The sequence below is a fragment of the Oncorhynchus mykiss genome, chromosome 23 (genome assembly GCF_013265735.2).
Source record: "Oncorhynchus mykiss isolate Arlee chromosome 23, USDA_OmykA_1.1, whole genome shotgun sequence".
In the NCBI taxonomy this organism is placed as follows: Eukaryota; Metazoa; Chordata; class Actinopteri; order Salmoniformes; family Salmonidae; genus Oncorhynchus; species Oncorhynchus mykiss.
Window position 1 is genome coordinate 39,609,290 of NC_048587.1, and position 135,955 is coordinate 39,745,244.

Here is a 135,955-nt window from a genome sequence, read left to right on the forward strand (position 1 = left end):
GAGATCTGCAGCTGAGGTGGGAGACTCTGTCCATAGGACAACAATCAGTATATTGCACAAATCTGGCCTTTATGGAAGAGTGGCAAGAAGAAAGCCATTTCTTAAAGATATCCATAAAAAGTGTTGTTTAAAGTTTGCCACAAGCCACCTGGGAGACACACCAAACATGTGGAAGAAGGTGCTCTGGTCAGATGAAACCAAAATTGAACTTTTTGGCAACAATGCAAAATGTTATGTTTGGCGTAAAAGCAACACAGCTGAACACACCATCCCCACTGTCAAACATGGTGGTGGCAGCATCATGGTTTGGGCCTGCTTTTCTTCAGCAGGGACAGGGAAGATGGTTAAAATTGATGGGAAAATGGATGGAGCCAAATACAGGACCATTCTGGAAGAAAACCTGATGGAGTCTGCAAAAGACCTGAGACTGGGACGGAGATTTGTCTTCCAACAAGACAATGATCCAAAACATAAAGCAAAATCTACAATGGAATGGTTCAAAAATAAACATATCCAGGTGTTAGAATGGCCAAGTCAAAGTCCAGACCTGAATCCAATCGAGAATCTGTGGAAAGAACTGAAAACTGCTGTTCACAAATGCTCTCCATCCAACCTCACTGAGCTCGAGCTGTTTTGCAAGGAGGAATGGGAAAAAATTTCAGTCTCTCGATGTGCAAAACTGATAGAGACATACCCCAAGCGACTTACAGCTGTAATCGCAGCAAAAGGTGGCGCTACAAAGTATTAACTTAAGGGGGCTGAATACTTTGCACGCCCAATTTGTCAGTTTTTGATTTGTTAAAAAAGTTTGAAATATCCAATAAATGTCGTTCCACTTCATGATTGTGTCCCACTTGTTGTTGATTCTTCACAAAAAAATACAGTTTTATATCTTTATGTTTGAAGCCTGAAATGTGGCAAAAGGTCGCAAAGTTCAAGGGGGCCGAATACTTTCGCAAGGCACTGTATTTCTGTATTCTAACCAGTTGGAGTGGTCCGTGGACATTAAGGAGCAGTCATGTCAAGTTTGTTTCATTTGGGGACAGGAGACACACATTACTGTTTATTTGTTTGTATACACTTCTCAATTATGGGGTTTGCACCTGAATGTTGTATAAAATGAACGATTAAGTTTGACTACTTTTGAAAAGATGAAATGTGATGTTTGCCTTCTAAATGAGAGTATGGTTTTTCATATAAAGTTCTAACTAGTCAGTGGCCACGCCCCCGTGAGCACAGACATTATACCCAAATGTCATGGAACCGCCCTCCAAGGCGAGTGCTTATATAGGACTCCCGACAAAATTTACATTAGATCAGAAAACATGGAGCTGTCGCTACATGTTTAAATGGTTGGCGATTTAAATATAGTCAAGCTAACCCCCGGGACAGGGTCCTCATGTTGAAATGGCTATACCTCTAGACCAAAACATGCCGGATGAGGCTGGTGTGTGAAGTTGTTCAAACTACACTAGAGACCAGAAAACATGAAAGCTATCGCTACATGTTGAAATGGTTGACAACTCTACCAAAGGACAAGACCAGAGAACGTGGCGATCATTCCCACGTTGAAATGGCTAAGAAATCGAAAAACTAAAGAACAATTTTTCAGGCTGCAGCTGTATAAGTACTTTAGTCTGGTAAACGCAACCGGTCGACCGACCGAATGGTACTCTGACATATCCATTATAACAACCTACAACTACGGAAGACTTTGATCTCTGGTGGACAAACCAGAGACTTTCTGTCGACAATCTATCCAGCAGATGGACCGGCGATCACAGAGAGGGACAACAAAGGCATACACTCGTAAATATGTACATTGCATTTCTAAAATCCCAATGAGCAGTTGTTAGGGTGCTAAATATCCATATTTACAATGAACGTTATGAACTGTATTACAGTGGGTCCACTGAGTTTCCCGCTCTTTCCCGCTCTTTGTGTACCAAGCTGTCATATCGGTATTGTCCACTAGGGACTTCTTATTTGTATCATGTCAGTAACCAATGTATGACCTATTGTGTGTGTGTTTATGTAATGACGGGACGGGCTCGTGAGTGGGGCACGGCAATCTGGGAGGCAAGGGCTGAGTGTACTAACCAGTATCAGGACTTTAAGGAGGAGATGATACGGGATTTTGATCGATTTGTTTTTGGGGAGGAGGCTTCCAGGGTCCTGTCTTCCCTATGTCAAGGTAATCGATCCATAACAGACTACTCTATTGAGTTTCGCACTCTTGCTGCCTCCAGTGGCTGGAACGAGCCGGCTTTGCTCGCTCGTTTTCTGGAGGGTCTCCGCGCAGAGGTAAAGGATGAGATTCTCTCCCGGGAGGTTCCTTCCAGCGTGGATTCCTTGATTGAACTCGCTATTCGCATTGAGCGACGGGTTGATCTTCGTCACCGAGCTCGTGGAAAGGAGCTCGCGTTCTCCGTTGCCCCCCTCTCCGCATCACTACCATCTTCCTCTGCCGGCTCGGGTGCTGAGCCTATGCAGCTGGGAGGTATCCGCATCTCGACTAAGGAGAGGGAACGGAGAATCACCAACCGCCTCTGTCTCTATTGCGGTTCTGCTGGTCATTTTGTCACTTCATGTCCAGTAAAAGCCAGAGCTCATCAGTAAGCGGAGGGCTACTGGTGAGCGCTACTACTCCTGTCTCTCCTTCAAGATCCTGCACTACCTTGTCGGTCCATCTACGCTGGACCGGTTCGTCAGCTTCCTGCAGTGCCTTAATAGACTCTGGGGCGGAGGGCTGTTTTATGGACGAGACCTGGGCTCGGGAACATGACATTCCTCTCAGACAGTTAAGGGAGTCCACGGCCTTGTTCGCCCTGGATGGTAGTCCTCTCCCCAGGATTCAGCGTGAGACGCTACCTTTAACCCTCACTGTTTCTGGTAATCATAGCGAAACCATTTCTTTTTTAATTTTTCGTTCACCTTTTACACCTGTTGTTTTGGGCCATCCCTGGCTAGTTTGTCATAATCCTTCCATTAATTGGTCTAGTAATTCTATCCTCTCCTGGAACGTCTCTTGTCATGTGAAATGTTTAATGTCTGCTATCCCTCCTGTTTCCTCTGTCTCTTCTTCACAGGAGGAGCCTGGTGATTTGACAGGGGTGCCGGAGGAATATCACGATCTGCGCACGGTGTTCAGTCGGTCCAGGGCCACCTCTCTTCCTCCACACCGGTCGTATGATTGTAGTATTGATCTCCTTCCGGGAACCACTCCCCCCCGGGGTAGACTATACTCTCTGTCGGCTCCCGAACGTAAGGCTCTCGAAGATTATTTGTCTGTAGCTCTTGCCGCCGGTACCATAGTCCCCTCCTCCTCTCCCGCCGGAGCGGGGTTTTTTTTTGTTAAGAAGAAGGACGGGTCCCTGCGCCCCTGCATAGATTATCGAGGGCTGAATGACATAACAGTGAAGAATCGTTATCCGCTTCCTCTTATGTCTTCAGCCTTCGAGATCCTGCAGGGAGCCAGGTTTTTCACTAAGTTGGACCTTCGTAACGCTTACCATCTCGTGCGCATCAGGGAGGGGGACGAGTGGAAGACGGCGTTTAACACTCCGTTAGGGCACTTTGAATACCGGGTTCTTCCTTTCGGCCTCGCTAACGCTCCAGCTGTCTTTCAGGCATTAGTCAATGATGTCCTGAGAGACATGCTGAACATCTTTGTTTTCGTTTACCTTGACGATATCCTGATTTTTTCACCGTCACTCCAGATTCATGTTCAGCACGTTCGACGTGTCCTCCAGCGCCTTTTAGAGAATTGTCTTTTTGTGAAGGCTGAGAAGTGCTCCTTTCACGCCTCCTCCGTCACATTTCTCGGTTCTGTTATTTCCGCTGAAGGCATTAAGATGGATCCCGCTAAGGTCCAAGCTGTCATTGATTGGCCCGTCCCTAAGTCACGCGTCGAGCTGCAGCGCTTTCTCGGCTTCGCGAACTTCTATCGTCGTTTCATCCGTAATTTCGGTCAGGTGGCAGCTCCTCTCACAGCCCTTACTTCTGTCAAGACGTGCTTTAAGTGGTCCGTTTCCGCCCAGGGAGCTTTTGATCTCCTCAAGAATCGTTTTACATCCGCACCTATCCTTGTTACACCTGACGTCACTAGACAGTTCGTTGTCGAGGTTGACGCGTCAGAGGTGGGCGTGGGAGCCATTCTTTCTCAGCGCTCCCTCTCTGACGACAAGGTCCACCCTTGCGCGTATTTTTCTCATTGCCTGTCGCCGTCGGAACGTAACTATGATGTGGGAAACCGCGAACTGCTCGCCATCCGCTTAGCCCTAGGCGAATGGCGACAGTGGTTGGAGGGGGCGAACGTTCCTTTTGTCGTTTGGACTGACCATAGGAACCTTGAGTACATCCGTTCTGCCAAACGACTTAATGCGCGTCAGGCGCGCTGGGCGCTGTTTTTCGCTCGTTTCGAGTTCGTGATTTCTTATCGTCCGGGCTCTAAGAACACCAAGCCTGATGCTTTATCTCGTCTCTTCAGTTCTTCAGTAGCCTCCACTGACCCCGAGGGGATTCTCCCTGAGGGGCGTGTTGTCGGGTTGACTGTCTGGGGAATTGAGAGGCAGGTAAAGCAAGCACTCACTCAAACTCCGTCGCCGCGCGCTTGTCCTAGGAACCTTCTTTTCGTTCCCGTCCCTACTCGTCTGGCCGTTCTTCAGTGGGCTCACTCTGCCAAGTTAGCCGGCCACCCTGGCGTTCGGGGTACGCTTGCTTCCATTCGCCAGCGTTTTTGGTGGCCCACCCGGGAGCATGACACGCGTCGCTTCGTGGCTGCTTGTTCGGTCTGCGCGCAGACTAAGTCCGGTAACTCCCCTCCTGCCGGCCGTCTCAGGCCGCTTCCCATTCCCTCTCGACCGTGGTCTCACATCGCCTTAGATTTTGTCACCGGACTGCCTTCGTCAGCGGGGAAGACTGTTATTCTTACGGTTGTCGACAGGTTCTCTAAGGCGGCTCATTTTATTCCCCTTGCTAAGCTTCCTTCTGCTAAAGAGACGGCACAAATCATCATCGAGAATGTTTTCAGAATTCATGGCCTTCCGTCAGACGTCGTTTCGGACAGAGGTCCGCAATTCACGTCTCAATTTTGGAGGGAGTTTTGCCGTTTGATTGGGGCTTCCGTCAGTCTCTCTTCCGGCTTTCACCCCCAGTCTAACGGTCAAGCAGAACGGGCCAATCAGACTATTGGTCGCATCTTACGCAGTCTTTCTTTTCGCAACCCTGCGTCTTGGTCAGAACAGCTCCCCTGGGCAGAATACGCCCACAACTCGCTTCCTTCGTCTGCGACCGGGCTATCTCCTTTTCAGAGTAGCCTCGGGTACCAGCCTCCGCTGTTCTCATCTCAGTTCGCCGAGTCCAGCGTCCCCTCCGCTCAGGCTTTTGTCCAACGTTGCGAGCACACCTGGAAGAGGGTCAGGTCTGCACTTTGCCGTTATAGGGCGCAGACTGTGAGAGCTGCTAATAAGCGTAGAACTAAGAGTCCTAGATATTGTCGCGGTCAGAGAGTTTGGCTCTCCACTCAGAACCTTCCCCTCAAGACCGCTTCTCGCAAGTTGACCCCGCGGTTCATTGGTCCTTTCCGTATCTCTCAGATCATTAATCCTGTCGCAGTGCGACTTCTTCTTCCGCGATATCTTCGTCGCGTCCACCCGGTCTTCCATGTCTCCTGTGTCAAGCCCGTTCTTCGCGCCCCCGCTCGTCTTCCCCCCCCCCCCCCCATCCTTGTCGAGGGCGCACCCATCTACAGGGTCCGTAGGATTTTGGACATGCGTCCTCGGGGCCGTGGTCATCAGTACCTAGTAGATTGGGAGGGGTACGGTCCTGAGGAGAGGAGTTGGGTTCCCTCTCGGGACGTGCTAGACCGTGCGCTGATCGATGATTTCCTCCGTTGCCGCCAGGTTTCCTCCTCGAGTGCGCCAGGAGGCGCTCGGTGAGTGGGGGGGTACTGTCATGTATTGTCATGTTGTGTCTTGTTTCTGTCCTTTCCCTTCACCCTGTCTCCCTCTGCTGGTCGTTTTAGGTTACCTTTTCTCCCCCTCTTTCCCCCAGCTGTTCCTTGTCTCCTCCTAACTACCTCGTCACCCCTTTTCCCACCTGTTCCCTTTTTCCCTCTGATTAGTCCTCTATATCTCTCTCTGTTTTTGTTCCTGTCTTTGTCGGATTCTTGTTTGTGTTATTCATGCCTGAACCAGACTATCGTCATGTTTGCTGCAACCTTGTCCTGTCCTGGCGGAATCTGCCGGTCCATCTGAGCCTACCTATGTTTTGTAATTAAAGAAGCTCTGTTTACGTTAATTCGCTTTTGGGTCCTCATTCACGCACCGTAACATTAGGACACTAAAGAGGCCTTTCTACTGACTCTGAAAAACACCAAAAATAAGATGACCAGGGTCCTTGCTCATCTGTGTGAACGTGCCTTAAGCATGCTGCAAGGAGGCATGAGGACTGCAGATGTGACCAAGGCAATAAATTGCAATGTGCGTACTGTGAGACACCTAAGACAGTGCTACAGGTAGACAGGATGTACAGCTGATCGTCCTCGCAGTGGCAGACCACGTCTAACAACACCTGCACAGGATCGCTGCATCCGAAAATCACACCTGCGGGACAGGTACAGGACAACAACTGCCCGACTTACACCAGGAACGCACAATCCCTCCATCAGTGCTCAGACTGTCCGCAAATAGGCTGAGAGAGGCTGGACTGAGGGCTTGTAGGCCTGTTGTAAGGCAAGTCCTCACCAGACATCACCGGCAACAAAGTCGCCTATGGGCACAAACCCACCGTCGCTGGACCAGACAGGGCTGGCAAAAAGTGCTCTTCACTGACAAGTCGCGGTTTTGTCTCACCAGGGGTGATGATCGGATTCGCGTTTATCGTCGAAGGAATTAGCGTTACACCGTGGCCTGTACTCTGGAGAGGGATTGATTTGGAGGTGGAGAGTCCGTCATGGTCTGGGGTGGTGTGTCACAGCATCATCAGACTGAGCTTGTTGTCATTGCAGGCAATCTCACCGCTGTGTGTTACAGGGTGGGCAATCTCACCGCTGTGCATTACATCCTCCTCCCTCATGTGGTACCCTTCTTGCAGGCTCATCCTGACATGACCCCCCAGCATGACAATGTCACCAGCCGTACTGTTCGTTCTGTGCGTAATTTCCTGCAAGAAGAGGGCTAGGGCCATTCCCCCCAGAAATGTCTGGGAGCTTGCAGGTGCCTTGGTGGAAGAGTGGAGTAACATCTCACAGCAAGAACTGGAAAATATGGTGCAGTCCATGAGGAGGAGATGCACTGCAGTACTTAATGCAGCTGGTGGCCACACTGACTGTTAGTTTTTATTTTGACCCCCTCTTTGTTCAGGAACACATGATTCCATTTCTGTTAGTCACATGTCTGTGGAACTTGTTTAGTTTATGTCTCAGTTATTGAATCTTGTTATGTTCATACAAATATTTACACATGTTAAGTTTGCTGAAAATAAATGCAGTTGACAGTGAGAGGACAGTTATTTTTTGCTGAGTTTATGATGAAGCAGCATCACAGGCAGCCCAGATCTGATTTCATATTTTGTGGGTTTAGATGGTATGTTCTGCCTGAAGGGGCAGCGGCCCCTAAATCACATAAGCTGCTCATCAACAGTAACTTTGGGCCCAGGATTGTAAAACAGGGGACTTGTCCCACACTGACCTGATTGCAGCCAGCTTGTCTCTCTGCCGCCGAACTGGTCTGGTGTCTCGGTTGTCGAAGTGGGTAATCCTGGAAATAACGTGGAAGTTTTCCAGAGACATTGTTTCACTGAAAAGCTCTCTGCCAGTTTCTGCATCCCACAGTGATACTGTGGATTCCCCATTGGATCTTAAAACACCATCAAGGCTAAGAACCCCAAAGTATGCATGTAAATGAGTTTGGTCCATCTCATTCCAAAAACACACCTTCCCTCCAAATTAGTGCAGTCCAGAATGATTTTCTGGATGGTGTCTGGGATTAACAGTTCAAAAGAAGACAATGTCCTGCACATGAGTAACCACCATCCGCGTTGGCCCTGGTTGCATCCTTATCACATTGGCAGCCATGCGTAGTGGCTCATTCCTTGGGCAAGAAGACCATTACATTTCAAACATTTTTGACATCCCTATTTCTCCTCAGGCAGGCTGTTGATGAGCTGGTTGCTGACGGTTCCTGGGGCTAGCTGCTGACGGGCTGGTCCTGGGGCTGGCTGAGGGTCAATCTCATTCACTTCTTCCAACTCACTGTCAGACTCTGAATTAACAGAGACACAATCCTCATATTTGGAAAATTCTTTATCTTCCAAAGTGGAAGACAGTAGTTTTCTGTCTGCAAAAATGACTTCTAAGGCCCTCTGAGCAGAGATTACTTTTGCCATACTGATTGATTGTGGTAAGGAGATATTTATTTATTGTGCCCCTCCCCCAACACACACACACACTTTTCCACAGTTACCCTCGGGTCCAGTGGACCCGAACACCACATATGTTATATAAACGTGTAGAGGGGTGCACAATGTGAACTCAAAGAAAATGTGTTCTTTTACATGTTCTTGACAGAAAATGAGCCAAGGCCAATGAGGTTCAGGGTGAAAAAATAATTCATTGTATCATTTTTCTTTTAGTAATCATTGAAAATGGGTCCCACAGAAACGAACACCACACAAGAGTTCAAGCTAACTTCCTTTAAATTCTTCACATTTTGCCATGATTTATGCCATTATTATATCTGAATGAGAGTAACAAAAACATCTGTGAGGGCCCCCTGGAGGTCAGGGTATGTCACCTGGTATGTCACCTTCATGCCCGGTTGGTAAATCAGCCATGATTACTACAAGTTTAGATAGCTGGCTAGAATAACTTACCAGTCTAAAACATGTGAGCTGACATGGGCTAATTGAGTGACTGTTAGTGACTGACATAACAAAAGGAAAATCGCTGATGAAAAAACAAATTTAGAAATTGCGCCTTGTGTGTTCTACTATTCTAAGGCCTAGATTCAATCAAATCAAATGTTGACCAGCGATAGCCAACTCCCGCATAATTGATGTTTTGGTGGTGTCGCAGGTGTAACTGCGTTGGTGCTGACAAAATTGGTTAGCAGCTGCTCTTGATCATTGTCACGAAGCCACACCTGTCCCACTCACGTTAGAAGTTCGGAACAAGAAAGTGTAGGCTATATAGAAATAATGACGTTCAAATTGAAAATCATTAAACTAAATAAGGAGGATTTCTATCAGACTAATCGAGGTGTAGATTATATCTCACATTCCAGTGTTCAAACTTGTAACAAGGCTGCATGGGATTTCTCTTAACGCTACTCCATGCAGCCGATGGGAATGTCCGCTTTAGGTTTTATGCCAGGAGCAGTTGTGGATTTTACAGCTCTAACGCAGTTCCACCTAAGACACTGCCAAAACAACCGCTATGCGATTTTTTAGGGGTCATAGGCCATCTAGCGGCCAGGGGTCCTAAGTAACCGCTTATGTCACTTATGCCCAGGGCTGAAGATGTTTTGTTGATGTTTTGTGATATATGGTTAATATACCGCGGCTAAGGGCTGTTCTTTTGCCTGGACACAGCCCTTAGCCATGGAATATTGGCCATATATCACAAACCCCTGAGGTGCCTTATTGCTATTATAAACTGGTTACGAATGTAATCAGAACCGTAAAATAAATGTTTTGTCATACCCATGGTGTACGGTCTGATATACCATGGCTTTCAGCCAATCAGCATTCAGGGCTCGAACCACCCAGTTTATAATCAAAACTATTCCACAGCATAGGGCATACAGAACAGGGCATACAGAACAGGGCATACACCCAAACACATATTATTGTAATCTTCTCCCCACCAATGCCAAAACTGTTCAATTTATATCTGGCAATAAAATTATATTTGAATGATCAACTCATAAAATGTGTTTCATGCAGTGCACATGATCAAAATCATATTATATTGCTCAGTGTGAATTCCTACTTATCCCAGCTCTTTGGGGGAACATTTCCTCTGTTATCTACTGTGTAAACATCCTATACTCTATGTTGTCCCCATGGTGATTGTAACCAAATCTGTCACTGACAGGAAATTGCTTTATGTTTGTAAAGTCTGTGTTTATTGGTTGTGTCTGTGCATGCATATCCAATGTATAAGAATCACTCCCTCTCAGACTCTATTGTATACTATACGTGGGTAATACAGAGTTTTGACATTTTGAATTATTAACCTGTTTTATTAGTATTGATGGAATATCATACACTGTAAAGGGGTTGTGGTGAATTTGGCAGTAACTTACAGGCAGCTAAATTCCAACTAAACTTTGGTTTAAAAGTACATTACTGTAAATAAACATGTTATCAATTTGTAGTGGTCATATAGTCCGTTTCTGTGACTTTGCAACACAACTGGACCTCTAAGCACTATTCTAGTGACAGTGGGTAGATTGAGGATTAAATGTTTGTGGCACCAAATAATTTAAAAATAATGAGACACATCTACAAATAATGTAGTCCACTCGACTGGCAAATTCCAATTGAGGGCAAAGTCATAGTATGTTTCAAATAGTCAAGAATGAAGACAAACAAAAATATCCTCTGGATTGTATCCCTGGGGGTAATACCTGTTCTCCTAATGCTCCCCATTGATTCTCACAGAATGCCTGTCCAAATCCCCTCATCTTTGGTGTCACTAACAGCACTAAACCTTTACAACGCTGTGATAAATTTCCTTCAAGCAGCTTGTAAAACTGACCATTGTAGGCAGTAGTGAGTTAACAGACCGCGGCAACATAGTCGAGATTAAAGGAATTCAACATAAGTATTAGTCAGTAAAATGAGCTCCCTGACAAGCTGCAGTGACCCCCTTAGAAAAAGCCCTTCAGAGGTGAAAGGACACTTGAGTGACCCAGGCCCAACCAAAAAGCAAGGACAATAATTAGTAATTGTAATCTAACCCCTCTCTTTGCCTACTCTTTAACCCCTATGAGCCATCACCACAGCAATGCGATGAATGTGTAACCCCTCTCACTGCCAACTCTTTAACCCCTATGATCCATCACCACAGCAATGCGATGAACGTGTAACCCCTCTCTCTGCCTACTCTTTAACCCCTATGAGCCATCACAAATAAAATAAAATAAAATTTGATTGGTCACATACACATATTTAGCAGATGTTATTGTGAGTGTAGCAAAATGCAGCGTGATGAATGTGTAACCCCTCTCTCTGCCTACAGTTTAACCCAGATGATCCATCACCACAGTAATGTGATGAACATGCCTGTTTGTTTCCTATTTTGCACAGTAAAAAAAGGATCAAGACCAGTTCTCTATCCCTTCCTTCTCTGCCTCCTCTACTTCCTCATTTCCTCCACCACCCCAGTGAAGGAGAGTGTGTGTAACAGGCAGCCAGTCATCCTGTCAACTGGGTTCTGCGCAGGAGGCCCTGGCTTCAGCAGCTTAGCCAATCAGAGGACCGGCAGTAGGCAGGGCTTAAACCAGTCCCCATCCCAGCTCTCCTGCTGCCTGTATCTGCATTCAAGCTAAAATTACTCCATGTAGTCTGACTTCCTGGGAACCAGGGGGAGAGTGTTGCGAGCCCCATACATGACCCATTTCTCTAGCTTTGTTTGGACTGAAACTGGGATCTTTTTTAAACCTCCTCACCAGGGAGAGGGGACTACAGGGATTTCCCTTTTTTTTTAGCTCTCCGTTTATTCTTTCACCACATCGGTGGACAGGATGATCGCAGCACAGCTTCTGGCCTACTACTTCACAGAGTTGAAGGATGACAAAGTCAAAAAGGTGAGTGCCCTGTAGGAATGTGGCTACAGTGAGCAGAGCTGTTGTTAACTACCTTCCAAAAATAGGACAGCTTTGAGGCACAGAGCTCAGGGCCATGTGACAACAAGTGACACAATCTGAAGCCCTGTGCTTATTGACTGTCTTGAAGCTGGTAGATTCACTCTCAGGCTTACATTTCCCTGTCTTGTGATAGCATGCAGCAGCATCTACAGGTCAGGCATCTTGTTTGTAACACTGCAATGCCCTTGAAACCAGGATGTAGCCTGCCCTGAGCAGTGGGCCCTGGGTTTTTCCATGTCTGTTGCGACTGAATGTGTAGGGTGTGTTTAGCTCTAACCTTGTGAGGGGGCAGTTCAGGAGCATCTACCACTACCCGCCTCCTGAGTTAGGTTTCAGCCTTCAAATGATATTGCTCCAACCCGCTTCCTGGAGGCCCTTGCTGTAATAATTTCTCTCTATCATTGTTGAGAGAGAAAGGAATGCAAACTTTGAGAATGCACATGTTGAAAATGCTCAATACCTCCTTTCCCGGCTGTTGCAGGACTACTAGCTAGGGTGTGTTAGTGGCAAATGTGCCTAAATAACAGTTAGCAAGAACATACTGTAGCTGGTAATCCTATATCCTTGTGATAAATGTAATCAAATCAAAATCAAATCAAATTTGATTAGTCACATGTGCCAAATACAACCTTATAGTGAAATGCTTACCACTGAGTAAAGGGTCTGAATATTTTATTTGTATAATTTAGCAAACATATCTAAAAACCTCTTTGCTTCGTCATTATGGGGTATTGTGTGTAGATTGATGAGGGGGAAACTATATACTATGTTTTAGAATAAGGCTGTAACGTGTGAAAATGTGGAAAAAGTCAAGGGGTCTGAATACTTTCAGAATGCACTGTGCTTATATATATATACATTGTTGTGTCTTTACTGTCATTAAATGTGAAGACTTGTTTTATCAAATCAATTCTCTATGTAATTGTTATTACGTGATTAAACTAATAATGTCAACTTAATTAACTAGGAAGTTGGGGCACCATGGAAAATGTGATTTACAGAGCTATAATTTTCAGAATATAACTCTTCAGATATTTTAATATCTGATCGATTAGTCATTCTCATCAATGTATTATTATTACCCTGTTAGTCTCATTCCAAATGTCGTAAAATTCTTGGTTATCTGCACAAACTCCAGCATAAATTATGAATCAGTTATATACAAATTGGTTTAATTATTTATTTATTATCTAACTGACTAATCACAGAAATACATAACAGAAAAAACTGTAGATATGGGTTTCTAACAATGATAAAAAAAAGTCCCTAGTGGACTAAGCCGATATGACAGCTTGGTAGACAAAAGGAAAGGAGTGGGACTGAGAAAGAACGGAAAAGACAATATGGATTCATTATACACAGTCTATAATTATATTCATTGAAATGGTAATCCTTTGCACATGAACGGCTGCTCATTTGAGAATAATTGCAATGTATATATATTTACGCCCGTATGTCATTGTTGGAATCCTTGAATGTCCTGTAGGTGTCACGCCCTGACCATAGTAAGCTGTTTATTCTCTGTGTTGGTTGGGGCGTGATAGTGACTTGGGTGGGTCATCTAGATGAAATGTATGTCTATATGTATGCCTGATATGGTTCCCAATCAGAGGCAGCTGTTTATCGTTGTCTCTGATTGGGGGATCATATTTTATTTAGGTAGCCGTTTCCCCATTGGTATTCGTGGGATCTTGTCTACATGTAGTTGCCTGAGTGCACACCAGTAGCTTCACGTTTCGTTTTGTGCTTTATTGTTTTGTTTTGGTGAGTTTCAGTTTATTAAAATATGTGGAAGTCTATTCACGCTGCGCCTTGGTCTACTCCTTTCAACGAACGTGACAGTAGGATTCATCAGTCTCTGGTTAACTTTCTTTGAAGTCACAAAGTCTTTTGTGGTTGTAGAATGGATACTTCAGAGTACCATTCAGAAATGTTGTCGGTATTCTCGTTCTAGGTTTACGTAATTTCTAGCTGCAGACTAGTAATTTGTGTCGTCTAGCCAATGCTCCATGTGGGATGGTTTTCTAGTCTTATGGTTTGTGTGGTCTTAACCAATCGAGATGTCCGGCTTACCGTGGGTCTCTTTGACTTGAAATGTACATTTCGTCAAGGGTGGTTTTATACATTTCAGAGAAAAGGGCGGTTCTATGATACCTGATGTAATGGCTGACCTGACTGGGGCGTGGCCACTGACTAGTTAAACTTTACATTGAAGACAATTCTCTCATTTTAAAGGTTAACATCCCATTACATAATTTCACAAATAGTTTAATCTTAACTCGTTAATTTTATACAATAATTAGATGCAAACCCCATAATTGAGAAATGTACGCATTCAGAGGTACAGTTATGTGTGTTTCCTGTCCTTCATCATCAAATGAAACACACTCAACATGACTGTGCCTTAAGTATCCACGGACCATTCCCACAGTAGAAATATTGTTTAATTAACCTCTTGGAACTCCTTCTCCCGGATCCGGGAGAATTGTCATCAACTGACACTAATTAGCATAATGCAAAATAAAAAAAATATTACTAGAAAATATTCATATTCATGAAATCACAAGTGAAATATATTGAAACACAGCTTAGCCTTTTGTTAATCACCCTGTCATCTCAGATTTCAAAATGATGCTTTACAGCCAAAGCAAGACAAGCATTTGTGTAAGTTTATCGATAGCCTAGCATAGCATTGTGCCTAGCTAGCAGCAGGCAGCTTGGTCACAAAAATCAAAAAAGCAATCAAATTAAATCGTTTACCTTTGATGAGCTTTGGATGTTTTCACTCACGAGACTCCCAGTTAGACAGCAAATGTTAATTTTGTCCCATAAATATGATTTTTATAGCCGAAATACGTCCGTTTGTACTTAACGTTTGGTTGAGAAATCCACTGGAAACTGCGGTCACGACAACGCCGAAAAATATTCCAAATTAGATCCATAATATCGACAGAAACATGGCAAAAAATTTTTACATCAATCCTCAAGGTGTTTTTCAAATATCTATTTGATAATATATCAACCGGGACAGGTGGCTTCTTAGTAGGAAAGAGAGAAACAATGGTCACATTTGTCTATTACGCACAAATCACTCTGAGAGCCTCCAGCTGACCACTGACGCAATGTTGTCGTTCAGGCTCATTTTTCTAAATAAAAGCCTGAAACTATGTATTGTGACACTAGATACATTAGGGAAGCCATAGAAAAAGGAATCTGGTTGATATCCCATTCACTGCTCAATAGGGACACATAGGAACGCAGAGCTTTCTAAGTAAGAGTCCCTTCCTGATTGTAAGGGGGCACTATTTTTATTTTTGTAAAAATAACCTTCCCAAAGTAAACGGCCTATTTCACAGGACCAGATGCTAGAATATGCATATAATTGACATCTTAGGATGGAAAACACTCTAAAGTTTCCAAAACTGTCAAAATATTGTCTGTGAGTATAACAGAACAGATATTGCAGGCGAAACCCTGAGGAAAATCCAATCAGGAAGTGCCTCTTATTTTGAAACCGTTGTGTTCCTATGCATCCCTATTGGCCATTGAAAGGGATATCAACCAGATTCCTTTTTCTACGTATTCCCTAAGGTGTCTACAGCTTTTAGACGTAGTTTCACGCCTTTATGTTGAAGAATGAGCGTAAATGACTACATTGCGTAAGTGGCCAGCTGAGGGCTCTCAGAGTGATTCTTGCGTAAAAGACAGAGGTAGTCATTTTTCCTCTCGCTCCTACTGAAAAGCCAATTGTCCCGGTTGATATATTATCGAATAGATATTTGAAAAACACCTTGGGGATTGATTATAAAAAAATGTTTGCCATGTCTCTGTCAATATTATGGATATAATTTGGAACATTTTTCAGGGTGTTGTCATGAGCGCTATTCCGGTGGATTTCTCGACATAACGTGACCAACAAACGGAGGTATTTTGGGTATAAAAATAATCTTTATGGAACAAAAGGAACATTTGCTTTCTAACTGGGAGTCTCGTGAGTGAAAACATCCGAAGATCATCAAAGGTAAACGATTAATTTGATTTGCTTTTCTGATTTTCGTGACCAAGCTTCCTGCTGCTAGCTGGACATAATGCTATGCTAGGCTATCGATAAACTTACACAAACGCTTGTCTTGCTTTGGCTGTAAAGCATAATTTCAAAATCTGAGATGACAGGGTGATTAACAAAAGGCTAAGATGTGTTTCTCTATATTTCACATGTGATTTCATGAATATTAATATTTTCTAGTAATATTTTTTGACCGTTGCGCTATGCTAATTAATGTAGTTGATGACAATTCTCCCGGATCCGGGATGGGTAGTTCCAAGATTAACCACGTTTAGATGGCTTTAAAGCCCTTTTGAAATCATCGAACAATGGTTGAGAGATGAGCGTTATCGTCACGCCCAAATCAATTAGTGCATGACAAGGTAGGCAGTCCTCCAGGACTGTTTCCAGGTATGGCCATTTAGATTCACGTTTAGTGGACATATTCCCCACAAAGTGGAGTGGTCGTTCGCAACGACGTGATGTGTCATTTCGGTCCGAGGTGAAGGCAGATTTATTTTTTCGGATTTTGAGTGGGCTTGGCTTTAACGAAGCTCTTTGACCATTTTCTCAAATTCTTCTCGCTTTAGTTCTTCACGTAGTGGAACTTCCAGAGAACATTGGTCTACGTTTTGATTATCCTTTAACCCTTTGTTACCCTTGTGCTCTGACACTTTTGTGTGGGTAGGGTGCAGGAATGAAGCGAACAGGTCAATTGTATCGGTAGTAGTTTCAATGGCGATTTAATTTACAATTATTTAGACCGCAGAGGTTATTGGATTTGTGGTTTTGTAGTAGAAACCGTTGTTGTGCATCATCTATCAGTGCTCCAATACCAGATAATGCACCCTCTAACTGGAATGAGTGCTCCTGGTCTGAAACCGTGTGGTCAGGGCTCTTAGCGTTGCGAGCTTTTGATGCCTCAAAAGCTGTGCTTGCAAGTTCTCTGAGTTGTAAGATAGGCAAGCCAACATTGGCTGTAGGGCCCAAGTAGGTAATGAAGGTGCGATACATGTTTGACAGAAACATGTCTTTGAATGGTAACAGCTCTTCCATTCCTGTTTCAGTGAGTAGTCCAAAGTAAGCTGAACAAAGCCTATGATAGTAAGCTTGTGGGTGTTCATTCCGAGTTTGTTTGACAGTGTTTTCCTGTGAGCTATTGTGTTTGCGAGTCGCAAACACACTGAATTCTCATTTCAAAGCTGTGGAAAGTTTAGTATAGTCGTTAAGCATGTGTTGCTGTTACACAAATGAACCTCGTCGACGTTTGCTTCAACAGGTAAACTCGGTCAGAACCTGTAGCGTTCAGGTAGCCCTCCAATGTGTCCTCTGTCAGCTAGGAATGTCTCAGTATCGTTTGGCTGACCTGGAACGGGGTCAAAGGTGTGGAAATTCTTGACAAGTTTGTCAAGGTGTTCCACGTCAAGTGGACGGAGAAGGTTGGCTTCATCCTGTGTGAAATTGGAGCCGAAAGGCCAAGAGAAGAAGCCAAGCTTTAGTTTTATTGGCCAAGAGGCGCCATATTACTCAGTGCTGAATGGCCAAGAGGAGAAGACTGAGGGACAGATGAGGGAGGCAAAGTCTGAAACCTTCTATCGTCTTCACTCCTTTGAGTGCCGGGCTCCGGTTGCTTGGTTGGGTAGTCATGCTGTAGCGCGTGATCGTTCTGGAATTCCACCAGATTAAGGGTGGTATTCTGCTGCATTGCGGATTCCACTTGAGCGCTTAGAGTACTGAATTTAGGCACGTGAGTGTATCACTGGCTCCTTTCGGTCTCAAATCTATCAGTCATGTTTTGCAGATAGAGGTCTTGAGTAAGGAGCGAGAGATTCAGTGATGAGATTTCCTGCGCTTGCTTAGAAATCAATATTTCCATCTTCATCACCTGAGTTCTCTCATCATTAATTTGCTCAGCAACTTCAGTGAATTCTGCTGATTTGTCCTCCAACTTAGTCATTGTGTTCATTAACTGATCATCTTTGGTCTGCAGCATTTGGAGTAGAACAGTGTTACTTTGAGTAATGTTTAACAAAACTGCATGCATGTTATCAAGTTGAGCGCTCCTGTTTGTAGATAACTCGTCAGATTGATCTAGTTTTGTGTGGACTTCGTCGTATTTAGGTTTGGCTAAATGGAGTTGTTCCTGTAGAAGACGATTTTGTTCCTGTAGGAAACAATTTTTTTGAAGAGTTTGTGCTCTATCGTTGTCATAAGTTTTTGCAATTACATTTAATTGTTCAGTTTTCAAACGTAGTTCCATAGCTAGCAGAATTTTTCCCTTTTCTGCATTTGTCATCAATTTTCCAGTTCTCCAGTTCTCTCCACCTCTCCATAAAGTCTACTGTGTCCTGCCCGTGCTTCAGCTGTGCACTGCGGTATTGGACCGAAGCCAATTATGGATGGCAAGACATCAGGGACAGGAGATAACCTTCACAAGGCCTGTGCCCGATGGTTGATTTTGGAGAGTATTTGTCGTGATTTCTACTGTTTTTCTGCTAATGACAAAGTTAGGGTTGGTATCACTACTGAGGTCAGAGATCAATCTTTTTATGGGTGAGGTTTCACTAATTAGCGGCGGAGTGGGAACCAACTTGCACATTTTTAGAACATTTGAGAGGAGAGAATTTGGGGTTTTGGAATACTTTGGAAGTTGCAAAGATAATTTGAATCTATTTATAGATGTTAATGAACCATCAGTACTGTATCATAATGTGGGAGTTGCATGTGAATGAATTTGCAAAAGCTAATTTACTTGATTAATCAATGATAATGATTAATCATACCTGTATAGGCAACTGGGAATTAAAATGGAATTATCCTGAGAAGTTAGTTCATCTAGGTTAATATGGGAAAGTTTAAAATGTCTAATTTAATTGGAAGAACCTGAAAAGGTATTTTCGACAATTTAACTTATTAAACTGAATGAGACGATGATATCCAATCAATTGAGATTGTCTGGATTATCATACGTGTAAACAGTCGTTTGAAATGTTAGGGTACATTCATCACCAGGTTCACATGTCCCTAAGGCCAAAGCCACATGGGATTCCCACTGGAAGCGGGACTTCATTCAGTACTGGGTAGTCCTGAATGAGCTTTGCAAATGCACATTTTAATGATTTAATCAATGTTAATGATTTGGGCTATTTGGGTATTAAACTTTAATTAACCTGAGAGCGTTGCTGTATCAAGGTTAATGTGGAAAAGTTTAAAATGTCTCATTTGTAGAAACCCATCCATTTGGATGTTATTTTAAGTGTCCATTGGAAAAAGGTAAATCTGGCAATTTTACCTTTTAGTTAAATTGAATGAGACATCGATATCCAATCAGTTGAGACAGGCTGGATATCATAAGTAACTACTTGTTAAACGTAAATAATTATTTTTTTAAAGAAACGTACTGGCGATTCTTCAGCCCCAGGGGGTCACGGATCGCGGAAAGCTGAAATCAAATGGAAGTACAAAGGGACAGACTTCCGTCGGGCAAGGCGGGGGAATTACATCGTGACACAGGAAAAACAAAACGGCTGCTTTCCCTTTGTTAGCTTAGCATCTCGTGCAAGCTAATCCTACTTTGTGCAATTTCAAGCATAACATAGGATCCCTTTCAGCAAGGAAACGGTTTTACTTATAACGTATTACGTTCAAACAATTTCTCTGCGTGATTTTCGTGATGTTTACCGTAACGCACGGTAAACAAAGAAATGCACCGTTGGTCTACTCGCGTAGAAATGCGAGAGACAGAGAGATAATTATCGTGAGTTAAGCTAATATCTACTCAATTTCAATCGGCTAGCCCTGTATCCCCGCTCAAGAAATGAATAATGACTGAGCCTACCCGCTTCTGAAATGCGGGAGGCAGAAATAGCACTACGTTTGGCCAATCGCTCTATTTCTCAAATTTCTATAAGTAGGATCGTGTCCTAGCTCTTAGAAATGTAATCACTAACTTTACAACTCATTAGTCACCCTGACGTCATCAGATACGCAAACAACGGGACTTCTATGGCAACACACACACAACCAATATTTCCTGTCTACAACTCCCCTGCTGTATAATATAATCTGAGTGTAAAATGCATTCTGCTTTTCAATTTTATATAGGCTGAATGAAAATAAATGCCTCATTCTATTTTAGATGATTCACACGGGGCACCAATATGTCGTGTCTTTACTGTCATTAAATGTGAAGACTGTTATTTTATAATTATTATTATGTGATTAAACTAATCATGTAAACTTAATTAACTAGGAAATCGGGGTACCTCGGAAAATGTTGATTTAGAAAGCAAAAAGGTTCATAATATAACTTCCGATATTTTAATATCTGATCGATTAGTCATTCTCATTCAATTTACTACCTGGTGATGTCACCAAAACAGGCTGAAATTTCAGGCGGTCTTTTCAAACAGCTCTCACAGTATTATTCCAACCTCATAGTGTGGAAATATATATAAAATACAGGAAAATCATGGTTTTGACTGCACTGGGCCATTAACAGGCTCTTATTTAGCTCTTTATAAATAGTACACTGTTCTGAGATATTTACCTATTAGAAACAATTTGAATATCAAATATCATAACGTGCTAATTGTGATGGTAATTGTGATAGTAGCCATTTTGAAGTATCAGAAATAAAAAAATATCAAGGTGACACCCCCACACATGTGATATCATTGAAAAGCCCAGAATGTCCTCTCAAAGGTACAAAGGGACCAAACACAATGCTATGTATGGACTTATAGACCAAAAACGAATGTCCATTAGAGAGGACAAAAATAATTGCTTGTCCTCAGCAACTCTGCCTTCATTCCCCTGAACAGATGTGGAAAGACTTTAGAGAGAACAGCTCACTCTCCCAAGATTAAGGCTTAGAGGTGTGGCCTTCTACGTGATACTGGATCCAGTATGTCAAAGGACAGCTAGTAGATGTTTTGCAACTGTTAGTGTCTTTTGAGAGCCCATTGTGTTCCCTCTTAAGGAGAAAGTAGATCATATCATCTTAATGTTATGAATTATGAATGAATTACTCCCTGGATTAATTTGAAGAAACTGGTTGTAAATGATCAATAATGATGATGTGTTGGTGTCTTTCAGATCGATAAGTACCTGTATGCCATGCGTTTCTCCGACGAGACGCTGATGGACATCATGAAACGATTCAGCAGGGAACTGGGGAATGGACTGGGTCGGGACACGAACCCCACAGCAACTGTCAAGATGCTGCCCACCTTCGTCAGGTCCATTCCTGATGGATCAGGTGAGCATGGACACTCCAACCAGATACTCAGAGGAAGAAGAGTTGTGGGAAATCTATGCCTGGTTCTTTCATTTTTAAGGACAAGATGTAATAACATGTTAAAGATTTGTACAGTTACAAATCCAGGTGTGAGGCATTAACCAGTTGGTCAAGTGGCATGGTTTCTGTTTTTTCACCCATTGGCTAGAGTCACAATAGAAATAACAGGGTCTGGGCCCATATCCACAAAGAATCTCAGAAAAGGTCCTAGGAATCCTGTTAAAACCTGTTTTAAGAATTAAAAAACTCCCAGCTCAGAATAGGTTTTAGGATGATGTTAAGACACTGCCCAGACAAACTCACCTCATAAAAGTTTATCAGCTGATAATCACAACAGTTTGAGTTACCGCAAAGGAAAGATAGTTATGATTTTTGTCGTGTCTTTGGCATCATTAAAGTGAAGACTTATTTTATCAAATCAATTCTCTGCAATTATTATTACGTGATTAAACTAATTGTCACGACTTCCACCGAAGTCGTTTCCTCTCCTTGTTCGGGCAGTGTTCGGTGGTCGGCGTCACCGGTCTTCTAGCCATCGTCAATCCATTTTTTATTTTCCATTTGTTTTGTCTTGTTTTCCTACACACCTGGTTTCAATTTCCCTAATTTATTGTTGTGTATTAAACCCTCTGTTCCCCCCATGTCTTTGTGTGGAATTGTTTATTGTTTATTGTGCACATGTTACTGGTGCGCATTGGGTTTTGTACCCATGTTTGTTTATTTCGTTATGCCGTTGGTTTTACAATTAAACTGCTCCGGCTATTACCTAGTTCTGCTCTCCTGCATCTGACTTCCCTGCCACCAGTTACGCACCCCTTACAGAATTCCACACCACCCATATGGAGTCAGGAGGAGCAGGTGCCCATGGTATAGGGGTCGAGGAGCGCGTCCTGGAGCAAGAGGCGATGATCCACCATCTTGGCGCCACCCTGGACCACATTGTCCAAACCATGGACCACGTGGAGAGACAGGGAGTTCCTCCAGCGCCTCCCCCAGCACAACAGGGGCCTCCACTACTCACTCCCCCTAGACCCGGTTCCAGTGGGATTCGCCTTACCCTCCCCGGGGAGTACGATGGGACGGCTGCCCACTGCCAGGGTTTCCTGCTGCAGTTGGATTTATACCTGGCAACCGTCCACCCGGCTCCTTCGGGCCGTGAGAGGGTGTCCGCCCTCGTCTCATGCCTCTCGGGGAAAGCCCTGGAGTTGGCCAACGCCGTGTGGGTGGAAGGAGATGCGGTGCTGGACCACTTTGAGGAGTTCACCCGTTGTTTCCGGGCGGTCTTTGACCACCCGCCCGAGGGCAGAGCGGCGAGTGAATGTCTTTTCCACCTGCTGCAGGGTACGAGGAGCGCACAGGAGTTCGCTTTGGTCTTTCAGACCCTGGCCTCTGGAGCGGGATGGAACGACAGGGCCCTGATCAACAACTATTGCTGCAGTTTACACGAGGATGTCCGTCGAGAGTTGGCCTGCAGGGACACCACCATTACCTTCGACCAGCTGGTGGACCTGTCCATTCGGCTGGATAACCTGCTGGCTACCCGCGGAAGTCCAGATCGGGGTCTGTTGGTTCCATCCCCCAGCACCACCGCTCCGATGCCCATGGAGTTGGGAGGTGCTGCGCTCAGGGAGACCGGAGGAGGTTCCGTCTCGGGCACCATCTGTGGCCGCAGAGGTCACACTGCTGGCTGGTGCCGGGTTGGTTCCTCTGGGGGTTGAGGCAGCAGGCAGGGCACTCTGGCGTCACCACAGGTGAGAAGGCACCATTCTCACCCAGAGCCCTCTGTTGCACACTTGTTTTTGTTTGTTACTTTTCCTGAGTTTTCTCCGCATTCCCAGCATAAGGAGCTCGTCGATTCAGGCGCAGCTGGGAATTTTATTGACAGATCATTTGCCCATAGTTTAGGGATCCCCATTGTTCCTGTGGCTACGCCTTCCCAGTTCACACCTTAGATAGTCAACCATTAGGGTCAGAGTTGATAAGGGAGGCCACCGCTCCTTTGGGCATGGTGACGCAGGGGGGTCACACGGAGAGAATCAGTCTCTTTCTCATTGACTCTCCTGTGTTTCCCGTGGTCCTAGGCCTACCCTGGTTAGCTTGTCATGACCCCACTGTTCGTGGCTACGAAGGGTGGTCGCGAGAGTGCTCGGGGAAGTGTTTAGGCGTTTCTGTAGGTGCTACTACAGTGGAAAGTCCAGACCAGGTCTCCACTGTGCGCATTCCCCCTTGAATATGCCGATTTGGCTCTCGCCTTCAATTGCGACTCAATTACCACCCCATCGACGGGGGGATTGTGCGATAAATCTCCTGGTAGACGCTGCATTTCCCAGGAGTCACGTGTATCCTCTGTCACAGGCGGAATCCCTGCGTCAGGGGTACAGGGGTACATTCGGTCCTCCACTTCCCCCACCTCCTTTATTTTTTGTGAAGAAGGAGGAGGGAGGTCTGCGCCCGTGTATTGACTATCGAGGTCTTAATCAGATAACTGTGAGGTACAGTTACCCGCTACCTCTTTTCGCCACGGCGATTGAGTCAATGCACGGGGCACATTTCTTCACCAAACTTGATCTCAGGAGTGCTTACAACCTGGTGCGTATCCTGGAAGGAGACGAGTGGAAGACGCCGTTCGGTACGACCTCAGGGCATTATGAGTACCTAGTCATGCCGTACAGGTTGTTGAATGCTCCATCAGTCTTCCAAGCGTTTGTAGACGAGATTTTCAGGGACCTGCACGGGCAGGGTGTAGTGGTGTATATTGATGACATTCTGATATACTCTGCTTCATGCGCCGAGCATGCGTCCCTGGTGTGCAAAGTGCTTGGTCGACTGTTGGAGAATGACCTGTACGCCAAGGCTGAGATTTGTCTGTTCTTCCAACAGTCCGTCTCCTTCCTAGCGTACCGCATTTCCACCTCGGGTGGAAATGGAGAGTGACCGCATCTCAGCCGTTTCACACCTGGTTTCAATTTCCCTCATTTATTGTTGTGTATTTAACCCTCTGTTCCCCCCATGGCTTTGTGTGGAATTGTTTTTTGTTTATTGTGCACATGTTACTGGTGCGCGTTGGGTTTTGTACCCATGTTTGTTTATTTCGTTATGCCGTTGGTTTTACAATTAAACTGCTCCGGCTATTACCTAGTTCTGCTCTCCTGCATCTGACTTCCCTACACACCTCTTACACTAATCATGTAAATGTAATTAACTAGGAAGTCGGGCCACCAAGAAAAATCTTCAGATTACAAAGTTATAATTTTAATTTTAATATATTTTAATATCTGATCAATTAGTTTTCTAATTAATTAATTATTCTTTACATCACGGTAGTCTCATTCCAAATGTTGTAAATTGTTGGTTTTCTGCACGAACCCAGCCTTTACTATGAATCATCCATACTGTAACGGATGTCGTCTGGAGATAGAGAGGAGGACCAAGGTGTAGCGTGGTAAGTGTTCATGTCTTTTTAATAAACAAACTGAACACTGGAACAAAACAATAAACAATGTGAACAAAACAAAACAGTACCGTGTGGCCCAAACACTCACACGGAAACAAACACCCACAAACCAAAAGTGAAACCCAGGCTACCTAAGTATGATTCTCAATCAGGGACAACAATTGACAGCTGCCTCTGATTGAGAACCATACTAGGCCGAACTCAAAAACCAACATAGAAAAACAAACAGACTGCCCACCCCAACTCACGCCCTGACCATACTAAAACAAAGACAAAAACAAAGGAACTAAGGTCAGAATGTGACACATACACCAATTGTCTTAATTATTTATTTACTAAGTAACCAAATAATCACAGAAATTAATAAACAAACAACACAGTAGATATGGTTACAAGGAAATGATAGGGGAGGTTCCCTAGTGGGCTAAGCCAATATGATGGCTTGGTGGACAAAGGGAAGTGGGTGTGGACTGAGAATAGCGGGAAAGACAAAAAAATGAATCACTACACAGTTGATAATTATATTAATTGAAATGCTAATCCTTTGCACATGAACGCCAACTTATTTGGGAATAACTGCAATCAATATATATTTACACTCAGTGTGTCGTCGTGATCTCTGTTGAAATCTTCCGTCTCTCTGTTGGAGAGTTCATCCAAGCGTCTCTCTCACTGCTTCCCTGAAGATCAAAGTATTTCATGGTTAGAATGGGTACTTCAGAGTACCATTCAGAAATGTTCTCATACAATAGATGTTTCGGCGGTTGTCGGTCTTCGTATCCCAGGTTGACATCACTTCTAGCTGCAGACTAGTAATTACTATCTAAGATTTCCTCTTATTCTGTAGAGATCGATAGTCTCAGAGTTGAACCATTTCCAGCTGTGTAGCCAATGCTCTATGTGGTACGGTTAGGAATTCAATAACTATTCGCAATCACAGCTCACGCTGTGGGTTTTCTTAGTCTAAACTCAAACCTGTGCCTCCTCAGCTGACCGAGGTACGCGTGTTCTGAAGAGGATTTCCTCAGGAGGGGTTTTTATTCGTAACAATAGAAGTCATGTCTGTGCTCATGGGGGCGGGCTAATGACTTAGATAAACTTTAAAGGGAATACAATTCTCTTTCATTAAAGGTTTAACATCACCTTACATCATTTCACAAATAGTTTCATCTTTACTCATTCACTTTATACAGGAATTAGATGCAAACCCCGTAACTGAGAAATGTACATATTCAGAGATATAGTTATGTGTGTTTTCCTGTCCTCTCTGAGGTCACCAAAGGAAACACACTTGTCATACCCGTCGCGTAAGTGTCCACGGACCATCCCCACCTTCACAAAAGTGAACCTTTTGTATCAAATTCCCATTTTTGGGATTTTGGTGTTCGCCATGGGAAATCCTTTGTTCTCTTTATATGTCTCTCTTTCTGCATGGCCAGGTGGAGAGATTCTCCTCCAGGAATTTATGACCTGAGATAACATAACCTGGGTGTAGGAGAGAGAGAGAGAGGGAGAGAGTGAGAGACGGGGGGGGGGGGGGGGGGGGTTCACATCATGATACTTTCATTGATATAGTTGCAAATTATTGGTAATAGCCATAGTGATGAGTCATCGCCAGCTGTAAACTCTATAGAACGTTTCAGACAACCACTTTTATTGTGACGGTACATCAAACACGGGCGATTTTAGCATGTCAATCTTGGTGGTGCAAACTAAACCCATTTTTTGTGATAAGTGATATAACAGTGGCAAATGGTTCCCACAAACTATAAGGGCCTACATAAAGCTGTCCCGACAGCAGAGCTTTCCTTTCAGCACCATAGAGTGAATCCTTACCACCGCTACTCCTGGCTTTTAGTGGAGTCTGATCTGACAGCGAAATAGTTCATTCAGACTCATTTACTGCCTTTTTAAAAAGATGGTTGATATAGCTATCTTGCTTAAATAAATATGGTTTGTGTAACTGGATGAGAACCGCATCCTCCTTCAATAATAATGAATGCCGAAACGAGTTTTGACTTTTGAATCATACACAAACATTATTACATTTCTGTTCGGTAAATTCATAATCTTTGTTCTTATATGATTAACACTTAAAGTATAAGCAATTAAATGCAAACGAGCTGTGACGAGGAAGGCCTATTCGTTCAGCACTTTCGAAATAGACAGCGACAGAAATTCTCATGTTAGTTCAGATAAATTCAACAAGATGTTGAGGCGTTAACTTTACTATTCTTTAAGTCCCCATACAGAAAGAGAGAGAGAAAGAGAGACGCGGACTCAGCGGTTTACCTACCATTTGAAGTATTTTATTATGTGGTCTAAAAAGGAAGGAAAATATAATCACGAGGATCCACTTTTATAGACAATATACCGACTCACAGACAGAGCACTGCGCAAACAAAACAGCACTCTCAATATCAACTGGAATTACATGGGTCTATTACTGAACTTTTGGTTTAACACAAATATTTGAATGGGAAGAGACTGTCACTGGCAGACATGGTACATGGTTATAGACCCAACAACATTTTATAGTATCCCCTCCTCGTGTAGAAAAGCACATGAGCTTATAATACACAAAGTAAGCAAAACAATGAAATGCATAATTCTATCATTGCCTAAAATGGTGAATAAGATACTAATGAGACAGACCTATTGAGACAGACCTATATAAGCAAAATAACAAATGAGATGTACAAACTATGGAATAAGGGAACAATGAGTGGATAAGAGGCAAGCCTTCACGTCGATTAAGATATGAATGAGCTGAGTCGGATGTAGCCTACATGCTTATTCGCATGTAGGCTGCCTAAAATGGACAGCGACAGTTTTCAGAACATGGGCTGTTCTTACAGTATTCTCCCTGTACACCAAGTCAGAACAGCAGGTTAAATAAATGAGGCACATGACCGGACAATGAAAGCTCTTAAACTATTCGATGATGACATTTCAATAAAACAGGCTATAGGCTACAGGCTACATGGGCACCACTAAGTCAGAACAGTAGGCTAAGTACACAGAGGGAGAGGGACCACATTCTTAGGATGAGACACAGGTTACCAACAGCTTACTATACAACGGGCTACTAACACCTTACTACACAACATGCACTTAGTGTTAGTTTCTTGGCAACAGTATAGATGTCTCCCTGGCGTATTGCATCACTTATGCAGCAGCATACTTGACATATTAAGGGACCCACCGTAGTTGTGCTGGAAAATGGCGCGGCGGTACTTCTTGTGGGCAAACTTCTGAATTAGTACTTTGTCATCAAAATCTGGCATTCTCTGGATGAACATGAAGATTTCATTTCACACTTGCATCACTGTCCTTTGTGACAAAAATTTCCAGATATTTAACTGTACTTTATAGGGATATTATGTAATGAAATTAATGGAAGGTCAGACAGCTCACAATTATTCATATTTAGCCTTAAACCTGATGGATCTGAGAAGAGATTAACTAAATTGATAACTAGGGGGATCTGTTCTTTGTCCTTAAGAAAAAGAGTGGTCTAATCTGCTAGTTGACTAATGATGGATTTTCCCATGACATGTTCCAAAGTGGGCATGAGAGCATTATTCTCAATACATTCAATGAAGGTGTGAAAAAGTAGATCTCTTAGATCATCCCAAAATAAAATCGCAGCCAGGCGATCGCAGCCAGGCGATCGCAGCCAGGCGATCACAGCCAGGCGATCACAGCCAGGCGATCACAGCCAGGCGATCACAGCCAGGCGATATATTTAAGGCAGGTTTCTTTACAGTTATATCCAATTCCTCTATTTGAAGCTCTGCTTCACAAAACTCTTTAAAGTGTAACTAAGTCTATTGTAGGAATATGGCTTTTATTTTTCAAAAAAATATTGTTACAGTTATTGGGGATTAGGATGAGGAATATAAATCATTGTAGAAACAAAAAATGTCTGTAACAATCAATTTTGTTTCTGTTCTTTCATTCCTACTAACATACAAATAATTAATAGCATTTCTTTCCTGACACCTTTTTTCAAGTCTGCTAAAGTAAGAGGTGCTTTTTTCTCCTTCTTCTATTCACTTTGTCCTTGATCTAATATAAGCACCATTCGCCGTTCTTTATGTGAACATCATCCAATTTGTATTGTAAGATTAGTATCTTATTTTTGCCAGCCACAGACAAATCTGACTTGTTACTAAGTACATTAATTTCATTAACCAAATCAATTTCTAACTGTGTTTTATACACCCAGGGGGGCTTGAACTGCTGTAGATTCTGCAGTGATGTAGTGTCCCCATGAGTGACAGAACCCTGATCCAATCACGGCTCAACCAGAGAAGATTTACAATGCCTACACTCTGTGCTTTCGCTGGCTGCCCATCCACCACAGAAAGCACTGAGCTACTGTAGGCTGAAACATGCATTTTTGAGCCGCCTTACTCAAAGAAAGAGACCAAGTTTGAATGTTGCTTTATTAACTCAATAATTATTTTTTACAATGTTTGCTAAACTGATATGTGAAACAATTAATGCCAGAATGACATGCAAAATAGGCAAATAATAGGTGGGGCTCTGACATCAAATCTTTCAATGGTAAAACGTTTTATATAATTTTCGCCTGACATGATCACTCTACCTACTCTTAATTCTTGTCTAATATGTTGCCTTTTCTTGCCTTTTTTAATAAATTCTGATATTTTGAATAATGTGATAGGTATATTTCACTGAATCATATGCTTGTTAAGAGCGACATTTTGATAATATTACCGTTATATCAACACAATCACTCCCGTTCAACAACTCTAAATCTCTTTTGGCACAGTAGGCTTCAAGTCACTTGCTGATAACGTTGCAGAAAAAGTTTGAAAGGTTTAGGCATTCCTTAATCACTGAACACGTAAATGCTGTCAATTACCCAATTTATAGGCATGCCCAATTTAGGGGAATTTTTTTACAACGTGATATTGCGCTCCAAAGGGATAGCATGATGTAGGTTGATAAAATAATCCAAAGAAAAATATGTGATTATTTATTAGCCTAGTGATTATAGGAATGTAGGCATATCATCCGAATATGGCCTCATGTAAAATCATTGTCAAAAGCGCAAGAGATACCAACTGTTGCATGTAAATGTAGATTATTTATGCATTGATCATAGGCTATATAAATATCAAATAATTCTTTCAACTCCAAAGCAATTGCCTGTCCATGGCATAGGAACCACTGACTCGCTGCCTTTTACTATTATTAAGGCAACTGCTGGTAACACTTATTAACTTGTTAGGACAGCTCACAAGGCCTTCTAATTATCTGTTGACTAAGTGGGACTCTTATTACTAAAGAGGCTTTATGCATAGCTTTTATTTTTACCAATAATAGTAGGAGTAAAATGTCTCTATTCTTAGCACTAACAATTTTCTACGCTGAGACGCTTTCTGGATACAGGCCCTGATATCCTGAGTCCAACCTATGTTTCATTATACGAATATTAAAGGACAACATCTCATAAATCTCACTTCATAAGTTCTCCTATGATCTTTCAGGCAGTTCAATATAAGTTGGCAGCACTCGCTTCAAATTGCCAACATTCAAGTCAAACCCTTTTAATAAATAAAGATACATGTCCCTGATACAGTAATATGAAATCATGTAGGATTCATTAAAAAAAATCATTTTATTGTGTTTATTAGTTATGAACTTTGCTAGAATGTGGTGACAACTGTTGTCAATCCACAGTAGCAGCAGAAGATTGATCTTTTTGATTGACTCACTTGAAAATTAAGCATAAAGTGGGTTCATCAAGGCATTCATTGAATGAACTGTTGTTGTCTTTATAGCTGTAGGCATATTGCAGTGCCAAGCTTGCCATATAATCGTGGTGGGATCTGCCTAGGGTCGGCTATAGCCTTTTGGTGTCCCTAAGCAAGATTTGGTTGGGGGGCCCCTCCACCTTGCGGCAAAACATTTTGACGGCGGAGAGAAATTTTGTAGTTTTAAAGTTTATTTATTATAATTCTATACATTTTTTCATGGGGCGTAGAGAAAATTTTGCAGTTTTGAAGCAAGTTTTCTACAGTTCTACACATATTTCCATGTAGCTGAGAGAAAACCTTGCAATTTTATAAAACATTTCATGAAATTCTACTTATTTTTCCCTGGGGCAGAGAGAAAAAATGTAATCTAATTTCCTGCTATTCTTTGCCATATTAATTTAGGGGCTCCCGAGTGGTGCAGAGGTCTAAGTCACTGCATCTCAGTGCTTGAGGTGTCACTACAGGCACCCTGGTTAGAATCCAGGCTGTATCACAAACGGCTGTGATTGGGAGTCCCATAGGGCGGCACACAATTGGCCCAGCGTCGTCCAGGTTTGGCCGGTGCAGGCCGTCATTGTAAATAAGAATTTGTCCTTAAGTGACTTGCCTAGTTAAATAAAGGTTAACATTTTTTTATCAAAAATAAATTAAAAAGTCAATATATCAGATTGAGATTGACTAACAAAATCAATGGGGGCCCCCTGGAGGTCAGGACCCCTGGGCATGTGCCCTGTGTGCCCGTTCGTTATTCGGCCATGATCACTACAAGTTTAGATATCTTGCTAATGATGGAACATTTTGTGACTGTCAGTGGCTGACATACTGTAACAAGAGAAAAACTGCTGGTACAACCAAATTTCAAAATTGCACCTGGTGTATTATAATATTCTTACTCTCAATAGTATGTTGACACCCCGACTGAGTTCCTGAATGTAAAAAAATATATATATGTTGTGGGGTCGGGGGCCCCCTAGCAGCCAGGGGCCCAAAGCAACCGCTTATGTTGCTTAACCCTGGAACAGGCCCTGAATCTGCCTTTGCTGCAGAATGTGAGCGTTCTTTATTCATGCACCCTATCAAAAACCTGTGGTTACATCACAGATTACACATTACCCCACATCCAGATTTTCACAGACATTCAGTGCCTGATTCTATCATCTTTACTCAGTAGAACAGCTATGTATTGCCGACGGGGTTGTAACCTGGGTCTCCTGTGCCACAGGACTGTGTTAACCCGTTGACCTAAAGCCCTATAGGCATTATCTTGGAGAGCTATGCGTGAGAGAGGTTTACTGAAGCAACATAGTTACATGTCATCTGAATTTGCTTAATAACGGTTTGTACAAAAATCACTGTCAACTGGGCACTACAGACATAGGATCTCAATTTGAGCCAGTTTGCTACAGCAGGAAAATAATCCTGCAGTAACAGGAAATGTGTATTATAATTAATGGGCATTTTTGTATGTGTTGATATGTTTTTTATTAGGGCAAATCAAGTCTGAAAATTCAAAGTGGAACTTATGGGCGTAAAACTCAAATACACTACAAGTTTGCATTTCCTGAATTACAGGAAAATTCACATAAACAAAAGAGTGACCAAATTAAAATCCTGTATGACTGTCAGCCATGTTTCCCAAGGTCAGTGACATGATACTATATCCTGATTATCTTTTAGCTCCCCAAGCATCGCTATGAATGTCTTGATTCCTGTTTAACAGCATAGTAATAACTTCACGAAATCAACCTGTACCAGGACTTAAATTATAGTTACCTACATTTTACACTGTGAAGATGGTTGTGAGCCTGCAATGGCCTTGCATTCTTGAGTAGGAATCCTCCCCCTGGCATCCCTGATTTATTCCATAAGGAAATCTTGAAGGGGGAAACAGATTTAAACAGATTATTTTTACTAGGCTATCTATACTTTCATGTGATTTTCAACCTCTAAATTTTAAGAAATACGATACTAATAAAGATATACATTGTAAATAAACGGACAAGAACACATACAGTGCACAGAGTATGGTTTATTTAGTGGCTTCGTTAAGACTGTTACTGTGAAAAGTATCATCCAGGCTGCTGATTTCTGCTCTCATTCACACATCTATATTCAACCACCAGGGCCACAGTGAGAGAATGCAATAAGGCTAAGTAATGACCCTGACGTCCCTGCTCTGCCCTCACACAATGTCAAGGCTCCACTATCCACTAAGGTGACATAATGCAGGGGTCAAACTCATTCCGTGGAGGGCTGAGTGTCTGCTGTTTTTTCCTTTATCCTTTTAATTAAGACCTAGACAGCCAGGTGAGGGGAGTTCCTTACTAATTGGTTATTTTAATTCATCAATCAAGTCCAAGGGAGGAGCGAAAACCCGCAGACACTCAGGATTTCATGGAATGAGTTTGACAAGTGACATAAAAACTCTGAAACTGGAAACACTTATCTCCCTCACTAGCTTTAAGCACCAGCTGTCAGAGCAGCTCAAAGATTACTGCACCTGTACATAGCCCATCTATAATTTAGCACAAACAACTACCTCTTCCCCTACTGTATTTATTTATTTATTTACCTCCTTTGCACCCCATTATTTCTACTTCGCACATTCTTCCACTGCAAATCTACCATTCCAGTGTTTTACTTGCTATATTGTATTTACTTCGCCACCATGGCCTTTACATTTTTTTTACCTCCCTTATCTCACCTCATTTGCTCACATCGTATATAGACTTATTTTTCTACTGTATTATTTACTGTATGTTTGTTTTACTCCATGTGTAACTCTGTGTTGTTGTATGTGTCAAACTGCTTTGCTTTATCTTAGTTTGGTCGCAATTGTAAATGAGAACTTGTTCTCAACTTGCCTACCTGGTTAAATAAAGGTTAAATAAAATTAAAATAAATAATGTGTGGTTCTTACAGTACTCCTAACAGAGTGGTTCTAACACAAAACCTTATTAGGTCATGTTTTCATCTTACGGTCATTCTGCCATAGGATGATCTTTTTGTTGATTGGTTCAACAATTTGGATTTGTTTGTCATGTGTTCCTGATATGTTCAAATTATAATTGCCCTTGAGAATTGACTGTGCACCCTACACCCTCCATTCCTATTGTAAAACTGCTGCATTATCCAAATGCATGCTGCTTTGTATGTGTTCTTCAATTCTAAGTTTGATTTGAAGGAGCAATGTGAACTAGAGCAATCAAAGTGTCCACCAAGGTGCTGGTTAAAAATGTGTGCATTTACTAACAAGCAAGCAGGGGAGAAAGTCTTGTGGGTTTGACTACCTCTCGACATACTATTGCCACGCTACACTGAAGTTTCTGACTTTCTCCCATCAGAAGACCAATTTGGCAGAGAGTTATTATTCACTAGCAGTCAACTAGCAATGATACAGTGTTGTTGTCAGGCAATAGCAGTAGGGCAAAATGATGTTGTTAATCCGTCTGCACTCAGTGTTTTAGTATCAGGATTAGATGTAAAAAAAATATATATATATATATATTTTTTATATATATATATATATATATATATATATATATATATATTTTTAATCATCAGCCCATCACTTTGAAGTGCAGTACCAGTCAAAAGTTTGGACATACCTACTCATTCAGGGGTTTTTCTTTATTTGTACTGTTTTCTACATTGTAGAATAATAGTGAAGATGTCACAACTATGAAATAACACATATGGAATCATGGCTGCATGGCTGCTTTTCCTTCACTCTGCGGTCCAACTCATCCCAAACCATCTCAATTGAGTTGAGGTCGGATGATTGTGGGGGCTAGGTAATCTGATGCAGCACTTATCACTCTCCTTCTTGGTTAAATAGCCCTTACACAGCCTGGAGGTGTGTTGGGTCATTGTCCTGTTGAAAAACAAATGATAGTCCCACTCTTGGAATGCTGTAGTAGCCATGCTGGTTAAGTGTGCCTCGAATTCTAAATAAATCCATGACAGTGTCGCCAACAAAGCACCATCACACCTCCTCCTCCTGGCTTCACGGTGGGAAACATACATGCAGAGATCATTCGTTCACCATCTCTGTGTCTCACAAAGACACGGCGATTGGAACCAAACATCTCAAATTTGGACTCATCAGACCAAAGGACAGATTTCCACCAGTCTAATGTCCATTGCTCGTGTTTCTTGGCCCAAGCAAGTCTCTTCTTTTTATTGGTGTCTTTTGGTAGTGGTTTCTTTGCAGCAATTTGACCATGAAGGCCTGATTCGTGCAGTCTCCTCAGAACAGTTGATGTTCAGATGTTCTGTTACTTGAACTCTGTGAAGCATTTATTTGGGCTGCAATCTGAGGTGCAGTTAATTATAATGAACGTATCCTCTGCAGCAGAGGTCACTCTGGGTCTTCCTTTCCTGTTGTGGTCCTCATGAGAGCCAGTTTCATCATAGCGCTTGATTGTTTTTGCGATTGCACTTTAAGAAACTTTCAAAGTTTACTGTCATTTCTCTTTACTTATTTAAGCTGTTCTTGCCATAATATGGACTTGGTCTTTTTCCAAATAGTGCTATCTTCTGTTTACCACCCCTACATTGTCACAACACAATTGATTTGCTCAAATGCATTAAGAAAATAAATTCCACAAATTAACTTTTAACAAGGCACACCTGTTAATTGAAATGCATTCCAGGTGACTACTTCATGAAGCTGGTTGAGAGGATTCCCAGAGTGTGCAAAGCTGTCATCAAGGCAAAGGGTGGCAACTTTGAAGAATCTCAAATATAAAATATATTTAACATGGAGAAAATAGTAAAAATAAAGAAAAACCTTGGAATTAGTAGGTGTGTCTAAACTTTTTACTGGTACTGTAAATCAGATCAAAAGTGAAATAAATCCCATTGTGAATGTGTTAGCTAGTGAATGACGTAAGAGATTATATGGAGTAGGCCTTTAGGATTCATCGTTTGCCTTCCCTCTTGTTTGTTTTTTTACTTTTCAGTTCCTTTGGTTTACAAAAAATAAGTTGTCACTCCCATCAAACTACTACTGCTTAAATTGCAACATGTTCTCAAGACAGTGTGAAACTGTCTTTAATTCCTGGGAAGAATGGATTTTTGGCAGGAGACAGGAGCTTTTGATATACTATTGCATGGCAATGCCAACAGTAGTCAGCCCAGACATGACAATCATTGGACAACACAAAGATTTGAGTCACTGAGTACGTTTGCATGCACACAATATTGCGATTATTGTGGATAGTCAGATTAATATAATAGTTTGATTAAAACGTTTACATACTTTACAAGAAGAACGATTTCCCTAATAATCCTGTTTACATGGACACATCTGAAATCAGGCTACCTAGTTTTCAAGTTTTAATGTCACATGCACAAGTACAGTGAAATGCCTTTCTAGCAAACTCAAAACCCAACAATGCAATAACCAATAACAATGTAATACTAGAAAAAAACATGAGAAATAAGAAGAAATATGAAGAACACAATAAGTAAGTAAGCATACTGTATACAGGGTCAGTTCCAATACCATATTTACAATGTGCAGGGATACTGGAGGGATGGAGGTAGATGCAGTATGTATAGGGATAAGGTTACTAGGCAACAGGAAATAAGATAAACAGAGTAGTAGCAGCTTGTATGTGAGTGGGTGTTGTGATAGGAAAATTACATATTTACCTGATTTGTTTAATATTAATAGATATATAAATATTTATTTGACAGTTTCTGATTATTGTTGCTTGGTTTTATAGTTAGGTAACACCAGTGAATTTGAGCAGGAAGTTAATGTATTCTAAAATTGTAATCTGTTTTGATTACGTGGCAGTGTCCAGTAATTAAAGTAGATTGAAATAAGTATTGACTATTAAGCTGATAGAAGAGGACCAACTTTTTGAAGGTTCTACATTTGTTCAACAACAGGTTTATATTTTTACTAAATTAAGGCAACAGGTTGCAATGTTTACATTGCCGGAATTGGGTTATGGGTTTGTTGATTTTAGACAGTGTCGATTCCACATAATGAAACACTGTATTAGGGCTCCCGAGTTGCGTAGCGGCTTAAAGCACTGCATCTCAGTGCAAGAGGGATCACTGTTGTCCCTGGTTCGAATCCAGGCTGTATCACATCCGGCCGTGATTGAGAGTCCCATAGGGCGGCTCACAATGGCCAGGCGTCGACGAGGTTTGGCCCGGTAGGCCGTCATTATAAATAAGAATTTGTTCTTAACTGACCTGCCTAGTTAAATAAAGGTTAACAGGAACAATCTAAGGTAACAATATCATGATAATTTGACATGGTTATTGAAAAGAGAGACCAGTCATATAATACGATATGGGAGTGAATTGTTAGACTCAGTGGAGAGATACATGTTGTCATGTCTAAGGGTAGCACACGCTAAATTAAGCGCACATAAACGTTGGGGTACATTCAAATGAATGATTATCATGATCATGTTTTGTTTGCAGTTAAAACCTTTGGGTTGCTGATTATGATATTATTATACTGAATGCTAAAGAAATTGACATTCAGGAGAATGGGTGTAGTAATTTTCTCTCTCTATGAAATGTTTCCTGAGGCTATGGTCTTGGGAGAGGGGTTAGTGAAATTTAGCAGTTTTATAGGTATAACGATATCTGGATTCAGTGGTAAAGAGGAGTTACCAAAATAAATAAGGCCTGGCCTTTTTTGTTTGATTTTGCCATATGGCTTACCACACACACACACACACACCAGTACGTACACACAACTTACTGGTTATGAATATGGGTTAGTGCCAAGGTTATTTAAACGGTCACACACACACATTGAATTTTCAGAAAAAAACTTCTGAGTTTTAATTGACCACCTGAATTATTTTGATAAAAAATGTACTGGGATACAAAATGTATGAAATATTTTACAGTTTTTAATTAATTGGTCTAATAGAAACTCAGCAAAAAAAAAGGAATGTCAATTTTTCAGGACCCTGTCTTTCAAAGATAAATCGTAAAAATCCAAATAACTTCACAGATCTTAATTGTAAAGAGTTTAAACACTGTTTCCCATGCTTTTTCAATGAACCATAAACAATTAACAAACATGCACCTGTGGAACGGTGGTTAAGAGACAAACAGCTTACAGACGGTAGGCAATTAAGGTCACAGTTATGAAAACTTAGGACACTAAAGAGGTCTTTCTACACCAAAAGAAAGATGCCCATGGTTCCTGCTGATCTGCGTGAACGTGCCTTAGGCATGCTGCAAGGAGACATGAGGACTGCAAATGTGGCCAGGGCAATAAATTGCAATATCTATACTGTGGGATGCCTAAGACAGCGCTACAGGGAGACAGGATGGACAGCTGATCGTCCTCGCAGTGGCAGACCACCTGTAACAACACCTGCACAGGATCGGTGCACCTGAACATCACACCTGCGGGACAGGTACAGGACAACAACTGCCCGAGTTACACCAGGAACTCACAATCCCTCCATCGGTGCTGAGAGAGGCTGGAATGAAGGCTGTAGGCCTGTTGTAAGGCAGGTCCTCACCAGACATCACCGGCAACAACGTCGCTTATGGACACAAACCCACCGTCACTGGACCAGACAGGACTGGCAAAAAGTGCTTTTCACTGACTAGTCGCGGTTTTGTCTCACCAGGGGTGATGGTCGGATTTGCGTTTATCGTCAAAGGAATGAGCATTACACCGTGGCCTGTACTCTGGAGCGAGATCGATTTGGAGGTTGAGGGTTCGTCATGGTCTGGGGCGGTGTGTCACAGCATCATCGGACTGAGCTTGTTGTCATTGCAGGCAATCTCAACTCTGTGCGTTACAGGGAAGACATCCTCCTCCCTCATGTGGTACCCTTCCCGCAGGCTCATCCTGACATGACCCTCCAGCATGACAATGCCACCAGCCATACTGATTGTTCTGTGCATGATTTCCTGCAAGACAGGAATGTCAGTGTTCTGTCATGGCCAGCGAAGAACCCGGATCTCAAATCCATTGAGCACATCTGGGACCTGTTGGAATCGAGGGTGAGGGCTAGGGCCATTCCCCCCAGAAATGTCCGGGAACTTGCAGGTGCCTTGGTGGAAGAGTGGGGTAACACCTCACAGCAAGAACTGGCAAATCTGGTGCAGTCCATGAGGAGGAGATGCACTGCAGTACTTAATGCAGCTGCTGGACACACCAGTTTCTGACTGTTATTTTTGATTTTGACCCCTCTTTGTTCAGGGACACACTATTCCATTAGTCACATGTTTGTGGAACTTGTTCAGTTTATGTCTCAGTTGTTGAATCTTGTTATGCTAAGTTTGCTAAAAAATAAATGCACTTGACAGTGAGATGACGTTTCTTTCTTTTTTGCTGAGTTTAGTAAGAAACACTAATTTGAAGGGTTTGAATGACATCTGACCTCTGTCCTGACTTTCTAGAGTGATTTGATCATCCTCGCTGGAAAGCTGAGAGACATTGGATGATGATTTGAAGGTCATTTGTAATGCTGATAATTACGGAGAAGTTTTATAACTAATAGAAAGTGTTGTTGTTTTTACACATTAGTCAATATGGTGAATTAAGTGTCAAAATCGGGGGAATTACCTTCTTTTTTGGGGGGGGGATTGAAGTTTACACACCTTGAGTGATATGTAGGTATATATTGAGTGATGTATGAAGGAGTGTATTTTTCCCTTGTTTGTTTTGTTTTGTTTTGATAAATCCCACCAGATTGGGTCTGCTGGATGTTTGGGATAATTTCCTGATCCTATGTCTGCGATGAGGTTGACAGTGTGATAAGGTGAGTAAGCTAATTTGGGAAAAGATGTTTCAACAGAATGTGTTGTTATTTCCTCCAACATTTGTTTTAGAAATTTGCATTAAGAATATTTGTAGAAGTAATCATTTGTCATATAGTCAATGCTTGTCTGGATTTCCTGGATCAGAAATGAACTGAACTGAATTGTTGTTCTGATTTGTCCTTTCGAGGTTAAGGTGGAAATGGTATCTAAATGCACGAAAGGGATAATTTGACCAAACAGGGTGCAACCTCAAACCCCCTCTGAAGAAATGGCATTCACTACGGCCCTGTCCTGCACCACTTCTATCGAGAGACCTGAGTCCGAGCCAGCAACCGGTGGACAGCATCTAGTTCTCTCATATTGCTGGTATACTGGTTGGCAAATGAACAAGGCATAATAGGAGTTGTGGTGGGGTTCAGGTGAGACATTTTATCATGGTCCATACACTTTGAACTGTGAAGCTACCTGAAGAAGGAAAATGAAGAAATTCCAGAAGACTGAGTGCCGGAGAAAGGAGGGGGTTGGTCAACTGTGCCCGTAATTGATTTAGACTTATCTGAAATTGTTATTTGGGGTATCAGGTTGATGGGGGAGGTCTACAGTGCTAAATGTATCATTATTTAGGGTAAGAATTCATTGAGATACTGATCTGTAATCATAACCCCGACGAGAGAGTTAATTGGGTTAATTATTAGGTGAATATATTGTATGTTAATATGGATGTACATTCTGCCAGTGTTGATGTATGTTAAATTGAGGGTTTTCATTTTGAGTGATAGAACCAATGTGAATCACTGAGCAATGTCATTCAACATTTTGGTTGGATAATTAACTGGGTTTTGAATTATGATTTGGAAACTAAATTATTTTTAAAACTGACTGATTGATTTAGTATTAGTATGTTAACTATATGAGTGGAGCAATTAATGTATTATGGATTGATTGTTTTGATTGTTGTCATGCTAATGATGACATGGGTAAATAAGTTGTGTACTATTTTGAGACTATTCTCAGCATGCTTTGGTAAAAGGAGGGGTAAACTCTGATCCTGAGAGTGAAACTGAGCTTAATCTATTTGATTTATATCCATTACCAAATTGAAATGTTTAAGGATAACACTCAGGAACTCTAGCAGGTTTATGCTAATGGAACATAGAGTCCATAGGTGATGCCTTATACATAGTGGGATCATGATGCTTGTCCTGGGTTATGTTCATTAGGCACTAAATGGAATAAATGTATTTTTAAACCTTGTAATTTTACTTTTAAGTTGAGAGAATTCTCAAAATAGGGGAATGTGATAGAAAAATTACATATTTAACTGATTTGTTTAATATTCATAGTTAGCTATTAATACTTAACAAATATGAGGATATTTCTGTCCTGTTAGTGTCTTTGTTTTCATGGGCTCCACTCTAGTTCCCTGCAGCTAATCAGGGCGTATGGTCACTGGAGATGGCTTGAGCTGACAAATGGGTTAAAGACTGCAATACAGAGACAAGAATGTGTTTTACTAGAGATAGCTTAGGAGTAGAACAATCCGTCATTGTCTCAAAATCATCCTTGCATCTAGGAAACTAAGCCAGGGTGGGGTTAAGACAACAACCCAAGTGCAGATAATGACAGGATGAACCCAGAGTGGCTTATGATGCCCCAATCTGCATGAGGGGGGTTGAACCAACCATAACTGAGTGTTGTTAGCTGAGTGTTGTTAGTATCAGCTATATATAGTATTCTGCATTTGTGTAAAGGTTAGGTTACTCGGTCCAACACAAGGGTGAGGGGTCGACAAGCCTCATTAGTGCAAAAATGAATCAATATTAAATGAAGATGATTGTTTGAAGAAATGACAAAATCTCTCTCAGTACTGAATTTCCACAACAGTGTGTAGAGTCAGTATAAATGTATGTGCATAGTTTCCTGTAGTCCACGATCAGCTCCTTGGTCTTACTGACGTTGAGGCACCACACTTCCACCACACTACCACACTGACCTTCTCCCTGTAGGCTGACTCATCATCACTGGTGATTAGGCCTACCACTGTGTAGTCGTCAGCAAACTTGATGATGGTGTTGGAGTCATGCGTGGCCACACAGTCGTGGGTGAACAGGGAGTACAGGAGGGGACTAAGCACACACCCCTGCGGGGACCCTGTGTTGAGGGTCAGCATGGTGAAGGTGATGGTGCCTACCCTCACCACCAGGATCCAATTGCAGAGGGAGATGTTCAGACCCAGAGTCCTAAGCTTGGTGATGAGCTTGGAGGGGACAATGGTGTTGAAAGCTGAGCTGTAGTCAATGAACAGCATTTTCACATACCTGATGGCAAATCGGCAATCAAAATAAACGTTTTACCACAGTAACCATGTTATTTTTGGGAAGCACATTTCATTCTGAGTTCGGACATACAGTGCCTTCAGACGATATTCAGACCCCTTTACTTTTTTCACATTTTGTTACATTACAGCTTTATTCTAAAATGTATTAAATTGTTATTTCCCCTCATAATTCTACATACAATATCCCATAATGACAAAGCAAAACCAGGAAAAATGTGTTGCCTATTTATGAAAGGAAAAAAAATGATATCACATTTACATAAGTATTCAGACCCTTTACTCAGTACTTTGTTGAAGCACCTTTGGCAGCGATGTTTACATGACTATTGCATAATCTGTTTAATATTGAATTATTACTGTGCATGTGAACATACTCACTGCCGCCTGTAGTACTGTAACCCACGTACCTCGATCAGTAGGTTCCCCTTCTGTTTCAGTGGACATGATGCCTCTGTTCACAGTTCACATATTTGCTTGCTGTGAGCACATGCATATTTTTTATGCTTGTTACAGAGAAGGGGGACTTCATTGCTCTGGATCTGGGAGGCTCGGCCTTCCGCATCCTGCGAGTGAAGGTGTCCCATGAGAAGAAGCAGACGGTTCAGATGGAGAGCCAGATCTATGACACTCCAGAGGACATCATCCATGGCAGTGGCACTCGGGTATGGGGTACCTTTCAAATTCTTACCGTATATAAATGTCTAAAAGTCTAGTGGCCAGGAAAATAAATCCAAAGTGTGCATTACAGTCTCTCCTTGTGCACAGATTGCTTTCGAGATAACCATCCCTAACTTAATTATTTTCCTTTCCCTTGCAGCTGTTTGACCATGTTGCAGAGTGCCTGGGTGACTTCATGGAGAAGCAGAATATCAAGGATAAGAAGCTTTCTGTCGGCTTCACCTTCTCCTTCCCCTGTGCACAAACAAAACTGAATGAGGTGAGAGAATGAACAAGCCAATAGTACTGTACAGCTGAGCTTCAGTTATTAGCTTTGTTTTTTTATTTTACCCTCATTTTTCTCCCCAATTTCGATCTTGTCTCATCGCTGCAACTCCCAACGGGCTCGGGAGAGGCGAAGGGTGAGCCATGCGTCCTCCTGAACATGACCCGCCCAAGCTCGCACCTTAACACCCACCAGCTTAACCCGGAAGCCAGCCGCACCAATGTGTAGGGGGAAACACCATTCAATTGGCGACCTGTATCAGCCTGCAAGCACCCGGCCCTCCACAAGAAGTCGCTAGGGCACGATGAGCCAAGTAAAGCCCCCCCGGCCAAACCCTTCCCTAACCCGGATGACGCTGGGCCAATTGTGTGCCGTCCTATGGGACTCCTGTCACGGACGGTTGTATTGGCTTCAGTTTTGAAGACAGATCATATCATACTATCAGTGATCTGCCTGTTTGTCTTTTGTAGAGTTATTTGCTCACTTGGACAAAACGCTTTAAAGCCAGTGGAGTTGAGGGAATGGACGTTGTGACTCTTCTGAACAAGGCCATCAAAAAACGTGGGGTAGGTTTGATGTTTTTAAGCACGCTTGCCTAATGCAATTGGCAATGAACCCACTGGGCAAAAACGACTTGAATCAACATTGTTTCCACATCATTTTAACCAGAAAATTCAATATGATGACGTTGAATGAACGTGGATAACTGATTGGATTTGTAAAAAGTAATCAATGTAAGGTCATTTTTATTTCACCCAACTTTTAACCTAAATTCAATGACATGGTGAAATTGTTGGTTGATTTCACGTTAGTTCACAACTCAACCAAATGTAAATCAAAACTAGATGTTGAACTGATGTCTGTGCCCAATGGGAAGTTTCGTCATAAGCAAATCTGTTGCACCATGGTTATTTAATTGTAACCCTGTGCTTTTCAGGACTATAACGCAGACATCATTGCAGTGGTCAATGACACAGTTGGAACCATGATGACCTGTGGCTTTGATGACCAGCGTTGTGAAGTTGGTATCATCATAGGTATAAAATCCATTTACCTCCCACCAGACCATTAAAGGATCCCCCCTCCCCCAGAAAAAGTTGGTGTCACTATTTCAATGTAATTTTCTGTCTTAGAGAGAAAATGCATGTTTAGGTTCCACCTCTGAAGAATGACAGAGGCTACTTATAAATATTTATGAATTGGGTGTAGGAATTTTCACGTGGAGTTAAACATCAACAAATAGGGCACCTAGCATGCTAACCTTATCTAGCTAGCTAGCTAGCTAGCTTGCTAACCATATCTAGCAGGCTCGATAGGCTAGATCTGTTGTTGCTATTTTTTTTATAACTACACTGTATTCAAAATATTAACCAGCTCGATCAATGGCTTGTTCTGGAGCTGTATTTGCCATGAGCATTGATTTAGCGAAAACTTCGCCACAGATGGAAACCACTGGTCTATCTTTGACTCTGCCATCTATTATTATCTCCAAAGTTTTGACATCTTCCATAAATTGCGGCCGCGAATCCACCATAGAAATAGTTTGAAAAATAAGATGAAGCTCAGATAATATCCATAAATATAGGAAAAAAGCTGATATGCGTTTTTCTACATTGTAAGGGACATGGTGCAACTTTTTGTAGGTAGGCTGCTGACAGGCTTTGGCTGCGGTACAGCAAAGCCAAGTCAGCCCTTGCTCATGGTTCTCACATGGGAAGTGAAATGATAGGCTATAATGACTTTGCTCAAGATCATGCATGCTGCAAATTACATGTAACTAACAAATTTCATGTAACTAACAAATTTCATGTAACTAACAAATTACATGCACCCTTACATTTTTTCTCCATGGCTCAGGTGACCAAGTGGACACAAGACTGTTTGGCTCATGTGAGTCACGAAGAGGAATAACTTTGGATTTGTTTCAGATTAATAAACATTGCCATGGTGGTGGGTGGTAATATTCAAATAAAAATCAACCCTGAAACTAAACGTAGGCGGAAAATAATTTTTATTATATTATCATAGGAAATGACACCACATTCACACGGATTCACACAAAGTGGGCAGTTCGGACTTCAAGCCAAAATATATCATAATTTGACTAAAACTATGACTTACTGACTTAAATCGTTATGCACCATCATGGGTAAGCTCTGGACATTGTTTTTCAGCTTGAAAAAGTGGATTTCTACCGGTGTGGGTGTTTAATTATATTTATTCCAAAATGTTCAATCATTTTGTCAGAACAGATAGTGCTGTGTTTGGTTTCAATGTGCCCCTGCTGATCACCCTTTTACCCTATTTTTGTTCAAGCCGAGCTGAAGCTCATTGGGTACACTTTTACTTTTGCATTACTCATGTGTTGTTTGTTGGTGTCTCCTCAGGCACAGGTACTAATGCTTGTTACATGGAGGAGCTAAGGCACATTGACCTGGTGGAGGGAGACGAGGGCAGGATGTGTATTAACACAGAGTGGGGAGCCTTTGGGGACGATGGAATGCTGGAGGACATTCGCACAGAGTTCGACAGAGAAATTGACAGGGGCTCTCTAAACCCAGGGAAACAGCTGTATGTCCCACATATTAATACACTATAAATCAGACCTTCCCAAATTTCTTTAAGACATACAATATCAGTTAAGTGCATTGATAGTAGTAGTCATGTCACATTTTCCCTCAGTGTTTAGCAACATATTGTATCTTTTTCTCTCCAGGTTTGAGAAGATGGTCAGTGGGATGTACATGGGCGAACTTGTGCGACTCATCCTGGTCAAGATGGCCAAAGAGGGATTTTTGTTCGAGGGTCGGATAACGCCTGAACTTCTTACTAAAGGGAAATTTGAAACCAAACATGTTTCTTCCATTGAAAAGTAGGTGTCAATCAGTTTTCTTTTCTTTAGGGTCTAGATGACTTGTGTCATGTAGCCATTTGCAAACTGAGCACTGCTTTGAGACTGCACACCATTATTGTACACCTTTGTAATGTAATTTGTCACCACTGAGCTCATCTCTTCTCCGAACCTGTCACTGTCCAGGAGTAAAGAAGGCCTCACTAAAGCCAAGGATATCCTAGGTCGCCTGGGTGTGGAACCATCCGCAGATGACTGCGTTGCTGTGCAGCACGTATGCACCATAGTCTCCCACAGATCAGCCAACCTCCTCGCTGCCACTCTGGGCGGCATCCTCTCCAGGCTAAAGGACAACAAAGGGAACCCTCGCCTACGCACCACTGTGGGCATCGACGGCTCTCTCTACAAGATGCACCCGCAGTGAGTAGCCTATACCAGTAGAGGGCCCCCTGGGTACAAGGTAGACTGTACCCAGTTCTTATTGTGCATCTTAATTGTGTATCTTGCGTTGAAGCTATGCAATTCTGTCAAATGGCTTAGGGAATACTACAATAGACTTTGAAAAAGAGACATTGATACAAAATACAGATGTCAAAGATATATTTTAGGTACTAGGGCCAAGAGCCTGAGTTGTGATGAGATACATAAAAGGTTGAGTTACACGTGAGAATCCAAGAATCCAAGGTCAGGTCATTTTTGTCTGACTGAGAATCACCCTCCCCATCTCCTCAGATATGCCCGGCGTCTCCACAAAACAGTCCGCCGCCTAGTTCCTGAGTCAGATGTCCGCTTCCTGCTCTCAGAGAGTGGGAGCTCCAAGGGCGCTGCCATGGTGACCGCTGTGGCCTACCGGCTGGCTGACCAGCGTCGTCAGATCACAGAGACCCTGGCTGAGTTCAGACTGACCAGTGACCAGCTGCTGGAGGTGAAGAAGAGGATGAGGACAGAGATCCAGAACGGCCTGGGGGAAAAGACCCATGACAGCGCCACCATCAAGATGTGGCCCACATATGTACTCAGCACACCAGACGGATCAGGTGAGAGAAGTTCAACTTGGATTTAAATTAGTTTCCCAGACTGTGATTCTACCAGTTGACCAGAGTGGTTTAGCTCTGTGACAAAACATTTTGAGATTCATTCCATTAATTCCATTTGACATAAATGGGAATTTAACCCTCTTCTGCTTCCCCAGCTGTATATAACCACATCAACAACTTAAAAGCTCCTTGTCACTCGTTAATGCTTTAACACGCTACTGTATAATCCAGGCTTCTATGTAAACATATGATATTGTGTATTTTTTTTGGCTTAGCACTTCTTGCAGTGCCCTGATTAAGGTCAAAGTATTTCTAAGTCTAACACAATTACTTCACAGCACTCCCACACCTCCATGCAAGTCAAAACATCCAATGTCAATGAGAGATTCAACTCGACACACTGTTTGTCACTCATTTCAAATGGCTATGACAGTGGCAACAAGTACAATGCGTTGCAAGACTTTTCATAAGCATTTAGGAACCCTTTATAATGTGTTATTATGTCTCATAAAAAATATCTGGAAAATCAAACCGTTATTATCTCTTTTTACTAAAGACAGTATTGTTAATTTTGTTGTGTTTTCCAGAAAATGGTGATTTCTTGGCTTTGGATTTAGGAGGGACAAACTTTAGAGTGCTGTTGGTGAAGATTCGCAGTGGCAAGCGGCGGACAGTAGAGATGCATAACAAAATTTATGCCATTCCTATGGAGGTGATGCAGGGGACTGGAGAGGAGGTGAGTAAGTTTGGGAGTTTCCTGTGAGTATGGACATATATCTCATTCTGTACCAAAACAATGTCAGTTGTCCCACACATTTGAAAAGGAAGTTACTGTAAATGCAATAGCTCCTATTATAGATATAACAGGACATACGTTAAGCATATTCTTACAGCCAACCTTTGCGACCTGTGTAACTTAAGCAAATTTGCTTGTGCTTGTTGAAAAATACCCTCCATTTCCCACAGCTGTTTGACCACATTGTCCAGTGCATATCTGACTTCCTGGACTACATGGGTATGAAGAACACTCGCCTGCCTCTGGGTTTCACCTTCTCCTTCCCCTGCAGACAGACCAGCTTGGATGTGGTGAGCTGACTCCTTCTTTTACAGTAATCAGCCATCTATCAACTTTTTCATCTCAGACATATTGCTCATTAAAGCTATATTATATAGTCTATATTAAAATACAGCCACAAAACTGAGCCGGGATCTCCATCTTCAATTCTACGTTTCCTTTTAGGCTCACAAGAAGCTTGTCGTCCTGTTAGATTTTTTTTATGTGTGTGTTTTGGAGAGTTATTATTCCTGATATACCATAGTGTCACAATGCATAATTACGATGTATGCAGTTGTAGGCCAATTTAGAAACTGTTGGATGACTACATTACCCATAATTCTGTCGGCATCCATTCCATTATATGTGTGTGTGTACGTAAGTGTGTGCGTGTGTGCATGTGCGTGTGTGTACGTCACTAATAGAACATCTTTCTGTCTTTGTTCAGGGCATTCTGGTAACCTGGACCAAAGGCTTCAAAGCCACTGACTGTGAAGGGGAGGATGTTGTCGGGCTTCTCAGAGAGGGGATTAAAAGAAGAGAGGTAAGTGGAGAGTTGGCATGAAACTATAACCAGGGCCCAAAGTTTTTCCTTACCATGGGTCCAGAGCAGGAAAAACTTGGTATTAGTGCCTGTTCTACAGGATTACACAAAATATAAAAGCTGATATCTAATGGGCATCTATTGACAACCAAAAGTAACTTTAGGCTGCTCTTTTTGTTAGTTTTTGCCATGATATAGAAGGTTGTGATACAACATTTTAAAGGGGTATTGCTATAAAAAATTAAGTTCTCATTTCCGCAAGCATTGCTTCCCAGAGACATCCTGTACATGTGTTTCTATTGGTCGTTTCTCCAGGAGTTTGACTTGGACGTGGTGGCAGTAGTTAATGACACAGTGGGGACCATGATGACATGTGCATATGAAGAGCCTACCTGTGAGGTCGGCCTGATCGCAGGTTGGTCATCTGTGTAGCTTTTGATGTGGTGTATTCATGGATCTTAATAAACTACACCTAATTCATTATTACCTCCAACTTGGCCCAATTTACATTTCCAATTGCACACCCTGACATACCAAACGAGAATGGGCCCTCCATCTCAACCAATACTCAAAATATAGGTTAAATATCCCAAGCAGGGTTACAGCAACTCCAGAGATGATCAGGCTCCCTGGGCTTTGCGGTGGCCACTCTGGTTTGGGTGTTCTCCGCAACACCAAGTGGTCAATCACGTTGTTCTGGGTTCCACTTCACAAGAGGAGGTCAGTAAAATGTTATGAACATCATGACAAATGGTGAATTAGAATGTTTTTTTTTACGTTCTGATTGGCCAAAGTGGTCAAGCCTCCGATGGGCCTCCGCAGGGAACTCTTGTAGCCTATAGTTCTTCATCATTTTTTGGAGTAACAGGGTTGACTTATTATGCTAGACCCACTCAGGTTTTTTCCACAAAACCATAAAATCTTTCCCAATTTTTTTTTAAAGGAATAGTTTCACCATATTTAAACGAGAGTTCAGTTCACGTAATAGGGTTGACCTTAAAATGAGGGATAGAAGTAAATTAATTACTAATCACATGAAATAAATAATCTTCAGAAATGACTTTGTCAGAGCAACAAAATAACTAGGGCTTTACAATGACGGTAAAACAACAATCTGTTGTTCATGTAGTATTCATGTAAAAATATGAATGTAAAAAAAAAATATATATTTTATTTTTGAGATTTTGAGATTTGGCCTGCAGTACCTTCGTGGACCCCACTTTGAAAAGAACTGATCTAGACAACTACATAATATTATCATTATTATTGTTTGATACCTGTCAAAGGTATGATTGTTGAATATGGTATGGTTTCTGGTTTCAGGAACTGGCAGCAACGCCTGTTACATGGAGGAGATGAGGAACATTGAGGTGGTGGAGGGGGATGTGGGGAGGATGTGTGTCAACATGGAGTGGGGCGCCTTCGGGGATAATGGGTGCCTGGATGATATCAGGACAGAATATGACAGAGCTGTGGATGACTTTTCACTCAACCTTGGAAAACAGAGGTGATTGGGCTGCTCTCTCGCCCAATCGAAATTACTTCACTTCGGCTAACTTTTATTGATATTTGATATGGAATAGTGTCGTTATTAGTTATTACATATACCTAAATGATCGTGGTTCTTTTTCATCTCAGGTATGAGAAGATGTGCAGCGGTATGTATCTCGGAGAGATTGTGCGAAACATCCTGATCGACTTGACGAAGCGTGGCTTTCTCTTCAGAGGGCAGATATCAGAGACTCTGAAGACCAGAGGCATTTTCGAAACTAAGTTCCTCTCCCAGATTGAAAGGTTGGTAGACATTTTGAATCTGCGATTGAAATGGTAACTGACTGAGTCATCATAACTTCCTTTTGTTGTGCAATGGCCTCAACAAAATGTCCTCTTACCCTCAGTGACCGGTTGGCGCTACTGCAGGTGAGGTCCATCCTGCAGCAGCTAGGTCTGGACAGCACATGTGATGACAGTATCATCGTCAAGGAGGTGTGTGGTACAGTGTCCCGCCGGGCGGCTCAGCTCTGTGGAGCCGGAATGGCTGCCGTTGTCGACAAAATCCGAGAGAACCGTGGGCTGAACCAAATGGACATCACCGTTGGGGTGGACGGAACACTCTACAAGCTACATCCACAGTGAGTAGTAATGATGTGATTGCAATTGGTTGAAATGACATATATCACAGTCATTAACTGTGTGTTTCAAGTTGACAATGACGTTATGATGAATGTTGAGTATGGGCCAGGAATGGTTGTGTAGTTTATTGCAGTTATAAAATAAAATATCTATTCTCTTTGATCAAGTCCTACATCTGAATGGCTTCATTGATTTACATTTTCAGTGTAACAATAGCATGAACAAAGTCAAGTGTGTAAGTGAAACTATCCATGTCTTTTTCTATCCCTTCACAGCTTCTCAGGGATCATGCATCAGACAGTGAAAGAGTTGGCCCCTAAGTGCAACGTCAACTTCCTTCTCTCTGAGGACGGGAGTGGCAAGGGTGCAGCCCTCATCACTGCTGTGGGCTGTCGCATGCGTGAGCAGAAGGAGCAGAAGAGCTGAGTGTGTTTGGCTTAACCCCCTCTCCACTCCTCTTCCTCCTCCTCTTCTTTCTCTCCTTATAGTAGCATACCACTCTAGCAAGAACACTTACAGTATTTTCCACTTAACCACTCTGCTTCAGAAACCAACCATTGTTCGTCTGTGGTGGGCAGATCTCAAGGGCACCAATGACAGAACATTTACATGCTTTAAACAATTTCACTTCTTCACCTGCTATTACCAGCCGTTTGGTCTTTGTGTTGATCTGCTATTCCGTATGCAAGGAACTGGGCTCTTTGTTTGATTTCATCTTATTTGTGTTATAACACTGCTTTGGGCATTTGGGTATATGTATAATAGGAAATCTTTCGGCTTTGAATGTTGTACCTGTATACCTTGCTCAGGTATATAAATGTAAATGTTATTTATTTGATTTTTGTATTGGGTGGATGTTTTGACATAATGAGTTGTAAGGGAGAATCATTGCAAGGTTAGAAGGTATCTTGTGAAATCTGGTTTTTATTTTTAACTTGGCATTCTTCTTTAAGTGTTTCAAAGATATCAAATGTCACCCTTTTTTGTATTTGCTTGATAGAATTTCTAGGGTTGTTATGAATGAACCATTCTTCCTTGACCTTTGAGTATCTTTTCATTGCTCAAGGGCAGGCTGCTCACAAGCTCATTCAAAAGTAAATGCAGCCACGCTGTAGGATGCTTTCTCAATGCATTGCTTTGGCAGTCTTTGTGAAACCTCAGGCTGAGTCATGTTAAGGGCCAGATTCAATCAGAGCCTGCTGAAAATCAGATATCTAAAGCAACTGTATCAATATAACTGGCTTTTGTGAATAAGATAATGACTTGAATTCCAGCAGTGCACAATGTACAAAAGAAGACATTTATAACAGAATGAATGGAGCAAGATGTGTGTGAGCATATGTTTGTATACTGCAGTTGAATGTTCAACCTTACTGTAAGAAAAAAAATTGCTATAAGATTATAGAATAAATGCTTATCTTATTTAGTGTCAGAAACCTAGAATACAATTATTTTGTACAATCAGAGATACACAAAACTGGTAAAAAGGATGCATTGGGATTCAATTACATTTATTTTGATGTGCAACCAAATATAAAGTTGTTAGTCATCAGATAAAGACCTATTGTAAATAGCTTTTCAATAAAGGTCCACTTCCATTCTGAGGTTTTGTTCATGAAATGTTCCAGTGATAGTACAGTACATTAATAATATAGTATAAATTAAACAGTTAAGCCCCTGGACAAAGACGCTATGTTAGCAGCAAGATTGTATGTTATTTTGTGAAATCATTTCACCTACAATACTGTATGTCTGCACAGTCATGCAAAGCTACATATGTTTTTCATTTCAGTTATGGTAATGTTAAAATAACATTCTGCACATGAACACAATGTTTTATGAAGAAATAACTTTAACAGGAACTTGCCCTCATAAAGTAATTTATGAAATACACTGGCATTATGCAATTATCTTGAGATGGAAAGTCATCCGACCTGAGTTGTCTACACTGTTATCAACATAGCCGTAATGAATTTCCAAAGTAGCCAGCACCAGCATATTACAATAATGCACAGCGTAACATTTTACAATACTTTAAATGTATCAATTCCTCAGTGGAGTGACTTTTCTATGCTACACTATATCAATATCAACTTTACAAAATACAACAATATTACAATAAGCATGACCTACATCATGTGACACCATAGGTAGCAAAAAAATGTAGTGAGATATAACTTTGACAATTTCATTTTTTGAGCACATCACAAGTCACAACATGAAAAAGAGTAGTCTAGGGCACAAAACAAAAATGAAATATGCACTGTGATATTTAACAAAGGCAACAGTTACCGCACATTACATTATCCTTTTTAAATTCACATGATTTGTTTTTGACTGTTTTCGTGTTCTAAACAATGTGTTGATAGTCTTTTTTCTGATTTCAGAGAACCATTGAATAATGTATACGGCTATTGTACTCCAATACTATTTTAATTGGACCATCTTGCACTGGCAAACACTTGTTAAAGATTATTTTCCACATTTTACACCATAGCTGCCAACATGTGCACTATGGGACACTACAGCTATCCCATATACAGTACTAGTCAAAGGTTTGGACACACCTACTCATTCTAGCATTGAGAGAATGCCAAGTGTTCAAAGCTGTCATCAAGGCAAAGGGTGACTACTTTGAAGAATCTCAAATATAAAATATATATTGTACCACTTTTTTGGTTACTACATGATTCCATGTGTGTTATTTCATAGTTGTGATGTCTTAACTATTATTCTACAATGTAGAAAATAGTAAAAATAAAGGAAACCCCTTGAATGAGTAGGTGTATCAACTTTTGAATGGTACTTTAACTCTTTCAACTCTTTTTAACTCTTTTAATCCCCTTGCCACAAAACTATTAAAAGGTTGCCTATTACAAGTCAAGTTCCGTTGTGTATGGATTTTGGTAACAGTTCTATTACTGTAGAAAAGATTGCAATATATTCTACTAGAGAACTAGGACTACAGTGGTAACATATTTCAGAGGTGAGCTGAAAAATAATCTGTGTAGTTTAAATATCACATAGAATTTGTGTACTATTAATAAAGTGTGTTAATTTATCAGTCTCTTATCAGTTACTTTATATTTCAGCAAATATTTACAAGTGGGTTCACTTGCATGTTTCACAATCTGGTCTACAAAGCCAGGTAACACACAACATATACCAATATTATGCTAAAACAACACAAATAATATCACTACCTAAACACAGCAACATATAAGGCCTGGTGCTAATGCCATGGGAGTTCTCCTTCCCATTCTCCTGGAACCCATTCTCCTCCTGGATTAACAGTCATCTGTGAGGTATTTGGCGTGACTGAGTGACTGTACACAATCATAACATGATTTGTTTCACTTGACCTCTCCTAGCAACTGTCATCATGAGCTTGAGCATGTCCTCGTGTCCTTAGCATTTCATGAGCTTGACTGTGGTGTGGTCATCATGTTGGGTGGAGTTATGGCGGACCACAGTGCCCTTGGTGTTCTCAGTGCGATAGCTGCGTGTCATCCTGAAGGTCTGTGTGTGCTGCAATTCCATCTTGTCTTCCTCTGACACCTTTATGAAGGGTAACCAGCTGAAAGCGTGACGGAACCCCGAGCGGAATCTAGAAAAAGAGATGCCAAAGGGAATATCAGCAAGGTCACCAAGTTAGCCAGCTTACATTGATAAACATTCCGAAATTAACTATTGCTTTATTGCTTCATTAATAAAGTTCAACCTAAAAAGGTGGGTTGTAGGTTGTTGAATCAATAATATCATGCAACTGCCACAATATGAGTTTAGTGATGTCCCTCTGGGTTTACCTTTGGTTGAGGCAGCAGTAGATGATGGGGTTGTATATGGTGGAGCTCATGGCCAGCCAGAAGATGGCCAGGTATACCTGCTGGATATACGTTTGCATGTAGATTTCCTTGTTGAAGCTGCCCAGGATGAAGTAGATGTGGTAGGGCAGCCAGCACAGGGCGAAGGTCATCACCACCACTATCATCATTTTCACCACCTACATGGAGCACAAAACATCACAACTCACTGAGACAGCCGAGCATCTCTGATGCCATGGCAACTATATGCACCAGACCTGGGTCTAAGCACTTGCTTTAGTGCAGCTCAAGCATATGAAGCGTTTGTTTTTGGTATGTATTTGTAATGGCCATACTGGTGGAACACTGGACACAATGCTTTCAGTAAATAGAGATACACATTAAAAAAGCAGGTTCTTATAAACTGTTCAGTCAAGGCTTTGCATTAATATGACATAGCTGACCTTGCGTTTGGCCTGGATCTGATTCTGGTAGTGATCTGAGGCTTCCCCTGGTATCTCACTGCCCCACAGTGTCTGACCAATAAGGCTGTAGGTGATCAACATCACCAGCAGGGGGAGCAGGTAGATCAGTATGATCATAGCTATCTGGTATCTGTGAGACAGTAGGACATTGTTCAGACTCAAGTATTCCAGACAGAATGATGTGATAATGTGTGCTTGGGCTTCGAACATGACATAACATTCATTTCTAACCATGAAAAAAAGAAGACACTTTGATCTATGTTGTCATTATAGCAACTACATCTAGACAGACACACTACTGGAAAAGGTATTGTGGGTGTCTCACGTGAGATGGTGTTTCCCACCATAGTCATCAGGCCAGTTGACCATGCAGATGGTCCGTGGTGGATAATGCTGGGTGACAGAGTAGTAGCACTGGGGGAAAGCCAGGGAGAATGCCACCGCCCAGATGAGGCCAATCACAATCTTGGTGGATGTGGAGGACAACCTTGGTTTCAAAGGGTAAATTATGGCCATGTATCTGTGGAAGAGAAACAAGCAAAAATCAGATACAGACAGAGATGTATAACAGTACATGTCATTGGCTGCTTAGAGTGCTGAAGACTGAAATGTTCTGAAAACCATGGTGATGCTCACTCATCACAATCTCACGGTCATGATAAGTAAATAGTAGTGCACTTTGCCGATAATCATTCTGTAATATACGAGTAACTTTTGTTCATCAGAGCTTTGAAAACAGCAATGTCTACAATACAGCGGATATATCGAATTTAATACAAAAAGGATGTGGTGCAGCAGGCAGAGTTATCCAGTTGTTAAAATGGAATATCTCATTGAATAGCATGCATATCATCGAAACACACACGCTGAGAGAGAGATGTAGAAAGGTTCATAGATTAAATGGGAATGTAACTAGGGCTCTATTAAATCCGCATCGCAGAAGTTCAGCTTTACAGCGTGATTGAAATTGAAAAGGCAATGTTCCCGCTTTAGCGGAGACTGCATTCACCGTAAACGCTGCATATGTTGGCTCGATCGTAAATTACCTTTACATTACTATCGCGGAACCCGTAACGCTTCACAGATAAACAGTAGGCTAAGGGCTCTATTCTATAGCTCCATAGGGATATACAGAATAATATACGAAATGTCCTTATATCAACAGAATAGGTGGATTTAGGAACGCTAGCGCGCTCTTTTACCCGCACAGAAACTGACAGACTTCACAGTGCATGTCTGTCACACACCCAGACAAAAACCTTTTGAAGGGATACATTAAAAAATACGTTGTAAGCGAATTCAATAATATAAGAATTACAATCTATTGCACCATTAGGATGTACAGTGCCTAGTAAGCTATATTTAAAGAAATTCCCCATGGTTTGAGTGAACATTTTTACTTTTGATGTCCCTGAACAATTGTGTGTTCTCTACAGACTAGAGTATGCAGGCTATATCACATAATAGGAAGAAGGCTAGTTGTATGTTCTTACCTGTCAACCGCAATAGCTGCCATAGAGTAAATGCTTGAAAACATGGCTGTGATGGGATAGAAGTTCTGAAACCTACAATATCCCAACCCGAAGTACCAGTCGTTGTGTATAGCATAAACAAAATTGAAGACAGTGTTAAAAGTAGCCATCGAAACGTCTGAGAATGCAAGATTTACTATAAAATAGTTAGTCACTGTCCTCATTCTTTTGTGCGCCAAAATTATCCAAATTACAGTGACATTTCCTGTGACAGACACAATCACTATCAGTGAATAAGCAATTGCCCACAGTGCCACTTGCCAATCCGGCTGTTCAAAACGATTGATGATCGTCTCGTTTCCATAATCCTGAAAATATATGGTTGTTGAGAGGTTGAGCGGTTTCGAAGTTGTATCCATCTCTACCTCAAATTGCACAAAATAATTTTGGAAACAGCATTGGACAATTAATAATTAGTTCAGATGTCATCCTCGAGCACATTGTCCTCTCCTTGAACAAAAACTACCCATTTCAGAAGCATTAAGATTTTGTTAAATCAGAGGACCCTCTCCAGCTATCTTCTGAGTAACGGTAGCCCCGGCTGAAGTGGGCTCCATCCAACCTCTGGAGCCTTGCCAGTGGCGCGTGCGTAAAACTGAGCTGCTAGCAGTGGTTGGAGTGCTACGGTTTTGAAATGTGCGCAAGAGCCTACTAAAGTGTAGGGTTTGAGATTTCAGTATGATATAACATCTGCGAAAGTACAGGTGCACACTTTCAACAATAACATCTGATTTTAGAAGTGGTGTCAATAACAAATAGCAAATATGGCCGCATGCAGCGGACTTCCAGAAACCTGCAGAACACAATGAAGCAAAGCAGGCACACACATAAGAGCAGGTTTGTGGAGTAACTGATTACATGTTATCAGTTACATGTAATATGATTACAAAAAACAGCAACTAATCTACTACATTGCCAGGAAAAAAAATCATTGTAAACAGATTACTAATAGTTTAGAAAAACTAGATGATTCATTCTTGGATTACTTGTAAATTTAGAAATTATGTTTGCTGAAAAAAATACATTAATGACACCTTTCTATTTTCTCAATGATATTCAATTCACCATTAAAAAAAGGCACAAGTTTAAGTTTGTTCCACCAGAGTGAGTCTGACCACACTCCTTTGTGTCTTCTTCTGGGCTCCCGAGTGTGTCAGCGGTCTAAAGCACTGCATCTCACTGCTAGAGATGTCACTACAGACCGCGGTTCAATTCCAGGATGTATCACAACCGGACGTGATTGAGAGTCCCATGGCGCAATTGGCCCAGCGTCGTTTGGCCAGGGTAGGCCTTCATTGTAAATAAGAATTTGTTCATATCTGACTTGCCTAGTTAAAAAAGGTTAAAAAAAAAAATAATAATGCCTCTTAAGGGGTTAGTCATCCAAAAGTAAGTGAAATTAATCAGGTTACCTTACTGAGTTTGGGTAATCCAAAGTTTCCTTACTTATTACAATTTTGGATGGGCAACTAGTAACTCTAACAGATGAAATGTACAAATCAAAATGTATTGGTCTCTACATAGATTTGCATATGTTATCACAGGTGCAGTGAAATGCTTGTGTTGCTATCTCCAACAGTGCTGCAATACCTAGCAATACTTTTTTTTTTTTAAATACACCATTTGTTTAAAAAAAAAATATGTATTATATAGGATGAGCCATGACTAGAATACAGTATATACATATAAAGTGGGTGAAACAGTATGTAAACATTATTAAATTGACCAGGGCAGGGTACTGATGATTGTTTAACAGTCTGATGGGCTGGAGATGGAAGTTGTTTCTCATTCTTATGGTCCCATCTTTGATGCACCTTCTAGGTGGGTGAACAGGCCGTGGCTCAGGTGGCTGACATCCTTGATGATCTTATCCTTCCTGTGACAACCCTGGATATGAGTTAGTGAGTTAGTTAATCACTAAGGCCCGAGGGGGTGTGGTATATGTCCAACATACGACGGCCAAGGGAGTTGCATCATGCATAAGAACTGCCCTTAGCCATGGTAAATTGGCAATATACCACAAACCACCAGCGGTGCCTTGTTGCTATCATAAAGTGGCTACCAATGTAATTGGAGAAGTAAAAATACATGTTTTGTCATACCTGTGGTGTATGGTCTGATACAGTATACCACAGCTGTCAGCCAATCAGTATTCAGGGCTCGAATGACCCAGTTTATAATTTATATTGGTCATATACCACACTCCCTTGGGCCTTATTGCTTAAGTGTTTTATATAGAGGATGGAGAAATTGCATCAGTCTACAATGGGCTCTTTCAGGAAAATGGCTCCATATAGCTGATAGGGGTCAAGAGGTTTAACCACAATGATGCCATGCGACCAAATATCAACACGCCCATGGGCTAATATTGCACTATTGATGTACCAACTTGTCCATTGCAAATTGGACACTTAGTGATTTATTGCATTAGTGTAGCATTGATTGATATTAGAATATAAAAGTGTGAGAATTAGTACTATGGCCCAGTTGTTTTCAAAAGCTGAACATGATATCTGCATGCAGAGCAATGTCTACAATACAGCTGTATTTTCTTTACTCATTAAGATATCGAATTGAATACAAAAAGGATGTGGTGCAGCTTTAGGGTGATGATGATTCTATATATATATATCTATAGATAGATAGATAGATAGATAGATAGAGAGAGAGAGAGAAAGAGAGAGAGGGAGAGAGGGAGAGGGAGAGGGAGAGGGGGATATGAGAGAGAGAGAGAGAGAGAGAGAGAGATATGTAGAAAGGTTCAGAGTCCATCACACAGGCAACCACTCCCCAATGATTCAGGCTCAACATACCAGATATGTGCCATTCTATTTCAAGTGGCCTACCACAAGAAAACAACATCATACAGTATGTGGCAAGAAAAGGTTGAATGAATGCTTCTTTCAACTTACTGTCTAAAATCAACAATATTAAATCCACTGTCTGGGTACCATCCAGGTACTCTCCCCACCTGAGACAAATACCAGCAAGCCAAATTAATCAAAATAGATTTGTAATGAATCTGCAGACAGGCAAAACATAAGGTTAGAATTGTTGAAATGTTCCATTGGTTCAGTAAAGACATCTTTCAGAGTACCTGGGCTAAAATCAATCAAAATTCCGTAGATATTGTTTAGCCACATTGTGAAAAAAAATGTTTGTCTTTGAAACGTAACTCTGCTGACATAATATTGAAAAAAAGGCAGTACCTTTGTGCATGAAGTTTTATGTTTTGATTTCAAAATTCATAATAGAATCTAATGTTGCTACATTTTACATGGCCTACCCTACCACATTTGAGAGTACCCTATAGACAATCTTACAAATAACCACATCAATGATTGTCTATTCCTCAAAATATAGGGTAAACAAGAAAACAAGGGAAGCAAGAATAACATTGGTATAGGCCTATATCAAAACCAGGTGTTGTATACAGTGTACCCTACATGTCCATATACATTAATTATAAAATATTACCAGTAAATATGTTTGGTCTGTAATGTCAGATTTGTTCATGGTGTAGCCTACGATTGCTTTTTGAATGTACCTTGTTTTAATGTGGATGCTTTCATTTCTAAATGGTAAAACATGTATGAAAATACACTCAAATAAAAAAAAGGTGACATTCTGTACTGTTGCCTCATATAAAACAATTTCTCAAATCCAAAATGCTGGAATATGGAGACAAATGTACAGTTTTAGCTTCACTGTCCAAATAAATACGTAGGCTATAACTCATTATGCCTGTATATGTGCATTTGATTTATGCATTGAATTTCTTCCAACAGTGAAACCAAAATAAAACTGAATTGATTGCCTTACTGAAATAGAGGAACAATCAGGAAACGCTAAAAATGTAACTTATGAAGTAAGCAAGCCTACCAAAACCAGAAGCCACAGTGGCATAAATGCGCCATTCATTCCTCGCAGTGTCCTAATTGGGGCGTCTATCTATTCAGTCAAATAACTGATCAGACAGCACGAGGCGACGCGGTACAGAGTTCAAAGTGTGGGGGACGAGAAACAGGAAGTCCATCGTTCAGGATCAAACATGTCCAATGATGTTAGATATTGCGAGAGGTTCTCCTACGTTTTTCTGAAGTTTACCGTCATTGTATATGCCACTATCTTCTGGGTGAGTAGCCTATGCTTTAATATCCCCGTATCGCCAAATAGATAACCAAGGCAGACTCGATGCAAATAACACACGGCGGATGAACAGACTCGCGCATTCCGGTAATTATCCCTTTCTGGTGTTTGTGACAAAAGGGTAATGCGTAAATAGTGTAGCCTATTAGGATTTTTGATACGTTCTATAGAATCGACAGTTGCCAGATCGTGTAGCCTATAGATGGTGTATTTGGGGCTGGTGGTGGTTTGATAGGCATGGGTACGTATTTGCTACATTGTTTACGTTTTTGCTGGTGGCTCACTCCTGAGTCCGATGGAATTCACATTTTACAGTGTGTGGCTTGGAAGGGCATCTGACAGTATAAGTGCTAATAAATGTCATGTCTGGATAATTAAACGACGTGTGAGAGGACCCAACAAATACGACCCCATTGTGGGCAGGGGTGTGGATATAACTTTATAGTTATTTTTGTGCAACTGTTACTGTTTAACTGTTCTATTGTGATGTCAACTTATTTTGTACACCCAATGATAGTCTGTAAACCTACTTTAGATAAGTGTATGTGACGAAGTTTCTCAGGTAAAACATACACACTGTACAAAACCATTTGGAAAGAACAGGTGTTCCTTAAACTGACAAGGGCTTCGTATCAAACTCATAAGACACACCCTCATTCACTTACCCTCTCCTTATGCCCTTGTGGGAATCCCTGCGGCCATATTTGTCGTTAGTCCAAATGATTAGCCAAGCAAGGGAAGTTTGCGATGTAAGCCCCTCAGCCCTCGTTTTTAATGGAGTTTGGAGTGTACAATTATTTTCACTTCAGGGCCTGAAATGCCCCATAATTCAATTTGTGATGTCTGCTTGCTATCATACAGTAGGTGTATATTAATAATGTATATAGTTAATAAGTAGACATGCAGTCATTGACTGTAGCAGATGTAAAGCACCCACAAGCTACCTACCGGTGGCTGAAAACATAATTGTCTAGTGACTAATGTCCAGATAAGGCCAGTTCATTTTTAAATGAATTCCTCCTCCCTTGCCCTGCAAGTGTAAACTCATCAGATGTCATCAGAAGTGTCCACTTAACCTGAGGGGAGAGGGTTTGTCTGTTAAGTGTTTGGAATGCAGCCCAGATGAAAGATATGAGCCCTTAATGATGTCACCTGTTAAATCCACTTCAATCAGTGTAAAAAAAGGGGAGGAGATAGGTCACAGAATGATTTTCAATCCTTGAGACATGGATTGTGTATGTGTGCCATTCAGAGAAAAAAATGTAAGTGCCTTTTGAACGGGCTACGGTAATAGGTGCCAGGCGCACCGGTTTGAGTGTGTCAAGAACTTCAACGCTGCTGGGTTTTTCACACTCAACAGTTTCCCATGTGTATCAACAATGGACCACTACCCAAAGGACTTTCAGTCAACTTGATGCAACTGTGGGCAGCATTGGAGTCAACATGGGCAGCATCCCTGTGGAACGCTTTTGACACCTTGTTGAGTCCATGCCCTGAAGAGTTGAGGCTGTTCTGAAGGTGAAAGGGGGTGCAACTCCGTATTAGGAATGTTTTTCTATTGTACGTATAATAGTAATAGTGATGGGAAGTTCAGCACTTTTTACTGACTCGTTCAGTCAAAATAACAACTTTCAGCTTATTTTGTTCATTTGAATCAGTAATGCCCAGAGCACGTAGGCACTACAGGCAAACGACGAACTGAAAACTCAAAATAGCCTTGATTCTACAAAACTCTCATTCATTTGTCGTTCACCATAACAGGCTTGTTGGAGCTGTCAGCTGGACTGAGGCTTGTAAAAATGTATGACCATTTGTTGATTTATGGGTATACAAATAAGATGAATTCTTGGTAGCCTAAATTTGAAACAACCTCTAGGTGTGGCCGCAACCGGATTAGATTGTGAACGACTCTTGGCGGAATGCATCAATTGACTGCCATGAGGGTGAAGCACAATATCGTTTGCGAACTGCAGCACGCCAAATTATTTGTTCTGGAATTCGAGTTTGTTGATTAGAGGCTGTGTATGTTTTGGTTCTGCAAAGCTGTGTCCATAACATTCAATAATTAATGTATTGCATTCATTCTTGCTCCATGTGATCAATTATCAGTTCTAAACATGTTTTTTTCTCTCTTCTCTATGCTGCCTACAGCATGATCCAATTTGCCTGAGCGCATATACAGTGTATGACTGACAGTGGTTGGTTGGAGCACGTCACCGGAGGGGCGCATATTAATTCTGCTGTAGTATTCATTGCTGCCAGCAGGTCAAACAAAATAATAAAATTAATGAGTCACTCAGAAAAAACTAACCACATGACTCTCAAGTCAGTAAAAGCAGTTGTTCAAAACAAACAAATTGTTCACGAACTGCAGATCACTAGATGGCAACAACTTTGTCTTTGATACAATTGTAACAGGCAGCCGATCCAAAGGGGTAGGCTTATTTCAGGCGACGTGAGAGCTGCCCTTGGGGCCACCAATGTAGAGCTGCTGAGCAAGAGTGCATCGGCCCAATGTGGGCAGCCAACATGAGGCCAATGTTTTAACCCGCATTGGGCCCACATCGTGCCAATGTGAGTAGGTTTGCTGGGAAAAGATGGGCTTATTTCAGGCAAAGTGAGGGCTTCCCTCACCAGATATGGGCTGTCAACATTTGGCCAATACCTTTGGGGCCAATGTGGAGCCGATGGGCCAATGCGCCTTTGCTCTGTGGGCAGCCTATTTGGAGCCAATGTTTTAGCCCGCATTTACCCCACATTGTGCCAATGTGGACATGTTTGCTGGAGAGTTATAGCGTAGAAGTTCTGTTTCAATTATTTGTTTCGACATCTCAGTGCGATTCACAGAATCTTGGAGATGCTCGAAGAACCAATCACACACGTCTGTCAGAGGCAGACCGGTCGAGTGGCTAATGAGGTGAGCCTCTCGCCTCATACTAAAGAGCCACTCGCCTGTCATTCTCAGCTCTCCTCAGCATGACTTGATTTGTTTTCTGGTTCAACTGTTCACAGGTGTTCCACAAGGTTATGCCACCGAGCGCAGGTTTCTCAGCTTACGTCTTGTTGGGTGACTTTACCGAAAGGAACGTTTTTGCTTTGGCTAATTAGCGGTTTCTTCCCTTTTGTCTCCTGTGGTAGCTAGCTTCACACAGCTATCTACTAAGCCTTTTTTAGCTTAGCTACAAGGTTAAGTTAACCTGGCTAGCTATCCTACCAACTATCTTTTCTACCTGGAAAGGTAGAATTACTAGCTCACTCTCTTGTTTAGGTCAACTTACCAGCAACTTGCCACGTTGACTAGACCGACCGTCCTAGCTTCACTACTTATCAGTCGGGAGCCACACTTTTGTTCGTCCCAAGACCAACATAGCCAAAGAAAGTTAGCCCTAACATTGTGCTAACTAGCTAGGCTACTAACCCACGAAGCAAACTCTAGCTATGTTCACATTGTTGAATGATTAGCTTCTCCGTCTAGCACTGTGCTAACATTCTACCGTCTAGACGTCACTGTGCATTCTTTGGTACATACTGTACTCTGTTGAGGCCTCTGAGGGTTGATGCGTTGAGACTACCTGGCTTCAGAGAGCATGTGTGATACAGGAATTGGCCAATTCCCGCTGTGAGATATCAAAACAAATAATTGAAAGAAATAAAGGTTACTTGCGTAACCCCGTTTCTCTGATATTATGAGTGAGATACCTCACCACATTCCCCTACTCGCCACATTGTGCGGAAGTTCAGCATCCTCGAGAATGACCAGGGGGCGGGCTCATCTCACTCGCCACTCGACCGGTCTCTGACAGACATGTGATTTGGTTCTTAGAGATTTTGTGAATCCCACTGTGATATTCATAATATCAGAGATCCGGGGTTACGCTAGTAACATTATGACAGGGTTCCCCAACTGGCGGGCTGGGTGCCTGCAAGCTGACTTCGGTCAACATCTGGACGGTGTTTCCTCTGACACATTGGTACAGCTGGTTTCCTGGTTAAGTGAGTAGTGTGTCAAGAACCAGTGTGGCTTGGCAGGGCTCTCGACTTTCACCTCACCTGAGTCCATAGGGGAGTTGCAGCGACATGACAAGACTGTAACTACCAATGGGAAGGCGTAACATTATATATATGTATGTATGTATGTATGTATGTATGTATGTATGTGTGTATATGTGTATGTATATATATTACGTCTTTGGAAAGTATTCAGACCCATTTTCCCAAATTGTTACGTTACAGCATTATTCTAAAATTGATTAAATTGAAAAGAAATTCTCAGCAATCAACACAATAGCCATAATGAAAAAAGCAAAGAGGTTTTTAGATTTTTTTTGCACATTTTGTAAACACAAACGGATACCTTATTTACATAAGTATGCATACCCTTTGCTATGAGACTTGAAATTAAGCTCAGGTGCATCCTGTTTCCACTGATCATCCTTGAGCTCTTTCTACTACTTGATTGTAGTCTACCTGTGGTAAATTCAATTGATTGGACATGATTTGGTAAGGCACACAACTGTCTATAAGGTCCCGCAATGCATGCCAGAGTAAAAAGCCATGAGGTCAATGGAATTGTCCGTTGAGCTCTGAGACAGGATTGTGTCGGCACAGATCTGGAGAAGGGTACCAAAAATGTCTGCAGCGTTAAAGGTCCCTAAGAGCACTGTGGCCTCCATCATTCTTGAATGTAAGAAGTTTGGAACCACCAAGACTCTTCCTAGAGCTGGCCACCTGGCCAAACTGAGCAATCGGAGGAGAAGGGCCTTTTTGTTAGGGAGGTGACGAGAAACCGATGGTCACTCTGACAGAGCTCCAGAGTTCCTTGGAGATGGTTGTCCTCCTGGAAGGATCTCTCATCTCTGCAGCACTCCACTAATCAGGCATTTATGGTAGAGTGACCAGACGGAAGCCACTCCTCAGTAAAGGGCACATGACAGCCGCTTGGAGTTTGCCAAAAAGCACCTAAAGACTCAGACCATGAGAAACCAAATTCTGATGAAACCAAGTTTGATGTCTTTGACCTGAATGCCAAGCGTCACATCTGGAGGAAACCTGGCACCATCCCTACAGGGAAGCATGGTGGTGGCAGCATCAAGCTGTGGGGATGTTTTTCAGCGGCGGGGACTGGGAGACTAGTCCGGATCGAGGGGAAAGATGAACAGAGAGATCCTTGATGAAAACCTGCTCAGGACCTCAGACCGGGGTGAAGGTTCACCTTCCAACAGGATGACGACCCTAGGCACACATCCAGGACAACGCAGGAGTTGCTTTGGGACAAGTCTCTGAATGTCCTTGAGTGTCCCAGCCAGAGCCTGAACTTGAACCCGATTGAAAATCTGAAAATAGCTGTGCAACAACACTCCCCAGCTATCCTGACAGGGCTTGAGAGGATCTGCAGAGAATAATGGGAGACTCTCCAAAAACAGGTGTGCCAAGCTTGTAGCGTCATACCCAAGAAGACTCAAGGTTGTAATCACTGCCATTTATTGTAATAATAAATTAGCATAGAATTCTTAGAAACCTGATTTTGCTTTGTCATTTATGGGGTATTATGATGAGAGGGGGAAATAAATCTATACATTTTAAAATAAAGCTGTAACCTAACAAAATGTGGAAAAAGTCAAGGGGTTTGAATACTTTCTGAAGGCACAGTCCAAACTTTTCACTGGTAATTAATTTTAGATTTGAGATACTTCATAGTCGTCACCCTTTGCCTTGATGACAGCTTTGCATACCTAAAGATGTTTTGAGGTGCTTCAGGGTCAACCCTGAAGAAGGCACTGCGTGCCGAAACGTTGGTTGGGAGCATATTTAGTTTGCGACTTTCTTTTTATACTGTTGCTCAGAGGGAAACATGAGGGACCACAGGGGTTTGGGAAATATTTTGGTAAAGGATTAGCTACATAACACATTCATAATGAGATGTTAACAGAAGTCAACAACCACAAGTGGATATTTGCCTGTTTTGCCGCTGTTAACATAAGCATGTACTGCTTATGAATGTGTGGGTCAAACGTGTTATGTAGTAGGTAGCCTACCCTTCAAGTGTAGCGTCACCAGTATTTTGATAGACTCGGAACTAGCTAATTTCTGTTTAGTACATGCTCTGCCCCTGTTAAAAACCTTTTTGAAATGTACCTGGGTATAGTAGGCCTACAGGATGGTTAGCTTACCTGTCAATCATCATAATTAGGGCGACCATCAAATCTTTGTTGTGGAGGATGGAGATTTAACCGGGATTAATGTTTCCGACAACAGGAAATTGTGGGAGCCAATGATTTACCACAGGTGCTGACTGAAACAACATTGAGGAATAGGACTCAGGGTTATAAGTGCCCACATTTTATTAGAATAATATACTTATTTTAAATGTCCTATCTTTTTCTCCCTCCACTATTTACTGTCAATTAAATGTAGCACCATCAGGGTGTAAACGAAGGTATGGTAGGCCCACTGTTTTCAACCTGTTTTTTTGTTTTTATTCACTGTCTCTGCGGAACTGAAACTTGCTGAGACTGCAAGCCAGGCGGGTATTCCTATATTTGTCGACTGCAACAGCTTTTGACATGTTAGCCTATTATCTGAGTGCATTTTGTTCTCTGGGAACCATTGTCACTTTGCCTCAAGTGTATGTTTTGCTATTTTCAACCTCTGCTTTCTTTCAATCAAGAAATACACTTTATGTTCTACTGATTAGACTGTCATGAAATATTGGTTCTCTTATCAATCTTGGTTCAGGAAGTCTTTACTCTGTCTTCAAGCAACTATCAAAGACTTTGCTGCTCAAACTTGGCAGGTTGTTCCAAGCCAACATCTCTTGTTACCAATCTCGGTTGATTGAAGACCGAGCAAACACTATCACAGGCTTTGCTATCACTGATACTTTTTTAGAGATTTTGGCTTGGAACAACCTGCCAAGTTTGAGCAGCAAAGTCTGTGATAGTTGCTAGAAGACAGAGTAAAGACTTTCTGAACCAAGATTGATAAGAGAACCAATATTTCATGACAGTCTAATCAGTAGAACATTAAAGTGTATTTCTTGATTGAAAGAAAGTGGAGTTTGTTGCCAAAGTTAAGCAAGTTGGTTGGAAATATTTGTGCTTTGTTTAACGGAATTACTCTGAGGGACTGTATTCAGTGATGGATTCACCCATTGTTTTGCTTTTGAGTATTTGGAAAATAGTTTTAAAGCATATTTCACGCATGAAGTTTTAACATCTCACTGTTTATGCATTTGCATTCCTATAGAGCTACCAACAAACTTATAAGTGTACTGGTCTCAGACTTACAGTTGAAGTTGGAAGTTTACATACACTTAGGTTGAAGTCATTAAAACATGTTTTTCAACCACTCCACAAATTTCTTGTTAAACTATAATTTTGGCAAGTTTCTACTTTGTGCATGACACAGGTAATTTTTCCAACAATTGTTTACAGACAGATTATTTCACTTAATTCACTGTGTCACAATTCCAGTGGGTCAGAAGTTTACACACACTAAGTTGACTGTGCCTTTAAACAGCTTGGAAAATTCCAGAAAATGATGTTATGGCTTTAGAAGCTTCTGATAGGCTAATTTACATTTTTAGTCAATTGGAGGTGTACCGGTGGATGTATTTCAAGGCCTACCTTCGAACTCAGTGCCTCTTTGCATACTCTTTGTCATACCGCTCAGGAAGGAGACACATTTAAGTCTCCTAGAGATGAACATACTCTGGTGCGAAAAGTGCAAATCAATCCCAGAACAACAGCAAAGGACCTTGTGAAGATGCTGGAGGAAACGGGTACAAAAGCCTGACTCAGTTACACCAGCTCTGTCAGGAGAACTGGGCCAAAATTCACCCAATTTATTGTGGGAAGCTTGTGGAAGGCTACCTGAAACATTTGACCCAAGTTAATCAATTTAAAGGCATTGCTACCAAATACTAATTGATTGTATGTAAACTTCTGACCCACTGGGAATGTGATGAAAGAAATAAAAGCTTTAAATCATTCTCTCTACTTTTATTCTGACATTTCACATTCTTAAAATAAAGTGGTGATCCTAACTGACCTAAAACAGGTATTTTTTACTAGGATTAAATGTCAGGAATTGTGAAACTGAGTTTAAATGTATTTGGCTAAAGTGTATGTAAACTTCTGACTTCAACTGTAAGTGAAGTGTCTCTCTACAAGCTCATAATGTTCTTGTACAGCAGGGCATTGTGTGCTTGTTAAGACCAGGAACAGCGGTGTTATGCTTCTCGCTGCTCCTTGACAAAAGAACATCCACCAGGGAACAGGCAGTCACATGTTAGAAGCCATCATTGTGAACATAAACAAAAGGCTGCATGTACCTCCCACATTGGTGAGAAAATAATCTGTTGGATTTCTGTCAGGTATGACTGTCCGCTGGCTAAGGTATTGGTTTATTCACAAGGCACCGGAGTGTGTGCACGAATAGTGGCAGGTAGGGTTGTACTGCATTTGTATAGACTTTATATTTTATTTTATTTTTATAGAAACATGCTGCAATCCAGCTTTATAAATTAAAAAAAGTTATATTCACTGTCATGGTATCTGCATCAACTTATTGGAAGCAGAAAACAAAGTCATTTGCCATAGGGAAGAATTGTGAAATAGAGTCAGACCACAAAATCAGTCTGAATGTGCACTACTTCAGGTTGTTGAGAATCTACAGAGTCATGTCAATGTGCTGGCCAGATCCTTGCAATGTCTGGATCCAATCAGCAATACCAGATAGGTGTTTGTTTATGGACTACGTGGTATTGTTTTAATAAAACAGACAGTATCTGCTGAACTACTGTACTTGAATATAGTCTTTTTTTAAATTAATTTGAAAATAGTCATCTGTATTTTACATGTGACCCCGAATACTGTATTAAATAAGCGAAAAGGTGAATTCCTTTTTATGCAGGTTTTTAATTTAAGGATTTGACATGCTTGTCTGATCCACATGTAATTTAACGGTACAGTACCGGCCACTGGTTGCAGTATACAACAATAAGTTACTGTATTTTTACTGCTGAATTTCCTGTAATTTTAAGATGCACTACCAAAACCTGATTGCAGTGAAAATACAGTAAATATACAACAAGTTACTGTATTTTAAGTTTATGGTGTTTATTGCTGTAAAATGACAGTATGCTGCTGAATTTTGATTACTTGGGACTCAACTTCACATGGAATTTAAACTCCCAGCATCTTGTTTTTCAGCAACCTGACTTTTCAAAGAACTCTATTTTAATATCATCCAACAAATTTAAACAGCTGCAGTTTGCTAAATGGTATTGGCACTTGGATGAGAACCCGGTGCTATGATCAGATGACCTGAAAAGAGCTCTTTGGCAACGCACACCAGTGGTGGGTTTGGTATCAAAATAAGGATGCCTACGCAGAAAATAACCCCATACATACTGTAAAGGTATCTTTGATATGGCGCTATTTTGCTTCCGCTGGTCCTGGGGGACCTTGTCAAGATCAACGCATCATAAACTTGACAGAGTACCAGGATGTTTTAGCCAAAAACCTGGTTGCCTCTACCAGGAAGCTGAAACTTGGCCACAAGTGGATCTTCCAGCAAGACAACAATCCCAACCACACATCAAAATATGAATTAACCATAAAATCTAAATTTTTGCAATGGTCATCTTGAATTAAACCCCATTGAAACTCTGTGGAAAAGATTCTGTATGGAAAAATGGTCCAAGATCCCTCCCAATCTCTTCTCCAATCTCATAAAACATTTTAGAAAAAGGCTCAGTGCCATTATCCTCGGAAGGTGAGGTATTAAAAACAGAGGAGACAATGATTTTAACCCATCTTTTAGAAAAATGTTTTAAATAACTTGTTATACTAATACAATTTCTCAGAGAAAGATATGTTTAACAGAACATCATTTAAAAAAATTGAGCATATAGCTCAGTATTTTAGTCTTTTTTTTTTTTTTTTTTTTTTTTGCTCATCTTTATCAAGGGTGCCAATATTTTTGGACTTGACTGTTTTTTGTAGATGAGTTTGCCTAGCAACCATCGCTCCCTCCATTTGGACTGGTATCAAGTGATCAAAAAGCCTTGTAATTTCCTGTGTAGGCCTACCGTATCAGTCACAGTTCAGAACACAGTGCCGCCTCATAGCTGCTTGGTGTCTCTTTTTTTTAATTACATATCCACCTGTGACATCAGAACAGTCTGTCACGATCTCAGAGCCAATTCTTTTTGCAATAAAAACCTCTGTCAGAGCTGTGCACAATAGGTTTCCTTGAACTACTCCCAAAGCCAGAAATCTCTGCATTGGTGTTTGAAGAGAAAATCAAATTGGCCCTGAAGCGGGGAAAGCTGTCCAATCAGCTGCCTGTGGCACACCTGGGGAGACAGGCATTCATAGACCTAGAGACACTGATTTAGTTGTCACTGGTATAGGATGTAATGAACAGCAGAGAATGTGTACTTTTGTAATAAATCAGCATTACTTACTGGTTCATTAGTGCTGGAGGGGTTACTACTCCCATTATCGTTACCTCACATTCACTTTTCAACCAAGGTCTGTGAAGTAAGCTGAAGTGAGCAGTTTGGGTTTCTGCGTTTGCATTCATGTTATAAGTGATTTTAATTGTCTTTACTTTTAAAGAGCGAGCCCTGCTCAATGCTGTAATTACTTTGATACTTAGAGTAAACGATGGATTGCTAATGCTTAGCAAACTAATCAGCTAATTGAAATGGCAATGTACTGCCAATTAACTTAATAGTAGGGCTGTGACAATACCAGAATCGCAAAAATGGAAACACAAAGCAGGCCATAAATCTTTTGCTCCTTTAAAAACCTGCTGTGTGTAGAATATTGTGTGCTATAGCTTGGGAAATTAAATAAATGTGACTCTGGATGACAACATGATGTTTGTTTGAAACATTCGTGCTGTTTTCCTAAGGAAGATAAATCTGCTTCGTGTTTTGTTTCCTTGCCACGATACTAACAAGTACTGCGGTACTGGTATCATCCCGGCCCTACTTAAATTAGAATGAATCTTTGCATTGTACTGTGTATTCTAAGAACTCTGAATAAATGGGCAATGATCAAGTTTGCCTGACGACACAACCATTGTAGGCATGATTACCAACAACGACGACACTGGAGGTGAGGGCCCTGGCTGAGTGGTGCCAGGAAAATAACCTCTCCTTCAACATCACAAAACAATGGAGCTGTTCATGGATTTCAGGAGACAGCAGAGAGAGCATGCCCCCATTCACATCTACGGGGCCGCAGTAGAGTTTGTGAAAAGCTTCAAGTTCCTCAGGGTGCACATCACTGACAACCTGAATGGTCCATCCGTATAGACAGTGGGTTGAAGAAGGCACGGCAAAACCTCTTCAACCTCAATCTGAAGACCCCTGCTTGACCCCTAACACCCTCACAAAAGTCTACAGATGCACCATTTGAGAGTATCCTATATATTTATATTCCGGACTCTGACATTGCTCATTCTGATTTCTTACAGTGGATTCGGGAAGTATTCAGACCCCTTGAGTTTTTCCACATTTTGTTACTTTACAGCCTTATTCTAAAATGTATTAAATTTGTTTTCCCCTCAATGTACCCCCCCCCCCCCCCCCCCCCCCCCGTATAGTCTCGCTATTGTTATTTTACTGCTGCTCTTTAATTACTTGTTAATTTTTTTTTACAGATAAGAAGTAAAAGTAACTGCATTGACTAATAACATTTGATTTGGTAATGACAAAGCGTAAACAAGTTTAGAAATTTTTGCAACAAAAAAAGGAAACAATTTGTATAAGTATTCAGACCCTTTACTCAGTACTTTTTTTTCTCAAGGACATTCAGAGACTTGTCCCCAAGCCACTCCTGCGTTGTCTTGGCTGTTGTCCTGTTAGAAGGTTAACCTTCGCCACTGTCTGAGGTTCTGAGCAGGTTTTCATCAAGGATCTCTATTTTGCTCCGTAAATTATTATTTTTCTCTCGATCCTGACTAGTCTCCCAGTCCCTGCCGCTGAAAAACATACCCACAGCATGATGCTGCCACCACCATGCTTCACCGTAGGGAAAGTGTCCGGTTTCCATCAGACGTGACACTTGGCATTCAGGCCAAAGAGTTAAATCTTGGTTTCATCAGACCAGAGCATCTTGTTTTCTCATGGTCAGAGTCCTTTTAGGTGACTTTTGGCAAACTCCAAGCAGGCTGTCATTTGCCTTTTCATTAAGGAGTGGCTTCCGTCTGTCCACTCTATCATAAAGGCCTAATTATTGGAGTGCTGCAGAGATGGTTGTCCTTCTGGAAGGTTCTCCCATCTCTGGAGCTCTGTCTGTGACCATTGGGTTCTTGGTCACCTCCCTGTTCTTGGGAACCTTCAATACTGCAGAAATGTTTTGGTACCCTTCCCCAGATCTGTGCCTCGACACAATTCTGTCTCGGAGCTCTACAGACAATTCCGTTGACCTCATGGCTTGGTTTTTGCTCTGACATGCACTGTCAACTGTGGACCTTTTATATAGACAGGTGTGTGCCTTTCCAAATCATGTCCAATGAATTGCATTTACCAAAGGTGAAACATCTCAAGGATGATCAATGGAAACAGGATGTGCCTGAGCTCAATTTTGAGTCTCATAGCAAAGGGTCTGAATACTTATGGAAATAAGGTATTTCTGTTTTATATATTTGCAAATATGTTTTAAAAAAACGTTTTGCTTTGTCATTATGGGAAAGGGTGTTTGTAGATTGAGGATTTTTTTTATTTAATACATTTTAGAATAAGGCTTTAACGTAACAAAATACTGTCATTCTTTTGTTGTGGTGTTTTGTATTGTTCGGTATACTGCACTGTTGGAGCTAGAAAAATGAGCATTTCAACGCAACTGCGATTAACATCTGCAAATGTGTACGCGACCAATAACATTTGATTTTAATCTAGCAGTGTATCTAGCACAGATGTTGTTTACATTTCAATGATGAAATACCCTCAACAGGGTGCCATCCCACAAGGTACAAGCCTGTTGAATCAATCTTGTTTACATGTCATTTGAAACGACAAAAAAATAAATGTGATGCTGAATGAATGTGAAAAACTGATTTTATATTTGTAAAAAGTAATCAACAGCCCAGCCCCCCCCCCCCCCCCCCCAACTTTAAACCTAAATCCAATGTTTCAAATGGTTGTTGATTTCACATTTGAAATCATGTTAGTTGACAACTCAATCTATGTAAATCAAAACTAGACATTGAACTGATGTCTTTGCCCAGTGGGATTAAAGTTTGTGATCATAATTAATTAGATTTCTATGTGGTCCACTATTTACAGAAAATTGATTAATTAATCTATGAGCATTAAATTAACATGAAACCATTTACATAGATAAAGCTCTAAGTTTTCTGATTTGATATTGCATTTTACAGGTAACCCCTCTTAGCCTGTATACTTAATTCTCATCTCCATGTCTGTCTCTATTTCTGGTAGCTGATTGGGGGGTTCATCCTAGCCATCGGTATCTATGCGGAGGTCGAGCGGCAGCGCTACAAAACCCTGGAGGGGGTGTTCCTGGCCCCCGCGATCATCCTGATCGTCCTGGGGGTGGTGATGTTCATTGTCTCCTTCATCGGCGTGTTGGCCTCCCTCAGGGACAACCTGATGCTCCTCAAAGTGGTGAGTACTAGGCCGGGGCGGCAGGGTAGCCTAGTGGTTAGAGCGTTGGACTAGTAACCGGAAGGTTGCAAGTTCAAACCCCCAAGCTGACAATGTACAAATCTGTCGTTCTGCCCCTGAACAGGCAGTTAACCCACTGTTCCTAGGCCGTCATTGAAAATAAGAATTTGTTCTTAACTGACTTGCCTTGTTAAATAAAGGTAAAACATTTTTTTTAAATACAACACTGTGATATAGGCTTGAGGTTCACCACTCACCAGACCAGGGTCAAATACATATCTCAAATATTTTAATGTATTTAATGTGCACTTGATTTACCTTGGGCTTTACCGTTTTGGGACTAAATCATTGGTACCATTGTACCACTAAATTCTAGGACATGGACTGTGTATAGTCCTTGAAACATATTTCTCGATTATAATTTCAGGTCTTCAGTGCTAAGGCCATGAGACAATGTAGCTCATGTCAGTATGCAAAGTATGAGTGCTAAACCATAAATGTTACCTGAAATATATATTTTTATTATATTTCACCTTTATTTAACCAGGTAGGCAAGTTGAGAACAAGTTCTCATTTACAATTGCGACCTGGCCAAGATAAAGCAAAGCAGTTCGACACATACAACAACAGAGTTACACATGGAGTAAAACAAACATACAGTCAATAATACAGTAGAAAAATAAGTCTATATACAATGTGAGCAAATAAGGTGAGATAAGGGAGGTAAAGGCAAAAAAAAGGCCATGGTGGAAAGTAAATACAATATAGCAAGTAAAACACTGGAATGGTAGATTTGCAGTGGAAGAATGTGCAAAGTAGAGAGAAATAATGGAGTGCAAAGGAGCAAAATAAATAAATACAGTAGGGGAGAGGTAGTTGTTTGGGCTAAATTACAGATGGGCTATGTACAGGTGCAGTAATCTGTGAGCTGCTCTGACAGCTGGTGCTTAAAGCTAGTGAGGGAGATAAGTGTTTCCAGTTTCAGAGATTTTGTAGTTCGTTCCAGTCATTAGCAGCAGACAACTGGAAGGAGAGGCGGCCAAAGGAATAATTGGTTTTGGGGGTGACCAGAGAGATAGACCTGCTGGAGCGCGTGCTACAGGTGGGTGCTGCTATGGTGACCAGCGAGCTGAGATAAGGGGGGACTTAGCAGGGTCTTATAGATGACCTGGAGCCAGTGGGTTTGGCGACGAGTGTGAAGCGAGGGCTAGCCAACGAGAGCATACAGGTCGCAGAGGTGGGTAGTATATGGGGCTTTGGTGACAAAACGGATGGCACTGGGATAGACTGCATCCAATTTATTGAGTAGGGTATTGGAGGCTATTTTGTAAATGACATCGCCGAAGTCGAGGATCGGTAGGATGGTCAGTTTTACAAGGGTATGTTCGGCAGCATGAGTGAAGGATGCTTTGTTGTGAAATAGGAAGCCAATTCTAGATTTAACTTTGGATTGGAGATGTTTGATGTGAGTCTGGAAGGAGAGTTTAGTCTAACCAGACACCTAGGTATTTGTAGTTGTCCACATATTCTAAGTCAGAACCGTCCAGAGTAGTGATGTTGTACGGCGGGCAGGTGCAGGCAGCGATCGGTTGAAGAGCATGCATTTAGTTTTACTTGTATTTAAGAGCAATTGGAGGCCCTGGAAGGAGAGTTGTATGGCATTGAAGCTCGTCTGGAGGGTTGTTAACAGTGTCCAAAGAAGGGCCAGAAGTATACAGAATGGTGTCGTCTGCGTAGAGGTGGATCAGAGACTCACCAGCAGCAAGAGTGACATCATTGATGTATATAGAGAAGAGAGACGGTCCAAGAATTGAACCCTGAGGCACCCCCATAGAGACTGCCAGAGGTCTGGACAACAGGCCCTCCGATTTGACACACTGAACTCTATCAGAGAAGTAGTTGGTGAACCAGGCGAGACAATCATTTGAGAAACGAAGGCTATCGAGTCTGCCGATGAGGATGTGGTGATTGACAGAGTCGAAACCCTTGACCAGATCAATGAATACGGTTGCACAGTATTGTTTCTTATCGATGGCGGTAAAGATATCGCTTAGGACCTTGAGCGTGGCTGAGGTGCACCCATGACCAGCTCTGAAACCAGATTGCATAGCGGAGAAGTTTTGGTGGGATTCGAAATGGTCGGTAATCTGTTTGTTGACAAGGCTTTCGAAGACCTTAGAAAGGCAGGGTAGGATAGATATAGGTCTGTAGCAGTTTGGGCCATGAGTGTCCCCCCCCCCCTTTGAAGAGGGGGATGACTGCAGCTGCTTTCCAATCTTTGGGAATCTCAGATGACACGAAAGAGAGGTTAAACAGGCTAGTAATAGGGGTTGCAACAATTTCGGCAGATCATTTTAGAAAGAAAGGGTCCAGATTGTCTAGCCCGGCTGATTTTTAGGGGTCCAGATTTAGCAGCTCTTTCAGAACATCAGGAGAAGGAGAAATGGGGAAGGCTTGGGCGAGTGTGGGGGGGACTGTGGGGGGGGTGCAGTGCTGTTGACCCGGTTAGGGGTAGCCAGGTGGAAAGCATGGCCAGCCGTAGAAAAATGCTTATTAAAATTCTCAATTATAGTGGATTTATCGGTGGTGACAGTGTTTCCTATCCTCAGTGCAGTGGGCAGCTGGGAGGAGGTGTTCTTTATTCTACATGGACTTTACAGTGTCCCAGAACTTTTTAGAATTTGTGTTGCAGGAAGCAAATTTCTGCTTGAAAAAGCTAGCCTTTGGCTTTTCTAACTGCCTGTGTATATTGGTTTCTAGCTTCCCTGGACAGTTGCATATCACGGGGGCTGTTTGACGATAATGCAGAACGCCATAGGATGTTTTTGTGTTGGTTAAGGGCAGTCAGGTCTGGAGAGAACCATATCTGTTCCTGGTTCTAAATTTCTTGAATGGGGCATGCTTATTTAAGATGGTGAGGAAGGCATTTAAAAATAAAAAAAACAGGCATGCTCTACTGATGGGATGAGGTCAATATCCTTTTTAGCATAGCATCAGTTGGTTGGGTTTCAGCTTGATTTGTCTGCAACGTCCAACAGGGTAATTTAAGACTCATTAGTAATTGTAAGTCCACTAGCTACATAAGTTTCATTGATGTATTAATTTGGCACAGTTTAGCCACCCGCATTGACAGCATTTGAAATATGTAATCAGACTTTAGCAGGCCCTCGTCCATTTTAGATATGACACATTGCTCTGATTAATTAATGACTGGAATAATATTAATCACATTTTGAGATGTTTGCGTCTACTTTTACGTAGATGTATTGGCTTTAGTTTGATTCCTTCTGAACGAATTAGAGATTTTTGTCTTCTAAAAGCAATAACTTTTTTTTGCCTAAACAAATTCTGCTATTTTATTTCACTTAGGAATAAGTTTTTTATTTTTTTTTATTTTACCCCCTTTTTCTCCCCAATTTCGTCAGATCCAATTATTAGTAGTTACTATCTTGTCTCATTACTACAACTCCCATACGGGCTCGGGAGAGACGAAGGTCGGAAGTCATGCGACCTTCGAAACACAACCCACAACCCAGCTTCTTAACACAGCGCGCATCCAACCCGGAAGCCAGCCGCATCAATGTGTCGGAGGAAACACTGTGCACCTGGCAACCTTGGTTAGCGTGCACTGCGCCCGGCCTGACCACAGGAGTCGCTGGTGCGCGATGAGATGAGGATATCACTACCGGCCAAACCCTCCCTAACCCGGGCGACGCTAGGCCAATTGTGCATCGCCCCATGGACCTCCCAGTCGTGGCCGGCTGCGACAGAGCCTGGGCACGAACCCAGAGTCTCTGGTGGCACAGCCAGACCACTGGGGAATGTTTTTTTTTAATGGTACTGTGTGCAGAAACCACAATACAGGCAGTTTTTTAAATGGCGCCTGATATTCAAAGACATTAGGCATACAATTGGCAACATCTTAGAACAGTGCCCCTTCAATTTCATCATGCAATGATCAATATGTTTGTTTTTTGTGTATAAGGGCACCACAAGTGTCCCCTATTCATTATCAACATTTTTTTTGTTGCCTTAGCTGAGCTGCTATCAAAATGGCAAAGAGCAGCAGCATTTAAGATGCTACAGCAAACCGGTGGTTTTGTGGTTCACAAGCTATGATCAAAGGAAAGCTAACCAGACAGATCCATTAAATGTTTTTATAAATAAAACGATTCTGTGTAATAACCTTGTAAATGTGATTTTGTTTTTCAGTTTCTCTACACCCTGACAGTCTGTCTCATTCTGGAGCTCCTCGGTGGCATCCTGGCTCTGGTCTTCAGGCATCAGGTACCGTAAACCTATTACTTAGCCATTATTAAACTCATAATCATTGAGAGAAAGCCAATCTTTATATACACAAAAGGGACTCATGCTTATTGGATACATTTACCTTGGCTTGTGCAAGTAGAAAGCTAACAAGTTTATGAAACAGTGTACGTTACAATAAGTCAACATAGTGGGACAAAATCAATTGTGTTATCAGGCAAGGATATTAACTGCTCTTTTCACCATTCTCTGGGTATTTCAGATTGACCCTTGTGGTTTCCATATAGGAATTTTCCAATGTCTTGTGTCTGATATTCCATGCCCGTTATGTTTTGAAATTTGTGAAAAGATTTTTGGCCGGATAAAATTGACAAACTTGCAAAGAGGGAAAGATGTAGGAGGACTATTCATACCAAACTTTAAATTGTATTTCCAGTGTTAGCAGTTGTTATGCTTTAACACAGACCCCAAAGCAAATCAGGGGGAGGAAAATAGGTTTATTCGAAGAGGATAAATCATAGATATTATGCTGAGGGGTAGATGGTTGTTCCTTCCCTGTCCTCAGTGATCCTCTCCTCCAGAGAACAAAGGGACAGGATGTAGTTTATAACACAGCCCTAGCTTGTGGTTGGCCAATTAGAAGTCCTTGCAATAAAACTGGTCAAATGGCCAAATAACAAGTATCTTATTTCAGGCTCACTGTATAGACAAATTCCTCCCATGTCTCTGACCCATTGCTCATCAGTCCCCTATTACAGAAAAAACACTTTCCATTGATCGTTAGTATTTTATTGACTTCTCGTCCTCTGTCTCTCATACTCTGTCTCTGCGTTGTGTATTTATCTTCAAAATATTCTTATACTCCCCCCTAGACCATTTAAAAAAATATATATATATATATATATATATATATATACTTAATGTATTTTTAGAAAAAGGGAAAAAATAGACTGTATAAAAAACATTAACAGGAAGCATAAAACCATTCACATTAAACACCATGCATTTCATAAAACACAAAGAGCATATTGTACTTGCTGTTACAATAATAAATAGATTTCAAACAAAGTTATAGAAAATAAATCTTAACAGGCGTAATGATGATGTCCCTTATGATTCCTACCACATCCTGTATTAGGAGGAAACTCACAAAAAAATATAATTGTCTACAAGACAATATTCATTCATCCTATTGGCAAGGTAATCATTCACCAAGTAATTTAAGTGACCAGCTCTTCCACACTGGTATCAGTCCCGCATAGATAATTTTGTCAGAACATCATTTATAATAGTTATGTTCTGACAGTCTGCAGGTAATGAGGAATTCTTCTTCCGTTGCACTTCACTAGTGAGCTTGTATTGTTTCAGGTACAGTCCATGGTTCAAGGGATATTGCTGCAGCTTCAGACAATAGGTTATCATAACCTGTAAATGAAGGAAACAAAAAAGTGAAAGTAACATGTCCTGGTAACATTTCCCTAAGTAAGCATGTCCCAATATAAAAATAGTATATAATTTTTTTGTTTTTTTAATTTCAGGAAAATGTTGGACATTTCACCTAGATATCCCTAATATGACAACTGTGGTGTACAACACAGAAGCTTATCAGGTTCTGATCATCTTACTATGCTTCTTTACCTGAGATTGGCCCCCGATGGCTAATCAATCAGTTCTTCATTCTCCAGGATCCTCTGTCATCAAAATGGACAACCTTGCAAATGAGTGACATGTATCCATCCTGATTTTCTCCTTGGACTTTTACTGCTGTTATGAGCAAAACTTGACAAGGACCTTTCCATTTTGGCCCTAATGTCTGTTACATCTTTTTTTACCATCACTCACTGTCCTGGTACTACGTCATGTCCCCCCTCTGGACTTATTCCCCACGCCTCTTTTACTTGTCTTTCTGCTTTCCCTACTGCATTAGAGAGTTGTATGCAATAGTTAAGCATTGTGTCACTCATGAAGTGAACGTCTGCTTTTCTCAACTCTAACGTGCCTGGTAGTGACATGAGTCGACCTGTGACGACCTCAAACAGACTCAACCCTGTGGTTTTATTATGTGTTGCTCGTATACTACATAATACCGTAAGCAATGCATCTGGCCATGCTATCCCTTCTTGATGCTTTGAAATTCTCTTTGCAAACTCGATTTGTGTGTTCTACCTGCCTACTCGATTGAGAATGAGACTGGCAACTACACTGCCCTTATATGTTCAGAAGACGAGCTACCTCCTGACACACTTTTCCTGTGAAATGAGTGCCTTGGTCGGAATCTAATTGTTCCGGAAATCCCCATCTGTGAATGATTTCTCAAATCAGAATTTTAACTGTGTGTTGTGCGTTTCCTTTCTTAGTAGGGTAGGCTTCAACCCATCTTGAGAAACGACCAGCATATCTTCATGTCCTTTACATTTTGGCATTGTGATGTAATCAAGCTGTAGATGTCTGGAGGGTCCTGCTGGGGCAGGTGCTTGTTGTGTCTGTACTTTCACTCGTCCCTTGGTGTTGTGTCCCGTACAAATATTGCAATTCGCCATAACAGCCTTAGCCTCTTTCTGCACACCATGATTCCACCATTTGCTCACAAAACCATGAACTATCTTGTCCACACCAATGTGTCTCCAAAGAGTGGATCTGTCACCAAGTAGGGTAAGAGTGCATTTGGCGCTACACATCTCAGGTTGTATTTCCACACACCTTCTTGATTGAGTTTGCATCCTGCAGCCATCCTTTCCCACACTTAATCTTTTGGTGCACTGCCTTGCATATCTCTAATGTGTTGCAGTGTATCCAAGGTGTATCTCCTGATCATTTTAGGAGACAGAGGTGTTCTCTTGGCAGCCGCTTTAGCAGCTCTGTCAGCAAAATCATTACCTTTACTCTCATCTGTAAAGATTTTTCCATGTGCTTTAATATTCAAATTTGCAACTTGTCCAGGTAACTGGAGAGCATTCAGTAGAGCCATCACCTCTAGTCCATTCTTTACAGGAACTCCCAGTGATGTCATGAATCCTCTGTTTTTCCATTTATTTTTTCAAAATCATGGGTAACTCAAAGCATACCTTGTGTGTGTTAGTTGTTTTTCTTCAGCCTGTTTACACACTTCTGTCAAAGCCACCAATTCCACCAGCTGTGCTAATATTCCTGCAGGTAACGTGCCTGTCACTTTCACATTGTCCATTGTAGTAACTGCCCAGCCTGCATTCCTCACACCCCCCTCCACAATGCTTGAACTGTCTGTGTATAAGAAAAACTCTGGGTTTTCCAACAGATGACTCTTAATAAACCCATCAAAGAGCTGATCCAAAACTAACTCACAACAGTTGTTCAAGTAATGTGGTATCTGGAGGAAGCATCAGAGTAGCTGGATTACATATTGTGCCACGTTGTATGATGCTGTTAGCAGCCTCCACTACTTTAGTAGCGGCCATGGCTTCTTTGCTTGCACCAGCATTGTCTTTGGGGACCCTGCTTCTCCTGGCCATTCCTCATTCCTTACAGCCTGTGTTCTGGTTGGACTAAGACATCGTTCGTCATTGCTGTCAGTATCTGTTGACTCATAGCTAGGCAGTGCTGACTAGATGCTTGAAACCTGATCTGCCTTGTGCAATTCAGAGTGGGGGTAGATTGAGGGAACAAAGGGGTCCACTTGTTAGAGCCATGTCTGTTTTTACGACCCTTGCCTGTAATTGTTGAATTTCTTCTTCCAAGGTTTTGCTCTGTTCACCAAGAGCTTTCAAACTGTCTTTATCGCCAATGTCCTGTCATGATTCTCCAGAAAGAATGTCTCATCCCGTTTCCTTACTTCGACTAATACAGTTAAAGACCATCGTGTCTTTGTCAAGGAATTATGCATTCTCTGTATTTTCCCCCAAGCTTTTTGTATATCTGACATATTCCATCTTTCTCATCATTGACAGAATATTTTTCTCTTGCCTACACCTCTACTTTGAAATGGTTCTTCATATCACTAGACGGTGAATTTAAAATCTCTTTCATGCTCACATCAGGAGGAGCTGTGCTCTTTTTCAGAGTGGTTTTCTCACTTAACAATGGCATTACATTAACTTCAAAAGTTGTTTTAATATATATCTCTATGTTTATATATTTACTTGACTGAAAAATATGACCCCTTTCTTTTAAGGACTCAAACATCTTCTAGAACACATTGTTTCATGTAGAGACAAACGATTGCATATTTTTTTGTTATAAAGTTAATTTACGAAAATTGCCATTTAGCAAGTTAACTGACTAGCTAACATTAGCCAGCTATCTAGCTCGTGTTATGACATAAGTATGAAATTGTAATTTGTGGTGTTTAATGTTTTAGGGACTCCTGAGAAAACCAGGCTGTCGTCTTGTGAAACAGTGGATGTAAAGAATCTAGCTAGCTAAAGCACTTACTGCAGATTGAACAATTGTGTAAGCTTGCCTTGCTTATGTTTGTCATGCAATGCAGCTGAAGTAACATAGCTAGCTAACTATTTATTTTCTTATTGTGTAGTGGAGGATAAATATAACTGTATGCCTATGGATGTTTAGCTTGCTACAGTATGTAGCCGATCTGTGTATGAACACTAACACTTTTGGTATGAATATTAGTTCAGAACCTATGAACCGCAGCTATCATAGTTGTTGTATTGACTTCAAGTCTGAATGGCATTAATGAAGCCTATGGATTGAGTAGAATATAATAACTTTATTGTGCAAGTCCTATATACATGTACAGTAGTTATTAACACGCATGAGATCCCCACATTGGGGGGAGGACACAGGATAGGTGTAGTATTTCAATGAGATACTTAATTAATCTAAACCAGTGGAGAATGTGAAACACTTTATTGAAAGTTCATTATCCAGGTGTTATAAATGCATAATACATGCATTATAAATAGTATAATTGTAATACAAATACAAGTTCAATCTGTACTTCAATGCACATATGATGTGCATATTTTTTTAAATAAGGGGATGAAAGAGGAGGTGGGGAGAGAGGTGTAGAAGAGCAGGGAAGACAGCATATGATTAATGAATTACAATGCTACCCTAATATTCTCTCAGTTCATCACAATTACATAGTGCCTCTAGCGGTGTCTCCTAACCCGCCTTGGGCTCCCAGTCAGCCCAAAGGTTATCTTAAGAGCGGGTTAGGAGGCAATGACGGGACTGGCTTCCTCTCTCACATCAAAACGTACCTGCAGACGAGAGGCCGATGCATAGAGAGAGCATGATTAAGCTTTGCTTTTTTTATTCGCACACGGTCCGTCATCATAATCATCAGGAGGTGAAATGCAAAATTTACCTTGGATCATCAACTCTGGGACTACTACATCTCTCTCTGTATTTCAATGTAAAGCATCTCTTTAATAATACTTCCTGTTGACCTGACCAAGTGACCCCTCCTCTATGATGCTGTGCCCTCTGTGTCAGCCAGTTCAGATACGGGAGGGATTCAAGAACACAGCTGATATAACTTAGAGGATTTAGGGAGAAGGGGGAGAGGGATGAAGTGAAGGAGAGAGACTGTTATTGAGAAAAGAGTTATTAAAAAGAGACGGGGGGGGAGGGGGTCCACACTAAGTGGCTACAGAGTACTTTAGGCTGAAAAACTGTGACATGAGGACAAACAATTAGACTTTTACATTACCAGATCAGAAATGAATATATAAATGCCACTTGAAGCTTGATGATGACTTGATCATTTGAATCAGTTGTGTAGTGCTAAGGCTACAGCTGGTGAGGTGTCAGGTTCACCTCTGTACTTAAAGGGTGATTATTCCAACTCTCTGTGAAACGCTGCAGATCTGCCTGCAGACAAGATAGGAACACATATCACACAGAATAGATGGATAGAATTCGACAGGTCAAGGTAGCCTTCTTCCTCCAAACTGTGCAGCAAGTTGTAGTACAGACATGTCGCAGCACTCAAAACATCTCTCCATAAGCAGTCCACTCTAACAGAGAGAAAGAAAAGGTTTTGGGGGGTAGAACCTGATCTCTGTGGTCTTACTCAATGAATAGTGAACACTGAGGTGGGTCCGAGGTTATAGAAATGCAAGTTGTGAGTGGTTACTGGTGAGTGGTTATGTGACGCAGACACCTATCTGAGTGTACCTGAAATGTTTAAATATAGAGGGCTATGTGTCTCACCACTTGGTTATTGCAAGGCTAACCCCCAGGGAAATCATGACTTGGCAGCAACAGGGGATTGATAGTCCAGTGAAAAATGGCTGAGTGTTAGTAAATCTGAAAATTAGCAGCTGACATCTTAAGGGTTTTTAAATAAATGCATGTAAGACAGCAATAAGTGAACATACATCTGGCAATATCTTCATTTTCGATCCCTTGATCAGCTCGCACTCTGAAAGTCAAGAAAATAGCTTCTTTTTTTGTAGATATGAAAACAATGACTGCGATATGGCTGTTCAATCTAAAGCAGCAGTTGTCATTTTCAGGATACGTTAATACAGCACAGAAAGCTTAACACCAGACTGGTATTGTGGTTGTTCATAAGGTGATGGGAAATAGGCAATATGCATACAAAATAATATACTTACCTTCCTTGAAAATCCATCTATACTTCCAAAGATGACAATGTTGTATCTTGAAAAAAAGCATTGGAATTAAAAGTGAAATGTTTAACTTATTAACTGGCTTCATTATTTATGTATTACCAGTTGATGAAGAACAACTCCAATTTCATTCATCATCAAACATTTTGTCTACGAATAAGTAAGAATAAAAAAGTTTTTAACCTCTAGTGACACCCCATCCCGTGAACGGGAACGTTTTCATCTTACACAAATTAGCATGACGCAACGGACATAAATCTTCCTAGAAAATCTTCCTATTCATGAAAATCACAAGTGAAATATATTGGAACACAGCTTAGCCTTTTGTTAATCACCCTGTCATCTCAGATTTTCAAAATATGCTTTACAGCCAATGCTAGACAAGCATTTGTGTAAGTTTATAATAGCCTAGCAGAGCATTATGCCTTGCTAGCAGCAAGCAACCTTGTCACGGAAATCAGAAAAGCAATCAAATTTAAATTGTTTACCTTTGAACTTCGGATGTTTTCACTCACGAGACTCCCAGGTAGATAGCCAAAGTTCATTTTTTTCCCAAAATATTATTTTTGTAGGTGAAACAGCTCCGTTTGTTCTTCACGTTTGGCTGAGAAATCGCCCGGAAATTGCGGTCACCACAACGCTGAAAATGTTTCAAAATTAGCTCCATAATATCGACAGAAACATGGCAAACGTTGTTTAGAATCCATCCTCAAGGTGTTTTTCTAATATCTATTCGATAATATATCCGTCGGGACAATTCCTTTTTCTCTAGGACCGATTGGAGTAATGGCTACCTCTGCACTTTACGTGAGAAACTCTCTCGGAGCCACCATGTGACCACTTACGCAATGTACCCCCATACGGCTATTCTTCAACAGAAATGTGTAAAACTACGTCACAATGCTGTAGACACCTTGGGGAATACGTAGAAAGCGTAAACTCGTTGATGGTACATTCACAGCCATATAGGGAGTCATTGGAACGCAGCGCTTTCAAAAACTGGGGCACTTCCGGATTTGATTTTTCTCAGGCTTTCGCTTGCAACATCAGTTCTGTTATAGTCTGAGTATCTTTACAGTTTTGGAAACGTTAGTGTTTTCTATCGAAAGCTGTCAATTATATGCATATTCTAGCATCTTTTCCTGACAAAATATCCCGTTTAAAACGGGAACGTTTTTTTTCCAAAAATGAAAATACTGACCCCTAACACCAACAGGTTAAATAACTTCTACATCTTAGTACCTTATCAATGTATGCTTTGTATCAATGTGGACGAGAGACGGGAGCAGAGTATTTTTGCCGAGCAATGCAACGAAGCTGGATCATTCTGGCAATGATACGTGTACCATCTACACGCTGCAAAGACTCCATAACTCTTTGCCATTGTACACGATGGCCCATTGCTTGGAGACTTCCTCTGACCATTCTAAAGCCCGCATGAGGCATCCTTGCCTTAGCCTCTCTGGGATACGTGGGACGGTAGCGTCCCACCTCGCCAACAGCCAGTGAAATTGCAGGGCGCCAAATTCAAAACAACAGAAATCCCATAATTAAAATTCCTCAAACATACAAGTATTTTACACCATTTTAAAGATAAACTTGGTGTAAATCCAGCCACAGTGTCCGATTTCAAAAAGGATTTACGACGAAAGCACACCAAACGATTATGTTAGGTCAGCACCTAGCCACAGAAAAACACAGCCATTGTTCCAGCCAAAGAGAGGTGTCACAAAAAGCAGAAATGGAGATAAAATTAATCACTAACCTTTGATGATCTTCATCAGATGACACTCATAGGACTTCATGTTACACAACACGTATGTTTTGTTCGATAAAGTTGAAATTTATATCCAAAAATCTCAGTTTACATTGGCGTGTTATGTTCAGTAGTTCCAAAACATCTGGTGATTTTGCAGAGAGCCACATCAATTTACAGAAATACTCCTAATAAACATTGCTAAAATATACAAGTGTTATGCATGGAATTTTAGATCCACTTCTCCTTAATGCAACCGCTGTGTCACATTTCAAAAAAACTTTACGGAAAAAGCAAACCATGCAATAATCTGAGTATGGCGCTCAGACACAAAAACAAGCCATGCAGATACCCGCCATGTTGTGGAGTCAACAGAAGTCAGAAATAGCATTATAAATATTCACTTACCTTTGATCTTCATCAGAATGCACTCCCAGGAATCCCAGTTCCACAATAAATGTTTGTTTGATAAAGTCCATCATATATGTCCAAATACCACCTCTTTGTTTGCGCGTTTAGTACACAAATTCAAACTCAGGAGGCGCCGGCAAGTCCAGGCGAAAATTCAGACGAAAAGCCATATTACAGTTCGTAGAAACATGTCAAACGAAGTATAGAATCAATCTTTAGGATGTTTTTATCATATCTTCAATGTTTCAACCTTGAATTCCTTCTGTAGAAATGCAATGGAACGCAGCTAACTCTCACGGGAGCGCGAGAGACAGCTCATGGCACTCTGCCAGACACCTGACTCAATCAGCTCTCATTCCCACCTCCTTCACAGTAGAAGCCTCAAACAAGGTTCTAAAGACTGTTGACATCTAGTGGAAGCCTTAGGAAGTGCAATATGACCCCATAGACACGGGTATATTCAATAGGCAATGACTTAAAACTACAAACCTCAGATTTCCCACTTCCTGGTTGGATTTTTTCTCAGGTTTTTGCCTGCCATATGAGTTCTGTTATACTCCGACATAATTCAAACAGTTTTAGAAACTTCTGAGTTTTCTATCCAAATCTACTAATTATATGTATATTCTAGCTTTTAGGCCTGAGTAGCAGGCAGTTTACTCTGGGCACCTTTTTATTCAAGCTACTAAATACTGCCCCCCCAGTCCCAAAGAAGTTAATGGCCCTGACATTCTGGCCTAACCCTTCATCTGACATATCAGAATAGCATTCCCTGACAGACCATATTATGTTTTCATCCTTCTGTAAAAAAGCTAACTGTTACACTGTCATTAAATATGATTATATTTTGACTATGAAACAAATAGGACATGGCCTGCTTAAGAGTTGCCATGAAAGAAAGTTAGATGAATTCCCCTGGAAATGGCAAGAACAGGCGTTCATAGCTAAATTATTTTGGTTAGCTTGAGAATAATAATTGCATGATTTATCATTCTACTGGATGGATGAATGGATGGATGGTAGAATGTTATGAACTGACAATGAATTGTAGGAGGTAACTACTACCTATGTAGAAGTTGGACGGAAGAACGGCCAGTGCTGCTTACCTGAGATGCCATCATCACGCAGTCCTTCGTAGGTGTCCGCTATGACTTCCTTTGTGTCGGAAAGAAAGGCTGAACGGTATTGGTTGTAGCCAAACTGACACTCAAAAAAAATATATATACAAAATATTTGATTGCAAAAAAAATGTTTGCTTTCAGAACAATTTTATTTTGGGTTGAAAATAAAGTTTTGCTCTTGACAAAAATAAAAAATAAATGTACCTCCATAGCATAACAATTTGCCTGTGAATAACCACACCTTCATACAAACTTGCTATGCAGAATTCTTGACTCACAACCGAAAGTGCTCCCATATCCTGCCAGCACGCTCACAATCGAGCCACTCAGGCGGAGAATGATGCGTGGAAGAGGGCGAGGAACGAGATGGGAGTAACAACAATTTGTTTCAAGTTGGGGAGGGGGGTTAATAGCTGAACAATAGACTATTCAACTTTTACTAAAGAATAGTCTAATAGCCGAGCTAGGTGTGGAGAAAAAAAAAACTATCACAGACCAGATTTGCCCTAACGACCAAGGGGTAGTTACAACACTGATTATGCTTGTGTCTCTAACTGACAATGAATGGGCAATATAAACCAAATAATGAACTGATAATTGTGTACGACTTCAAATGAAACAAGCAGAGAGCAGGTTTCGAACACTCAACCTTCTTGCCCGTAGTCCAGCGCGCTATTGACTGTGCACCAAAAGCCTGCTCAAGCCGCAGAGTCGATTGAGTAGCAAGCTACCGCGAGGACGCGCTCTATGTAATAAAGTAATGACTTTTCAAATAAGTTACCTTACACGTTATGTTTGCTGACAATTTGTTAGCTACGGTGTCCTTACGGAACCACATAGCTAACATACCGGTACATACTGCTGTAATGATATGCTATCTACCTAACGTTAGTAGTTATACATCAAACTTGCCAGTATATTTACAATAGGTTAACTACCCAACGTTTATTGACTTCATTATTCCTGTCATTCTTAGCTTAGCTAAATGGTATAGTTGTGCGTTCTCAATGGACATTCGGGTGCTTTCGTAAATTCTTTCTGGCTATCTACTCCGATTTCAGAGCACTCTCGTCTGAGTGTGCCAGAGTGCAGAATAACTGAGGAATTTACGAATGCTCAACACCCATTGAATATGGCCGGTGTCAGTAAACGTCTGCAAAAAAGCGTAATTAAATTTGTTTCCAGCAGCACAGTTAGTCACCAACGCTCTGGTTAACATGAAAACTGCCTAACCAGCTCTGCTAGGGTGAGTAAAATGGTCAGAGTGGTCTCATTTGTGTCTGGAAGTAGCTAGCCAACGTTAGCTTGGGTGATTGACTGCCGTTGTAAGGCCAGAGCGCTGTATCTCCCTAATTTTCCAGAGTAAAAGCCTGAAACAATGCCTAAAGACTGGCCACGTGTAAAGGAAGCCATAGAGACCATGAACTGGGTCCTAAGTCTTTGTATGGTGGATAGGCTTTCAATGGAAAAAGTCTTTCAAAGTAATAGTACTTCCTGGTTGGATTTTCCTCAGGTTTTTGCCCGCCATATCAGTTCTGTTATCCTCAGACATTATTTTAACAATTTTGGAAACTTTTAGAGTGTTTTCTATCCAAATCTACTAATTATATGCATATCCTATCTTCTGGGCCTGACTAGCAGGTAGTTTAATTTGGGCACGCTTTTCATCCAAAATTCGGAATGCTGCCCCCTACCCTAGTGAAGTGAATCAATTTGTTAGGTTTAGTGCAGGGATTTTCAAACTTTTCTTGCTCAGGGACCCCTCCCAGGCAAACCAGCGACTCGGGGACCTTCCATCATATGTTAGCAAGAAAAATGCCATCGTAACGGTAACTAATCCGCCTAAGGTCCAATACAGATATGTTTCAAGTCTGAACATGATCCTGTCAAAGAGGTTACATGGCAATTTGTGTCTTGAGGAATTGCTTATGCCAGGATTTAAGACAATAAAGTAATTTTTATTGACAGGAGCAATATAGGGAGAGTTCAAGTGTTGGTGCATTGAATTCCTTATTAAATGTATAAACAAAAATGTACTCAATTGTTTTAAAGCTGCCGACACTATCAATCCCACAGTCTTAATATATTTCACCCTCTTTTTCTTTTCCACCACCATAGACTGTGGACCTCTTAAACAAAAACATTCGTAAAGGAATAGTGAATTACTATGATGATCTGGATTTCAAAAACATCATGGACTTTGTTCAAAGAAAGGTAAGATTTCAGTTTGAAAAACATTTATGGATATTCTTTTTAGGTTTTGTGTCTGCGATTCTTTGTTTTTCATTGCCGTTGAACAAATGTAATTTGTGATTATTCACTTTGACATAATGGGAGGGGTTATGTCACAAAGGGAAAAGTGGTTCGTTGTAATTAGAAGGTTCCTACCGTGTGGGGGAGAGATGGATGCTGTAAATGCAGCATTGGAGTTCTCATTCTCACCCCTAACCTTGACAAAATCTGTTACAGAGAACCCATTTTCTCCAGCAATCCTGCTTTTCCATAAGTTGTTACACAGGAGGACTACTGATGATAGAAAGTAACCCGGGTACTGTGAAAAAGTATTTGCCCCCCCCAATCTAATTATTTTGGACTTTTACATTTATTTTAAATGTTATCATATCTTAACCAAAACCTAATATTAGATAAAGGGAACCTGAGTGAACAAATAAAACAACAATTACATACTTACTTCATAAACAAAGTTAGGCAACACCCAATGCCCCTGTGTGTGAAAGTAATTGCCCCCTTACACTCAATAACTGGTTGTGTCACCTTTAGCGGCAATGACTGCAACTAAATGCTTCCTGTAGTTGTTGATCACTCTCTCACATCGTTGTGGAGGAATTTTGGCTCACTCTTGCATGCAGAACTACTTTAACTCAGCGACATTTGGATTTTCAAGCATGAACTGCTCGTTTCAAGTCCTGCCACAACATCTCAACTGGGATTAGGTCTGGACTTCAAATTTGGTGCTTTTTAGCCATTTATGTAGACTTAATTGTGTGTTTTGCTCATCAAATTGTATTTGTCACATACACATGGTTAGCAGATGTTAATGCGAGTGTAGCGAAATGCTAGTGCTTCTAGTTCCTACAATGCAGTAATAACCAACGAGTAATCTAACCTATCAATTTCACAACAACTACCTTATACACACAAGTGTAAAGGGATGAAGTATATGTACATAAAGATATATGAATGAGTGATGGTACAGAACGGCATAGGCAAGATGCAGTAGATGGTATAAAGTACAGTATATACATATGAGATGAGTAATGTAGGGTATGTAAACATTATTAAGTGGCATTGTTTAAAGTTGCTAGTGATACATTTTTTTACATGTATTTTTCCATTATTAAAGTGGCTGGAGTTGAGTCAGTATGTTGGCAGCAGCCACTCAATGTTAGTGGTGGCTGTTTAACAGTCTGATGGCCTTGAGATAGAAGCTGTTTTTCAGTCTCTCGGTCCCTGCTTTGATGCACCTGTATTGACTTCGCCTTCTGGATGATAGCGGGGTGAACAGGCAGTGGCTTGGGTGGTTGTTGTCATTGATGATCTTTATGGCCTTCCTGTGACATCGGGTGGTGTAGGTGTCCTGGAGGGCAGGTAGTTTGTCCCCGGTGATGCGTTGTGCAGACCTCACTACTTTTTGGATAGCCTTACTGTTGTTGGCGGAGCAGTTGCCGTACCAGGTGGTGATACAGCCCGACAGGATGCTCTCGATTGTGCATCTGTAAAAGTTTGAGTGCTTTTAGTGACGAGCCGAATTTCTTCTGCCTCCTGAGGTTGAAGAGGCGCTGCTGCGCCTTCTTCACGATGCTGTCTGTGTGGGTGGACCAATTCAGTTTGTCTGTGATGTGTACGCTGAGGAACTTAAAAATGACTACCCTCTCCACTACTGTCCCGTCAATGTGGATAGGGGGGTGCTCCCTCTGCTGTTTCCTGAAGTCCACAATCATCTCCTTTTGTTTTGTTGAGTGTGAGGTTATTTTCCTGACACCACACTCTGAGGGCCCTCACCTCCTCCCTGTAGGCTGTCTCGTCGTTGTTGGTAATCAAGCCTACCACTGTAGTGTCGTCTTGCTGCATGACCCAGATGACTTCAGCTCACAGACAGATGGCCTGACATTCTCCTGTAGAATTCTCTGATACAGAACAGAATTCATGGTTCCTTCTAAGGTAATGCGTCCAGGTCCTGAGGCAGCAAATCATTCCCAAACCATCACACTACCACAACTATGCTTGATCGTTGGTACGAGGTTCTTACTGTGGAATGCAGTTTGGTTTTCACCATGCATAAATGGGACCCATGTCATCCAAAAAGTTGTACTTTTGACTCCTCTTTCCATAGAACATTCTTCCAAGAGTCTCGATGAACATCAAGGTGCTTCCAGGTGCTTTTTGGTAAACTTGAATCACCTTTTTGGATGACAGGAAGTGTTTGGTTGCTGTCATTGCAGCTAAAGGTGGCACAACCAGTTATTGACTGTAAGGGGGCAATTACTTTTTCACACAAATTGGGTGTTGCATAACTTTTTGTTTATTCAATCATTTTATTTTTTTTAAATATTTGTAAAATCAGGTTCTCTGTATTTAGTATTAGGTTTTGGTTGAAGATATTACAACATTCAGTATCAAAAATAGAGAAAATCAGCAAGGTTGCACATACTTTTTCACAACACTGTATATGCCAAACAAGTATTGTGCTTTATTTCAAGCATTTATACTCCCCACAAGCAACACAAAGCTGTTTGTAGAATGGAAAATGTTTCAAGAAATAACTAAATTGGGGGACTGAATGTTGGAGGACAGCTTTGTCTGTCTCTCATAATAGAACGTTTTTACTTTTTCTAAACTCACTATTGAATATGATTTTGTGTGTAACCACAACTGTGTGCTGTAGGTCTTACCTAGTATTAGACCTAGCCTAAGGTACTTTGATAGGGTTTTCATAGATACTTTTTCTTAAGTGCTACCTTATGGTCAGATGTTGAACTGCATCAGATTAGACTGTATTTTTAAAAGGAAGTAGGTGTATTTCTGTTTACTTTTAACTCTGAGGTGTTTCGCCAGCCAAGTTGAAGACTGGCTCTCGAAGTGGTCACTCCGTGGTCATTCACTCAGCTTTTTAGGAATATGTGACATTCTGCCACTAGATTGAGACATCATCTGTAAATGTATCCGTATAAAAACGTTCACTTCATGCGAATATGAAAGGTGCACGTTTTACCAGCCACATGCAATACATTTGTAAATGTTCATTGCCTGTCTTTACACTTTTTAAGCAAAGGTCTCTGCTATTTCAAGTCGTTACATTTGTATGTATTTATTAAGGACTATAATAATAGCAGGATATAATATAATAGCACTCAAATGGATGCACACATCTCAAGCCTCTGATTTCTGGCTTGTATATTTGGCTTCTAGGTTTTGTGTGTTTTTAAAACTGACATTTAACACAGGCCAGTATTTGTTTGATGATCTCTAGAGTAGGCCTAGTGTTGCTTTGGCTTGGTTAGTTCTTACTCTGATAAATCTGAACTGGACTACTTGGTCTCTGTGGTGAACCATGAATTGGTACAAAGTGCTTGTATGAGCTGCTGGAGGAAAGGTTACTTGCTAATCTCCCTAAGCACACACAAGATCTCTCTCCCTCATGTTCTTGTAACTCAATAATGTCAGTGCCACTGCAACTCAGTAGTTATATACTGAACAAAAATATGAATGCAACATGTAAAGTGTCCCATGTTTCATGAGCTGAAATAAAAGATCTCAGAAATGTTCCATCTGCACAAAAAGCTTATTTCTCTCAATTTTTGGGCAGAAATGCGTTTAAATCCCGGTTAGTGAGCATTTGTACTTTGCCGAGATGATATACCACACCTGTCAGGTGGATGGATTAAGAAGCTGATTAAACCACATGATCATTACACAGGTGCACCTTGTGCATGGTACAATAAAAGGCCACTCTAAAATGTGCAGTTTTGTCAAACAACACAATGCCACAGATGGCTCAAGTTTTGAGGGAGTGTGCAATTCACATGCTGACTACAGGAATGTCCATCAGAGCTGTTGTCATATAATTTTATGTTAATTTCTCTACCATAAGCCGCCTCCAACGTCGTTTTAGAGAATTTGTCTGTATGTCCAACCGGCCTCACAACCACAGACCACATGTAACCACACCAGCCCAGGACCTCAACATCTGGCTTCTTCACCTGCGGGATCATCTGAGACCAGACACCCAGACTGCTGGAGAAACAGGAGTATTTCTGTATTTAATGAAACCCTTTTGTGGGGAAAAACATATTCTGATTGGCTGGGCCTGGCTCCCCAGTGGGTGGACCTGGCTCTCAAGTGGGTGGGCCCATGGGTGGGCCCACCCATGGCTGTGCCCCTGCCCAATCATGAAATCCATAGATTAGGGCCTAATGAATTTATTTAAATTCACTGATTTCCATATATGAACTGTAACTCAGTAAAAATCTTTGAAATTGTTGCGGTTTTATATTTTTGTTCAGTGTATATATCATCACATCCATGTTTTGTGAGTTTTCTTAAGGAAGACATTTGTTAATGGGTAAAGATACCTGATTTATTAAAAAAAATTACTTATCTAGATTTTTTAATTTTTTTTTTTTTTTAACCTAGTCACAGGTGGAAATTCCATGTAACTGGCAAAATACTGTTTCCTTTACAGTTACCTGTACCTCAACACATTTTAAATAATAATAAATAATTTGATCCCTTTACTGAAACTTTACAGGATTCTAAAATACCAAATTATTTTGTACAACCATAATGCTCCTGAAATGGTGTACTTAAAACTTTCAGAGAATCCTATCCAGGTAATTGGAGTAATTACTAGCAATGGCTCTAGGCATTTTAAGAGCCTTTTCAGATCTTTGCTTTGAAGACAAAGCAGATTCACAGTGTATAGCTCAGCTCCTTTGAATTATAGCCTTGCAAAATACTTCCTTTAAACCTAAATTGTGTTTTATGCTAATACAAAAGCTCAACATGTAAACAACATTGCTGTACCAGAACAGAAGAGTTAAATGTATTTGAAGCTCAAACGATCCACAATTTTATGAACTTGTTCATAAACCCTTTATAAGGCCTTCATAGTCTATGCTTCACAAATCATGTAAGCAAATGGCATGCTAGAGGTTGACAAAGGGGTTATGCCACATTGTGTGCCTGATTTAAGGACCTGTTAAAAAGCTTGTATAGGATGAATTGCTTAAAACAGTGTGTATCTCTGTAGGCATAACGGGTTTATGACAGCTTAAGTAAGCCTTTAAAGTTGTGTTTTTTAAAGAGGAACCAAGGTTTTTCATAATGTTGAATATCATTCTAGAACTGTTTTTGATTTATTAATACAGCTATGTTTGTCTGTTTGTGCTTTATCGCTGTCTGTTCTTTACAGTTCAAGTGTTGTGGAGGGCAGGAGTACAAAGACTGGGAAGTGAACATGTACCATAACTGTACAGCTCCTGGACCACTGGCATGTGGCGTTCCTTACACCTGCTGCCTCGTAAACAAGGTCTGTGCTGCTCTTCCATTGAGAGCTCATGATGCAAATTAGAATATAATAGATCTTTATTTAAATCAATTTGAATGCATTGTTTGGTGTCACAGTACCCAACCCAACACCTCACACACATGACAGTCTTGGAGCAGCACAGGGTCAGCTCAGCAGAGCAGGGACCCTGAAGCAGTTTCTTTCAAAATGGCAGTAGGTAGCATATGGGATAATGATGCCAGCAACCCTATGGCTGCAGTTCACTCCAGTCTGCTTTTATGTGTCAGCCCTGTGATTCAAACCGACAACCTTCCTCTTATTGGTCTGAGACTCTAACCTTGAGGCTACCATTGTCTCCAAATGTCACTTTGTCTTTTTCTTAGTCTTTGTACTAAACAAATCTCGGGTTGGGAAGATCACACATTCAACATTTTGTCTGGCAAAAAACATGGAAATGTACAACCAATTCTGGTTATTTGCACTCATAATTTAACTGTTTAGCTTTGTGGTGTTTCAGCAGAGAATTGTTGATTAGAGACCACATCCATGACAACTCTTCATGTCCCCTAACACGTTTTCATACTTGTTGAAAACTATTAATCAGTACAGCTTAGATTTGTTTATCTCTAGATGCCTCCTATGCCATATTTGTTCCCCTCTGTGTTGTTCTGATCTCTAAACATGACAGTAGGGTCGTTCTTGAATTACGGTCGCATTTGGGCATCGCATTATGGGGAAAATGAACAAAACATTTTTTCTAATAATAATTAATATGGTAACTGAATTACCTTTTTTTAAATAGTTTTTGATAACAAATTATATAACATTGTGACACCAGTAGGAGTAGAAACACCAATAACATAGGTATTTGAAGATTTAGTATAGACCCCTCTCCTGCAAAGTTTGCCACTGGAGGGAATGCTCAAGGTCCTTGTACAGTGCCTTCAGAAAGTATTAACACCCCTTGACTTTTTCCACATTTTGATGTTACAGCCTGAATTTGAAATGGATTACATATAGATTTGTCACTGGCCTACAGACAATGCCCCATAATGTCAAAATTGAATTATGTTTTTAGACATTTTTACAAATTAATGTATAATTATTTAGTTCAAATGTCTTGAGTCTAATTATTCAACCTCTTATGGCAGGCCTAAATACGTTCAGGAGTATCAATGTTCTTAAGTCAATAAGTTGCATGGTGTTTAAAATGTTTTTTTCATATCTGTGCTCCACACTGACACTATGACTATGATTGTTTTTGAAAGAAAAGCCTTTTTTTTTTCATTTTAAAATAACATCAAATTGATCCGAAATACAGTGTAGACATTGTTAATGTTGTAAATGACTATTGTAACTGGAAACTTCTGATTTTTAATGGAATATCTACGTAGGTGTACAGAGGCCTATTATCAACAACCATCACTCCTGTGTTCCAATGGCACGTTGTGTTAGATAATCCAAGTGTATCATTTTAAAAGGCTAATTGATCATTAGAAAACCCTATTGCAATTTATGTTAGCACAGCTGAAAACTGTTGTGCTGATTTAAAGAATCAGCACAACACCGGCCTTCTTTAGACTAGTTGAGTATCTGGAGCATCAGCATTTGTGGGTTCGATTACAGACTCAAAATGGCCAGAAACAAAGAACATTCTTCTGAAACTCGTCAGTCTATTCTTGTTCTGAGAAATTGCCAAGAAACTGAAGATCTTGTACAATGCTGTGTACTACTCCCTTCACAGAACAGCGCAAACTGGCTCTAACCAGAATATAAAGAAGAGTGGGAGGCCCCGGTGCACTACTGAGCAAGAGGACGAGTACATTAGTGTCTAGTTTGAGAAACAGAAGCCTCACAAGTCCTCAACTGGCAGCTTCATTAAATAGTACCCGCAAAACACCAGTCTCAACTTCAACGGTGAAGAGGCGACTCTGGGATGCTCTTCCGGGATGTAGCGTGCCCGGGGAAGTCAGATCAGGCGTCCACAGCTGCAGTCGGAATAGCAGCACAGGATCATCAGCACAAACAGGTGGACTTGGAACAGGAACGGCAAGGAATCATCAGCTCAGGTTTTATTCAGGCAAGGTCCTAGGGCTCCAGCCCTCCGAGAGTGGAGACAGAGACCCCATGCTTTGTGAGTTATTTCTGTGAATGTGATCCCCTCTCTCTGAGAGCACAGCTGGTCAGACAGGATGTCACTCAGCAGAACTGGCAACCACTTTGTGTTCTTAAAGTACAAAGATAACATCCTCCAGGCAGCTGGGGATGGGGTCTCGTGCTGTCATGCCACTGTAGGAGGATCTGGCTCTGAATCCCAATATACTATCCTGATTTTAAATGGCAAGGTAAAAAAGTATCTTGGTCTATTTATTCATCTTATTATGGGCATGCAAACCTTTTGTCTGTCGTCTCAAAGATGACGTTTTAACCTGATTGGTAAAAATAGCAAGTCAAAATGAGAGATGCACGTTGTCTTTCAAGCTTATGATTTTCAACATATAGTTGCTGGGATTTGAGATATAGAAGCAGATAACCTTCAGGGATCCCCATGGCTGAATGTATTATTTTATCTCTAAACTCCAGATATTGACACCTCACAAGGCTTCATATAAAAGGGTGAAACAAAAAAATGCATTGTTTGTTCCGAATTAAAATTCCAGTCTCTGAAGTGAATAAAAAGCTGGAACAATCTGGAACATGTCTGTCTTAGCTCTTTTTGTTTAAAACAATTTAGTTCTATTGATATTTAAAGTGCCTCTACTCTGCAACTTTCCTGAGGTTCCAGTTTTTTATGCATGTCAGAATGCCCATGGTCTTGCGGCCATATCACATGTCTCCCCTATGGTAACTGTCATTATTGAACAAAAAGATTGAAAGACTTCTCATTTTGTTTTCTGAACATGCACAGTTGCTCAGTGCTCAGGGATATTTATGTCAAAGTACACTGAATAATGTATACCTTCTATCATTCAAGTGGAATTAATAAAAAAAAAATAGAATGGACAACTTCTTACAGCATCATTTTGTCTATGAAAAGAGAGTTAGGTGTCTGTTTGGTTTAGAAGTTGTAGAGCTTTTTACCAGTTTTCCACAAAGTACTCCATCTCTGCTGTGAACCACCCGAGCTGAAGCGAGTAGATTTCCCTGGTGTGGGTCATTCATGTTGTGTGTTTTCCCTTAGTTGTCACTGTCTAATGTTTGCTCCTTAATAAGTAATGCACATCCTGGGGGGCAAAGCTAGGATTTTAGCAATGTTTGTCAACTTGTTCCAATAAGACTTGGAGCATTTGGTCACATTACTTAGTAATATTTTCATTGAAGTCTTAGCTAATATTTAACATTTTAACATATTTATTGGTTGCTCTTTTGAACATGATCTAAGGCTGGATATTAGCCTACATATCCATTCCCTAATGTTGGGACTGATTTGATCTCTCTCTCTCATCACAATCACTAGCCAAGGGCCAAACTTCTAAAATAGTTCAACTAGACCAGGGGTGCCCAACCTTTTTGACATGAGATCTCATATTTCCACAACCAGTTTAGACGATACCAATCACAGGGTTCCCACGTTTATACATTTTATTAACTTTTCCACAACTTTTCATGCCTACAGAAATGCATGTACTTTCAAAACAAGCTATTTTGTTTTTCTATTGTAGAAAAGCAGGTGGACATTGTAGAGAATATTCCTCATTTATGATTCATTATTTGAATAATCCTCAAGGGATGTATCCTAACTTCAAATATGCTTGTGTAACTTGCTAGTGATGTGCTCAAATCTGTTATCACTTTTACTTAGTATTATGTTCTTCCTTTTCAGCCTAATGAAGTTACCAACACACTATGTGGATATAAGGTCCTTGACAAAGAGGTAAGACTATCTGAACAAAATCCTGTCTCGGTGTCTCTCACGGTCTCAATTTCGAATTGTGAAAGTCTAAATGGGAAATTGATGTTTACTGATGTCATACAGAGGGACAGTGCATTCATTTTCTCATTCATTTTTTATTTGTTATCACATATGTATGAAAGATCATATCACACACATCAGTCATACAGATTTGCACAAAGGCCTGCCATTTTAAATGTATATCCCTCCTGCTTAGAGGCTGGACTTGCAGAACGTCATCTACATCAGAGGTTGTACTGATGCTGTCTTCATCTGGTTCATGGATAACTATAAGATAATGGCTGGCTTGCTGCTTGGCATCTTGTTCCCCCAGGTAAGAGTTAACCACCATGCCATTTCAGACTGACATCTGATGTCCACCAACAATACACAAGTAATGATTCACACAGAAATGTTATGGGCACAGCTCTTTAGTTAATAGCTGTAGCAGGAGAAAGGTACTGGTTTCCACATAATGGTTTAAAAACTGCTTTTCGGGGGGGGGGGATGCAGTGAAAGATAGAAAATATGCTGTTATATTGTGAGCTCTTTCCCTTTTTTTTCTTCGTTAAATCAAAATATTTTTTTAAATGTAGCTTCTAAAATGGTCTCATATTTTAGCTAGAGAGGGTGATGTAGCTTCCCAGTCACAGCTTGCAGTGGAAGCCCCTACAAATGTTTGCTTATCACTTTATAATGTCTGCCTCTCAGAACTAATCATTGATTGACACATTGGACACTTTCCATTGGTTTCAAATTCTATGTCCATCTTATCAAGCACAGCGGGAAAACGGGACAAATATGCAAAATTGAACTTACACCTTCAAATTCTGTGAGTAGTTTCTCAGATCTTATGAGATTTTTGGGAGATATTTGGCACAAATTAATGTTTAATCGTCACCACAATATGTCAACTGGAACTTTAATCCACTATCAATCTGCAGTAGGAAAATCAAAATCCATTTTTAGGGTATGAGTAATGTTATTGTAAATTGCATTACTGTGAGCCAAGTCCCCATCTGCTGCCTTTTAGAAGGGTTTATGTTGTTTATATGCAACACAAACTTACAGGTACACAAGAGCACCATGAAATGTCTAGGCCCATGTCCCCATGAATGGGGTCTCCACAAACGTGGAAAACATTGCCCTTTAAAAGGTGCATAGCCGACCAAAGAGCGACCGGATTGAATCCGGGACCTACAGTACCAGTCTAAAGTTTGGACACACCTACTCATTCCAGGGTTTTTCTTTTATTTTTACTGTTTTCTACATTGAAGAATAATAGTGAAGACACCAAAACGACACGTATGGAATTATGAAAAATAAATATAAACCCTTGAATTAGTAGGTGTGTCCAAACTTTTGACTGGTACTGTAGATCCATTCAGAATATGAGTGTGTTTGGCATGCTTTATGGGCCTCCCAGTTATAAATTCTTCTCCACTGCAAAGATGAGGCATTTTGGTTTATGTGACACATCACCCCATTTGCAGACTTTCCCTATGGAGACAGCACTTTGATATATGTTGTTTGCCTGGTTCTGCTATAGATGGGCCAAGACAGAGCAGTATTTGCACAGCAGTGATTCTAGATTAGTGCATTACTTACAGCTGATAACTAATCATGAGGCCATTTTGGAGTAAGGGAGGTTGGAGGACATAAGCAAGAACCCTCTCAATAACGGACTTGGGCTGAACACATTGAGGAAATGTATTGTGTTGTCCATGTAGGTTCACTGTTGAAGCCTCTCTGTTGAAGTGTGACCTTGAGTAAAGGAACCTAAAGGACTTTGTTGTTTGTAACGTCCATGCTCCTCTACCATAGCTGGGATTAATTAGGTACTATAAATCCGGAAAGTTTTTTTTTTTTGCAGTTGGTGAAGGTGTTCCATAACGGTCCCAGGAGCCTTGGTTCATTACATGCTCCATATCATTTCCTGTTAATTAGCTATGTTCAATTATAAACATTATTATCACTTGTATCTTCTAGAAAAAAAGTTATGCTTATAAGACTGAACATGTTCTTTGAATGTTGTAGACCGACTGTAGTCTACTGTGAAGGGCCAATGATGTCACATGTTAACTCTGTGTCCAAATGCAATCTGTTTCTCTGAAAACAATGAATACAAATAACATAAGTTTATCTAGCAAGATTTTGAAGACTTTTCAAGACCCCTTTCAATCAAAAGATTGTAATTCTAGGCTATTTTGACATAGTCACACCACACAAAATTACCAAGTCAATAGATTTTTCTCCCATAATAGTTTGACAGACACACAGACGAATCACCTACCCTTCAATAATTTGTCCACCTCTTGACTACTGATTACATACCTTGCCAAATTAGATGATGTTTTACAATTATATATTCAGAAAGTAGGACTTTCCTTTTAATTATCTTCTCTTTGCTTTTATTCTTTATTTATTCTATATACACTGTGTACAAAACATGAGGAACACCTTCCTAATATTGAGTTGCACCCCCTTTTGCCCTCAGAACAGCCTGAATTCGTCCAGGCATGGGCTCTACAAGGTGTCGAAAGCGTTCCATAGGGATGCTCGCCCATGTTAACTCCAATGCTTCCGACAGTTGTGTCAAGATGGCTGGATGTCCTTTGGTTGGTGGACCATTCTTGATACACATGGGAAACTGTTGAGCATGAAAAACCCAGCAGCATTGCAGTTCTTGACACTCAAACCGGTGCGCCTGGCACCTACTACCATACCCCGTTCAAAGGAACTTAAATATTTTGTCTTTCCCATTCACCCTCTGAATGGTACATATACACAATCCAAGTCCCATTTGTCTCAAAGCTTAAAAATCCTTCTTTAACCTGTCTCCTCTGATTTGAAGTGGATTTAACAGGTGACCTCAATAAGGGATCATGGCTTTTACTTGGAGTCACTTGGTCAGTCTGTCATGGAAAGAGCAGGTGTTCCTAATTTTTTTTTGTACACTCAATGTACTGTTTGTGGTGCCCAATTTGTCCAATAATATGGAGCATTGGAGGGAACACAACTTGGAGGGTATTGACTTCGACAGATTTTGTGCTTCTGTGTTTCATAGTATGTGGCTGTAAAGTAGAACAAAAGGATTGTCGTCTGACTGGCATTTTTTATATATAATTTAGACCATTGTCTACTCCCTCTCTATTGATTTCTTGATCCCTCTGTATTGATCTCTCACCTGAAGCTATGTGAAGGCAAAGGTGAGTTGTAGAAAGGACATGGGTCACAAAGGTTCTCCCATGGGTTATTGATTTGAGGGTATTAATGCTTATTTGTTGTTTAGATTAATCATTCGATGTGAAATCTAGTTATTTGAAGAAACCTCCCACGTAGCTTGTCTAACTCCTGACTCTGTCTAACAAAATGAGGCCGACTTTCATTTGAAACAGGCCATCGAGACAAGGTAGAAGAAGTGGTCAGTAGTTCTTTGATTTGATTTAAGTCTTAGATTTGATTAGCCATCAGTTCAGTGACTTTGGAGTAGACTGTTGTCTGAGTTTCAGACCACTCAGTCAACGAGTTATGGAACTAAAATGCCCCTTCATAGCTGACTTGACTTGCCGTCTACAGCACTTGAATACTTTTAACATGCCATATACCCACAAGGATACTTTTAACATGCCATATACCCACAAGGATACTTTTTTTAGAAAGTCATTGTTTCATGCATTCTTAACCAGAGATTTTTACCTCAAGATGATGCAGATGTACTGTATGGATTATTTCATGCTTTTTGCACATTGCTGCTTGACAAAAGTAAAATTAAATTCTCTGCAGTGTGATTTGCTAAATTGTTTTTAGGGCTTTTGACGGTAAGAGCACATAGCTTGAGCTTTAGAATCAGCTAAAGTTACGGCTTCCTGTTCATTCAATTGCAGTTCTTGTCTGTTTCAGGTTTGTGCTGTTGGTTGAGAAGGCATGCTTCAGACTTTTTTTTTTATGTTTTGGAAAAGTGTTTTATATCAAGGACAGAATGTAATGACGTGACATTATTTATTGAAAGCCCCCCCCCCCCCCCCCTTAGAAAAAAGGCAGTGGTCAGTAATTGACTGCAGATACAAAGTGCCCCAATATGCAATCTGCTTACAATACATTGAACTAGTTGCCACTAAGCCCATAGTTTAAGACCATATGTCCCATCCATAACACTGAATCTCCTTGTGTTTGCAGTTCTTCGGCGTGATCGTTAGCTGGCTCTACATCACGCGGGTGGAGGATGCCATTGCTGAGTTTGGTCACTACCAGGATGGACTGCTGGACACAGTGGACAGGGGTGGCTTCAGGGCAACCAAGAAGCAGGGTAGAATGGCCAAATGTTGCATTTGCATGCCAGAGATCGACTGAGCGTGCCTCCTTTTTATCTAATAAGCCTAAAACACTGCTGTGCCTGTGCGAGCTCCGAGAGAGAATACAGCCATGCACTGCCTGCCTCAGCCTTCCAACATACTGGAGCTATCAGCTCCGATTTTACGACGCTGTTCAGATGCTTTTTAATTGGTTTAATTCAGGGATTCATTTTTTTTCAGGGGTTAAATTATGAAGGTTTTAGTATGATGGAAAGGTATGACATGTGTATGGCCTTTTATGAATAGCCTTTTTTTCTCATTGGTGAAATTTATTTTTTATTAATTCACAGCAAAACATTGAACGCTTTTGAATTTTAATTTATGGAGATTGTAGCTCTATCCAGTCCTGTAAAGTATATTTTTAGCTTTTCAAAGGGATATATTTTCTATGGGGAAGTTTATGGAGGTTATCTTACCTTAATCCAATTGTTTATTTTCAGAATCATTGGCAATGTCATGGGTTCAACACATTAATGGTTTTGTGAGTACAAATGTAATTTAGTAAGTTTTTAGTCAGTCACTCAATGTGGCTTGATTTGAGGAGCTAGGAATACCAAAGTTGTTAATCATGTATAACATGCACATGGTCAGTTGCCCACATGTTATTAGGATGTTGTACTGTGTAATGGTTTGAAATCTACATGTATGACTTTGCTCAGTCAGTGATATTTACCTCCAATATGTGAGTGTTGAGGGATCTGCTAGTAATGCTAGTGACCCTCTGTCAAGCTGTGTTCAAGATGAATGAGTGCTTATGCTCTCATGATTACTCATACTCTTCCCAGAACAGCATTCTGTGAATGGTCTTCCTGCCAATGATTGTTATCACTGTTAAAAGCATGTTATCGTATGGGATTGCATGCCTAGCTTTAACGGCTAACATACTTATTCCGACCAGAAGTTCCATCAGCAGCCTGTGTCCATGGCAATGGACTAAATGATGTTGTTCTCCTGAGACAGAACGATATTTAAATCCACCCACACACAATAGAAAGGCTAACTTTAAAAAAAATCGTATCTTCAAACTCATTTCAACTCAAAATACATCAAATTAATTAAAGTCAAATCTACTGGTTATTTATTTGACCAACTTTTAAGGTGCTGTCTTTTGTCAATCTTTTGGTCTTCTTTTTCAAAATGAAACTATTTGTACTATATGCTGTTTTTTGTTTTTTTTAAATGTGTGTGAGCTCACTAATACTTTTGAACATTTTATATAGTGAGTGATCTGGTGAATGAATAAATCATGTTTGCAGTCATGTTATGCAGCCTTTGTAGTGTAGTTGCTCTTCCTGTCCTGCTGGTTTTTATGTGCATGCAGAGGGTGTCCGGCTGTGACGATGTAAATATTTTACTCTTTCATGGAGCCTAGTTCACCCAAAATACCCCATTTGTGTAATTGTTATTCTTCAGCTTTCTCTCTGTCCCATTACAAACCCATTAGTCATCATGAATATACTTTAAGTTCTTCAACCTTTTCAAACACCTTTCTAATACAAAACCCATATTAGTCTACTAGCCAACATATTTTTTTCCATGATGCCTTTGGTTTTCCTTAAGAGAAAATACTGACATTTTTCGCCAGAGATCTATACAGTTGATGTCGGAAGTTTACATACACTTAGGTTGGAGTCATTAAAACTCGTTTTTCAACCACTCCACAAATTTCTTGTTACAAATTTATAGTTTTGTCAAGTCAGTTAGGACTTTGAGCATGATACAAGTAATTTTTCCAACAATTGTTTACAGAAAGATTATTTCACTTAAAATTCACAATTCCAGTGGGTTAGAAGTTTACGTACACTAAGTTGACTGTGAAATTAAACCACTTGGAAAATTTCAGAAAATGATGTCATGGCTTTAGAAGCTTCTGATAGGCTTATTGACATCATTTGAGTCAATTGGAGGTGTACCTGTGGATGTATTTCAAGGCCTACCTTCAAACTATTTGCTTCATATCATGGGAAAATCAAAATAAATCAGACCTCAGGAAAAAAAAAATGTAGACCTCCACAAGTCTGGTTCATCCTTGGGAGCAATTTCCAAATGCCTGAAGGTGCCACATTCATCTGTACAAACAATAGTACGTAAGTATGAACACCATGGGACCACAGCCGTCATACCGCTCAGTATGGAGACTCGTTCTGTCTCCTAGAGATGAATGTACTTTGGTGCGAAAAGTGCAAATCGATCCCAGAACAACAGCAAAGGCCCTTGTGAAGATGCTGGAGGAAACGGGTACAAAAGTATCTATATCCACAGTAAAACAAGACATAGACAAGACAACCTGAAAGGCCGGCTCAGCAAGGAAGAAGCCACTGCTCTAAACCCACCATCCAAAAGCCAGACTATGGTTTGCAACTGCACATGGGGACAAAGAGCATACTTTTTTGAAGAAACGTCCTCTGGTCTGATGAAACAAAAATAGAACTGTCGCTCTTGCTGCTGGTGATTCTCTGATCCACCTCTACGCAGATGACACCATTCTGTAAACTTCTGGCCCTTCTTTGGACACTGCTAACAAACCTCCAAACGAGCTTCAACGGAATACAACCCTCCTGCTGTGGCCTCCAACTGCTCTTAAATGCTAGTAAAACTAAGTGTGTGTTCTTCAACCAAATGTTTTCCGCACCCTCCCGCCCGACTAGCATCACTACTCTGGACAGTTCTGATCTAGAATATGTGGACAACTACAAATACCTAGGTGTCTGGTAAGACTGTAAACTTTCCTTCCAGACTCACATTAAGCATCTCCAATCGAAAATTAAAACAAGACTCGGCTTTCTATTTCGCAACAAAGCCTCCTTCACTCATGCTGCTAAACATACCTTCGTAAAACTGTCTATCCTACCGATCCATTTACAAAATAGCCCCCAACACTCTACTCAGAAAACTGAATAATCTATCACAGTGCTATCCATTTTACCTCCAAAGCCCCATATACTACCCACCACTGCGACCTTTATGCTCTCGTTGGCATCTATAAGGAAATGTATGATTGCAAAAAAAGGTTTCTGTACCAAATATTAAGTTCTGCTTTTCTGATGTATCAAATACTTATGTCATGCAATAAAATGCAAATTAATTACTTAAAAATCATACAATGTGATTTTCTGGATTTTTGTTTTAGATTCCGTCTCTCACAGTTGAAGTGTACCTATGATAGAAATTACAGACCTCCACATGCTTTGTAAGTAGGAAACACTGCCGATTTTGCAGGTTATTAAATACGTTCTCCCCACTGTATACCCTGTGGACTGAGCTGACGTCATGTTACCATTGTCCTTTTTATAGGTGTTGACATTCTTGCAGTGTCCCTCTCTCACTAAATCAAAGCATGTCTGCTTGTTTTGAATTTCCAGTGCCCTCACTCTCTCTCACTTGCCTTTTCACTTTGCTTTAACCCTTCACTTACATTTAACATTGGGGGTAAAATGCTATGTACAGTTAAGGCTATTTTCCCACTGGAGCACTAAGTATGAATAAGAACATCTACATGATGCATGAAGGATACCTGCAAAGTACTTTTATAGGCACTATTCAGCACTTGACTCCTTAACAACAGTATCATTTCACTTGATATTTACAATGCCTTCAGAAAGTATTCAGACCCCTTGACTTTTTCCATATTTTGTTATGTTACTTATTCTACAACTTTTTAAGTAAAACATTTTCCTCAGCAATCTACACACAATACCCCATCATGACGAAATTAAACATTTTTTATTTGTTTTTAGCAAATAAAATGAACCAGATATACCTTATTTATATACACTACCAGTCAAACGTTTAGACACACCTACTCATTCAAGGGTTTTCTTTATTTTTACTCTTTTCTACATTCTAGAATAATAGTGAAGACATCAAAACTATGAAATAACACATGGAATCATGTCCCACAGTTGACAGTTCATGTCAGAGCAAAAACCAAAGCATGAGGTCGAAGGAATTATCCGTAGAGCTCCGAGACAGGATTGTGTCGAGGCACAGATCTGGGGAAGGGTACCAAAACATTTCTGCAGTATTGAAGGTCCCCAAGAACACAGTGGCCTCCATCATTCTTCAATGGAAGAAGTTTGGAACCACCAAGGCTCTTCCTAGAGCCGGCCACACTGGGCAATCAGCGGAGAAGGGCCTTGGTCAGGGAGGTGACCAAGAACCAGATGGTCACTCTGACAGAGCTCTAGAGTTCCTCTGTGGAGATGGGAGAACCTTCCAGAAGGACAACCATCTCTACAGCACTCCACCAATCAGGCCTTTATGGTAGAGTGGCGAGACGGAAGCCGCTCCTCAGTAAATGGCACATGACAGCCTGCTTGGAGTTTGCCAAAAGGCACCTAATGACTCTCAGACCATGAGAAACCAAATTCTCTGGTCTGATGAAACCAAGATTGAGCTCTTTGGCCTGAATGCCAAGTGTAATGTCTGGAGGAAACCTGGCACCATCCCTACGTTGAAGCATGGTGGTGGCAGCATCATGCTGAGGGGATGTTTTTCAGCGGCAGGGACTGGGAGACTAGTCAGGATTGGAGCAAAGTACAGAGAGATCCCTGATGAAAACCTGCTCCAGAGCGTTCAGTACCTCAGACTGGGGTGAAGGTTTACCTTCCAACATGACAATGACCCTAAGCACACAGCCAAGACAACGCAGGAGTGGCTTCAGGCAAGTCTCTCCTTGAGTGGCCCTGCCAGATCCCAGACTTGAACCCAATCAAACATATCTGGAGAGACCTGAAAATAGCTGTGCACAACGCTCCCCATCCGACCTGACATAGCTTGAGAGGATCTACAGATAAGAATGGGATCAACTCCCCAAATACAGGTGTGCCAAGCTTGTAGTGTCATGCTCAAGTGGCGTTGATTCTGTAATCCCTGCCAAAGGTGCTTCAACAAAGTACTGAGTAAATGGTCTGAATACCTATGTAAATGTAATATTTCAGTTTTTTATTTGTAATAAATTAGAAAACATTTCTAAAAAACCTATTGCTTTGTCATTATGAGGTATTGTGTGTAGCTTGATGAGGGGAAAAAACAATCCATTTTAGAATAAGGCTGTAATGTAAGAAAATGTGGAAAAAGTCAAGAGGTCACAATACTTTCCGAAGGCACTGTATGTTAAGTAATTTACGAAAAGGGATTTGATACACTTATGCTAACCTTAACTGAAATGCAATCTTTGTACAAATGTGTTATACCCTTTCATTCTTTGGCCCTGCCGTCAACACTGCAATTTTAAGAGCAAAACATTCAACATTTCTCACATACAAAAAATTATTCCTCAGCTTTTGGATTTTGTACAATGGGCATCTGAGGAGGTTATATTCTAATCAGGTAAGTTTTGGCCACTAAAATTGGCCTACAGCTAAAAACCTATCCAGAGGAATAATTGGGCCCTTCAGCTATCTTTGTGCTGTCACATTTAAGAGATACTCCTTGGGAATTGGATGCTCATTTCAGAAATAGTGCTCTGTGCCCCCAGGACAGAACCAACCTTTGCTGTGACACAAAAAACAATATATTTTGTTGTTGTTTACACCCCAATCAAGGAGGTATCCTGCAAGGATGACACACTTACTCATACATATACAGCCTCTGTGTCATCCAGATTACTAATAGAGACCCACTGGGCAAAAACTGGTTGAATCAATGTTGTTTCCATGCCATTTTAACAAACAAATATATTTGATGATGTTGATTCAACGTGGTAAACTGATAGATTTTTTAAAAAGTCATCAGCGTAAGGGAATTGTATGTTTTTCACCCAATTTTGTTAACCTAAATTCAATGAAATTGTGAATTGTTGTTGATTTCACATTTAATCAAGGTTAGTTGACAACTCAAATGTGCCCAGTGGAGAGTTTAGTGGTTCTTAAAGTGGGGAATGGGCTCCTCTTGTTTCCCCCTCCCCCCCACAAGCTAACGCAACCAACACAATCCCCCCCCCCCTTAGTAAGTAGTGGAGTGGGCTATATATTTCAGCCAACACTATTCCACTCTGCTTCATCATAACTGTCAGGAGGATCCTCATCCCCACCACCACTGATGGGAGTTCAGAGGACATAAAGCATTTAGAATGATGTCTAACATATTAACATTAGTATTCAGTGTGTGTCATACTACTGACAAGTCTTGAAAAATAATGTAAATTATATATATATAAATGAATAAGTGATATTTCCTATCTCAGAAGTGGACCATATTTCATGATAACACTATGGTGCTTCTGGTGTTGCAGCTGCCAGTGTTTTTCCCTCAGTTGGGTTTGGGTGGAGTCATCACATTTGTCATGTTTGTCTGATGGTGTATGTATTCTAAAAGAGGTATCTTCATCTAATCTGTGGCGGTGTTGATATGGCTACTGTAAAGCAACAAAGGATGTATTAGTTGACCTATGTATAGATTAAAAATTGATCGGTTTACTCACTCATACACTCAAGCAACTTAACAATTGATTTCCATAGAGCAGTTCATTTACATCCAAGGACATCAAGCACTGGTTGCGAAGAGATCCTTTTCAGATTTCTTCGGTTGCTTCAGTTTGTCTGTGTATGTCCAAGGCCCAAAATAGTACAGTGCTACCAAATGTGATTGTTGTAGAAGATAAGTATGTTATTAAGAGAACGTGCACATTGAATCTGCCATTTCAATTTTCAAATCAATTTTTTTATCTGTCTGCCCTCCATTTACAGTGTTCTACCTGGTCGCTTATGCCTGCCCATACCATAACCCCACCACCACCATGGAGCACTCTGTCTGGCGGCGTGAGTCCATGCTTCTGAAAAGGTTACCAACCTGTGTCCTATATTCTGTGGCATTTAACACTGAACCATGTACAGTGTTGGTCAGATGTTTCATGAGCTGAAATAAAAGATCTCCGAAATTTTCGAAACACACAAAAAGCTTATATTTCTCTAAAATGTTGTGCACACAAATGTTTACATCCCTGTTAGTGAGCATTTCTCCTTTGCCAAAATAATCTATCCACCTGACAGGCGTGGCATATCATCAGCTAGTAAACAGCATTATCATTACATAGGTGCACCTTGTGTTGGGAACAATAAAAGGCCCGTCTAAAATGTGCAGTTTTGTCACACAACACAATGTCACAGATGCCTCAAGTTTTGAAGGAACGTACAATTCACATGATGACTGCAGGAATGTCCACCAGAGCTGTTGCCAGACAGTTGAATGTTCATTTCTCTACCATAAGCCACCTCCAACGTCGTTTTAGAGAATTTATCAGTACGTCTAACCGGCCTCACAACTTCAGACCACGTGTATGGTGTCGTCTGGGCAAGCAGTTTTCTGATGTCAACGTTGTGAACAGAGTTCTCCATGGTGGTGGTGGGGTTATGGTATGGGCAGGCATAAGCTATGGACAACGAACATAATTGCATTTCATCGATAGCAATTTCAATGTACAGAGATACCATGACGAGATCCTGAGGCCCATTGTCGTGCTATTAATCCGCCGCTATCACCTCATGTTTCAGCCTGAAACAAGAATCTGTACACAATTCCTGGAAGATGAAAATGTCCCTGTACCTCCGTGGCCTGCATACTCATTAGACATGTCATCCATTGAGTATGTTTGGGATGCTCTGGATCGGCGTGTATGACAGCGTCTTCCAGTTCCCACCAATATCCAGCAACTTCGCACAGCCATTGAAGAGGAGTGGGACAACATTCCACAGGTCACAATCAACAGCCTGATCAACTCTATGCAAAGGAGATATGTGGTGGTCACACCATATTCTGATTGGTTTCCTGATCCAAGCCCCTACATTTTTTTTTAGGTATCTGTGACCAATAAATGCATATCTGTATTCCCATTCATGTGAAATCCATAGATTAGAGCCTAATGCATTTATTTCAATTGACTGATTTCCTTATATGAACTGTAACTCAGTTACAGTGCCTTGCGAAAGTATTCGGTCCCCTTGAACTTTGCGACCTTTTGCCACATTTCAGGCTTCAAACATAAAGATATAAAACTGTATTTTTTTGTGAAGAATCAACAACAAGTGGGACACAATCATGAAGTGGAACGACATTTATTGGATATTTCAAACTTTTTTAACAAATCAAAAACTGAAGAATTGGGCGTGCAAAATTATTCAGCCCCTTTACTTTCAGTGCAGCAAACTCTCTCCAGAAGTTCAGTGAGGATCTCTGAATGATCCAATGTTGACCTAAATGACTAATGATGATAAATACAATCCACCTGTGTGTAATCAAGTCTCCGTATCAATGCACCTGCACTGTGATAGTCTCAGAGGTCCGTTAAAAGCGCAGAGAGCATCATGAAGAACAAGGAACACACCAGGCAGGTCCGAGATACTGTTGTGAAGAAGTTTAAAGCCGGATTTGGATACAAAAATATTTCCCAAGCTTTAAACATCCCAAGGAGCACTGTGCAAGCGATAATATTGAAATGGAAGGAGTATCAGACCACTGCAAATCTACCAAGACCTGGCCGTTCCTCTAAACTTTCAGCTCATACAAGGAGAAGACTGATCAGAGATGCAGCCAAGAGGCCCATGATCACTCTGGATGAACTGCAGAGATCTACAGCTGAGGTGGGAGACTCTGTCCATAGGACAACAATCAGTCGTATATTGCACAAATCTGGCCTTTATGGAAGAGTGGCAAGAAGAAAGCCATTTCTTAAAGATATCCATAAAAAGTGTCGTTTAAAGTTTGCCACAAGCCACCTGGGAGACACACCAAACATGTGGAAGAAGGTGCTCTGGTCAGATGAAACCAAAATTGAACTTTTTGGCAACAATGCAAAACGTTATGTTTGGCGTAAAAGCAACACAGCTCATCACCCTGAACACACCGTACCCACTGTCAAACATGGTGGTGGCAGCATCATGGTTTGGGCCTGCTTTTCTTCGGCAGGGACAGGGAAGATGGTTAAAATTGATGGGAAGATGGATGGAGCCAAATACAGGACCATTCTGGAAGAAAACCTGATGGAGTCTGCAAAAGACCTGAGACTGGGACGGAGATTTGTCTTCCAACAAGACAATGATCCAAAACATAAAGCAAAATGTACAATGGAATGGTTCAAAAATAAACATATCCAGGTGTTAGAATGGCCAAGTCAAAGTCCAGACCTGAATCCAATCGAGAATCTGTGGAAAGAACTGAAAACTGCTGTTCACAAATGCTCTCCATCCAACCTCACTGAGCTCGAGCTGTTTTGCAAGGAGGAATGGGAAAAAATGTCAGTCTCTCGATGTGCAAAACTGATAGAGACATACCCCAAGCGACTTACAGCTGTAATCGCAGCAAAAGGTGGCGCTACAAAGTATTAACTTAAGGGGGCTGAATAATTTTGCACGCCCAATTTTTCAGTTTTTGATTTGTTAAAAAAGTTTGAAATATCCAATAAATGTCCTTCCACTTCATGATTGTGTCCCACTTGTTGTTGATTCTTCACAAAAAAATACATTTTTATATCTTTATGTTTGAAGCCTGAAATGTGGCAAAAGGTCGCAAAGTTCAAATTCTTCACAAAAAAATACATTTTTATATCTTTATGTTTGAAGCCTGAAATGTGGCAAAAGGTCGCAAAGTTCATACTTTCGCGAGGCACTGTAAATCTTTGAAAACGTTGCGTTTACGTTTTTGTTCAGTGTAATTACCAAGGCCTGTCAACTGGATCCCCTTCTCCTAGTGTGTCTATTTCCATAATGAACATCTCTCAACAGGCAGCAGAATATATTAGTCAACATCCGTTTCAACCTAATGGTCCTCCTGATGCAGCTCACTCAAAGGGCCTCTTTCATATCTTCTGACATGAGGGGACTGAGGAGATATGTCTCTCTCCTACCTGCAGGTTTAATAACTCTGGTTCTCTCCAAGAGTGCTCTGTCCGATGCGACTGGCCTAGAAGATGTGATTAGTCGCATTAATTAACAGCATTTGGGATGAATCATATAATTAATAACATCTGTACTTGCCCAGCACTGACTTTGAAGATAGCTGCTCTATTTTTTTTTATTTTACCTTTATTTAACTAGGCAAGTCAGTTAAGAACAAATTCTTATTTTCAATGACGGCCTAGGAACAGTGGGTTAACTGCCTGTTCAGGGGCAGAACGACAGATTTGTACCTTGTCAGCTCGGGGGTTTGAACTTACAACTTTCCGGTTACTAGTCCAACACTCTAACCACTAGGCTACCCTGCCGCCCGACTGTGAAATGTGGTTGTCTTACCCAGCTACTTTAAGATGAATGTAAATATAAATGACTAACGTAAAATGTCATGTGGATTCACTCACTGCCCTCACTCTAGCTTGCTGTTTTGAGTCACTCCACTCTCTGTTCCAATGTCACCCTGGGACGCCAAGAACCGAGTGACGCACTTCTGTTTGCTTCACAATTAGTTGTCGTTGCACCATACTGTTTGAACTGGGAGATTAAGAGGCATGACAAGTGAGGTAAGATTAGAATCATGGGTGTGCATTGTGCTGTTTAATAAAACAGCAACAGACAACAATCGAGACTAGAATGACCTTGAAAACAGGACTTCAGTAGTAACCACAAACTTCCATCCATCATGAAATGGTTTTACAACTAACTTATAGGAAATGATGAGCTTTCCTTTTTAAATTTGATCAATGTATGTGAATGAAAAATGTTATCTGACAATAAAGTATTTGTTAATATACTGAGAAATTGTTTATTTGATTAATGTTTAATACAGTGATCTGGTGCCTCTTTGATTTTGGACCATGTCAGGTATAAACCACTCAGGTATATATAATTACTTACATTTTCATTAAAAAGCAGCAGTTTACAAAATCCCACCAGTACCCTCTTTGCTATACTAACTCTCTGCCGGTCTGGAGAACAAAAAGATTTATGTAAGAGAATGAGGAGGAGCGAATGCAATCAGCTGAATGGGCATGCTTTCATCTTTTCCTCTGATAACAGGAAAAGGACACACTTCAGTGTTTGCACTGTTTACGTACAACCTTGAGTGGTAGGACCAGTTAGCGTTTCATGATATTTTTTTCTGTTAGTGTGATTAGTCTGTAGCACTAGCCTGAAGACAAACTAATGTTCTCTCCCAAACCTAACCCTAGGGACTGCCAGGGGGTCTAGACCAGCGATCAACCAATTTTTTTATTGAGCGGATGGTCAGGGGGCCAGAACATAATACATACAATCTTTTAACTGCAAATTGACCACAAGAATCCCAAACAGATATAATATTAGACTAAAACATAATAATTTTTAAATTTGCATACGATCACATAGCCTATATCTCTCTATTTATTTTTATTTCACCTTTATTTAACCAGGTAGGCTAGTTGAGAACAAGTTCTCATTTGCAACTGCGACCATGCCAAGATAAAGCAAAGCAGTTCGACACATACAGTGGGGAGAACAAGTATTTGATACACTGCCGATTTTCCTACTTACAAAGCATGTAGAAGTCTGTCATTTTTATCACACTTCAACTGTGAGAGACGGAATCTAAAACAAAAATCCAGAAAATCACATTGTATGATTTTTAAGTAATTCATTTGCATTTTATTGCATGACATAAGTATTTGATACATCAGAAAAGCAGAACTTAATATTTGGTACAGAAACCTTTGTTTGCAATTACAGAGATCGTACGTTTCCTGTAGTTCTTGACCAGGTTTGCACACACTGCAGCGGGGATTTTGGCCCACACCCCCATACAGACCTTCTCCAGATCCTTCAGGTTTCGGGGCTGTCGCTGGGCAATATGGACTTTCAGCTCCCTCCAAAGATTTTCTATTGGGTTCAGGTCTGGAGACTGGCTAGGCCACTCCAGGACCTTGAGATGCTTCTTACGGAGCCACTCCTTAGTTGCCCTGGCTGTGTGTTTCGGGTCGTTGTCATGCTGGAAGACCCAGCCACGACCCATCTTCAATGCTATTACTGAGGGAAGGAGGTTGTTGGCCAAGATCTCGCGATACATGGCCCCATCCATCCTCCCCTCAATACGGTGCAGTCGTCCTGTCCCCTTTGCAGAAAAGCATCCCCAAAGAATGATGTTTCGACCTCCATGCTTCACGGTTGGGATGGTGTTCTTGGAGTTGTACTCATCTTTCTTCTTCCTCCAAACACGGCGAGTGGAGTTTAGACCAAAAAGCTATATTTTTGTCTCATGAGACCACACAACCTTCTCCCATTCCTCCTGTGGATCATCCAGGTGGTCTTTGGCAAACTTCAGACGGGCCTGGACATGCACTGGCTTGAGCAGGGGGACCTTGCGTGCGCTGCAGGATTTTAATCCATGACGGGGTAGTGTGTTACTAATGGTTTTCTTTGAGACTGTGGTCCCAGCCCTCTTCAGGTCATTGACCAGGTCATGTCGTGTAGTTCTGGGCTGATCCCTCACCTTCCTCATGATCATTGATACCCCACGAGGTGAGATCTTGCACCCCAGACCGAGGGTGATTGACCGTCATCTTGAACTTCTTCCATTTTCTAATAATTGCGCCAACAGTTGTTGCCTTCTCACCAAGCTGCTTGCCTCTTGTCCTGTAGCCCATCCCAGCCTTATGCAGGTCTACAATCGGAACCCTGATGTCCTTACACAGGTCTCTGGTCTTGGCCATTGTGGAGAGGTTGGAGTCTGTTGATTGAGTGTGTGGACAGGTGTCTTTTATACAGGTAACGAGTTCAAAACAGGTGCAGTTAATACAGGTAATGAGTGGAGAACAGGAGGGCTTCTTAAAGAAAAACTAACAGGTCTGTGAGAGCCGGAATTCTTACTGGTTGGTAGGTGATCAAATACTTATGTCATGCAATAAAATGCAAATTAATTACTTAAAAATCATACGATGTGATTTTTGTTTTAGATTCCGTCTCTCACAGTTGAAGTGTATCTATGATAAAAATTACAGACCTCTACATGCTTTGTAAGTAGAAAAACCTGCAAAATCGACAGTGTATCAAATACTTGTTCTCCCCACTGTACAACAACACAGAGTTACACATGGAATAAACAAACATCAATCAATAATACAGTAGAAAAGTCTATATACAGCATGTGCAAATGAGGTAGGATAAGGGAGGTAAGGCAATAAATAGGCCATGGTGGCAAAGGAATTTCAATATAGCAATTAAACACTGGAATGGTTAAATGTGCAGAAGATGAATGTGCAAGTAGAGATACTGGGGTGCAAAGGAGCAAGATAAATAAATAAATAAATACAGTATGGGGATGAGGTAGATTAGATGGGCTATTTACATATGGGCTATGTACAGGTGCAGTGATCTGTGAGCTGCACTGACAGCTGGTCCTTAAAGCTAGTGAAGGAGATAAGAGTCTCCAGCTTTAGTGATTTTTGCAGTTCGTTCCAGTCATTGGCAGCAGAGAATTGGAAGGAGAGGCGGCCAAAAGAAGAATTGGCTTTGGGGGTGACCAGTGAGATATACCTGCTATGGGTGGGAATACTTATGGGTGGGAATACTTTTGAACAGATTTCCAAAATTAAAATCACTTAGAGCTGATATGCTAGTGTTTCTACAGTCTTTTATGTACAACAATAAAATATTAAAAAATAAACAGTAATTCATTAATGAGAGCCTGTGTTTACTGTTTACCACCGAAGTGGTCGACATTTAAAAAAAGTAATCTGTAAAAGAGATGGGATGAAGAAAAATGTGTCATTTTTACATAGTGGTGATCTATAAATAGTTGGACATTGCCTTAATTAAATGTTAAGGCATTCTTAATAATGGACCACTAGCCTACTGCCAACTTTTCCATGATTAAACCTATCCTTGCAGGTTGAAATACATAGGGCAAGTTGACATCTGTCTGATGCCATCTTAGCAGATATAATGTTAAACATTAGCAGAATTTGTATTGAGTATTTGTTTGAATAATGATCTTATTAAGTGATCTATGGGTAGCGTTATACTACTGATTTAGATTACAAATGTCTAAAAATTTTCATATAATGCATCAGCACCACAAATATGGAATGTTTTGATGTCTGACACAGATAATCATGCCTGAAAGAAGATAAATGTCAGATTTAACACTGCATTGCCAATGTTGAATATAAACACCAAATGTGTCTATCTATCTAAAGACCAATTACTGCGCTCTGTGACCTTTGCATATTTAGAGAGAATGGAGCGTGCCCAGAAATGAAATGACTAAACCAATTGAGACCTCATGCTAAATACCAACCACCAGTCTTCTTCTGTTTTCTTGTATGAGCAGTGGCATACATAGACATAGTTATTGACATACAGAAGTTAGCATCTTCAAGACTTACTCATGCCTGTGATGCCACTTCACTTATCAACAAGATGGAAAAATGTATTTTTTTAAATCCAACTTGTTATGGCTTTGCATCACCTGTCATCACTTTGCATCTCACATGGTTGGAGAGTTACTTATCCAATAGAATTCAGAGAGTATTTTTCAATGGAAGCTTCAATAACATCAGACATGTATAGTGCGGTATACCTCAGGGCAGTTGCCTTGGGCAGTTGCCTTGGGCCGTTACTCTTCTCCATTTTTACGAATGATTTGTCACTTGTTTTACAAGAAGCTAAAATGACTACTCTATGTATGCTGATGATTGCAGACTCTACACATCAGTACCTACAGCCAGTGAGATCCCTGAGACTCTTAGCAAGGAGTTACAGTCAGTGTCAGAATGAGTAAGTAACAAAAAACTGGTCTTAATTAATCTAAAACCAAAAGCATTGTTTTGGTTAAATGCATTCTCTTACACGTAAACCTCAACGGCAGGTAGCCTAGTGGTTAGAGCATTGGACTAGTAACCAAAAAGTTGCAAGATCGAATCCCCGAGCTGACAAGGTAAAAATCTGTCGTCCTGCCCCTGAACAAGGCAGTTAACCCACTGTTCCTAGGCCGTCATTAAAAATAAGAATTAGTTCTTAACTGACTGGCCTAGTTAACTAAAAAAATAAATAATGCAGTTGTGCATGAAGGGTGTGACCACTGAACAAGTTGAAGAAGCTGAACTCCTAGGTGTAGCATTGAATCATCAGTTATCATGGTCATAATGACAGTTTTTGCGAAGATGGGAAGAGGTGTATATATTTGTATGTTGACACAAAGATCAACTGTCCTAGTTGTTCAGGCTTTGATCTTGTCCCATCTTGATTGCTGTCTGGTAATATGGTCAGGTGCAGCAAAGAAAGACCTAGCAAAGCTGCAGCTGGATCAAAACAAAGCAGCATGCCTTTCCCTTAACTGCACACACAGAACTAACAACATCGTACATGATAGAGGGTTGAGGAGAAATTGACTGCTTCTCTTTTAGTATTTTTAAGAAACATTTGTGTGTTGAAAATGCCTAAACACTTGTACAATCTATTTGCATACACTTCAAATAGACATACAGTACATACCCCATCAGACACGTCACTATGTGCTTCACGGTACCCAAACCAAAAACATATGTAATTCATCACTTAGTTATGTATAGAGCCATGTCATCATGGAATGCTCTGCCACCAGAAGTTACTCAGGCAAAAAAGCAAATTTAGCTATAAAAAACAGATTAAAAAAACATATTGTATCAGAGTGCCACTCCTCTTTCTAAAGATCTAATTTAACTGTACTGTATATAACAATATGATTATGTATATATGAAGTGTGTAAATAGTATTTGTGTTGTCTCGATGTCTTTCCTATTTTACTTTTTATTCAATTTAGTATCTTAGGTTGTTCTTGTCTATTGCAGTTCTATACTTTGTCATGTATTTGTACTTTTTATGTGGAACCCAGGAAGTAGCTAATGGGGTAGCTAATAGGGATCCTAATAAACTGTACTGTACTGTACAGTACACTGACTGGCCAACATAATAGATGTTTGCTAGCAATGTGTTCCAATGGGTTTCAGCAATAGAATACCACCCAGAGGCCTTTTAGGTGCTAATAGATTACTGGATTGGCCCTGTCCATACATTTTCTGTGACAGCTCATTTATAGCAAAGGTAAAGATATAGTCTCCCATACCCCTGGGTAAAGCTGCAACCAGAGATGTAGGTGGAAAATAAGAGACAGTGGTTTACGTTGACATACTCAAACAGGTAGTTAACAGAGATTATCTCGCTCCTTATATGTATTGGTCCCACTGGGTCTCAACAATGGCATACTTTTGTTTGAGTCACCCTGAAGCCTATAAAAACAATAGCATATATGACTGTCAATGGTATTACTGGAGAAAGACCTTGAGCATTTTGTTTCTGTGGGCATGGTGGTGACTTATAAAATGTGTTAAAATTACTACCTGTTGCATCAAAAACTAAACTACTTTGTTCATGAATGACTAATAATCGATGACTAATAATATTACTATTAGCAGTGTGTTATTACCAGTAGTCTGGGCCATTTCATGGCAACGGTTGAACAGTCTGAATTGCTCTCATATTTTGTATTATATTTTGTCAAAGGATGACAAGGCATAATAGGAAAGCTGAGTGCAATTCAAATACTTTTCAACCAATAAAGGCCTGTGTGTTGTTACAATGACCTAATTTTAAATCCCCTTATCAAGGTGACTGTATTACCTCTGTCCTCAGATGGAGGCTCCCTGCCTACCTGATAAATGACCTGCTGCTGACCGACTCCATAGCCTTTATTGACTTGTTGACAGGTACCTGTCACAACACACAGGGCCTATTGATCGCGCAAGTATGGAAAGCCTTTAGATCAATTACCCACCAGCCACCACCCTGGTCAAATAGCTACTAGTGTTATTCTGATGATCCAATAAACAGAAGAAAAGGATTGCTTGAATTGATGTGACAGGGTAGAAACCACTATTTTGGTAAACATTTCCCTGGGGACCCTATTTAGAGTATGGCATGCAGGAAACTATAAACATGTCCAGGGAAGCAGAAGACAACGACAAATATACCGGAAGTGGGTGTGCGTTGAACGAGGTCCAGAGTCAGAGAGGCGAAAGAAGTGGAGAGCTGAAGGTTTACCGCCACGACAGGAGTAGAACAGAGTTGAGTTTTGTGGTCGTTTTTCTGTGTGTGGCCGGCCTGCTCATGCTCTCAAAATGTTGACACCCGGAAAAGACACGTTTCCGAGGTGAGCAGGACAATTATGAGATGGAGTTACGTTGGGATGCCACTGGGCCGCAAGCAAAGTTGAGAGGAGGAATTTTGGTGCAGGGAAACAGAAAGGTGGATTTCTGAGGAGCAATGGAGGGGAAAAAGGAAGAAGAGGTTGAAGAGAATGAGGAAAGCAGAGGTTGGATTTGAATTTGAGGAAGATGGCGATTAAATGGAGATGGGTTGTCGAAAGGGATTGGTGTCAAGTGCAAACAGAGTGAGTTTTGGAGGTGAAATGGAGGTGAATGAGGGCGAGTAGGAGTAACATTTTTGGAGAAAAAAATGACAGATCCATTTGTGGTTTCAGGGTGGGTGGGAAAGGAGGTGGGTGCAGTTGCATCAGTGAAGGTAACCTGTAGTGGACTTGTGATATTTGTTTGTGTTTCTTATGACCAGAGGGAGCGGGCGCTCCGTGTCACGCAACTTGGTTCGAGTTCTATTTCTTGCTTTGCTCTTAGGAACAGGGCACCATTGAAAGGAAGGATTTCTGGGGTAGCATTAAGTGTGGAGGAGGAGCAATTGAATTTGAAGATTCCCGGTGTTTGTTGCGACGCAGAACGGTGGTGAGCATGGTGAAACAGAGCAATCAATGTCAGTCCTTTTGAGTTTTGAGTCAGAGACTTTACCCGACAAAGTCATGTTAGGATATATCAATTATCCTGTTAGAGATTTTGTGCTAAATCCACTGCACTGTTTTAGGTGCAACGTTTATGGTCATGTTGCAGCAGTTTGTAGGAGGGAGATTACAAGATGTGGAAAGTGTGCAGGAGGGCATTGGATAAAGGATTGTGTAGTTTCAGTGGATAAAGTTGTGTGTGTCAACTGTACGAGTGCCCATGTTGCTGGGGATCAGAAGTGTCTGGTGCAAGAAGGGCAGGTTGAGGTGGCTAGAGCAAGTAGTGCAGAAGGTGTCGTGGTTCGTCCTTTAAAAGTTGCAGCGTACTGCAGCACAGCTTGCGTGGTGCCACAGAATTCTATGGCATGTTATTTAATAAGTGCCAACGACTGGTACCATTAAACATGTGATAGTTTAACCACCAGATGGCATATTTGAGAAGCATTTGATAGCCTTCAATAGTTGCTGTAGTAGAGAATTTAAAACCTTTATTTGTAAGAACATAGTATATGGGACTGATTTGAATAAATTTTACTTAATTAATTTGATTAATATTATGGTGTTTCTATTCCAAGAAAAACGAAAAACCCTCTGGGTTTCCGTTAGGATGGAATGGAAAATATGGCACTGTACAACGTGACTGTCGGGTGTAGGCTACGGTACTTGGCTATTTAGCTAAAGAATACCATGTCATATGGGCATGTGGGAGACCGGGGTTCAATTCCCCGACGGGGAGGAAGGAGTAGGCTCCCCTTGTAAATAATAATTTGTTCTTTAACTGACTTGCCTACCCAAACAGAGATTCAGTAGAAATAACAATCTCATTGATTTATCAAGACCAGTCCCCATGCTTGTCTCAGAGCAGAGCGAAACGGTGCTAATATAGTTGTAGGCTATTGCTTCAAATTCTATTGCTTCTAACTTCAATATGCTCTTTAAATAAATAAGACCTACACCACTTTTAACAGCACATTACCCAACACTAGTGAGACTCATGTTGCCTACAGTATATCGAAAAATATGACATGACTCTCCACCAATAATTACATATTTATTTTACTAGGCAAGTCAGTTAAGAACAAATTATTATTTACAATGACGGCCTACCCCGGAAGATGCTGGGCCAATTGTGAGCTGCCCTATGGGACTCCCAATCACGGCCAAATGTGATATAGATGTCATTATTAGTTACATTTAACTACATTTTAGTTTGAACGTGCAGACTGGCACTAAGAACAGCGGGAACGTTTCCCTAGTCAGCGCCATTATTAGTTTCCTCCTCCTCCCTTCCCCATGGGCTAGGTCGGTCTTCTGTGCGTCTTCTGTGGGTTCTGCGGCCCATCCCGTGCCCCCTGCCCTCGCCTTGAACCTCGCACTCATTCAGTGGATACAGCTGGAGAACTGCAAGGCAATCCCATTGTGCGCCACTCGGGAGCCATGACCAATATGACCAATATATATTGTCCTGCTAATAACAGGGTTAATAATATATCTGTGAGAATATCCAAGGGGCTTTTATATATTTTATATTCTAAATTAATAATAATAATAATAATCACTTTGTTTAAAAAATAACAATATTTTGGAGATGATTTTGTTTTCAAATAACGTAAAATGAGCGAGAAAAAGGCCAAAGGCAATAGCATCGAATAGTCCCCGCGATATGCAACTGTTCAGGGAAGTCAGGAACCAATACACGCAGTCAGTCAGGAAAGCCAAGGCCAGCTTCTTCAGGCAAAAATTTGCATCCTGTAACTCTAACTCCAAAAAGTTCTGGGACACTGTAAAGTCCATGGAGAACAAGAGCACCTCCTCCCAGCTGCCCACTGCACTGAGGCTAGGTAACACGGTCACCACCGATAAGTCCATGATTATCGAAAACTTCAACAAGCATTTCTCAACGGCTGGCCATGCCTTCCTCCTGGCTACTAAAACAGCTGCAAAAGCAGCTACTCGCCTAAGCCTCTCCAGGTTCTCCTTTACCCAAATCCAGATAGCAGATGTTCTGAAAGAGCTGCAAAACCTGGACCTGTACAAATCAGCTGGGCTTGACAATCTGGACCCTCTATTTCTGAAACTATCCGCCGCCGTTGTCGCAACCCCTATTACCAGCCTGTTCAACCTCTCTTTCATATCGTCTGAGATCCCCAAGGATTGGAAAGCTGCCGCAGTCATCCCCCTCTTCAAAGGGGGAGACACCCTGGACCCAAACTGTTACAGACCTATATCCATCCTGCCCTGCCTATCTAAGGTCTTCGAAAGCCAAGTCAACAAACAGGTCACTGACCATCTCGAATCCCACCGTACCTTCTCCGCTGTGCAATCTGGTTTCCGAGCCGGTCACGTGTGCACCTCAGCCACGCTCAAGATACTAAACAATATCATAACCGCCACCGATAAAAGACAGTACTGTGCAGCCATCTTCATAGACCTGGCCAAGGCTTTCGACTCTGTCAATCACCATATTCTTATCGGCAGACTCAGTAGCCTCGGTTTTTCTAATGACTGCCTTGCCTGGTTCACCAACTACTTTGCAGACAGAGTTCAGTGTGTCAAATCGGAGGGCATGTTGTCTGGTCCTCTGGCAGTCTCTATGGGGGTGCCACAGGGTTCAATTCTTGGGCCGACTCTTTTCTCTGTATATATCAATGATGTTGCTCTTGCTGCGGGCGATTCCCTGATCCACCTCTACGCAGACGACACCATTCTGTATACTTCCGGCCCTTCCTTGGACACTGTGCTATCTAACCTCCAAACGAGCTTCAACGCCATACAACACTCCTTCCGTGGCCTCCAACTGCTCTTAAACGCTAGTAAAAACCAAATGCGTGCTTTTCAACCATTCGCTGCCTGCACCTGCACGTCCGACTAGCATCACCACTCTGGATGGTTCCGACCTAGAATATGTGGACATCTATAAGTACCTAGGTGTCTGGCTAGACTGTAAACTCTCCTTCCAGACTCATATCAAACATCTCCAATCTAAAATCAAATCTAGAGTCGGCTTTCTATTCCGCAACAAAGCCTCCTTCACTCACGCCACCAAACTTACCCTAGTAAAACTGACTATCCTACCGATCCTCGACTTCGGCGATGTCATCTACAAAATAGCTTCCAATACTCTACTCAGCAAACTGGATGCAGTTTATCACAGTGCCATCCGTTTTGTTTCTAAAGCACCTTATACCACCCACCACTGCGACCTGTATGCTCTAGTCGGCTGGCCCTCGCTACATATTTGTCGCCAGACCCACTGGTTCCAGGTCATCTACAAGTCCATGCTAGGTAAAGCTCCGCCTTACCTTATCTTATTCACTGGTCACGATGGCAACACCCACCCGTAGCACGCGCTCCAGCAGGTGTATCTCACTGATCATCCCTAAAGCCAACACCTCATTTGGCCGCCTTTCGTTCCAGTTCTCTGCTGCCTGTGTGGAACGAATTGCAAAAATCGCTGAAGTTGGAGACTTTTATCTCCCTCACCAACTTCAAACATCTGCTATCTGAGCAGCTAACCGATCGCTGCAGCTGTACATAGTCTATCGGTAAATAGCCCACTTTTCTGCTCTTTTGCACACCAGTATCTCTACCTGTACACGACCATCTGATCATTTATCACTCCAGTGTTAATCTGCAAAATTGTAATTATTCGCCTACCTCCTCATGCCTTTTGCACACAATGTATATAGACTCTCTTTTTTTATTTTTTTTTCTAGTGTGTTATTGACTTGTTAATTGTTTACTCCATGTGTAACTCTGTGTTGTCTGTTCACACTACTATGCTTTATCTTGGCCAGGTCGCAGTTGTAAATGAGAACTTGTTCTCAACTAGCCTACCTGGTTAAATAAAGCTGAAATAAAACATTTAAAAAAAACGTTTTTAGAGTGAGGGACTCGGCACTGTACAACGTGACCGGTTGGGAGTGGGCTACAAGACTACAGTAGAGCAAAAATAATCCTAACAAAATAAAATAATAAAAACCTTAGTGTAACAACAGTTTTAGTAAGTAATACTGAAGTCGTGCACAATTATCCGTTTCTATTTAGGTTTATGTCACCCATTAATTGTCAGTCAGAGACACAGTAGGACCCAAAAGCATAATCAGTGCTCTAACTACCCCGTGTGCTGGTCTGGAGCAATGAAGTGGTGAAGCAAGGTACTGTACTAAACCACAAATTACCTCTAAGTACCGCAGGATAATCACAAAACTTTTAGTGGAGGAACCACTGTATGCTGAAGCAGTGAAGAAAGTAGAAGAGGATGGGTGAAGGGTGACCCCTGTGAGTAGTAGATCTGTGCCAGCACAAAGGGATAGGCCAACGAGTGATATTTGCTTCAGTAAGGTTGGCTTCTTAGCGTTCATAGCAATGGTTATCAACTGTACCACAGAAAATAGATGTTGTGGTGGCAGCTGCAGAAAAGTATTTGGGCATACAAGATTTGACTTCAGAATAGTTTGTGTGTTGAGTGGTGACTGGCCATTGGCATGGTGCTGGAGCGCATAGGGTCAAAGTATTGAAATGGGGTAGTGGGTTTTTAATGAGTGTAGGGTTAGTTGGAAGGGTGTTTTATTTTGTATTACTTTTTATTTTTTGCATTTTTTTTTTGTTGCATTTTTTTGGAATGTTGTCCCCACTCCTCTTCAATGGCTGTGCGAAGTTGCTGGATATTGGTGGGAACTGGATCACACTGTCGTACACGTCGATCCAGAGCATCCCAAACAAGCTCAATGGGTGACAATCAACCTCCACGCCTGTTCGCAACACTTTAATAACTAGTAGCCTTGAAAGCAGCTCATCAACAAGCATCAGCTACAACTCATTGCTAATCAGCCTCCACACCTGTCCTCACTCTCCTTTATCACCACTGCCACCCTACTTAAACCTGATCAAACTAACATTCCACCTGAGCAAGTTTAATATGTTGTTGCATCTCGCACCCGTCAGATCTCGTTCAGTAACCTCTACTCTGTTTGTCTCTTAACCTTGCTGTTGAAATCAATTGGCGTTTTATTTTGTTTTCAATTGCTGTCTTCAGCTTCTTTGCATCCCTTGTTCCTCTCATATTTCGGACCAGCAAGCTACCTGCTTTCACAACATTCCCTCTCAGCCAAGCCGGCCAGCTCTGCAGTCCATTCTCAGCTTGCAGTCTGGAGCACATTACCCGATTATCCACGGCCCTACTGTCACAGAACGCACCAGCGCATCTCCCGGGACACATGCAAGCTGCATGCCCTGCTCCTCGGTGGACCCGTAAGGCTGTGCCGCCAACCATCACTTCCGAATCCCTGTTATTCAACCATCGCCCTTACAGTATTTCATTTATTACATTCCGTACTCATTTCCATTCACGTTGAGTAGTTGATTAAAGCTGCTTGCCACTTTTCATTATGCCATTAACTTAAGCTTGTCCAGGTGATGCGTTCCACAGTCTGTGATTGCAGGCCACATAGTATCAGGTTGTTGCAAATTCGCAATATATATGCCACATCCTATCATCCTGCAGACCGGCGTTCTCACTCTAGAAATGCCATCTTCATTTCATTGCATGGCATCCGGCCAGCCATGATTGTTCTCTCGTTATTTTACCCTGTCCTTTGTGCCCCTTTTCTTCTTCTAAACTACTTTTCCCTCTCTCCGCCCCCCCCCCCCCCCCCCCCCCCCCCCCCGCTTCCACCCATGTTACCTACTGCATGGTGACACCATGCACCTGAGGGCCACTGTGACAATATCCCCTGGTACCTTCACTGCCACATATTCATTCCAACACCACCAACTCAGCCTCCAAGTCTCAGATAAGGCCTCAAAGACTTTGACCCAGGCCCCCAAACCAGCTCGGGACCTGGCTTTTCACCTAGCCTCAGACTGAAGTTGTCCAACCCACCCTGCCTGAATCTAGTTTTCCTCGACACCCGTGGTCCCTGTTGCATCCCCTGCACTGCCTCTGCTTGCTGGTCCACTCTGCCCCCCTTCCTTCGGCCGGCGTCCCCGTGCTCCAACAACCCGGTAACTACGTTTGCCTTCGAGTGAGAGGCTCACTCCCTCTGTCTGCCAGTGACTACTTCTCTCTTCACCTCCGGTCCCGCTGGTCCCGTGACTGCCACCCCTGCAGCGTCTCATCTTCCATCCCTACCAGCAATGAACTCTCACATCCCCGTTAGCTCAGCCAACTGCTCTTGCAGGGGTTCAGCCTTACCAGTCTTACCAGCTGAGACCCTCTCCTAGATTAGTGAACCAACTGCCTCTGTTAGTCTTCAACTACTGGCCACACTGGCCACAATCGCATCCTGCTATGTTTGGAGTTGAAATCTTTATCTTCTATCATTTGGACCATGTTCAGACCCCTGGACTTTTTCCACATTTTGTTACGTTACAGCCATGGATTAAATAGTTTTTTCCCCCCTCAATCTACACACAATACCCCATGCAAAAACAGTTTGTTTGTTTTTTACTGCAAATTTATCACAAACCCCCCCTGGAAATATCACATTTACATAAGCATTCGACCTTTTACTCAGTACTTTGAAGGACCTTTGGCAGCGATTACAGCCTCAAGTCTTTTTGGGTATGACGCTACAAGCTTGGCACACCTGTATTTGGGGTGTTCCTCCCATGCAAATCATCTCAAGCTCTGTCAGGTTGGATGGGGAGCGTCGCTGCACAGCTATTTTCAGGTCTCTCCAGAGATGTTCAAGTCCAAGCTCTGGCTGCGCCACTCAAGGACATTCAGAGACTTGTCGCGAAACCCCTCCTGCATTGTGTTGGCTGTGTGCTTAGGGTTGTTGTTCTGTTGGAAGGTGAACCTTCAGTCCAGTCTGAGGTCCTGAGTGCTCTGAAGCAAGTTTTCATGAAGGATCTCTCTGTATTTTGCTCCGTTCACCTTTCCCTCAATCCTCAATCCTGAGTCTCCCAGTACCTGCCATCCCCACAGCATGATGCTGCCACCACACTTCACCATAGGGATGGTGCCAAGTTTCCTCCAGATGTGACGCTTGGCATTCAGGCCAAAGAATTCTAACTTGGTTTCATCAGACCAGAGAATCTGGTTTCTCATGGTCTGAGAGTCCTTCAGGTGCCTTTTGGCAAACTCCAATTGGGGTGTCATGTTCCTTTTACTAAGGAGTGTCTTCTGTCTGGCCATTCTACCATAAAGGCCTGATTGATGGAGTGCTGCAGAGATGGTTGTCCTTCTGGAAGATTCTCCTATTTCCACAGAGGAACTCTGGCACACTGTCAGAGTGACTTTCGGGTTCTTGGTCACCTTCCTGACCAAGGCCCTTCTCCCCCGATGGGTCAGGTTGGCCAAGTGGCTAGCTCTAGGAAGAGTCTTGGTGGTTCCAAATGTCTTCCATTGAAGAATGATGGAGGCCACTGTATTCTTGGAGACCTTCAATGCTGCAGAAATGTTTTGGTTCCCTTCCGCAGATCTGTGCCTCGACACAATCCTGTCTCGGAGCTCTACGGACAAGTCCTTTGACCCTGTCTATATAAAGTTGGGACCTTTTATATAGACAGATGTGCCTTTCCAAATCATGTCCAATCAATTGAATTTATCACAGGTGTCCTCCAATCAAGTTGTAGAAACATCTCAAGGATGATCAATGGAAACAGGATGCACCTGAGCCCAATTTCAAGTCTTATAGCAAAGGGTCTGACTAATGTGAATAAAGTTTTTCAGTTTATTTGTCATAAATTTGCTAAAATTTATAAACCTATTTCCGCTTTGTCAGGTATTGAGGTATTGTGTGTAGGTTGAGGATTTTTATTTTATCCATTTTAGAATAAGGCTGTAATGTACCAAAATATGGAAAAAGTCAAGGAGTCTGAATACTTTCCGAATGCACTTGACATCCCTTGTCTCAGCATGTCAGACATCATCCTCGATAAAGAAACACAAACTGATCAGTTTAGCAGAATCACACCTGTTCTGGCTACCCTCAGCCTTTAACAAACCACTGACCTACTTAACATGCCTCTCCATCTGATCCACTATTCATCGCCGACTATGGTTGCCTCGCCAATGGCCCATTCCCATCTGAGACTAAAATATCCCTGTACGGCTATCCTGCTGACAAATTATCCGGACGCTCCTTCCCCATCGGCACTGCATCCATGGCATCTTGACACTGCATCCCAGACCACACCAGACAACTCTTCAGTCCTCTGAAACCTATCATTCCTACATCCACTTTGACATCAACATGCTCATCTCTCAGAACCTGCATTAACAAAAGCAGTCTTCCAGTCCCTGCCTCATTTCACGGACACCATCTCCTACACGCACTGAATCCTACCCAACCTCGCCTGAGAGTACCTTTTGATAAGCTGTCGACCACACTATCTACCAAGAGTTCTCATCTGTATTATTCGTAGCCGTCTCTATTTACCACCGCAAAGCTATCACTAAGACTGGTCTCAACCAACTCTATAAAGCCATAAGCAAAGAAGAAAATGCTCACCCAGAAGTGATGCTCCTAGTGGCCGGGGACTTTAATGCAGGCAAACTTAAATCACTTTTACACATTTTTTACCAGCATGTCACATGTGCAACCAGGGGAAAAAAATATCCTAGACCACCTTTACTCCACACACAGATGCATACAAAGCTCTCCCCCGCCCTCCATTTGGCAAATCTGACCACAATTCTATCCTCCTGATTCCTGCTTACAAGCAAAAGCTGAAGCAGGAAGTACCAGTGCTTCGCTCAATACGTAAGTGATCAAATGACGTGGATGCTACACTCCAGGACTGTTTTGCTAGCACAGACTGGAATATGTTCCGGGATTCATCCAATGGCATTGAGGAATACACCACCTCAGTCATCGGCTTCATCAATAAGTGCCTCGACGACGTCGTCCCCACAGTGACTGTACGTACAGTTGAAGTCGGACGTTTACATACACCTTAGCCAAATACATTTCAACTCAGTTTTTCACAATTCCTGACATTTAATCCTGGTAAAAATTAGTTAGGATCACCACTTTATTTTAAGAATGTAAAATGTTTAGCTTTTATTTATTTCATCACATTCCCAGTGGGTCAGGAATTTACATAAACTCAATTAGTATTTTGTAGCATTGCCTTTAAATTGTTTAACATGGGTCAAACGTTTCGGGTAGCCTTCTGCAAGCTTCCCACAATAAGTTGGGTGAATTTTGGCCCATTCCTCCTGACACAGCTGATGTAACTGAGTCAGGTTTGTAGGCCTCCTTGCTCGCACACACTTTTTCAGTTCTGCCCACAAATATTCTGTAGGAATGAGGTCAGGGCTTTGTGATGGCCACTCCAATATCTCGACTTTGTTGTCCTTAAACCATTTTGCCACAACTTTGGAAGTATGCTTGGGGTCATTGTCCATTTGGAAGACCCATTTGCGACCAAGCTTTAACTTCCTGACTGATGTCTTGAGATGTTGCATAAATATACCCACATAATATTTTCTTCCTCATGATGCCATCTATTTTGTGAAGTGCACCAGTCCCTCCTGCAACAAAGCATCCCCACAACATGATGCTGTCACCCCCGTGCTTCACGGTTGGGATGGTGTTCTTCGGCTTGCAAGCCTCACCCTTTTTCCTCTAAACATAGTGAGGGTCATTATGGCCAAACAGTTCAATTTTTGTTTCATCAGACCAGAGGACATTTCTCCAAAGAGTATGATATTTGTCCCCATGTGTAGTTGCAAACCGTAGTCTGGCTTTTTTATGGCGGTTTTGGAGCAGTGGCTTCTTCCTTGCTGAGCGGCCTTTCAGGTTATGTCAATATAGGACTCGTTGTACTGTGGATATAGATACTTTTGTACCTGTTTGCTCCAGCATCTTCACAAGGTCCTTTGCTGTTGTTCTGGGATTGATTTGCACTTTTCGCACCAAAGTACATTCATCTCTAGGAGATTGAACTCGTCTCTTTCCTGAGTGGTATGACGGCTGCGTGGTCCCATGGTGTTTATACTTGCGTACTATTGTTTGTACACATGAATGTGGTACCTTCAGGCATTTGGAAATTGCTCCCAAGGATGAACCAGACTTGTGAAGGTCTACAATTTTTTTTATTGGGTCTTGGCTGATTTCTTTTGATTTTCCCATAATGTCAAGCAAAGAGGCACTGAGTTTGAAGGTAGGCCTTGAAATACATCCACAGGTACACCTCCAATTGACTCAAATGATGTCAATTAGCCTATCAGAAGCTTCTACAGCCTTGACATAATTTTCTGGAATTTTCCAAGCTGATTAAAGGCACAGTCAACTTAGTGTATGTACACTTCTGACCCACTGGAATTGTGATACAGTGAATGATAAGGGAAATAATCTGTCTGTAAACAATTGTTGGAAAAATGACTTGTGTCATGCACAAAGTAGATGTCCTAACCAACTTTTCAAAACTATAGTTTGTTAACAAGACATTTGTGGAGTGGTTGAAATACGAGTTTTAATGACTCCAACCTAAGTGTATGTAAACTTTGGACTTCAACTGTACATATCCTAACCAGAAGCCATAGATTATAGGCAACATCTGCATTGAGCTAAAGGCTAGATCTGCCGCTTTCAAGGAGCGGGAGACTAATCCGGACGCTTATAAGATATCCCGCTATGCCCTCAGATGAACCATAAAACAAGCAAAGCGTCAATACAGGATTAAGATTGAGTCCTACTAGACCGCCTCTGAGGTTCGTAGGATGTGGCAGTACTTGAAAACTATTACGGACTACAAATGGAAACCCAGATGCAAGCTGCCCAGTGATGTGAGCCTACCAGACTAGCTAAATGCCTTTTATGCTCGCTTCGAGGCAAGCAACACTGAAGCATGGACGACAGCACCAGCTGTTCTGGATGACTGTGTGATAACTCTCTTGGTAGCCGATGTGAACAAAACCTTTAAACAGGTCAACATTCACAAAGCTGCTGGGCCAGAGAGATTTCCAAGACGTGTACTCAAAGCATGCGTGGACCAACTGTCAAGTGTCTTCACTGGCATTTTCTCCCTGACAGAGTCTGCAATACTTACACATTTCAAGCAGACCACCATAGTCCCTGTGCCCAAGGAAGCGAAGGTAACATGCCTAAATGATTATCGTCGGCAGCCATGAAGTGCTTTGAAAGGCTGGTCATGGCTCATTTCAACAGCATCCCCTGGACACCGTAGATCCATTCCAAATCGCATACCGCCCCAATAGATCCCCAGATGACGCAATCTCAATCGCACTCCACACTTACCTTTCTCACCTGGACAAAAGGAACACCTAGGTGAGAATGCTGTTCATCGACTACAGCTCAGCGTTCAACACTATAGTGCCCACGAAGCTCATCACTAAGCTAAGGACTCTGGGACTAAACACCTCCCTCTGCAACTGGATCCTGGACTTCTTGACTGGCCGCCCCCAGGTGGTAAGGGTAGGCGACAACACGTCCGCCACGCTGATCCTTAACACTGGGGCCCCTCAGGGGTGTGCACTTAGTCCACTCCTGTATTCCCTGTTCACCCACGACTGCGTGGCCAAACACGGCTCCAACACCATCGTTAAGTTTGCTGACAACACAACAGTGGTAGGCCTGATCACTGACAACGATGAGATGGCCTATAGGGAAGAGGTCACAGAACTGGCAGTGTGGTGCCAGGACAACAACCTCTCCATCAATGTGAGCAAGACAAAGGAGCTGATCGTGGACTACAGGAAAAGGCGGGCCAAACAGGCCCCTATTAACATTGACTTGGCTGTAGTGGAGCGGGTCGAGAGTTTCAAGTTCCTTGGTGTCCACATCCCCAAAGAACCATCATGGTCCAAACATACCAAGACAGTCGTGAAGAGGGCACGACAAAGCCTTTTCCCCCTCAGGAGACTGAAAATATTTGGCATGGGCCCCCAGATCCTCAAAAGGTTCTACAACTGCACCATCAAGAGTATCCTGACCGATTGCATCACCGCCTGGTATCTCGGCATCTGACCGTAAGGCGCTACAGAGGGTAGTGCGAACGGCCCAGTGCATCACTGGGGCCAAGCTTCCTGCAATCCAGGACCTATATAATAGGCGGTGTCAGAGGAAAGCCCATACAATTGTCAGAGACCCCAGTCACCCAAGTTATAGACTGTTTTCTCTGCTACCGCACTGTAAGCGGTACCGGAGTGCCAAGTCAAGGACCAAAAGGCTCCTCAACAGCTTCTACCCCCAAGCCATTAGACTGCTGAACAATTCACAAAAATCGCCACTGGACAATTTACATTGACAACCCTATGCATGTTACATATGCATAGTCACTTCACCCCCACCTACATGTACAGATGACCTCAACTAGCCTGTACCCATGCACACTGCCTCGATACCGGTGCCCCCTGTATATAGCCTCGTTATTCTTATTGTGTTACTTTTTATTACGTTTTATTTTAGCCTACTTGGTAAATATTTTCTTCTTCTTGAACTGCAATGTTGGTTACGGGCTTGTAAGTAAGCATTTCACGGTAGTGAAAAAAGTGAAGTCTACACTTGTTGTATTCGGAGCATGTGGCAAATAAAGTTTGATTTTATTTGAACCAGTCAAAAGAGGATTGGTTCCCCAGCTAAGCCTGGTTCTTCAATTTTTGAAAAAAACGAAATTGTCACTGTCATTAGTACATGACACATGTACTACCTCAACTATACTGAACAATAATATAAACACAACATGTAAAGTGTTGGGCCCATGTTTCATTAACTGAAATAAAAGATTGCAGAAATGTTTCCATACGTACAAATCTTATTTCTCTCAAATGTTGTGCACAAATGTGTTTACATCCCTGTTACTGAACATTACAGGATGATCATTACACAGTTGCTCCTTGTGCTGGAGATAATAAAAAGCCACTCTAAAATGTGCAGTTTTGTCACAATGCCACAGATTTCTCCAAGTTGAGGGTGCATGCAATTGGCATGCTGACTGAAGGAATATCCACCATAGCTGTTCCCAGATAATTGAATGTTCATTTCTCTACCATAAGCCACCTCCAATATAGTTTTAGAGAACTTGGCAGTACGTCCAACTGGCCTCACAACCGCATACAACGTGTTACTGTCCCAGCCCAGGACCTCCACATACGGCGTCTTCACCTGCGGGATTATCCGAGATCAGCCACCTGGACAGCTGATGAAACTGAGGAATATTTCTGTCTGTAATTAAGGGGAAAAACTCATTTTGATTAGCTGGGCCTGGCTCCCAAGTGGATTGGCCTATTCCCTCACAGGCCCATCCATGGCTGCGCCCCTGCCCTGTCCACTACCTGGATCTTTCATCTGCTGCCCTCTGCTTCATCCAGTCCATTCTCATTCCCCTCCTGAATCCTAATTTCTATTCCCTCAAATATTCTAAACCCAATTCAATGTCTGGTCTCGTGAATTTCCATCAGTATTTGAGTCGACCAATATTCAGTATGTGTATTGTTCTGTAAAGCCACTGCAATAATCTCCTTTTGGTTCCTAGTTGATTTGCTTTTGGGTTCAAGCAGTGTGATGGTGCCCTCCCTTAAGGTGATTATTTATCTATTGTGTATTTTTTAAATTCATTTTAACTTAATATGTAAGTTCAGTGGCTAATTGTTTTGTCTTTCATCAGGACAGTTTGTTACTGTTTTTGGTCAACACCTGTGAGCAGAGTAGCTGATTTGAAGCCATTTTGTGTACTCTTACTGTATCCCTATTGCAAACCTTTAACATTAATTTAACTTTAGTTTTTTTTTATCTGCCTAGAACATTCCATTTTAAATGGGCCTAGAACCTGTGACTTTAAACAGATACTACATTGAGTCAAAGTTATTTAAACAAAAGGGCACTTACATTGCACTAAATAAAATGTTCAAACACTGGTTTATTAAGGGTGCATTAGTTGGAATGTGTGATCATCGTGTCTGGCAGCTGACTTTGAATAGGAACCACAAATGATTTTGTTTTCTTTCCACCATCCCTGTTTGACCACATGGTCAAAAATTGCCATTATGATCCGTCATTGCTTTTATCAACACAAATTTGACAGATTCTCAATCTGATGGCAGGAGCTGGTACCATGACTCTTGCCTTGGGAGCTACTGCTACCTCCTGGGTAGAATATAGAACAGCATAATGGAAAGTAAATATTAACTTTTTACTGATCGGACCATAGCCCCCTTTCCAGTACACGACACGCTGTCATCACACACAGATGCAAGCGACTCTTGGGGGCAGTAAGAACGCCATCGCCATCAGCGCCCATTCAATTCAAGTGTTTTTTATTATGGTGTAATGCAGTTGATTTGCGATGATGACACAAACATATTAAGCAGGACATTCATACGAGAGTTAAAATCGAATTATAATCCAAAAGTAGTGTGAAATGCACTCATAAGAAACATGTAAATAGAGTATTTTTTGTCTCTTATTCTGCCATCAATTTGAGCGCAACGCCCTCGTGTGGCAATGTTTGCAAACACAGAACGGGATGTATAGACCAGACAGTTGGATAACCATTTGAACGTAAAAGAGCAGTTCTTTGTTGTATGTCATAAAACCACGTGCTTCTACATAATACAAATATATTACTAAATGATTTGAAATTAATATCCATGTTAATATTTACAGAATTTGTC

General features: G+C 41.4%; 3 protein-coding genes across 4 annotated transcripts; 2 read left to right on the plus strand and 1 right to left on the minus strand.

Annotated features, from left to right (window-relative positions):
* The first annotated feature begins 11,750 nt into the window (after nucleotides 1–11,750).
* On the plus strand, nucleotides 11,751–53,187 carry hk1 (hexokinase 1). The gene is made up of 18 exons (XM_021580980.2): nucleotides 11,751–11,813; nucleotides 21,016–21,178; nucleotides 42,078–42,226; nucleotides 42,382–42,501; nucleotides 42,978–43,073; nucleotides 43,445–43,544; nucleotides 44,895–45,078; nucleotides 45,224–45,379; nucleotides 45,545–45,778; nucleotides 46,091–46,395; nucleotides 46,983–47,131; nucleotides 47,362–47,481; nucleotides 47,898–47,993; nucleotides 48,309–48,408; nucleotides 49,317–49,500; nucleotides 49,632–49,787; nucleotides 49,892–50,125; nucleotides 50,402–53,187. Exons 1-18 carry the CDS (start codon nucleotides 11,751–11,753, stop codon nucleotides 50,550–50,552), a joined length of 2,760 nt encoding a protein of 919 aa, XP_021436655.2. The 3' UTR covers nucleotides 50,553–53,187.
* On the minus strand, nucleotides 51,626–56,737 carry tacr2 (tachykinin receptor 2). The gene is made up of 5 exons (XM_021580983.2): nucleotides 55,908–56,737; nucleotides 54,740–54,934; nucleotides 54,394–54,544; nucleotides 53,933–54,129; nucleotides 51,626–53,733 (listed from the first exon to the last, which is right to left on the minus strand). Exons 1-5 carry the CDS (start codon nucleotides 56,303–56,305, stop codon nucleotides 53,535–53,537), a joined length of 1,140 nt encoding a protein of 379 aa, XP_021436658.1. The 5' UTR covers nucleotides 56,306–56,737; the 3' UTR covers nucleotides 51,626–53,534.
* Nucleotides 56,738–59,868: 3,131 nt separating this feature from the next.
* tspan15 (tetraspanin 15) lies at nucleotides 59,869–104,908 on the plus strand. 2 transcript variants are annotated; one of them, XM_021580984.2, is made up of 8 exons: nucleotides 59,870–60,081; nucleotides 73,555–73,740; nucleotides 77,953–78,027; nucleotides 89,988–90,083; nucleotides 95,302–95,418; nucleotides 99,221–99,271; nucleotides 99,507–99,623; nucleotides 103,469–104,908. In XM_021580984.2, exons 1-8 carry the CDS (start codon nucleotides 59,998–60,000, stop codon nucleotides 103,640–103,642), a joined length of 900 nt encoding a protein of 299 aa, XP_021436659.2. In that variant the 5' UTR covers nucleotides 59,870–59,997; the 3' UTR covers nucleotides 103,643–104,908. The 2 variants fall into 2 exon arrangements, with proteins under 2 accessions (XP_021436660.2, XP_021436659.2); XM_021580985.2 differs by lacking the exon at nucleotides 89,988–90,083 and having other exon boundaries at nucleotides 59,869–60,081; nucleotides 103,469–103,921.
* Nucleotides 104,909–135,955: the final 31,047 nt, after the last annotated feature.

What these genes read in the sequence shown, in the direction of transcription:
- hk1 (XM_021580980.2), top strand. Translation starts at nt 11,751, where the DNA reads ATGATCGCAGCACAGCTTCTGGCCTACTACTTCACAGAGTTGAAGGAT. An exon ending in TCCATGGCAGTGGCACTCGG is followed by an intron (nt 42,227 to 42,381) that starts GTATGGGGTACC and finishes TTTCCCTTGCAG; the next exon opens with CTGTTTGACCATGTTGCAGA. An exon ending in AGGGGATTAAAAGAAGAGAG is followed by an intron (nt 47,994 to 48,308) that starts GTAAGTGGAGAG and finishes TCGTTTCTCCAG; the next exon opens with GAGTTTGACTTGGACGTGGT.
- tacr2 (XM_021580983.2), bottom strand. Translation starts at nt 56,305, where the DNA reads ATGGATACAACTTCGAAACCGCTCAACCTCTCAACAACCATATATTTT. An exon ending in GCAGCTATTGCGGTTGACAG is followed by an intron (nt 54,935 to 55,907) that starts GTAAGAACATAC and finishes TCTCTTCCACAG; the next exon opens with ATACATGGCCATAATTTACC. An exon ending in TACTGCTGCCTCAACCAAAG is followed by an intron (nt 53,734 to 53,932) that starts GTAAACCCAGAG and finishes CTCTTTTTCTAG; the next exon opens with ATTCCGCTCGGGGTTCCGTC.
- tspan15 (XM_021580984.2), top strand. Translation starts at nt 59,998, where the DNA reads ATGTCCAATGATGTTAGATATTGCGAGAGGTTCTCCTACGTTTTTCTG. An exon ending in ACCTGATGCTCCTCAAAGTG is followed by an intron (nt 73,741 to 77,952) that starts GTGAGTACTAGG and finishes TTTGTTTTTCAG; the next exon opens with TTTCTCTACACCCTGACAGT. An exon ending in ATAAGGTCCTTGACAAAGAG is followed by an intron (nt 99,272 to 99,506) that starts GTAAGACTATCT and finishes CCTCCTGCTTAG; the next exon opens with AGGCTGGACTTGCAGAACGT.